Genomic DNA, 142,732 nt, shown 5'->3' with positions numbered 1-142,732 from the left:
TAACAATTGTGTCAGACTCCTGAATGCTTGTCCAGGAGGAAATGAGGGTTGAACCACCTAAATTTTGATTGCACGGTTATAGTTTTCATTTGATGCCTTAACTTTGGTATACATAATTATTTAAGGAGATTATGGTATGGTCTGTATTCCACGGCGACAAAAAAAAAAAAATAGTGCACATTTTAGATTACTGTTAATGTTTTGACATGTCTGATATGATGCACGTTTGAGTGCGTCATTCAGACACTAATGTGTTTCCCTTGTTATTTCTGAGTACTCTCACACTAAAGCTGCATAATACGGCAACACAAAAGCACTTCTCCGTGCGTTTCCTTCTGTAATAGAGCAGCAGAAACATGGCCTGACAGCACCTGAAGTTATGAAGTACACTTAAAACCAAAGACAGAGTGTCATTCACGATTTATGAGGACACGTCGCTGCTCTTCAAGTGTTCCTATCGCATATTCCTCGAGTGTTTTGCTTTCAAGTATGTTTTCCAATCACACAGAGCTGGGTGTGTGTGGTTTTTTGAGTGGTGTCTTTCTCCTGTGAGCAGGCACTCGTCCCATTGTGACTCGCACAGTAAAAGCCCCGACAACCAAACCAGCTCCGCCTACAGGAAACCTGCAGAAACTGCCTGTTTGCGACAAGTGTGGGAACGGGATTGTGTGAGTAAAAATAGATAAAATCATCCGCGACTCACATTAGGACCCTCAATACGGGCAAAAAACAGTCTGCCGTGATTACATACTTCATTTGATTACGATGCACACTTCATCAAGTAGGCTCTCTTGATGAGGTTCCGCATAAAATTTCAGTATAGCTTTTACTTTTCCTAAACAACAGTGTCTCCAAGTGGTTAAGACACGAAAGAAGTCATGCACACAAAATGCTTGGTGTTCAAGAACTGCTAGACAGCCGTTGCTGTCTAGAAGCCGCCAAGGTTTTACTTCAGCAAGCTGATGACCGGGTAACTTGATGTAGGAAATGGCATAATGCAGAGGCAATTCTAGAGTCTAGTGGGGCCCTAGGCAATAATTTCCAGCTAACAGTTAACTAACTTTATAGAAAAAAGTGCTTATGACATATAGTGTCGATTAGATTAAGTGTTATGTTCCTCGTTCACTTAATTCTCTTTGCTCTAGGTTTGAACCCACCGACCAACTGGGGCCCCTCTGTGTGGAGTTTGCATGTTCTCCCTGTGGCCGCCTGGGTTTCTCCTGCTTCCTCCCACAGTCCAAACACATGCTCGCTAGGTTAATCGGTGATTCTAAATTGCCCGCAGGTGTCAGTGTGAGCTTGAATGATCGTTAGTCTGTTTGCGTTGGCCCTGTGGTGACCTGTCCTGCCCGCCTGTCGCCCATTGACAGCTGGGATGGGCTCTCTCACGACCCTTTCGAGAACAAGCGGTTACAAAAAATGATTGACTGAACAATTATTAATGTCTTATCTACTGGTTTATTTGTGTTCTTTCAGCCTCCTGTCTGAGATAACTAGTTGATTGGCAGCAGCGTCTCGGCTCCTGCTGACAGTTCACTCTTTATACTTGGTCACGGGCAATAAAGCTGGACACACCGCTCTGCTAGCTGAGTTAAAAGTCAAAGAAAGAAACGAACCAAATACTGAGATGCTAGTGGAAGTGATTTTATTCAAATGTCTCTCCCGCAAAGCTATGATGAGACTGTCAGACTGGTTATCAGCTTCTGTTAACTTCTTTCTTTTCTCCTCTTCCTTTCTTCATTTTTTACATCTTGAATTGGGTGCCATCAGGTGGCGGCCCCTTGGGGAGGTCTCCTACTTTCTTTGAAAACTTAGCACATTGCCACTACAGGAGTTTGTCAGCCCTCGGAGGCCCCCTGGCCCCCCTGAGCAGTTGCCCACCTTGCTTGACAAGCCTTGACAAGCTGCACCTCTGGCATAATGAGGTCATTTGAGACATCGACATTTTCCTCAGACATATTATGAAATTATGAATTAAATTATGACTTAACATCCAGTTCGACACACTCATGCTACTTTCAGTTTAGGCCGAGTTTACAGATTTTACGAGAAAAGTCCACATGAACCGCTCCCTCTTGGATCTTGGAGATTAGTTTTCAGTTGTGATGTGTATGCTGAACTACATTGTGTTTTCTTCATACATTTCTAATATGTCTGAGGAAAATGCTGATATTCCCAAAAGCCTCTACATTACGACTTTTCATTTCCTCCATTGAGTTACCTAGTCTTTCTTCTAGAGGCAGACACTTGCCTATAGCAGAGGTGTTCTCATGACTAAAAGCTCATTTAGAGTACTGCGGGACAAGATAATCTAGTAATCCGTAATCTACATACGTAGCCTACTTGTGCGCTCGTCAGCCTGGCTCGCTCTGCAAAAACGCCACCCAAACGCTTGCCTTTTTCGCCAGTCGGGTTAATTTTTGTTTCTACTTCCTGCTTCACTTTCAACAATGGCGACTTGGAACTTTCTTGAAAATTTGAAGTGTTTGTATCTCCGAACCTCCTCAGTTAACCTTTCCTTCCAAAAAATGCGGAGATGGAGAAGCAGCCGGAAATACTAAAGCGGAAACACGCCACTACCAAGCGGACTCTTGTGATCTGCGTCGCCGCGGCGCGTAGTTACATTTCTGGGGAGGTTCAGCTATAGCATAAGGGTCTGCGTAGGGTCTGGGCTGTTGCCGTAGCTACGCCGTCACATTTATGCAGAAGCCTAAACTGCCCATTACAGCTGATGTTTACCACTTGAACACCAAGCATTTTTATGCGCTCTTCTGAAGAGCTTGAGAATAATCAACATTACTAAACATCTGAAGGCAGTACATTTTATTCTTTATCTAAATATTGTGAGAAGGGTAGTAAAATTAGAAAAAGTAGCGTTCTTGTGTCTGTCCATCCTGCTCATTTGCACATTTAAGAGCATCTAGAGCACCGCAAACACCAAAGGTTAAGCCTATAAGCAATTTACATAAACAACGTTCTACAATGACTTTGCGTCTCTTTCCATACAAACACTCTCCTTTGCTCTTGACTTGTTTTGTTGCTGCAGTGGGACGGTGGTGAAAGCTCGGGACAAGTATCGTCACCCTGGTTGCTTTGTGTGCTCTGACTGTGACGTCAACCTGAAACAGAAGGGCTACTTCTTTGTGGAGGGTCAGCTGTACTGTGAGATTCACGCTCGTGCCAGAATGAGACCGCCGGAGGGCCACGACCTCATCACAACATTTCCCGCGTAGATTCCCCCCCTCTCGACGAGCACAGGCGCAAACACTTTGGCGAGCCCCTCTTGTGTCCTACATCTGTGTTTTACGTGTCCCTCTGCACTTTGATTCTGTCTGTGTGCAATAGTGTTTCAGTAAGAGTACACCCTGAACTTAGCAGTATGATGTTTCAACCTGTAAATCACATTTGGTATGTGATAATAAAAGAGCTTGGTTTTTAAGGAGCCCAGTGGAGACGACAAAACACCCTGACACTTCTTTAATAAAGGCCTCTGTTCATAACTAAAGATGCACATGTATGTAGGGTCTTAATTATTAACAGACAATACTGAAAAGCCTATATACACTGATCAGCCACAACATTATGACAGGAGAAGTGAATAACATTGACAATACAATGTTCTGCTGGAAATCATTTGGAACTTGCATTCATGTGGATATTACTTAGACATGTACCACCCACCTAGACCAGACCAGGCACCCCCACCCCATAGAAATGACACTCTTTGATGGCAGCAGGATGCAGCCTGAAACAGACACACACACAAAAAGTTCAGGAACAACTAAAAAGAAAAACACCTGAAAACTTCCCTAGATCCCAAACTGATCAAGTATCTGTGGAATGAGCCACAGAGACCCCTCCCCTCAACCCATAGGACCCAAAGGCCCCCAACAACAACAATCTATTGCCAGACACCACAGGACACCCTCAGAAGGCCCATGTCCATTCTCTGATGAGTCACAACTGTTTTGGAGGCAGAAAGGAGACCTACACAATATAAGGACATAATGTTGTGGCTAATCCGTGTATAAAAAGAAGCAGACACATCAGGTACAGCATTAGCATGCTAATAACCAAAAGAAGAAAACACTTAAAAAGAAACAACTGAGTACTGTTTCATTTCTAATCTATCCCAGACAGATTTCACTGGCTGTGGTTGATTTCATCTGATTGTGATTGTGACTGTGATTGTGATTGCGTACAGACTTTGGAAGTGGTTTCCTGAAGCCAGACTCACTAATGCCTTTCCCAGCTTGACTCCACCCATCTTCAAGCTGAACAGAAGTTTAATCAGTGCAGGAACTGAAAGCACCTTGGTGAGTGCGCAAGGCTTTAAACGTTTCACCAGAGACTGAACATGCTTCTAACGACAACAGGATCACTGCAGGTAGTTGAAGCTCGGCTGTCAGGAATTTAACCGAGAAAGAAAAGGCATTGTAGTGTGTTTGGCAGGCTGGTGTTTACAATCTTTACTTTTTAAGGAACTGCTGAATCTGTAGTGACACAAGATAGGGCAAAAAAAAGTCATGATTGACATGGCGTATAAGACGTGGTTTGCCCTGTCAACATTCATTCCCAAGTAAGTCAGATTGAAACTGTAGTAAATTTCCTATTTCTCTATGATGTAGTCATGCCATATAAACATGAAGTTAAACATTATATAAGCGCCAGTAACAGTGATGAAATTAGATAATGTACTCGTATATCTTCAGTAGTAGAATCAGTAACAGGCTGAATGACTGCGCATAGTACTTTGAGCCAATCTCTCCTGTTATGGTATGAGTCTGTTGAGACAGTGGGGGGAGCTGCAGTATCATTCTTTAGTCCTCTGACCATCACAATACGGAGGCTCTGAGTCTGGTCTTATAGTACCTCAAAGCTTGTACCAAGTATACTGCATGAATGCACTCACTTGTCAGTTCATTAGGCACGGTGGCGAGATGCCAAATGGCCATTATATGGAGCAATATCTTTTAATGACACTTTTACAGAAAACTGTTTCAGTCAACATTTCTTGACAGTCTCAAAAAACAGTATTTCTTTTCTAACATCGATTCTTAAAACCTGAGTACTCTTGTGAAATTGAATGCTTTTTAATGTAAAAGTCCTGCATTAAATCTTAGCACAATGGAATCTCAATATCAGTGTGTGATTGACGAAAAACAAGAGACTATTGGTTTTTGTGATTCATGTTGTTGGAGAAATTTATCCCCGTTTCTTTGTTACTGCAAGAACTGAGAACAATCATAGCTGTCAGACCTCTGGGTACTTTATTAGTGTTTATTAGTGTTTAGTTCTCCATACATACAATAAAGCAAGCGTAAATTGGTTACACACACAGAAAAAAAAGGACCTGTTTTATCCTCGTGTAACAAACCCCCAGGGTCAAAGAAGGTGAAACCAACGCTGAAGTCCTGCTAACTGCACTTCCATGAAATGGCCACATGGTCCAAAGGTGAGTAAGTCCCCATAGACCTCCATGTTTACACACAATAACTATGAATGAATGAACCAAAAGAAACGTCCAGATTTTATGAAACTGACTTATGATGTTGATGTACTGCTGTCAATAAATGGAACTCGTGGTTACAACCAGCGAAATTGAGCCCACAACATGCTTGGCGTTCAAACCTGGCCTCCAAATTCACTAGATCCCAAACTGATATGTGGGATGCACTGAAACAAACCTGGGCCCATATTCCTAGGAGTGATTCCAGAATATTCTCAGAGCAAAGAATGGACAGGAACTCTTATCATAGTGAGGAGTTGTGGTTGACCCCGTTGCTAGGTGTGAGTCATCATTTCAAAAGGTGTGATTGGTTGATCCTAAAAGCTAGATAAAAAATACACTTTTGGGCATAATGATAATGGGCATGGAATGGACCGTCAAATCAACAGACTTAATCATATTAATATATATTTTACATGAAATGAAAGTCTCTGTTAAACAAATCCATTAATGAAGGTAAAATGGCTCAGCTTTCATCAATTTCTGTGATTGCTAACCGGCCTATAAGAAGCAGAGTTGGTTGGTGTTCACATCTTCCACAAACCGAACAGCAATGGAGGAGAAAAGAAGTAGGAAAGCCAACTGGACAGAGGAACAGTGTTTGCTTCTGAATAAAAGTGTTTTGAGAGGTAGATTTGGCCCCAATGCCATGCTACAAGCCAAGTAGCAGGCATGGGAAAATATAGCACAAGAGATAAATGCCTCCTTTCCGCCATTTTCTCCTCTGTTTAAGAAACTCCCACGCCTCTTAAAAGTCCTCCTCCCGGCTCTTAACAGATCTTAAGATTTGGCCACTAGGAGCCACTCTTTAAGAATCGCTCTCTAAAAATCTTTAGGAACACGGGCCCTGAGCCACAGAGGCCTGTTAGCTGCTAGGCTAACAGTTAGCAAGCAAACGACTGGGTAACTTGGTAAATATTTAGTAAATATAAAGGAATAATGAATATATTAGGCCTTTGGGAATACCAGTAAGAAAAAAAAACTGTGCACAACTTCCAAAGTCCAATTTGTTGACTTACCACTGACTTCCATAACTCCTGGAAATGTCAGCAAACGTGTCACAACTTGCGGCCTTATCAAAAATTCCCAGTAACAAGGTGATAAATGCCACAAGGGAGGGAAAGGACTCTTCATGTGAACACAACAGACGCAAGCTCAGTTGAAGCCAGCATACGTTTGGCAGGGCTACGTTGCTATGCCAACAGCCAGCTTTTGTGTCGCCGCCGGAATTTCCGTCATAAATGTAAACAAATGAAAAACCTTGAAGGTATACAGAGGTGCTTGGCCAAAAAGTGCCTTTAGTACAATGACAAAATTGAAACTTGGGTACTTTTATGTACTTCTAGTTAAAAAAAATAAAAAATGAAAAAAAAAAGTCATGGTTGTGTGGGCTTGCCATTTTAACAACAATAGTAAGAATATCTGTGTAGACTCTACACAGATATGTTATTTGTATGAGTCCCAAAAATCAGTCCAGTTTCAAAAGGAAATGATCTGTTTGCCCAATTGTCTAAAAATCAAAATGATGAAAATTCAAGGATGTCTTTTTCATTTAAAATGTTTTAATACGTGAGGTACTATACACTTTAGTATTAATATTGTTAATCTTTTCACTTTAGTGCATCCTTATACACCGACCAGGCATAACATTACGACCGCCTGCCTAGTATTGTGCAGGTCTCTGTTAGAATGGCCTGATAGCGTTTGGATCAAAACAGGAAGCTTGAGGCTCAAATGAGGTGCAGACCCACCAAGTGTTTATTTCACCAATATAAATCATGACAACAAAAAAGACTTACAAGACAAAACAAAATCATCCACTTTGGCACTGAGGTCTGGGTCGCAGCCCAGCCAATCAATCACTGTCTGTGTGCACGGCTCCCTTTTATAGGCTGTTACTAATTACATCTTAAACCCTACCACTGAACAGGTGAGCTCCCTCCCCAGATCCACCATACAATATCCTGTTAAATAATATAAATAAACATATTCATATACTCTAAATACCACTACTTTTAGCAACCTCATTTAAAAAAAACTTACATAGCTTACATTCAGTCATAGCAATTATTTACCAACTGCAAACATTTGCTATCCCCCTCTTCTAATGGTCTCTCTCGGGACCTTTAAGAACCTCCAGTGGACTCTTTTAGGCTGAACACCTGAGGAAACAGCAAAGGTAATAAACATTATTCTACATAAGACTTTCAAATATACAGACCGGTTGCACCTCTAAAACACTACACAATCTTTACAACCAATGTGTTTCTCTTCACAGGACAGGGCCTCATCAGTAGCAGCTGAGAGGCCCCACCAAGAGAAACAGACAATAAAATACATTCAATATTTCAGCTTTCTGTGGCTGTGAGTTATTTATTTCATCTTATATTGTTGAATTGTCTGGCAACACAATGTTGTTAGTGGGGGCCTTTGGGTCCTATGGGTTCCAGTGACCAGTTTGGGATCTAGTGAATTTGGAGGTCATTCATGTTTTTTTGAGTCGTTCCTAAACCATTTTTGTGTGTGTGTCACGCTGCATCCTGCTGGGGGTGTCAGTGCTATGGGGTGGGGGATTCTGGTCTGGTCTAGGTGGGTGGTACATGTCTAAGTAACATCCACACGAATGCCAGGTCCAAAAGTTTCCCAAGCAGAACATTGAATTGTCACAAGATGGTCAATGTTGTTGTTCTGTCAGTGGGTTTAATGTTGTGGCTGATTGGTGTAAACATTATATATAATAACAATATCTGGGTTAAACAAAGTGCAAAAGTTAAAGAACCCAGAAAGTCATCATTAGTCCGTAAGTCTGTTCTTTATCCTTGGCTGATGAATACCCTGTCATGCTGGTCCACTACAGGCCCCACTTACTTATTTCACAATAGAAATACAATTACTTGATAGAATCCATACTCCGCAGACAAAATGGATGGAAAACCAACAGATGGACAAGGGGAGAGACTTGAGTGCTTCCTTATAAGAAAGCCAAAAGACAGAACCATCAGCATCAAGAGCAAATGTAATTAGTTTTAAGGCTATTGTTCATTTCACTCGATTAGCAAATGTCCTCATCCCAGCGGGACGCTTAGTGACAGCCGCAGCTGCTCAAAAACGTCAGACAGTTAAAAAAAAAAAAAAAAACACTTATTGATTTAAACCTGGACACTCCTGGAATAGCTCACTGGAAGTGTAAAAGCCCACTGTACCTAATGTCCCGGTCCCTCGACTCCTCACGTACGCATAAAGTAAATCAGTGAGGACATGGTCAACAGGAAGGGCTCTTCGAGACCTGAGCACCGGTGTAATCACTGTAAAAAGCAAATGGTGGTGATCACAATGGTCTCTGCAATGAAAGACGAGCCAAGGAGAGGGGTTAACTCTTTTCCTCTGCCTAATAAGAAAGCCTGTTTTGCTCTCCCGCTGAACACAAAATGCAAACATCCGTATCCCTCTGGAACTACAGACCCCACAACAAAGACCCCAGTAAATGTTTAGGCTAAAACAGGATAGTGGCATTTACTTCACTGTACACATCACAAATTCATTTGTATTTGATATTTACTTCCATTTGTCATGTTAGAGTGCAAAGAAATGGTATTTTTTTCATGTCCGTATAGGAGACATAATTAATGCTCATTGTGTGTCCATTTTGTAAGTTAACACTAAACCAAGTGATTTGCTGCAACGCAGCTCTTCCATATATGTCTCAGTCGTCACAAGAGCTATAGTAAACAAGACGTTTGTGAAGATAATCCAACATACAGCAGAACAGTCCATGCCAAACAGCTCGGGAAATGTTTCTTCAGGGGCCAGCGTTCGTCGGCTGCAAACAAAGATGAACCTAGGAGCTTGTTAAACAAATCTGCAAGTCGTTATGTACAGGGGTGGATTCCAGTCTTTACTCACAAATGTTATCCAGTTGACTCAGTGAAAGAAGTGGACGTAGCCACCATGACGCCACCTGTTCATTTGTGGACTATTGTCTTAAAGCCTTGTGTTCGTCAAGGAGGCAGAAGTTAAAGTATTTGGACGAGAGGGTGGAGCTGACTGAGAACCCAAGGACAAGATATTGCATAGCCATGGGGTGGAGACACTGGCAGTACTAGCTTCTGGGGTGGCCCATGCAAAGACGTACATGTTGCCTGCAACATGACACCTGTGGCGCAATCAGGCTTCCAATTGGTTTTCCAGTCCTATCCAGTGGATACTTCAATAACAGCGTAGCTATGACCGGCTTATTGTCTATTTTGCTATATTTAAAACATTATCGTGCTGTATTGGAGGAGTCTCGACACGAGAGACTGAGACAATAACTAATTCGGAAAATATTTATGGAGTTTTAGGCCACACATCAAGCGAGAAGAGGGATCATTTTCTTAAAGACTTCTATACGCTCAAATTTCTTTGTGTGACCCAGTGGAGTCACCTCCTGCTGGTCATTGATAATGATAATAATGCAGGTTTAACACACTTCTGCTTTGCATTTAACCTTCAGACCCAAACTACAGGCTACATCCACTTCTTTTATACAGTCTATGAAATGCATTTCAGAAGCAGCAAGCAATCATTGCACCTACCTTTCATTCATTTGACATTTTGCTCGGCGTATAATGATTCACGCTTTTGTTAGCCTTAAACACTTAATGCGACATCAATGCACCAAATATCTATTCATGTGACGCACACTAGTCAGAAATCACCTAATGCAGCTGAGTGTGGCTTTATTTTTAAGTCCTTTAAAAGCACCAAGCAATAATCGGACTGTTTGATCACGCTATTAGCATTAGCAACAAGCTAGCAACACCATACAACATCACTAACAAACTGCCCACAAGCCAAAATGTACACGTATTGAAATGAAGGCGTTTGGACACAATGTGATGTTCTCTTTATAAGGTTATACATGATGTGGACCCTGATACACATCTATTTGATTAACTATTACTTAAACTAAGGTCTCTGCAACTTCTAACAAATGCAGTTCATCTGTGTCTCGAGAATACTGCAAAAGAATTAATCTGGAGAAAGCGTTTAAATATAAATATGAGCTGATTATTTGTCTGAAAGAACCATTTGTTCCATCAGTGATCCTCGGCCACTCATGACCCTGTCGCTGGTTTACTGGCTGAACTTTTCAGGACCTCCTCTAGTGGATACTAACCGCTGCATTCTGGGAACAACCCAGAGACTCTGACCCAGTCCAGCCACCACAATTCAGACCTTAAGGAAGTCACTCAGATCTTCATGCTTGCCTATTTGTCAAGCTTCCAATGCATCACCTTCAAGAACTGACTGTTCGCTTATAACCAAATATATCCCACCACTTTGGTGTGGCTCAGGTGGTAGAGTAGGCTTGGCAGTTAGCTCCCGAGCTTTTTCTCATGTCAAAGTGCCCTTGGGCGAGACAGGAAAGTGCCCTGCACCGGAGCTCTACGGCCACTGATGTGAGTATGAAACATTTATAAAGAGGTTTGTGATGCTATGGTTAGAAGAGCGCCATGTAAGTGTAGACTATTCACTATTTGACTTTGTATCACTAGAATTTGTTTTAAAATATTTTACCTGTCAGATGTTTTAATATAATATTGTGGGTGATATGTGGTGTAATTCAAAGCATTTAATTGTTAAGCTACTGGGAAAGCATGTTTCTTTTCCTGCAAAGAAACTCAGAGGGAATCGGAAAATGAGGAATTTTAAATTTCATCTTAAAGGAGAGCGCTCTGTGTTTGTAGTGAGAGCAAACGGGGCTTTTAGCTTTTCCCAAGTATCGTGCTGTTTAATTCAACGTGATGCAAACATTTTCCTATGATTCATTAATTATATCATGTTGACACATTCACATTTCTCCTCGACCCGACTCAGTCCTTAAAATAATCATCACTGTCACGATTAACTTAGCTCCATTGGCTGAGTCACCTGTGCCCCAATTTGTGATTCCTGACAAATTACATCCATGATGAGAGACACTCACGATAGTTTTACGTGTAATTTCATCTAACCCATGACTCATTTATACCACTGCTGACTTTGAAAGGTCAAAAAACACAAAACAAAGAATAAATGCATACACTTATATCATGCACGTTTTATCAGCTGACTATCAGTCAACTGTCTCGTTAGACATGTGTTGATCTGTAATCAGTACAAACCCTGTCTTCCGTGTTTTGTGTCTCTCTGTCTTTGGAGCATCTTGACGTCGAAGTGAAGGGCCGGTAACACTTAAACACAGACAAAAAGGCTGTCCTGTAATTGTTGTTCATCCACCCGTACAGGATGGGATTGACGAATGTCGAGCACATCGCCACAATGTGGAACACCGTGAAGAGCAGCTTGAAGTCCTTCATGGACAGCACGGTGCTGTCGATGTCAGCGGCCAGCTGGAACGCGTGGAAAGGCAACCAGCTGACTGCGAAGACCACCACCATGGTCAGCAGCATCTTGGTGGTCTTCTTCCTGCGCTGCTGGCGGTCGTTTCGACCAAAAGTCGTGTGATTCTTCAGTTTATTCCAGATGCGGATGTAAGCGACAGAGCTGATTGCCAAAGGTAAACCGTATTGAACCAGGAGCATTGATATACTGTAGATGCTTCCGTTCATGCTGCTCTCTGGCCATTTCTCTGTACACACCTGCATAGACTTATTAGGCGAAAGATCGAACGTCCCGTACTCCCTGAAAATGGCGAGCGGACAGGCCAGCAAGGCGCTGACGGCCCACGTGATGATGATGACCACAGCACACATGTCTTTGGACATCCTGGTCTCCATGTGATAGACGATGCTCCTGTGTCGGTCCAGAGCGATGATATTCAAGGTGATGGTGGACACGTGCACGGCCATGCCTTGAGCACAGGGCAGCATGAAGCATAACACCTGACCAAACATCCACTCGTCGTAGAGGGTGTAGACGAGGGTGAAGGGCAAACACAGCGTGTTCACCAGCAAGTCAGCGACAGCTAAGTTTACGATGAAGAAATTAGTCACCGTTCGTAGCGTTTTAAACTTGTAGACAGCGTATATCACCAGGGAGTTTCCAGTGACTCCAAGTAAGATGATAGTGCTGTAAGCCAGGATGAGAATAACCTGAACTCCAACTAGCTTTGTGCTGTCGTTCAGCTTCAGAAAGTTTTCATTGTTTGGTGAGCAACAGTTGTTGGATATAAGTTGGGAATCATCTTGAGTGGCGTTGAAGATCTGATCTGCCATGTCCATGGCTATCCCATAAGTGAATCTGTGGAATAAAATTGGAGGTTAATTTAGGCAGTGGATAAAAATTCAGATTGCAAACTGGCCGCTGCATGTAGAATGGCATCAAGAAAAAGTCTTTTTAAAGTTATTTCTTTATCTCCAGTCCAGAGAAAACTGTCATGAACGCAGGAGCACCTCAACTGAATGTCTTCAGCTTTGGACCCAACCATCAACTGATTCAAGTTAAGAGGTCAAAGGTCAACGACGCTGTCAGGTAACACATACACGTTTTTGATGAGGACTCATACCCATATGAAACAATTCTCATCTTTTTCACTTTCTATCCCTGGATTACAACCACCATAGAAGGCACCTTATCCGTTTTTCTCTGAGTCACTGCATAGAATTATTTCTTGGTCTTCACTACAGATCTTATTTGAGTCTGGGCGGACAGGTCTGTGCTGCAGTTTGACTATAGTTGCAAGAGGCATGAATATCAGTCCAGAGCAAGAACGACTATGATTTATCAGTTAAAATCACACGTGTAAGTTCGGTAATACGTGATGGTTGTATTGAAACATGTTCCAGCCCTTTTAACATCAGAACAATTCACCTCAAATCATGTTCTGAGCCTTGATAGCTCGCATAGTTGAGCGGGCACCCAGTAACCCGAGGCGACAGCCCTGTCTGCAGTGCCACAGTGCGCACCCTTTGCTGCATATCGTCTCCTCTATCTCTCTCTCACCCCTTTACTTTCAGTCTCTGCACCGGCATTTATCCAATAATAAAAAAATATACATGTAGTATTTTTAATGCATACGTTTGTGCTGTCACTTAAACTCCACTGTACATCTAAATAACTTTTAAAAAAAAAAAAATCAATCTTCCATCTCATAGAACAAATGGGCGGATTTCTGTTAAAATCGTGCAAGAAATTCACTCTGAACACGAGAGCCGCCACAAATTGCTGCTTGAATTCTAAAGGCTGCAGTGGTCTGCGATGATTTATGGACATTTGAAAACATTAACATTGCTGATATCTGCTAACAGAGCAAACCAGACTCTCTTTGATTGTCGCGTCAGAGCGACTGGCTCTGTGCTCACCTGCTTGACTTTGAAAATCTTTAATTTCTCGTGAACAAACCGTTGTTGTATGAGCCTGTACGCCAGCTATCAGTCCATACCTGCCTAATTTTCTCCGCATTGAAAGTGTCCACTCTACGGGGAGAGTGTGGCAGTTAAATCGCAGCAGTTACTGACTCTATCTGTGGTAATCAGTACTTGAAAAAACGTCTCATTTATTTAGATGAAAATCAACTCACCTCTAACCGCAGAATTATAGTTTTAGGATCTTCCCAGTAAAGTTTTTGATGTGGTTCTTCCCGTCCTTGTCATATCTAATACACTAAACTAAACAAACAAAAAAAGCCACTTAAAAAGCTTCTTCCATTGATCGGCAAAGTGCGCGCAACAGCAATACGCACAGCATTTGCAGTGCGCACTGCAGCCCGCTTATCACTGGAGCTGAGTAAAGTGCCCCGTGAGACTCTGACAGACCGAAGGATGAGGCGGGCTGAGGCAAACGCTCCTTGCACAGACCCACACCCACTAATTGAAAAACAGTGCCTGTTATCCTTCCAGTGGGTCGCTTTTATACACGCTTCACCCTCAGCAAGTGTGGAGTGGCTAACGTGTGCCAAAACGCTAGTGCAGAGTGATATAGGCTAATGCACGGTTCATACGGAGCATCATTATATAGATCTGAGTAGATGCCATGCAGTGTGAGGATGTGAAAGGTCAATTTAAGGGCAGTTTAAAGAACAAATAGCATTCACATTTCACCCCAATCTGCTTAAATTCATCTGTGGCTCAGGTCTGGGTGTGCCTCTGCAGACCAATCCTCAAGCACACAATGCAGACAATGGCTAAAACACACACAAACACACACACACACATACACACATAAGTGCCTTTAAAGGTCTCTGGTTGTAACTGAAAGAAGACTCCAAGTTTAATTTTTGATTTTTGAAAACACTGTAATCAACTCTGTTTGTATGTTCTTGCAGACACTCCTCAGATAAGGCGACAAAACTGTCTGGCACATGAGCATGCACAAATGTATCTCCGTTTCAGATTTGTGAATCAGAAGTGAAACAATCTTTGCCTAAAAATTAACCTGTATTTTTGTATGCAAGAATCATCCTTGCCCACTTTGGGCGATACAGGGCTGGAGCTTATCGCAGTCTGGTCTGTCAGCCAGGCTCACGTATATGCAAACAGACGACTCTTCCCGTTCCCGTTCACTCCTGTGTGTCCAGTTATTGTTTGTAGCTTTTTGCATTGTTAAATTATCAGGCAACGCTCGATTCAGGTCACGATGCCTGATCAAAATGTCTCCTTTAAAAAGAGACACAGTGTCTCCCGAGAAGAGACGGTTTTAAGACAGGTTACCTGCACGTGTCTCCCATCTTTACAACACTTGTGGAGACAGAAAGCTAAAGTTGGACCATGCAGGTAATATGACAGAGAGGCTTTAGTGATTATACCCCACAGCTCACAAAGTACATCATCACAGCACTTTGTGCAGTAACCATAGTATTTTAAACTGTTGTACAGTGTGGCCTGTGCATCTCAAACCCTAACTGTTATAACACCATGGAGGCACTAGAAATTCAAATATTGTTGAGCAGGCTTCTTGGCAAACGGCCACTTTGCCTATAGTTCAGGGACACAGATGGTGAAGTGAGAATAAACAGGAAATCTTGAATAGCTGGGCACGCTGAGAGTGACTTAAAGAGGTGGGGCGGAGAGTAAATTACGGCCTGATTTTAACAAGATTATTCTGTAGTCATTAAAGAACCAAAAGGCTTCGGCTCTTGACTCGGCGGAAGAATGAGAGTGGAACTAAATTCAATTAATGTGACTTATGCAGGGAAAGACAGAGCTGTATAACGGGACAGAAGCTCTTGTACTTGCTTTAATTGACTTTTTATACACACGTCTAAGCAGTCAAAGCAAACACACTTATAACCTGCGGTGGCGGCACCTTATGAGATGGCGTGGTTTACACACGCCCTAGATACAGAGAAACATTGCATTAATGTGATACTGTACTTCTGGCCAACTGCAGTCTCTTTTTAGCTCTGCTTTGGGCATCCACAGGTGCTGGGGTCATGGGCATTATGATTTCACATTTGTTTAAGCTTTAAAACAGATTAGTTTTATGCAAGTGGTGAAAGTAAAACATAGAAGTTTCAGGCCACAGCAGTGAGCTGAAATTTGTCATGTTTCCGTCTGGGTACAAGAAGATCTTTTATATTAATGCAGTCATTAGGTAGGTTACCACGGTGCTTCATTTTTTTATGATTTAAATCAAAAGGAGACGCTTATTTAGTGTAGACTTGTGTTCCTCCACCCCCTCATGCTGAACTGTTGTTCTAGGGGGAGTTAGTTTATCATTTTTATGGTAAAACTCTAAAAGCCACCAAGGAGAGGAGAATGCATGACACTTGGGACTTTCGTAGGCCTCATGTCACAGTAGCTGTTCCAGTAAAATGCGTCATCGTATGTGAACACAAAATTGTATTAAAGCACATTTGATGTAAAAGGTTGACCTGCAGTCTTAAATCAGAATGATTTCAATGGGAACATGTGTGGGATAACAGCTACAAATTAATTCAACCACAATAATAAAGTGGGTAATATTTCTATCTGCTGTGTGAAAATGAACTAGAATTTTACGCTTTATCGATTCTACTTAGAGTTATGGCGATCGTTGTCTCAACTCACATCCTATAAATCAGAACTAGCCGCTGCACTCCACACGCGGCGAGCTGGTAACTGAACATGACAGCGTGAACATAGACACTACCGGATCTAGACACATCCTAAGTGATTGAGGCGTACCGACTGTAAATACCTGCAGGAGATTTTGTGTCTGTGCGAGGGGAGAGGGGAGAGGGGGGTGGGGGGGGGCAACGGCACATTTGTCATTCTGATCAGCCGAAGCATTAATATGCTGAAATACCCAGGGCCCTCATGTCACGTCAGGAACGATTAATCACAACCTATTTATAATAAAATAATCGACTAAATGTCACTTGTACTATGCTGCAGACGCCAACCCAAGATTAAGACCCCAAAAACCAATTACGTATCAGTTTGTAGGTCAAGTGGTTAAACTTGGGAGGCTTCGGACAGTCTTTAATTTTGAGGTATGATGTAAAACCTGCAGTGTTTCCCCTAGTCATCACTGTAAAAAAAGGTCCATTGTATTTTTGTTGCCTTACATACAGATGGCTAAATTGAAGGTTAATTTAGAGTACTGCAGGACCTAGATGCCGCAACTTACGTACGCAGCCTGCACCGGTATAAGGCGTATATTTGTGTGCTCATCAGTCTGTCTCGCTCTGCAAACGGTTAATTTTGTTTCCACTTCCTGCTTCACTTTCAACAATGGCAACGAAATTTTGCCGAACACGAGTCATACAGCTGCTTGTATCTCCAAACCTCCTCAGTTAACCTTTCCTCGATGTGTTCCATCTGTATTGATCCAAAACAATCAATTCGAAAATTGGGGAGATGGAGAAGGAGCTGGAAATGCCAAAGCGAAATACGCAACAACCAAGCGGATCAATCACAGATCTTGTGCTCTGCGTCTCCGCGGCACGTAGTTGCATTTCTGGGGAGGAGCGTAGGGGCTCTGCTCTGTCGCCGTTGCTTCTGTGTCAACTTAACGCAGAAGTCTAAACCACCCATGACACGTCTTGATTATTTCATGTCATTTTTACAGATTTATCTTCATTTCGTTATAGGTGACAGGAAATGAAGGAAGACGTGTGTCAAAGGTCCAGAGCCATATACATGGCACCCAGTACAATAGAAAGATTCCTCATTCCTCTATTCACACTGCTTCCGTTCTTTTGAATTCCATTTGTATAGCACCACATCATAACAAAAGTTATCACAAGCAATTTACATATTGAAGTCAGGACCTTGAATGTATAGATAATCTGTGTATGCACCTCTGGAGTCACCACAGTCTTTCATGAATCTCAATGAGGTGATCATGATCCAACTTATGCCACGGTTGCACAAATTCACATTTAACTCACAATAAAGCACACACACACACACACACATACACGCACACACACACACACACACACACACACACACACACACACACACACAGAGAGAGCTTTCACTGTGAGCATACAGTCAATTTAGATAAGTGTCACCACACCGTGCTCTCACAGTCAAGGTAACAGTCGGCTGTTTGACTGCTTCTCTGCATCAGCGTTGGTCATAATTACCGCAGTTGCTGCTGGGTCCTATTTACCCATAGTGACTAATGGAAAGAAAATCATTGCACAGTCTTTGTTCTGGACTTTGAAAGTCAAACACCTGTGTCACCTTGTACCTTACTGTAAGCCGACCAGGCTTAACATTAGGGTTACTGACAGGTAAAGTGAATAACACTGTGTCTGTGTCGGTTAAACCCATACAAACATTTTTTTTGGGTTGCTGTGGGTGCCATGTTTAGGCTGTATGCTACTGTTATACTAACTACATATATATACTACTAGAAATATTACAGTTACTTCAACTTTGACAGTCTGGTGGACTGTGTGAATGAAAACTAAATTCAAGATTCAAAGTCATGTAATAATATATATATATATATATATAAAAAAGAGGTGTGAAATGCTGTTTCTCTTTGTCCCACTGTGCTACATTATGCTGCACATGCCGTTTCATATGACGTATGAATATGTGCAAGTGTGACCTGTCACATGAGCTGCTTTCAACATCTGGGACGTTTAAAGTCCAGCCTTCTTCAGTCTTTACTTACTGTAAGTAGTTGTGGGCTTTTATTTTGGAAATACAACGTACACGAAGACCTTTGTAATGACTGTCAGGTAGTTTAACCTCTTTTGAAAGGCTCGTTATTAGGTTCTGGTTGCATTACATGCTTTTATTTTGGAGGATTAGTTTGCTCCTTTTATTCTGAAATTTCAACATATCCACTGAGCCTCCATTTGGTCCCTGATTGTGCTTTTTTTTTTTTTTTTTGGAAGATCCTTGATTCTGTAGAGCCTGTTCATCAGCTAATTTTTGCATCTTGGAAATTGTATGTAGAAAGTTTGTTAAACTCAAACTGAAATATGTGCTGTACGCCTGCATTGTGACTTTAGTTTAGTAGATTGGTACAACTGTTATGTTAGGTTATAAATGAAAATCAAATCAAAACCAAATTGAGAGTTGAAGGACAAAACCGAGATGTCTGCTGTGTAAAAAAAAAAAACTTCTTGCACATCTGTCTTCATCATCTGTCAGATTCTAAAGCTAAAAAACATGTTTTAAATAATTAAGTACACCGATCAGGCATAACATTATGACCACCTTCCTAATATTGTGTAGGTCTCCCTTGTGCCTCCAAAACAGTTGTGACTCGTCAGAGAATGGACATGGGCCTTCTGAAGGTGTCCTGTGGTGTCTGGTGCCAGAATGTTGTTAGTGGAGGCCTTTGGGTCCTATGGGTTGGGGAGAGGGGGCTCTATGGATCATCCCACAGATACTTGATCATTTTAGGATCTAGTGAATCTGGAGGCCAGGTCAACACCTCGTGCTGTTTTTCAGTTTTGTTTGAGTTGTTCCTAAACCGTTTTTGTGTCTGTGTCAGGCTGCATCCTGCTGGGGATGGCTTCTGACATCAAGGAGTGTCATTGCTATGGGGTGGGGGTGCCTGGTCTGGTCTAGGTGGGTGGTACATGTCTAAGTAACATCCACATGAATTCCAGGTCCAAAGGTTTCCCAGCAGAACATTGTATTGTCACAAGATGGTCAATGTTATTCACGTCTTCCGTCAGTGGTTTTAATGTTGTGGCTGATCGGTGCATTCATTCTTACGATGTGGGTTTGTGGTCCTCAGGTGTGCAGATTGGAGGTGCTGCTAACTCACCTGCTTCCCATCATCCGATCAAACCTGAAACACTACTTAAGGACTTTTAACTCCCCCAGTCACCACCAGTTCTTCAGTTCACCTCTGCAGTAGAGACCCACAAACTAGTCATTAACTGTTTGTCTTGCTCAACTCTTTTCCATCCAGCTTCTACAGACTCCTTTGGTCTTTTAGGAACTCTGCTCCTGTTTTGTTAACCTTTGTTTCATTAAAGCTCCTGAATCCTGCGTCTGGTCCTTTCCTAGAGTTTGAGTTGTTTTCAACCTAACATATGAATCATGGAGCTTGTAAGCATGTTTATGTATCTATCTCCTCTTACAAATATAGAAAAAATACAAACACAGAAACTTTGATTTCTAAGTAGCCCCGGGACATATGTTTAATGTGTTTATTGGTGGCTACAAGACACCTGACTCCATGTGTGTATATATAGAAAAAACAATCAGATTTCCCTCAATGAATCCAACCTAAAACTTGAGGGGTGTCAGTTTTAGAGGTGACAAAACCTTGTTACACCTCAATCTCAACGGGACCGTGCACCTGCACTCTGCTTATTAGAACATATGGGGATCAGCCCATTACATCAGCCTCTCTTAAAGCAATAGTGCTTTTCTGCAGGATTCAAGCATAAGTGTAATGACGAGGCAGTTATCCCTCCTGAATACTGCTAACACCAATAGTCCTTAAATGATTTAAGGTTCAAGACCGGCATACACTGCCTGACCAAAAAAAAAGTCGCCACCTGGATTTAACTAAGCAAATAGGTACGAGCCTCCTATTGGATAATTACTGTATAGTTGATTACCTTTCAGCTGGCAACAAGTTATTTAACCCCAACTGATGCAATGAGTAGCTTCTCATTTCTTAAACAACCATTTTTAAGGGCGTGGAAAATCATTGGCATGCATCAAGCGGAGAAAACATCTAAGGAGATTGACAAAACTACTAAAATTGGGTTAAGAACTGTCCAACGCATTATTAAAAACTGGAAGGATAGTGGGGAACCATCGTCTTTGAAGAAGAAATGTGGTCGGAAAAAAAATCCTGATTGATCGTGATCGGCGATCACTTAAAAGTTTGGTGAAATCAAATCGAAGAAAAACAACAGTAGAACTCAGGGCTATGTTTAATAGTTTAAAGTAAGAGGATTTCCACACGTACAATGTGAAGGGAACTCGAGGGATTGGGACTGAACATCTGTGTAGCCTTAAGAAAACCACTAATCAGTGAGGCTAACCAGAAAAAAAGTCTTCAATTTGCTAGGGAACATAAAGATTAGACTCTGGAGCAATAGAAGAAGGTCATGTGGTCTGATGAGTCCAGATTTACCCTGCTCCAGAGTGATGGGGGCATCAGGGTAAGAAGAGAGGCAGATGAACTGATGCACCTATCATGCCTAGTGTCTACTGTACAAGCCTGTGGGGGCAGTGCTATGATCTGGGGTTGCTGCAGTTGCTCAGGTCTAGGTTCAGCAACATTATGTTGCCCAAAGAATGAGGTCAGCTGACTACCTGAATATATTGAATGACCAGGTTATTCCATCAATGGATTTTTTTTCTTCCCTGATGGCACGGGCATATTCCAAGATGACAATGTCAGGATTCGTGGGGCTCAAATTGTGAAAGAGTGGTTCAGGGAGCATGAGACATCATTTTCACACATGGATTGGCCACCAGAGAGTCCAGACCTTAACCCCATAGAGAATCTTTGGGATGTGCTGGAGAAGGCTTTGCGCAGTGGTCAGACTCTCCCATCATCAATACAAGATCTTAGTGGAAAAATGAATGCAACACTGGATGGAAATAAATATTGTGACATGGCAGAAGCTTATCCAAACAATGCCACAGCGAATGCGTGCTGTAATCAAAGCTAAAGGCGGTCCAACAAAACAGTAGAGTGTGTGACTTTTTTTTTTGGCAGCGATTTTTTATTTTTTTTTTGGCCAGGCCGACATCTATGTAGTTTGACCTCTGTGGCTATTTGGTGTGTCCATATTTAACCTGCAAGTGATCGATTAGGCTGGAGCTACGTGCACCCTCATCAGACCCACATGCACTTTTTCTGACCAGATCTAATGTGATTTCTCTGAGGAGCAGTTTTATCAAGCCTTAAAATGTTTCTGAATACTTTGCCAGAGTGATTCTTTAAATAACTGCAAGAACATTAAGGGATCCCGAAGACTCACTTTAGTTCAGTCTGAAGTCCATAACATCCCATTTAAGGATTTACAAAAAAATAAAAATTAATAGCTTTGTTGTCAGAGACACATTAAACCGAACTAATCATAATAAAATTTTATGGATTTGTTGTTAGTAATATTCCTTACTCACACCACCAGACGCCATTAATCCATTCTGAATGTTATTCTGAATAATTTAAAACTCAGATTATTGATCAGCATTAAGTAACTTCCTTGCATTACCACACTGTTTACTTGAATTGCTGAAAGAGAACATTGTACCCTGTATAATGTTATTCTTATTGGATGTCGCAATGACTGAACGTGGACCTCATTCTCGGCAGTGATGAGTAAAACATTTAACAATGTTTGTGGCTATTTATTTTTTTTAATTTTTTTCCCAAGCTTGTAATCAGTATTATGTTCCCATGGAGAGTCCTTTCTGTGTATTTTAAACGGTATTTTTATCCAGGACTGTGGCGGCGATGTGATGATAAAAGCTTTTGAAGTTGCATTTAAGGAAGACAACAGGAAGCAAGTAGAAACACATGTTTAATAGACTGCCAACAACGAACACGACAGCTGTCCTTCATCACAGTTATGTTAAAAAAAGAAGAACCTTATTGCACTTTGTCCAGGACAGAGTTCATGGAATCACACAGATTGTATTTTTGTCTGTTTTTCGAGACTAAATACAATTATCTGCGGCGACGTTAGTCTCTGCTCGGCTTGGTCGCGGTCTGTAAAGTTTTGTCCCGTCCCCAGTGAGAATCCGTTTACAATATATGACCTCCAAATGACACTAGTGTTGAACTTCAAGGTCTGGTGAACATTAATGACATCTAACCTAAAAAACAGTTGGGAATAGCACCACTCTTAGGAGCAGATTGACCATATTGAGGCAAAAAAAAAAAAAAAACACTGACACTTTTATATTTGCTTCCCAAAGACTTTCGTCAGACAGCAAAACCGCAGGACTTCATTTCAGCTACCAGCAGAGTCTTTTCTCACGAGCCAGAGGTCTTTAGGCCGCCATCCAGATGGTGAACGGGATGAGCAAGGTCGGTAAAACTGTCAGCGGCGTCACGCAGCCCAGATACAGCACGGTGCATGCTCCGCACAGCGCAGTCAAATAGGCGCTTATTCTGCTGAACACGATCTTCCGCACGATCGTACAGAACTGAGAAGGGGAAAAAAAAGAATGACAGTGAAGTAAACTCAGTAAAGCAGCAGTGGAGGTCTGCTGTGAAAGGAAAGCAATGTGGGTGGCCGCAATTTGGACATAAATTAACACTAGATGGAGCTGCTTGCCTCATGAACAGGTGGCGTTCATCCAGTGGACTGAAACAAACAGGTCTCTGCTGTGAGATACTGTGTGACCAGACGATGAAGGTACAGGTCTGAATCTGAGCGTTAAATTGAAAATAAGTTTGTTTGCGTTGGTCACAAGATCATTAAGAACATTTAGCAGCTTTTCTCTGCATGTGTAATTATCCTTAAACCTTTGGCTTTTGCATGTGACCTTTCTCATGCTGCAGTCACCTGAATGCAAAGAAGGAAACACTTGTGAAGAATTAAGGATAGAAAGGGAATGTGTTAACCCTAACCCTAACCCTAACCCAACTGATTTACTAATTAATAGCATAAGGAGAGCAGTTTTCAAGGATAAAGTCACATTTTCAAGCTAATATGAGCTTGTCAGTGTCAATTTATGACAAAAAAAAATGTGAAACTATCCTTTAATGCTCCTACCAGAAGGATGCCTGTCACTTACCTGGTATGTCTGGTAGCTAATGGCCATGCCATATCTGCAGTACATGACATAGTGTTCACAGTTGTACCACAGTAAGCTGTAGGTGACCGATCCCAGGAGCTTCTCGGCCCTTCGCGCCACCTCGTCCCCGTCCAAAGGAGGCTGGCTGCACACGCTATCCATGTGGTTGATCAGAATCTCTGAGCCGTAAGCAAAATCCACCACAGAGTCCACTCTCACGCTGGCTACCTTGGCGATGACCCCCATCAGCAGGCGGTTATTTGTCACCATCTTGGCGATGGCGGATTTGTTTTTAGTAATGACGGGCAGGATGTCCGGAATCAGATGGGCCACGCGATTGTCTCCCAGGTAAATGCCAAAATGTGTGAATAACGTCCTGGGCACCTCCAGCAAGTCGCCGCGCTTGTACAGCGACAGGTCATACTTGGATTCCTCCTCCTTTTTGGGAGCCACGAAGAAAAAGTTGAGCAGCTGGTAGAGAAACATGGTAGCGGTGTGCGGCAAACAGCTCGACACCTGAGCGTTTTATTGATGTTGGGAGGGTCTTGCCTGGTCAGGAGGATTAAATATTGGTCAATGTTTCAGAATGATTTTGACAGAAATAAAGGAGCTTTCTCTAATCACTTTGCTGTGTGGCTGGATTTCAACATGCAAGCTTTGTTTTTGGTGTGTATTAAGGTCAGGGGTCCTCAGTAAGAGGGCTGACTTGGCAACGAGCTTAATCCTCGTTTTAAAAGGTCACAGATATTGAGTCATCGTGCACATTTAAACAGCCTTTGTTAGTTGTCGACTAGATTGCTCCCACACGGTTGAAAATCATCTCATCGTTATTCAGCACTTTCTCAGATGTCTGCCATCGGGCGAGAGGCGGGGTACACCCTGGACAGGTCGCCAGCCTTTCACAATCACATGCACGGCCAATTTAGCATCACCAATTAAGTTAGTCTTTTTGCTGTGAGGCATCAGTGCTAATCACCACTCCACTGTTCCACCCCATTATAATGTCATTTTATCTAAATTCATCACAATATAATATGTGATAAGTAATATAATATAGTTAAATGTTTGGATTAATGGCCCAAATGAACCCAGTTTGACATCCCTGTATAGATGTGACTGATGTACTTAAACTATAATATTAATTTAGATGCAGGAACGTGCTTCCACTGGCAACTAAATGTGTGGATGTGCATTCAGAATCAGACACATTCAAGGCAAACAAATACAAATAAACTCTTTATTAAACAATTGTCATATTTACAGCTTTATATTAAGTGGACAACTATAAAATAACTTCTGTATTTAGAATATATGCACATCTGTTGCTGACTCGAACGTTAGCAAAGAGATTTTTATTTATTCCCTCGCTCTTTTACGAGAGGATAATAAACAATTATTACTGCGTGACGCAAAACTTTCAGCAAATTCTGCGCAATAAAATCGCACGCGGTCGTAAAGCACTGAGGCGTTCCAGTCGCTCTTCTTTGCCAAGTAGAAAATAGTTCTGTTCAGTATTTCTTCCGGCTTGGCAAGTTTTTTTTTTTTTAACTTGCCATCCACAGAGTGAAGGGAATGAGAACTGTGGGTAATGTAGTTGAAAGGGCCATTCCGTTGCAGACCATGGAGATGATCCCAAGCAGCCCCGAAGCAATGACGCTGCGCTGGTCTCTGATGACACATTTCAGGAACTCACAGAACTAAGGAGGAAAGAAATGAGAAATAGTGATTAGATCGTGTTGTCAGTTAATTTCAATTTAACTGAACAATCAAAATAACAGTCAGGAATAATCTCAAGACGTTCTACATTTCCAGAGGCTGAAAGATCAGAGCAAGGCACGGCTGCAAGATTTATGGGGCCCCAAAAGCCCAAGTTCACTTCACTGCATGATGTTGTGTCCCTGTCATCTGGTTTTCAGATTTGTTGTTGGAAAAATTCACCTCTTAAAGTACTCTGTGAAATGTTTAATATCATGTATTCAGTTATAAAATGTGAAAATGAAGACTGCCTCCCTGGAAAACTATCACATTTAATTAAAATAATACAAAATCTTTTACACAGCATATGACAAATGGGGTGAGTCTTCTAGTGGAAAGACCCCTGGGTGACCCCAGTTTAAGGAGTCTACTTAAACATGTGCGACTGTCTTCCTGACTGATCCCAAATAGACCTTTAACTGTGTGCACATGATGCATTTTCCCATAAAAAAGGTTAATTTAATTTACTGAAACTACCACATTCATACTGTCAGAAAGAAAAACAACTATCTGGTATTAGACTGTTACTAATACAGGCTAATTGAGTAGCCTGGCTGTTTGCCTGGAAAAGACCCCACCTCCCACCCTCAACACTTTAATCCAGTCACACAAACTTTAAAGGGTGAATGCACTGAATACTAATCTTTTATTGCAGTGGTAAGAGTTTATGTTCATGTGCATGCAGAGTGCAGTACATCTTATATTTAGACACTACAGTGCAGTAGGTTAAGTTTGAAGTTGACCAGATATTGAAGCCATGCCTCATCCAACCATGCCACTAATGAGAGATAGTCTGTAAAGTTTAAAGACATTTAATCCCGCACTAATTCAAAATAACAAAATGTTGGGGACTATACCTTCTCTGTTTGCCAACTTGCTGCACATCCGTATCTGCAGTATGTCACAAAGTGTTCACAGTTACTCCACAGCAGACTGTACGGGAAAGCTCCGATGAGCTGTTCAGCCCTCTTGGCGACAGCGTCGTTGGAGAACGGCTGCGTCTTCGCCATCTTATCCATGCGGTTAACCAGGATGCTGGAGCCGTACGCGAAGTCCTCCAGTGTGTCTACGCGCACCGTGGCGCTCTTGTACATGCAGCCCAGGATGAGCCTCTTGTTTGTGATGACAGTACTGATCAGTTTGTTGTCGTTTGTAAGAACGGGGAGGATGTCGGGGATCAGGTGAGCGACTTTATTGTCACCTAAATAGATGCCGTAGTGGGTGAAGATGGTTCTGGGGACCTCCAGAAGGTCTCCCCTCCGGAGATGAGGCGGTGGATCGCGCTGCGTAGGGCGCCCCCACTCCTCACCGTCCAACCAGCTGGACTCAAAAAGTTTAAACTTGGAGAGAAGGGAGAACTTCTCCACCAGGAATGTCAACAGCTGCAGCATGGTGAGAGTTTTGCAAGGAAATATCGCAAAGTGCTTCAGTGAAAGGAGCTTTTTATCCTGCCCGGCACGAGGAGGAGAAAAGGCTCAGGGGAAATCACAAGGACACGATTGGCCACGAGAGATGTTGTGCACGTGCGCATTCTCCCTCGTCCACCTTCTCAGCATCTCCCACACCCACCCTGCTCCACTTTTCCTGCTGTTTGTTGCTCCCCACTAATCCACTTTAAAGTGGGTCTCACGGAATGCAAAAAGTAAGAGACGCTGCTGAAATCCACATCTGCGTAAAGCAGGTTTAGATTTGCGCACGTTACTTTCCCTGTTAATCACGTATGATATTTATTTAATTTCACATCACAGTGAGGATGAGACAGGGACAGATGCCATTAGGTTAGAGAGGGAGTGAGCAGACTATGAAAGGTTCAATGAAGGAGGCTTTATTAGAAAATGACACCAAGATTTTTATTTTGTTCAAAAAGTACAAAAAAATGAAATATTGAGGGAAATAAAAGAAATGTAAAGACAATCCCAGCTTTAATTTCTTGTAGCTGTGTTAACTTCATATTATTATTATTATATATTCATTTAAATTATCTTTTATTCATGTAGTGTCTGCGGATGCTTTACAGAACTCAGAGACTGAAACTCCCAGAGGAAGCATGAAGCTGCGGTGGCAATGAAAAACTTCCCTTTTATCAGGAAGAAACCTTGAGCAGAACCCAGCTCATGTGGAGGGACCCATCTGATAAGACGGGTAAGTTACAGAGAAGATCTTTAACAACTTATGTCCTCCTCTCATTTGAAACAAACCAGATCCTGTTGTTGATACAAAAAAAAAAAAAAGTGCTACAAACATCTTCAAACTCACTTAAATGGGGACAACTTTTCTCATTTTATGTCTTTTTTTTTTTTTATCCAGTTTGTACTTTGCATTGCCTTCTACCTCTGTAACATGGGATCGATAAAGTCTTATCTACACCGATCAGCCACAACATTAAAACCACTGACAGGAGAAGTAAATAACATTGACCATCTTGTGACAATGTTCTGCTGGAAAACTGCCGAGACCATCAGACCAGGCACCCCCACCCCATAGCAATGACACTCCTTGATGGCAGCAGCAGCCATCCCCAGCAGGATACAGCCTGACACAGGCACACACACAAAAACTGTTTAGGAACAGCTAAAAAAACCATGAAGAACAGCATAAGGTGTTGACCTGGCCTCCAAATTCACTAGATCCCAAACTGATCAAGTATCTGTGGGATGATCCACAGAGGCCCCTCCCCTCAACCCATAGGACCCAAAGGCCCCCGCTAACATTATTCTGTTTCCAGACACCACAGGCCCCCTCAGAAGGCCCATGTCCATTCTCTGATGAGTCACAACTGTTTTGGAGGCACAAGGGAGACCTACACAATATTAGGAAGGTGGTCATAATGTTATGCCTGATCAGTGTACATAAAAACAGTTTATAGGACAGTACGAATGCAAATTCACCTCTGGTCTCAGCCACATTTAGCTCATCTCGTTGTTTCTGCTTTGTGCCGCTGTGCTTGTACTTGCTGCAGTAGCATTTATTCACATATAATATTTATTTAAATGCAGAGTACATTGAGGAAGAGATGAACAGGGATGACGCCATCAGGTTAGAGAGGGAGAGAGCAGACCAGAGAGACAAATGAAAGACAGAGATAGAGCAGGATGCTGATGATTGAGCCTAGACATCAGACTGTAAAGATGTTTTACACTGTGTAAAAACTAAAGTAAGTAATAAAGCTTTACCATTGTTAACATTAATGTGTTAATTGCAAGGCACTATATTTTTAATAAAGTCATAAACGTATAAAGTTACAACTGATAATAAATCGCTTCAGTTAAGGTTATTTGTTTATGTTAGTTTATTCTTACATAACCGCTCTGTAAAACACGTCACGCCATCTGAGGTTTAATGAAGGAGGCTTTGTCAGAGAATGACACCAAGATTTGGTGAAAACAAAAAATTAAATATTGAGGGAAATAAAACTTTTGGACCTGGCATTCGTCTGGATGTTACTTAGACATGTAGCACCCACCTAGACCAGACCAGACGCCCCCACCCCATAGCAATGACACACAAAAAAAAACAGTTTAGGAACAACTCAAAAACATGTAAAACAGGGTAGGGTGTTGACCTGGCCTCCAAATTCACTAGATCCCAAACTGATCCACAGAGAGCCCTCCCCTCAACCCATAGGAACCAAAGGCCCCCACTAACAACATCCTGTTGCCAGATACCACAGGACACCCTCAGAAGGACCATGTCCATTCTCCGATGAGTCACAACTGTTTTGGAAGCACAAGGGAGACCTACACAATATTAGGAAGGTGGTCATAATGTTATGCCTGATCTGTGTTAATCAAATGTAAAACATATACTTGTCTATTCTCTTTGAAATGAAATATGATAAAAGTGTTATGTATTATACAGAGTAATGTAATGTGATTCTTTCACCTGTACAAGGTCAAAATCAAGGGTCCCATAACAAAATGTTATAAAAGGACAATTGACTAAATAACACATAAACAAAATGAAACAAAGACAGAAACAAAAAGTTTCAGTTTGCTGAACTGATGCTTTACGTAGAACCATTTTTAAGTAATTCCTAATTAGCCAGTTAAGCTGATTAGCATCCAGACAACGACATGGACAGGAGTTTCCAGTGTCCTGTCCCGTTATCAATCCTGGATCAGTCTTACAAGAAACAAACTGTGTTTGATGCTCTGCACTTTCCCAGAGGAACCACAAGCCCAGATGAAACATTCCTTTCACCAGATTACCTTAATCCTGTAGGCTTCAGATGCACACTCGTCTTTCAACCTAGAAAATAGGTTGAGAAACGCTGCAGCCTGTTTGATCTTGTGTCTCTGGATCATTTGTTGTAGCACATTTTCTGACCTAGATTCTGTAAAATCCTTGATCCTTGTGGAAGGGACAAATAATTGCTTGTATTTGACATAGCAGCTTTTCCAGTCTGACCCACAGAGCGTACCCCACTTTTGAGGAAGTGTGCGTGTCTGACTGATAAGTATATAGCTCATTACAAGTCTTGAGTTACTCTCATAAATTACAAGCAAACCCAGTGATCATGCTCTCATATCACTGTTTGCGTAGTAGGTGTACCGACGGTGCCAAAACAAACTAAACCCTCCATGAAATCAGTTAATATTAAATGAATAGTTACTCAACTTAAACTGTCACTTTAAATTTTATTATTATTAAGTCATGAATGTTTTTCATGAACAGCAATTTTAAACTACAACAGTGACAATGTGCAAAGTTTTCATTAACAGAGAGAGACCTTAAACGCTCCTTTCTATCATGAAATTCAAATTCAGTTGAATACAAGAATCCCTGATGTATTTAGTTTACCTTTGCCCCCCAAAAGCAGTCACATTAAAATATGCTGAGTCAGTGATTTGCCATAAAGTGCTTCATAAATGCCCTTTAGGTGTAAACTCAGAGCACATGACTTAGTGCTTTCTGTGGTACAGCATTTAGACCTACAATCCATGCATGTAATGGAAATTCTCTGTTCTGAACATAGAAAATCAATATGTTAAAAGATGCTATGACACATCCATGTCTGATACATGCCAAACAACTCCTTTTAAAATGTTACAGTGAATGAAGCAATGCAGATATTGCATAATGTATCTGTCTAAACAACGATAAATTTTAATAATGATATTCTATAATTTTCATATTATCCACTTATTATCCCAAAAAAATAATTAATTTGGCTTCAGTAAAAAGCTTATTTCTCTCTGGCATAGAGATGAATAGTTGTCTAGAAACACATCTGTGAGGTACACTGTCACACAGCTGTAGAAAACAAATGGAAATGTAACACTAATCAGGCATAACATTATGACCACCTTCCTAATATTGTGTAGGTCTCCCTTGTGCCTCCAAAACAGTTGTGTGTCATCGGAGAATGGACACGGCCCGGGCCTTCTGAGGGCGTCCTGTGGTGTCTGGAAACATAATGTTGTTAGTGGGGTCCTTTGGTTCCTATGGGTTGAGGGGAGGGGCCTCTGTGGATCATCCCACAGATACTTGATTAGTTCGGGATCTAGTGAAGTTGGAGGCCAGGTCTTCATTTTTTTTTTTTTGTTGTTCCTAAACTGTTTTTGTGTGTGTGCCTGTGTCAGGCTGCATCCTGCTGGGGATAGCTGCTGCCATCAAGGAGTGTCATTGCTATGGGGTGGGGGTGCCTGGTCTGGTCTAGGTGGTGGTACATGTCTAAGTAACATCCACATGAAAGAATGCCAGGTCCAAAAGTTTCCAGCAGAATATTGTATTGTCACAAGAGTGTCAACGAATGTTATTCACTTCTCCTGTCAGTGGTTTTAATGTTGTGGCTGATCAGTGTATATCTTCAGTTGTTACCACTGGACTTGGGTCTGCATGCCATATTTTAATGTCTCAAGACGATTTACAGAACCTAGAGGGAGAAATCAGGACAAGAACTACACTTCAGGTAGAGATCAGATGAGAATATTCAGAAACTGACTTACAGACTGTTAGTTTGGCTCATTTTCTGGGATTTCTTGACAATAACAAACATGCAGCCACAGCATTTACCTGATAAACTATTCATTGTTCATTATTTATTGAAGATATGACAGCAAATAAAACCTGCACAAATGAATCAAGCTAGAAGATGAGCATAAAGGTGAGTATTGACACTATAAATGATAACAGGGCAGTTCCACCACCAGCAGGTCCACATTAACCTCATCTAAGTTCAGTAGGTTAAACACTGAACCAAACTACTGACAACTCAGCACTGATGGATAGTAATACACTGAAAACCTCAAACATTCATGTACATTTATTCACATTACAGCAAAGTCTTCCATGCTGTGTGGACAAAGTGTCGGTCCGGCTGCACGTTTTGCTGCAGCTCACACCACGTTCAGCTGAGTCGACTTACCGTCTGTGGCCACAGGTTGAACCCTGATGTGGCATTACAACAAACCTTTGCCCTCCGTCCTGGGGAGATTTACACCACTGTCAAATAGCTCCAGACTTATAGTTGTGGCCTATGGAGGACCCCAACAAGACCCTTTAAATTTAATACCAGGTTAAGACCTGCTGTGAACTATGCTGACTTTGTTTTTCAGCCTGGAAACTTAAGTTGATTACTGACGGATGAACGTATTTTTTCAGGACCTAAACGTTTTCAGGAAATACAATGACTTAATCGTCTTATTGCTGGGGGTAGATTTACAGTGGAATATTTGGAAATCTCAGCTGCCACTCTCAGTGAAGAAAACTAATAAGGCCGGCTTCGGTGTCTGACTACGTCAACAACATACCCGCAACACATCTTAACATCCTGGACACAGACTCAGAGTGAGTCTTCATGGCACTTAGAGGAAGAAAGAGACACTTTCCATCTGGTGTTTCTACACAAAGAGGCCAGTTCAGCAAAAGTTCACCACTGTTTAGGTTCATGGGCCTGGCAGTTCATTCTCAGGTCAGAGAGGCTTTATATCCATCCTGGGCCTGTTTTTTTTTTTCTTCCCCATAATAAAATCAGGTCACACAAAGGTAGTTAAGACAAGATTTATCATCTAATGTCAACATGGGGCCTACACATGAACCGTTATTAAGCTTTATTTTGTCATATGTACCTTCACTGTTTGTTTTAAATGTAATAAAAAGAGGCGTGTTTGCCAGAAGCAACTATCAGCAACTACATCCATTTGGAAACCGTACAGGAAGGTACTAGAAGGATGATATCTGTGTTCAGCGCCCGTGAGAGGAAAGAAATTAATACTCGATGATATCGTTAATAGCATATCCACGGTGCGGTGGAAAAGCCTACATATATTATTATACTTATTTTACGTGTCAGAGGTCAATTAATTTCCTGACACACTCGTCAACTAATCTGCCCCAGGAGAAAAGTTTAATTCTACTGCAACAAGTAAACAGGAGCAACGAGATGAACTAAAGATTCTTACTGTTCTACAGACTTCTGTTTTTATATACATTGATCAGGTAAACATTATGAGCACCTTCCTCATATTCTGTAGGTCTCTCTTGTTCCTCCAAAACAGTTGTGAGTCATCAGAGCGTGGACTTCTGAGGGTGTCCTGTGGTGTCTGGAAACAGAGTGTTGTTAGTGGGGGCCTTTGGGTCGTATGGGTTGAGGGGAGGTTCCTCTGTGGATCATCCCACAGATACTTGATCAGTTCGGGATCTAGTGAATTTGGAGGTCAGGTCAACACCTGGTGCTGTTCTTCATGTTTTGTTGATTATTGTTCCTAAACCGTTTTTGTATGTATGTTTCTGTGTCAGGCTGCATCCTGCTGGGGATGGCTGCTGCCATCACGGAGTGTCATTGCTATGGGGTGGGGGTGCCTGGTCTGGTCTAGGTGGGTGCTACATGTCTAAGTAACATACCAGGTCCAAAAGTTTCCCAGCAGACTATTGAATTATCACAGGATGGTCAATGTTATTTACTTCTCGTGTCAGTGGTTTTAATGTTGTGGCTGATCGGTGATACTTTAAGTCTCTGGCTCTCTATTGTGGTCTGGAATCCCTAATGGCTGTACGTTTGATTACGATGTGGTACAATGCAATTATGCATTTAGTATTCAGCTCTTGTCCCGGGCCAGAGTCTCGATATTAGATGTAATGTCTGACTTGTTGCTGGTGGGAGATGCTTTGTCATAGTGCGTCTTTAATAATTAAAAAGACATAAAGTCATTGTCCTAAATAAGGGGAGTGTTTAGTTTTTGATTGTCGAGGCCTCTTAGTAAAACCTAAGAATCTCCAAAAGCTTTCATTTGAGAGCCCTCACTGTGCATTTAGATTAACATTCTCCATGAGATTAGTGCAGATGGACCAAGTGGGACTAAACACAAACACGTAAACCCCTTGAGATATCATTTTTATATGCTTCCTCTCTTCTCGCTTTTTCTGGCCTTCGTGTATCTCTCGGGGGTTTCCTTTCTCTGCTCTCTACGACCAGTCCATATAAAGCTGCACAAATTAATCTTCTAACTTAACTTCTTTGTTTTGCCAGAAAAGCCCCACATTCTCTGCAGACTGGAGGAAGAAAAAAAAAAAATCAGGATTTCCGAAGTGCCCATGGACAACTAATTCATACTGAGTGTATGCAAAGACAGCTCAAACATCTTTAGTACCTTCATGCCGTTACTTTCAGATCTAATAAATCACTTTCATTTCTACAAGTGTCCACAGCTTGTCTGATTTATAGTGGTTCCACTCCCACTAGTGGTTTCACACACCAGTGCAGACAACCTTCAAAATAAGAGGTAAAACTAAAATGTCACAAACTGAGGCAGCATTATGATCCTGAAACCAGTCACCACAAAGAATCAGGGTGTATAATTATTATTTATTTTAAAGCTCACTACAAAACAGTGACGATCATTGTCGTGGTAACCTGGTGTTTAACATCCTTGTCGTGGGATTTAAATTTTTATGTGCATACAGAAGCTGATTACAGCCAGAAAGATTCAAAATGATAATTAGGATTAGCTAGGATTAATAAAAATGAAAATAAAATAAAAAATAATATAATAAAAGTCTGAATCTTGCTAAATTATTTTTGTCTAAATTAGTCAGTCAGTTGTAACTACAAGTTTCAAAGTAAGAGCATTTGCCAAAAGTGTTATGCGTTATGCTTTTCAATGGTAAGAGGACGATTGTATGCATATATAAATTATGATTCACACAGTCAAAGTTAATATAAAGTGTATTATATTGCCGTTTTCATTTACCATGAAGATTTTTTAATTGTAATTTATTATTATTTGTAAAAATGTCTTTCCTTTTTTTCCACTAAGAATAATTTTGCTTATTTGATCTAAGACACCTGTGAGCAAATCTAAGATGAATATTTCCTATTTCCATGTTTAATGTGTTTCTAAAGGGAGGTGCAGTTGTTAGCATTGTCACGTTACACCAAGGACGCTCTTCCTGCTCGAGGCCTTTCTGTGCAGAAATTGCATGTTGCCTCCAGGTGCTTTGATTCCCTCCCTCCTGCATTCCTAACACATGCTTTGTTAGATTAAGTGGATATACCACACCTCTCACCCAATGACAGCTATGATCTTTAAGGATAAGTATGACACTGTCAGTGAAGGCTCTCAGTCGTCCAGGTCATGGAGCAAACTGGACTTGTGGGTTCTTGAAGACGTGTGTCGCCACTCAACCGAGTAGTTTCTTCAGAATGACTCCTACGGGGATTTGATGAATGATGAATAAGAAAGGTAAATAAACTGTGTTACAACATTTCTTCTCAACTGGAACCAGCACAGCTTGACTGCAGTCCAAACCCAATGTAAGAAAAGGCGATCGGGACTTTGACACCAAAGCTGAGTCATCATTCTTTAAAACTTACCTTGTCACATTTACTGGCACACAAATAAATGTGTACACTTTAAGACAAACCCATACAGCGGCTCTAATGTCTGTCAGTGGACACAGACCCCGTCAGATCTGGTAAATGTCCAGAGGGACATTTGAGTCATCCGTTTTTCACAACAAAGTGAGTGGGATGTTTGCATATGAACCCCTTATCAAGAGTTGGACTGAGGACCTTGTTCAGATAAATATCCCACAAAGTCGAGCAGCTCTTCACTCTACGCAGCCCGACACAACACACACACATCTGGTGGCCAGCGCAACATGGCTCCATCACTTCTTGCAGTGGCAGGAGGACTTCTGTTACTTGTCTCCTTCTCATCCGCAGTGAGTGGTTCTGCTTTGATATATCTAACAACACTAAAATGTTTCCTTTATACAAAAAAAATCTAATTGGTTTTCCTATGTGTGTGTTTGTAGCAAACCAGAGGAGACGGCGTTTTAACATGTACCCCTCGGGACGGCTTTGTAAGTTTAAATCCTAAATATTCCTGCAGTGTGGACTGCATCAGTCACAGCTGTTTTCTGTTTTTCTTTTTTTACATGTGCTCTCTTTTCTCTCCTCTTTTAGGGCCCTTACTGTCCTACTACATGCGGGGTGTCTGATTACCTGTTTAAGTACATTCCAGGAGTGGACAGGGATCTGGATGGTTTGCAAGAAGAGCTGGAAACAATTGCCAACCTGACTCAGGGGGCAGAAGCAACTATAGTACACATGAAAGACTCTACCACTTCTGCTCAGAAGAGTTCTCAGCCAGGTAACACGCGCCATTCGGTGTCAGTGAACTACCTCTGTGTTTGAGTTTATCGTGTGTTGTATTTGATCTATTTGAAATTTGTCTGTAAAGCACTTTGGTGTTTATTTATGCATTGAAACGCTGACTGATTGTAATTTCAGATGCGTACTTCAAAAAGTCATCAAGTATGCTGGATGATGTCCTTCGTTTTGAGAAGACTATTATCGTCCAGGAACAGCAAATATTGTAAGTCGCCATTGGCCTACAAATTACCCCCCTAATGACTTGCTTGTGGCGAGACAACACCTTCACATCCAGTCGTGCGCAGTAACTACTTATAATCCCGCCATCAGTTAATTTTGGAGGCGAATGTCCCACATTTATGTGACAGGAGTTTTAATGTAAAGGTAAATTTACTCAAATACTGCTTCTTTCTACGTAACTGTAGTTAATCTGACAGGATATAAAATGAGTGTATCAGTCAGCGGCAACGCTTAAAGGATGCTGCAGTCTTTTTTTGGTGTGTCACGGTTAATGTTTTTATATTTTAATGACATTCTGTTAATAATTCTTACATGCTTTAAGTCGGGTTTGCAATTTGTGCTGATTGTCCTTGAGGATTTTTAAATTGTGGTCTTGCTACTTATATTTTTACTTACCTCCTCCAATATACAATGCAAGGCCGACCTTTTTTTTTTTTTTTTACATAGCAGCATTGGTGCCCTCAAAAGGTCAAAGCACCCCAGCCCACACACACAACTGAACAGAGAACAGCGCGTGATTTTCCGCCCACGCCACCAACTTTCCACTGCAGCCCACGAGGCTTTAGATCTTTAAGTCTGGTTCATTGCCTTTCCTTTGGCTTATTGCGTTTTCTTGTTTTCACTATCCTTACCTATTTCATTAAATATATTTAGTGGATCTTTATTTTGTTCTTTTTTTTTTATCGTCACGCCCCTGTATGTGAAAGTGAGACCCAAATTACTCAGAGAGTCATATATATATGTTTCCCTCTTTCTAGTGAACTCCAATCTTTGCTCGCATCCTATGAGAGGCAAATGGCGGACTTGAAACAACTCTCCGTTCAGCTTCAGCAGAAATGCCTTGAGCCCTGCCAAGATACTGTTGAGATCCAAACCATCACAGGATCAGGTACTTAAAAAAAAAAAGAAAAAAAGAAGAGCCTATGACCCGCTGGTCGTTCACAAGACGTTTCTCAGTATTGCTTCATCTGATCAATATTTGTCCCTGTTCCGTGTTTAAAGACTAAAATCAATGTGCTGTGCCTGTGTGATGTGTTGCAACCTCAGTTTTCAGTGGCCAAACTTATAAACAACCCGTGCTTAAACTTTTATCGACGTTTTCTTTCTCATTAATTCAGACTGCCAGGATATTGCGAACAAAGGTGCCACCACCAGCGGACTTTACTACGTGAAGCCAGCCAAGGCAACGGAGCAGTTCCTGGTCTACTGCGAGATCGACAGCTTTGGACGCGGCTTTACAGTAATACAAAGGGTATGCATCACTTGAACTGTGAGAGAAAATGCGTCTTTACTGTCCTATACTATATTAGTAGACAGATGAATAGTGTGTATTATGTCAGGAGGGAAAGTCGTCAGCTGATAGTGATGGTATGAAGTTTATTAGGGTAAAAAGAAGGCCTCTCATCCCCTTTCATCAGTCCCTTTAAGAACGGCTTCTTTAAGATGGCACTAACTAACTGCAGAGAGAAGCCTGATTCTGAACACTCCCTCATGTCCACAGAGACGCGACGGCAGCGTGGACTTCAAGAAAGACTGGGTCCAGTACAAGGAGGGCTTCGGTTACCTCTCCCCAGATGACACCACAGAGTACTGGCTTGGCAACGAGAAGATCCATCTGCTGACTGCCACCTCCACAATCCCAACTGTGCTGAGGATAGAGCTTGTTGACTGGGATGGAGTCAAAAAGTATGTACACACAAGATAACGGATTATGTAACAGGGGAGCAGAGAAGGCAAACATGACCTCCTCATGAGATTACATTTTGGGGGGGTGAAAAAAACGAAGACTCAGCAGAGGTTAGAGTGCTATCACTAACCCTTCCAACCTTCCCTGTGGCCTCTTTCTTCCAGGTACGCCGACTACAACATGTTCAGAGTCGGGCCAGAGATCGACATGTACCGTATGACCTATGGTTACTACTTTGGTGGCGACGCGGGAGATGCTTTCGACGGCTTTGACTTTGGGGACGACCCCAGCGACAAGTTCTACACGGCACACAACGGCATGCAGTTCAGTACTTATGACAAGGACAACGACAAGTTTGACGGCAGCTGTGCTCAGCAGGATGGCTCTGGTTGGTGGATGAACAGATGTCATGCTGCACATCTGAACGGAAAATACTACCAGGGTGAGACCGCACGGCTGAAACCAGTGCCAAATCTTTTCTTTTGTTTGTTTGTTTTTTTTCTGGTGCACTTTAAGACCAAATCACTTGAGCTCTAAACTGGCTGTGTTGTCTTTGTCCAGGTGGCAGGTACACAGAAAAGGACGCTGGCGAGCACGGCTTCGACAACGGCATTATTTGGGTCACTTGGCATAACCGCTGGTACTCCCTGAAAGAGACCACCATGAAGCTCATTCCTCTCAGCCGCATCACAGCAGGAGGTGGACAGCAGGCTGGCGCGAAACAGTTTGGAGGACTTGGAGATGCTTAAAAAGTAGACGTGCGTTAACAGCCCCTCGATCAAATAAAACATGGAAAATGTATGATGTGTCTTTCTGTGACGTTTGCGTGTTTTGGAAATCGGCTCCAGCAGCATGGTGATGGTCACAGCTCCCCTTTCTTCTTCACTGTAGTTTGACGCACTGAATAAATGTCTTTCTTTACTAAATATGGTCGGTTCATTACTTTGCTGGGCAACACTTGGATTTAGACACCCTGTCTAGAAACACAGCAACAACCTAAACTCCATAAGGCAATCAGCTAAATTATAAAAACATCACGGAGATTAGAGAAAAAGCATCCCGTAAAATGAAATAATAGCTAAAGACGACGAAATGGACTCAAACAAATTGCAAATAAAATGTTTTGGGATAATATGCCCCTGAAAATTTACTTTAATACCACCATAAATGTCAACAAATGTAAACAAATAGTCAGTTTCTTGAAGCTTTGTCCATTCTGTTTAATTCCCAGGTCAACAGGTATATATTACATATTCTTGCAGGTTCTAATGATGCACACATGGGCACACACACACACACACACACACACATGCGTGGCAAAATAACTAAAATAACAGCGCTTCAAACTCACCTTATAAAAGCATGACTGATCGGACTACATCAAGGTCGCCTTAAAGAAGAGAAATGCCGACGGAAAAATGTCAATCTGAGCAAGCACTGCAAAAGAGCACTTGAAAAAATTCCACTGTGAATTGAAGATGTGTTATTGAATTAAATGAAAGATGAATAAAGCACGCTTAAAGCTTCTCACTGCACATTCATAGTTGCAGAGGCTTTGAAAAAGACTCACTAAGCTGTCATCGGTTTCATAGAGTTAATAGCAATAATCGTCTTCACCGAATACCAATAGACTTTACTTACTTTAATGTTATTCAATACATTTGTTTTTACAGGTAACACTCTGTAACTAATACTATGCTGAGCAAAATTAGACTTTTTCAGAAACATTTTTGCAGCAGTGACCAACTAACTAACTGTGTATTCAGTATTGTTCAGGACATGAAGTCCAGCCTTGACTGTTGCACTTTTAACCCAAATGTCAGACTTTATTTTCTTCCACATTTGCACAGTTTATTTACTTTGATCCCGTACCAGTAGTCCTCATGCATCATCACACTTACATTGATTATCTGGTGTGGAGTTCAAATTCCACCTTCCTCGTGGTTGTGCCAATGGGGTTTGGTAGAATGAATAAATGTGCAACAATTGTGCAAGACCAAAAACATAAAGCCACCAACATTCCTCAATAGCAGTGGCTGTTTTGGTCTGTCTATCTATCTATAAACACTGCCTGGCCAAAAATAAGTCACCACCAGAAAAAAAAAAAAAAGGTCACGCACTCTAATATTTTGTTGAACCATCTTTAGCTTTGGTTACAGCACGCATTCGCTGTGGCATTGTTTGGATAAGCTTCTGCAATGTCACAATATTCATTTCCATCCAGTGTTGCATTAATTTCTCACCAAGATCTTGTATTGATGATGGAAGAGTCTGACCACTGCTCAAAGCCTTCTTGAGCACATCCCAAAGATTCTCTATGGGGTTAAGGTCTGGACTCTGTGGTGGCCAATCCATGTGTGAAAATGATGACTCATGCTCCCTGAACCACTCTTTCACAATTTGAGCCCCATGAATCCTGACATTGTCATCTTGGAATATGCCCGTGAACATCAGAGAAGAAAAAATCCATTGATGGAATAACCTGGTCATTCAGTATATTCAGGTAGTCAGCTGACCTCATTCTTTGGGCACATAGTGTTGCTGAACCTAGACCTGACCAACTACAGCAACCCCAGATCATAGCACTGCCCCCACAGGCTTGTACAGTAGACACTAGGCATGATGGGTGCATCACTTTATCTGCCTCTCTTCTTACCCTGATGCCCCCATCGCTATGGAACAGGGTAAATCTGGACTCATGACCACATGACCTTCTTCTATTGCTCCAGAGTCCAGTCTTTATGCTCCCTAGCAAATTGAAGACTTTTTTCCCCGTTAGTCTCACTGATTAGTGGTTTTCTTAATGCTACAAAGCTGTTCACTCCCAATCCCTTGAGTTCCCTTTACATTTTTAAACTTTTAAACATAGTCCTGAGTTCTGCTGTCGTTTCTCTGCGATTTGATTTCACCAAACTTTTAAGTGATTGCCGATCGCGATCAATCAGGATTTTTTCCCAACCACATTTCTTCCTTGAAGACGATGGTTCCCCACTATCCTTCCAGTTTTTAATAATGTGTTGGACAGTTCTTAACCCAATTCTAGTAGTGTCTACAATCTTAGATGTCTTCTCTTCTTGATGCATGCCAATGATTTGACCCTTCTCAAACAGACTAACATATTTTCCACGACCACGGGATGTGTCTTTAGACATGGCTGTTCGAGAAATTAGAAGCTACTCATTGCATCATTCATTCAGTTGGCAGTGTATCCATCTATATGATGCATCGCTTTCACCTCCTCCCCGGCAGGTGGCGCTAACGCGTTACCAGCAGCTTCTGTTGGCGTTGTTTACTTCCGGGTCGTCTGGTCGCTGCATTGTAGCGTCCGTCATGTTTTCGCGTTTGTGATAATTTTCCGAGTGCGACCAAGTTAGTTTCACTGAAAACATATATTTATTTTCAGCTACGACACAGCAGCAGCACATTCTCCACCAAAATGACCGAGGTAAGATGGATATTTGAATTATATTGTGGCTTTTTTTCGTCTCTCCCGCCCTGGAGCGACCCGGCGCACACACTCACACACTATCGGGCCTGGCTAATTGCTGGAACGACTTAGGTTTACAGTTGTGTTATCGCTAATGCTAATGTTTTTGTTTATAGTAGAGTCACTTACGATTGGTTTCGTCAATGTGCAACTTTAAATTTGAACTTCTATCTCCCACAGGATGTTCAGAAGCACTCGGTCCACACTCTGGTCTTCAGGTCTCTTAAAAGGACTCATGATATGTTCGTGTCCGACCATGCGAAGTCAGTCGCGCTGGATGAAGAAAGGTAAACTCACCTGAGTGCAGATTACAGGTTTAAACTTCATCTGTAATGTGTTCACACTACATTAAATGAGAAACAGAGCTTGATCTGAAGGGCCTGTTATCAGGGTTTGCTGTGGATTAGACTGTGTGGTCAGTACAGAGAAGAAGAGCAGTCTTTATGTGTGTTGTCATAATTATAATAAATAAATAAATAAGAATATGTAGGCCAAAACAAATGATGAGGGTTTTCTTGCAAGTTAACTAGTTGTTTATTAAGATGCACTGGAGCTGAGTGTAACAGGTACACTAAACTAATGCAGTCCTACACTTTGGTGGTGGTAAATCACATTGTTGAAGCTGTTCGTTGAGACATTTTCTCATTTTACCATCTTCTTGTTTCGTTGGGTGTTTGTGGTGCTGTGGAGTTGTTTTGCAGTCCTCAAGCTACAACAACTTAAAGCTTATAGTCAAATTCGCTTGTCTTTAAAACTAAACAAACACTGATTTCTTATGACCTTAGTGAATCTTTGTGTTTGAGTCCATTCATTTAAGCAAGGTGTGCCTAATAAACTGGCAACTGATCTGGCGTACGGTGACAGATATATTCAGATTCATGCGTAAAATGTCACTTAAAGCACTTTTTTTTTTCATACGCTTAACATTTTCTTGCTCTATCCATTATTGATTTGGTAGAAAATTGTTGATAAATGTCTTTTATTAGATGTTTTCATCTTCGTTTTACTTTGGCGAATATAGGGTTATGTTTCTCTGACCACGACAGTCCTAAACTAAAAATATTCAGTTTGCTGATATGCAGAGACAATTATCAGATACTCACCCTTGAGCAGTTCTGACCAGAAAATGTTTGTTTTTTTGTTTCTAAAAATTACAATAAATTAATTGTAATTGATAAATCTGATTATTGTTGCAGTCACTTGTCAGGTATAAGCTATAAAATTCACTACAAGTTTATTCTAGCATTATAATAAGATATTTATTCCATAAGATAAGTGTTTATCCATTTTGCAAACCAATCAGCTGTGTAATAAATCACCATGTCATACATTTGCATGCATGTGTTTAATTCTCGTCTATTTGCAGCCACAAGTTGAAGATGGGTGTGAAACTGAAAGCAGATTACAATGCAGTTCTACACATGCCCGTCCTGAAGGAAGGCAAAGACCGAGTGTCACTGCTTCCAGTCGGCATGCACGGACACCAGAGCTACACACAGCCAGGTGAGGAGAACAATAACATCTCCCTCAGTATGAGAACAGCTGGTCATGACTTCATTTCTGTTCCCTTACAAAAGCTCAGTATTAAGATCGTCTTGTAGTTCATTTAAGGCAATTTTAAGATTTCTTTGTTGTCCCTAATACCTGCGTATTATTTATTTTTTTTATTTTTTTTATCCCTATTAGGTGATGACCCAGAATACTTGATCACCGGGACACATGCGTATCCCTCTGGACCTGGTAAATACTGTTTATTCAGCCAAGTTTAAATGAGTTTTTAGCTGTTCCTGCTTCATTCCTTTGTTCACACCTGTACCTTTCAATCAACAGGAGTGGCACTGACTGCTGACACAAAGATGCACAGAAATCCCAGCGAGGGAGGAGTACATTCCATGACGTTGGCGTTACCACCCTCACAAGCCAGGTAATCATTGCCCCTACATGTTATAACGGTTGAGAGAGTTATTGCTAGCAATTTAGAATAAACACTTTACATTAATTGAACGATATTCTGATCTAAATCATGCTTGCTGTGTTGGGTAACTTCAGGCAGGACGCCAGCCGCACTGCAGCTAGCGTTGGAGACATCCATCGACACGCTGGATTACCAGAGAGATCTCACCCTCATTCGACTGCAGTGGTGGGTTGCATTGGATTTCCACTAACTAGACACATGCACCTTTTTTATTAACATGCTCTGGTGAGGCGATCAAAGTTGACCATTGCTGCGCTTGTTTTAGTCGATCTTGGAAGGAGGTGGCACCAGAAACTCTGCGCTCATGAGGAGAGCACCAACGATGCCTAAACCTCAGTGGCATCCACCGTGGAAACTGTTTCGGGTAACTATAGATAATTTTAACTTTCCCAATTTTAAATGTTATCTGTTTATTTCTTAAATAAAATAAATGTATTTTGTTATTAACGGTGATATGATTTATCTGACAGGTCATCAGTGGTCACCTGGGCTGGGTGAGGTCCATCGCTGTGGAGCCTGGAAATCAGTGGTTTGTCACAGGGTCCGCTGATAGAACGATTAAGGTAAATGATGCTTTGATTGTTATTCTGGGTACAACATGTCTGAAGGATTCAGTGTCCTGAGGAGCATGATCCCTTTCCCTGATGTTTGATAATTGCATTGCTATATTTTTTTAAATTAAAGATTCTGTATTAAATCATGTTCTTCTTTAGTAAGCGCACTTCCCCCGCACCTACCTGTATTATTTCTATTGTGAATAATTCACTTCTTTAGTTCATCTTGTCCTGCTTTTATTTAACTATTCCCATTTACAAAGTTCTTTGTGGGAGATAGGAACTCTGTTTTTGTGCAGACCTTAGGCTATAAAACTTTGCACTACCTGCATAAAAAAAATGTATATTACTTATATTATCATTCACATAAAGGTGGGACTGTGTAGAGACTATTTCTAGAAATGTTCAGTGATGTTCCTGATACGACTTAAAGTCTGTTTGTCCTGACAGATCTGGGACCTGGCCAGCGGAAAACTGAAACTGTCTCTGACCGGACACATCAGTACAGTGCGTGGTGTGGCAGTGAGTAACCGCAGCCCTTATCTGTTCTCCTGTGGAGAAGACAAGCAGGTCAAATGCTGGGATCTGGAGTACAACAAGGTTAGTCATTAAAATAAGTTGTTTATAAAGGCCAATAAATTGGATATTTTAGTTTTTTGTTTTGGAGTTTTCTTAGTCTATTGGTCTGTGTTTCAGGTAATCAGGCACTACCACGGACATCTCAGTGCTGTGTATGATTTGGATCTACATCCCACCATCGACGTACTTGTGACGTGCAGCAGAGACGCCACAGCAAGGGTAATCCTGCATATCTTTTGTCAGATTTAGAGATGACAAACAGTCCTCTAAATGAGTTAGCTGGTCAGGTTTTCATTGTTTATATTGTCAAGAAGGAAAGAAACGAAAACATTTAAACAAATCCGATTATAGTTACAGGCTGTAGAAATCAAGAAATGTGATTTTGGGCTAATCATGACGTTTGTGTACATTTTCAAACATATCAAGCAATAGGTTATGGTGTCTTGTGTAGAGACTGTAGTTGAATATGTGTACTTGAGCGTCTGCCGGGTTAAACAACTGGACTAACTGGACTTCACTGTCCATACAGGTGTGGGACATCAGGACAAAAGCTAACGTGCACACGCTAACCGGTCACACCAACACTGTGGCTACAGTGAGATGTCAAGCAGCAGAACCACAAATCATCACTGGTAAATATATATATTTAAATCTAAAAGCATCAATCTAAATATTGGGTTTAATCCCTCAAAACAACTGTGTTTGCTTTAAAGTAGTAGCCTTGAAGTAGTTGTGTTCCTGCTGTTAATCTCTGACTGACATATATGATTGATTTTCTGCAGGCAGCCACGATTCAACCATCAGGCTGTGGGATCTGATCGCTGGGAAAACCAGAGCCACTCTGACGAACCACAAGAAGTCTGTCCGAACTCTGGTGCTGCACCCCAGACAGTGAGTAGACAACATCGATGTGTAGAAAGATGGAGGAACCGTCCATGATGTCGCCTATGAGAGCTGGTTTGATGAATAGATGAATGTAGTGCCTTATTCAAAACTGTGTAAAGAGGACTGTATCTGAATCGGGCAGGTGGCGACAAGGCAAACGGTTAGCAACCTATGAGGGCAGGCACAGGCAGACAGTAGTTATATACACCGATCAGCCACAACATTAAAACCACTGATGGGAGAAGTGAATAACATTGACCATCTTGTGACAGTACAATGTTCTGCTGGGAAACTTTTGGACCTGGTATTTATGTTGATGTTACTTAGACATGTAGCACCCACCTAGACCAGACCAGACACCCCCACCCCATAGCAATGACACTCCTTGATGGCAGGAGTCATCCCCAGCAGGATGCAGCCTGACACAGACACACACACACAAAAACAGTTTAGGAACAACTTAAAAAAAACATGAAGAACAGCACAAGGTGTTGACCTGGCCTCCAAATTCACTAGATCCCAAACTGACCTGAAGTATCTGTGGGATGATCCACTGAGGCCATTCGAGACACATTGTTTAATAAGATTTTCAATGTGGTGCATAACAATGCACTATTGCAGATTATTATTGTGTAGACAAGCAATGTGAAGACTTTATTTTGATCTCTGGAAACCTACAATAGACATGAGAGTCATATTTAGGATTATAAAATTACCTCTGAACTTACAGCTAATAATGTTGCTATTACTATTATTGCATAACAGTTAAAGACTCTGTTTTAAGTGACTCATTGTTCTCTTATTTCTCAGATACACATTTGCCTCTGGATCCGCCGATAACATCAAGCAGTGGATGTTCCCAGATGGCAACTTCATCCAGAACCTGTCGGGCCACAACGCCATCATCAACACTCTGGCTGTTAACTCCGATGGCGTGTTGGTGTCTGGAGGTAAAACTACACGGCTGCATTTGTGTATTATCTTAACTGAGGTTAATGTTCCCTCGGCATACAAGTGACTACACCGTTGGAGTACAAGCATCTCAAGTTAAGGATCGGGATTCGTCATACATTTTAATTTTTTCTCCCCCACTCTGCAGCGGACAACGGCACCATCCACATGTGGGACTGGAGGACGGGCTACAACTTCCAGCGGATTCACGCGGCCGTGCAGCCCGGATCTCTGGACAGTGAGTCGGGAATCTTTGCCTGCATGTTCGACAACTCGGAGAGCCGACTGATCACCGCCGAGGCCGACAAGACCATTAAAGTTTACAAAGAGGACGACACCGCTGTAAGTTATACGATCGTATTTAAAGTTGGGTTCTGTTTCTCTGCTAAATCTCAGGAAGCAGAAGATAATTTGACAACTGTGTTTTATTTCTTGCAGACCGAAGAAAGCCACCCGATCAACTGGAAACCAGAAATCCTCAAGAGAAAAAGATTCTAACTATTGTTTCTTTTTGTTTTTTCCTCTTGTCACATCTCACATTTTATTTTTACTGACTCTTGTAGTAGATATGCCCAGCAATTCTCATTTGCTACTTCTTTTTTTTTTCATAAAGCAAACATCCCCTGCAAATAAAGCAACAACAGGATGATTGTGTGCTTATTCTAAAAACCATTTGCAGTCCTCACTGTATGACGTTAGTCCAGTAAAGCTGCCATGTTGAACAGCCAGGAACAGCCCCGAGTGTTTGTTCTTGATGACGACGGCTCTCTGATGGCTCTGGTCCGTCTGGTCCACCAACAGAAGCCACTCCTCATACTCAGAAGGACAGGCTTCAGAGTGGACCTGGTTCATATTAGAATCAAATCCTGCAGCAAAGAAGACGGTGTGTTTGAAAACATTATTATTATTTTTTTTTGTATTGACTCAACAGATTTGCCAGTTGTACAGACATGGAAACAAAGTGTTCCCCCTTTTTCTCTGGCTTGGAATGTGATGTTCACTTTGCATTTGAATAAAGACACACATTTTTTTCGACATACTTTCTTTTGTCTCTGAGTGTCTGTGCTCACCGAGGTAACCGTTGGTGACGGCGTTCCTGTAGTGCTTGCAGCCGTCGCCCTTCATCTCCTCCCAGTAACAATGAGCTCCAGGTGTCTCGCTGAGCTCCACGGGGTTTCTGCTGTCACCAGTTGGCTGGATTACCTGCTCACCTGTGAGGTTGGCATGAGAGAATGGGGTTGACCACAGGATGGTTATGACATTTAAGTGTTGCAGAAACAAAAAAAGATAAATTAACCGGATTCTAATCTGATTTAATCTAAAGTTTTTGCATCTGTTGCTGATTTATAAAAACATAATTTTACATTTAGATAGATTTCGGTGTCCATTAGCTTCATCACAGCAATGACCACAGTCCAAAACTAATGCCACTTCAGTATCCGGCTGAAAATACAAGTTTCATCCATGTCTTGCCCTTGAACATTTATTTTCTTTACAGCTTGGGTTAACATTTCAGATTGGTAGGAATTTTTGTGACATGAATAAATACTGGATTTGGTACCAGATCTCTATTCCTGGCATTATGGAGACGGCTCTCAGACGTCTCCATCTTTTTGACTTTTATACCAGGAAATAAAATGGTAACACTTTCTTTGCAGTGCCGTAAGTTTTACCTAACTGCCCCAGTGAAAGTTTCCATCCGTAATGTCCAAAGGTCACTCTTCGTTATCTTTACAGCTGCCATTATTTCTTCCATAGATACGGCAAGACTTGAGTTTTCTGTAATTTACTTGAACTGATTCTTTAAGCCACAAAGGTCAAAGTGTTTTGTTAAAGTGTCAATCTGGAAGACCTCCACCTATAGCGGTATCCGGTAGTTCTCATAGATCCAAACAGTGGGTCGACCTGCTGTCTCTTGCAGAAAGATAACCCTGTTACTAACTGTGCACGGTTTGTGATCTTGCATGGGGATGTCACCACAGAAATTCAGTTCATGACACTCAATTACTTTTTATTCACTGCCTCAAAGGCTCAGTCACCTTTTTAACCTTATTCAGCAACAGATAGCAGCAGATGCGTTTATGGAAAACAGATCTTCTTCCTGTTTGTTCTCCATATCTACCTGAGTCCTGGATGTAGAGCTTCGAGAGCGCGTGGCGAAAAGCTCGGCCGGGTTTCTTCTTCAGACGGGGTTTAGCTGCTTCTGGCTGATCCACCTCATCTCCAGGGGACTCTTCGACTGTCAGCAGGTGACCGGCATTAAACATAATCTCCTCCTCCAGAGACCTGACGCACTTGTCAAAGTTCTCTTCATCCTCGTCTGCATTTCTAGGAGAAAGCAGCATTGACAGTGTCCAGATGACTGTTCCAATGCAGTATAATCCCTTAATTTGAGAGGAGAAGGTGTCGCCTATTCTCTCTATTCTCACCTGAAGTCCACCCACAGCAGGCCTGCAGTGATCAGCCCCAGCCACTCACTGGCCTCCCAGTCTTTGGTCAGCATGACCGGCACAATGATGACCTCCCTCGTGTCTGCATAGTTGAGCTCTTTCTTACAGCTGCGGGAGGCCTGGTAAGCCGGAGTCATGACCGGACAGATCACCACAGCCTCCTCCACGCCTGCAGCCATCCTAAAAACACACACAGCTTCAATAAAGTAACGCTATCCATGATCAGAACGGATGACAGGTAGTTAACCGCATCCTTTAGTACTCACGCGTCGTTGATGTTCCCTGTCACCCCTCCTTCAATATCCATCCACACTGGCAGGCCGTCATCTTTCAGACGGTTGTATATCTTCTTCACAAGAGCCTGGTCGTCCCACTGGTAGGAGAGCATAACATGAGATGGCATTTCTTTTTAGAGTCCCTCAAAAAATGTATGAGATTATGATCTTGTGAAACTAAAAAAGTCAGAGGTGCTCAAGAAACTAAACCAGACCAAGAGAGACTGCGTAGCTACACTGATTGTTTACTCAGGTATACAGCTCAGGTTACACCGGTTGCTTGGTTACGGTGCCTGCTTGCACCAGAGGGAGGATGCATGATGGCCACCGTGTCCCAAAGGACCAACAACAACAATCAAGGCCTCTTAAGATTAAAGTATTATTTACGCGCCAAGAAAGAAATCTCCATAACGTCCTTTATGGCAACATTTATTAAACTTTTCTGACTAAGTAGTACAATTATACACTTGAAGTTTTTCAAAAATTACTAATTATTTTATTTTGAAAATATATTTGACTGTTTGTCATATATATTGTCAAAGAAATATATAAATACGATCTGATCTGTGTTTGCTCTGAGATTATGAGTTATTATGAGTACAAGTGAGCAAAAGCAGATAAAAACAATATCTTTGCTAGTTCCCTGCATATCTTTTGTAATAACCAACAAAATGTTGTTTGTGGGGACTTGCAATCCATGCAGCTAACAAAAAGTAAAATACTTCCAGTTTTAAAATGTATTACTGTGCCCACAGAAGAATCTGTACCACTGAATTAAACTTAAAAAGTTTGAGACAAAAGTGCCTGTTTGACTGGATCTGGACTATGTCCTTATGGAAGATATACTTCATCTTCCGTTGATGTATTTTGGTTCACTTTCTGCTTCGTCTTTTATAGATTTTATTTTTAGTTTGATGATGTGTGAGGGATCATTTTACCATTAAGAAATAATCGTATTTATCGAAGAAATTATCTTGATAGGAGAGGTGCAGGATGCCATTATGGAGGATGAATAAATGACATATGTATAAATAAATAATTTAGCATGGAAAATGGCATGGACAAATCAGTTGGAAAATTTGGTTATATAAACTGACTTAAGTACCAAAAGTTGTCTGTGAACCTCTCCAGTGTCACCAAACAGATACATTCACACTTGGTTTAAATTGAATTTGTACTTCTTTTTTTTTTCTTCTTTTTTTTTTGTCCAAAGACTACAAATGTTTTTTTTTCTTTCTCTCAAGTTTACAAGGAGTGACAGGCAACTTCAGGATTTTCTAGCCCATCAGGTTCAGATCAACTTTCATCTGCTGCTGAGAGTTACATGACTTATTTTTACCAGTAGATGGAGCCACAACAACACTATATCATCTTTTTTCCCCCTTAAACTTAAGAACCTCATTTTAATATTTGATTTATTCCCACACTCCACCACAGGTAAAAAAGGTAATAAGCCCAAGATTGCATTAACTCAAGTCTTACGCAGAGTCATATTTTTTAGCTCTTCCTACTTCTAGCTCACTTTATGATCTTCAACAGGTCGGACATAGTCTACTATGCCACCTGTCAGCGTGGTGCACTGAAAGTAATCTCTGGGCCTAATTAAATCTTAAGCAATCAGGGCCACAGATGGAGCCGATCAGCGTGGGACGTGCCGCCTGCCAGGAGGTGTGTTCAGCGCGCACGCTCCGTGCTCTGCGGCCGCTCAGTAGTGCCGCGTTGCGTGAAGCAGCCCAGGAGATTTGCTCTACAAGATGTTTGGGTTTTTAGTCTCCAGAATCACGCGATTCATGCTGGAATACTGTGATGGAGAAAAGCGAGACAACTGCTTTCTTGTGCGCAAAAATGCCCCACGCGTTTACCTGTTTTTATCAGGAAAATTGTGCTAAAGGGTGATTGAGGAGTTGGAGCTCGACATAGGAATATGTAGCCTATAGTTTCTGCTAAACCAAAAGCTCAAAGCCATGTGCAAGGGAGGAATGGGTCGCAACAATGCCTCAACTTCGCTCCTCCAGACGCTCGTCCTGTCGCTGCTTTGCGCGCACTCGCTCGGACAGGTCTTCAACATGACGCTGTCCGTTAAAGAGGGCCTGCCAGCCAAAACCATCGTCGGAGATCTGGGAGCGGGGTTAAGCAGGCCGAGCACCGGGTTCTTCATCTCTGAGAGCAGGGACTCCTACGTGTTCCGAGACCTGGAAATAGACGCAGACACCGGGATCATCTCCACGGCTGTGATTCTGGACAGAGAGAGCAGAGATAAGTATGAATTCGTGGCAGCCACTCTCACGGGAGAGATGATCAAAGTGAAAATAGAGGTGGAGGATGTGAACGACCATTCACCTGAGTTTCCCTCAGTGGTGGCTGAGGTGGAAGTGTCAGAATTAAGCCCACCAGGGAGTCGCTTTCAACTTGAAGGTGCTAAAGACAAGGATGAGGGGGAGTTTGGCACCCAGGGGTACAGGATCACAGAGAAGGAGATGAGCGAGTTGTTCCATCTAGAGTCTCGCAGTGGATCTGAGAACCACCCCAGCCTGGATCTCATCCTTAATAACAAACTAGACAGAGAAACACTGGACTTCTACTCCCTGACGATCGAAGCCTTCGATGGCGGAATCCCAGCCAGGACAGGGACTCTTCGTGTGAACGTCCACGTCCTGGATGAGAACGACAACCCTCCCGTCTTCAACCAGACTGAATATCACGCCTATGTCCGTGAGGATGCTCCCATAACGTCTGCTGTGTGTCAGGTGCACGCCATTGACCTTGACCTGGGCGACAACGGCAGGATCACTTATGAGATCAACAGGCGGCAAAGTGACCCCAATGAAGTTTTCTCCATCAATGAAACCACAGGTGTGGTTTATCTCAACAAGCCGCTCGACTTCGAGACTCAGGCTTTTCACGAGTTGATCGTCAGCGCAAGAGACAACGGGGCACAGCCCGAGTACAGCAGCACTTTCGTGGGTGTCAAGGTGCTTAATATCAATGATAACAGTCCGTCCATCAGCGTGCTGTTTCTCAGTGAGACAGGAGATGCGGTGGTATCAGAAGCAGCAGCCGTTGGCGACTACGTTGCCCGGATATCAGTGTCAGATCCTGACTTTGAGGAGGAGAGGGTCAATGTCGAGCTTGAGGGAGGGGATGGGAAGTTTATCCTGAAGCAGACTGATGATTTCCTGTATGCTTTGTGTGTCCACTCTGAGCTAGACAGAGAAGAGAAGGATCTGTATGAGCTGAAGGTGAAAGCATCAGACTTTGGGAGCCCTCCTCTGAGCAGTGAGATGATCTTCCTCCTGAAGGTGTCAGACACAAACGACTGCCACCCTGTGTTTGAGAAGGATGTGTACATTATAAGCATTGCCGAGGACGCTCCACAGGGGAGCTCCCTTGTCCAGTTTCAGGCCCGAGACGCGGATGAAGGCGTCAACTCGGACGTCACTTACTCCATCCTGAGGTCAAACCAGGACAGCCTGATCAGCATCGACCCAGAGTCGGGCCTGGTCACCACAGCTGCGTCCCTCGACAGAGAGACACAGATGGAGGTGTGGTTCCTGGTGGTGGCAGCGGATGGAGGAGAACCAGCTCTGTCATCCACGGCCACGGTCACAGTGCTGGTCGAGGACGTCAATGACAACGAGCCAGTGTTCCTGCACCAGCTGTACAATGTGTCCATACCAGAGCACAGTGACGCTGGAAGCTGCTTTCTACAAGTACGTAGGAGAATATTTTTAACATCAAGCATCGAAATATAGAAATATTTATTTATTAGTGAACTTTCAAACAACACAGGACGTCAATCACATGTGTATCTGCTGCAGTTTTTCACTCAGATCATCCCAACACGCCGTGCTCTCTCTCCCTCTCTTGCCGTGTCTGCCTTACGTCACAAGAGACACAAGTAGCCTTCAGATTGTTTGCACAAAGGCATCAGTGTTCCTCCTGAACACACGCAACATGCAGCCTTTCCACTCCAGTGCAGCGTAGCCTTGACATGACAGATGTGATGCCTGGTACCACAGTAGTGCAGCCTGGCACAAACTGAAGCCCCGTTACAAAAGGAGCCTTATTTTTTTGTAAACATAGACAACATCTGAACTAGAAGTGAATTATAGTCATTGTTTTTTTTTGCTGAACTCCAAGTTTGTTTTGTATTGCGCAAGAGACTTGTTCCTTTGGTTTCAAGTCAACTCTACATCGATACAACGTGCATTGGAAAAAAGCTAATATGTGAGAATCAGAAGTAGTAACTGGATTAACTGGGAAAGCAACTAAGTGAAGTATAATAAAACGGATGCAGTCCTGTTACTTTAACCAATATCTTAAAATAAATGAGACATATACTGTATTTCCAGTAGTGAATCTCGTTAAAGGCGTGCTTCGTGTCCATTCAGACCTTGACCCACGTCTCTAACTTCCTGTGATCAGAGTTCATAAACTGTGAGGTGATATTATCTTTATGATGGGAAGCCCAACGCTCTCTCTGTAAAATGTCTCTGCTGTCACGGGTGCAGTCAGACATGAAAGGAGCTCGGGTCGGATATAAGGCGTGTTTTTTACTGTAACGCCGGTCGCCTTTTCTTTTCCACCGCCCTTTGATTGTGGGGGATTTTTTTTTATGCTTTTATTGTGTTGACCCTCTCTGAGAGAACAAGGCTACTATTATGCTTCAGAGTTGATGCAAAGGTTGAAAACCTAAAGGTCGGTTAGTAGAACACGGTATGCCTTTTAATAACAGATAGACGGGAAAGCTGTATTATTTTATGAGTCCTGCAAAATAAAACAAACAAAAAATTTTATATGAGCAACAAGTGTGAAAATACTTATATTTCAGTTAGTATGTAAGACATTTAAACTAAAACATTTAAAAATCTAATATTTATTTGTTAAAAATGTTAACAAGGTTAACTTTGTCATCTAAACGTAGAAGTACCAGGACCCGTCTATTATTTCTACACTGTAAAACATTCCAGCCCCATTAAAGGGGAACTACCGTTTTTCACAGCCTGGACCTTATTTCTGGCATAAACTACGATCGTTCACTCAACCATATAACTTTGGTGTCATTTGGAGTCATTCGGACGATATTTCGTTCCGCGTATATCCATATAGTGGGAGTGAATGGGGCACCGAAATGCAGCCTCTAAATAACGCATTATCTGCCGTGAAACTCGTTCATTTCACCAATATTTTGATATGATACGAGATAATTACAAGAGTCCCGACAATCACTGAAGGCTAACACGAGAGCTGACTAATCCAAAAAGTGATTGGCACTCGAATCAAAAATGAAAGCAGCATTGATCATGATGATGTCAGTAGGAAATCAGGTGGAAATGAAAATGAAAGTAAATATGTTATTGCTCATGTAAAAAGTACACCTTTAATTAAAGTGTTAAGTAATTTGATGATCACCTGTATTGTGTGAAGATGACGCTCTGTATTAACTGCTGTTTATGTTGAATGCGTGAGAAACACAGATTTTGCTTTTTTCACATAACTTCTTTTTGTTATTTTGTCAACTAGTCGACTAGATGCCTTTTAAACAACTAGCGCTCCTTCCACTGAGACACACGGCAAAATACCAAACATGTAGGATATTCTCAGTTTGACCTCGTCCTCATAGATGTGTGTGGAAAAGACCTCTTAACGAATGCCCAGCCAATAACAAAGACGGGACACTATCTACAAGTTGTTACTACATCGTTGCCCTTAAAATCTTCATACTCTTGTTTTTAGGTTGTCGCCACAGATGCAGATGGCCCTGAGTTCGGCACGCTGCTCTACTCGCTCTCTGATGGCTTTGACAGACAAGACCAACACCCCCTCTTCCAGATCCACTCACGCACCGGAGAGCTGTGTGTCTCGCAGGACATTGATCGAGATTTGGGACACACAGTCCACGACATTCTGATCAAAGCTGAAGATCCAGTGAGTTTTTTTTTTCTGTCTTTTTTCATGAGTAACTAACTCTGACATACAGATAATAATTGACTCCCTTCACAATGATCAGATGGAGATTAGGTTAGATTTGACTCGGCTCCAAAATCTAGCATTATTCTATTCTTTTCTTCCTTTCAGGGAGGCCTGAGCGCTCAAACCTACGTGCACATTGAAATAGAAGACTTGAATGATAACGCTCCAGTGTTCAACCCTGAGGAGTACACTGTGAGCATCAGCAGCCACGCACAGCCTGGCACAGAAATCGTCAGCGTTATAGCCACCGACCGAGACTCTGGCAGGTTTGGACAGGTCACCTACGATATCCTTCCTGGCGACATGTCCAGTTTATTTGCACTGGATAAGCAAACAGGTGAGAAATTAAGGTACAGTTTGTTTAATAGACATGAACACAGCACAACAGGGCGGGATTTGGGAGTTTTCAAACTCTATTTGTACGACTTCTCAAGCTTGATTTGTCACACAGATCCGCTCTCTAGTCTTTAATTAACTTGTGTGACTTGTCAGTTCCAGTGTGCAGGGATAAACAACTACTTAGTTTGTGTAAGTCCCCATGATATGATTGCCAGTGTCACCGCTCAGCAGGGGTGATGCAGAAAGCCCAAAAGCTTTAGATCCCCATGTGGCTGAGGGTAAGATCAGATGTAGGCTCAGCCACAAAAAAATATAAGCAAATTTATGAAAAACCTTTTAAGCCGTTTGTGTGTTTCCAAAAATCCTACCAGCACATGAATCAGTTTTCAAACTAAACACACCATCAGTAGTAGTTTTGACTCTCTGACCTCCCACTGAGGGCTACCATAATACAATTTGCCACTATGGGGATGCAAGATAAACTACATGCTTAAGCCATCTGTCATCACAAACAACTAAACAGACTTTAAGTCAGGTCAAATTAGAAAATAAAGCCGTAAAGAGCCAAAAAACAGTACAGGTGTTCATTTAAAATACCTGTATTCGGCAGCTTAAACAGATATCGTTTGTCTTTGTGCTGCATGGAATAACATTTTTTAGAGCCTTCCCCACCATGCTTCTTTTTGAAAGAATATTTAATTGTTACAGCTGCAACTGATGATATTTTCATTACAAATTATCCTTGTGATATTTTATTTTTCCAAAATACATCATATTTTAGTTAAATAGTTCAAAGCTCAAATCCGACGGTGATATTAAACAATAGAAATACGTAAATTCCCACATCTGAAGTGTTGATGAAAACACGACCGTGTGCCTCGCCTACTGAAGTCCGAACCTCACCTACACTCACTCCTGCCCTTGCAGGGATGCTCCTCCTGACCTCAACTCTGACCCACCTGGGCGCGGCCAGCGTGAAGCTTTCTATAACGGCGCGCGATGGGGAGGGCTTGACCTCTGCCAGGCCCGCAGAAGTCACCATCAATGTTCTGCGTAGTGCTCAGGCTCCAGCCGTGTTCCAGAGGTCACGCTACACTTTCGCGGTGCCTGAGGACGCATCACTGGGGACATCTGTGGGGATAGTGGAGGCCATCGATCCCACCGGTTAGTGTGCATCTGCTCAAACTGCATGATCATCCACTTTGATCAGTGTCTTCATTTACACAGTTGTAGAATAGAATTATTTTTAGATGGATCTCATGTTCATTCTCTCTGTATGTATGAGTCAGGGGTCAAAACCCTTGTTGATTCAGGAAGTGATTTAAATGTGTCCTGTTTGTCACACTTAGTGAAGATCCCTTTTATTCTTAAATTAGTGCTTTAGAGCTTCTTACAGTATGTTTGGCTCTCAGGAGTTCAATTATAGGCCCCAATTTCCGCCAACGGATTCACAGAAATGCAGGTCAGGGAATTTGGAAACTTTGCTGAAGGGGATTAACTCCAGCTAAACTTCAATGAACTCTTAATCTTAACATTTGTGAACAAAAAAGGTCATTAGATTAATAAGATGTGTTTAAATACTGTATAAATAATGTATGTTAACAGAACAAATACTGCGACCAGGTGGTAAATAAAGGCATTATCTTAAAGGATTATCTTAATCAGAACTGTCACAATAAAGTAAGTCCTTGATTTAAATGTCAAATTCTGATTGGTTGTTGCAGAAACCCTGATAAAAACAATAGAGCGGCCACCGTCATTACTCAAATCTCCCTCCAGACATGAAGAAGCGAGTGGCAAAGGAGAGCAGTTAATCTTTAATCTTCTTTAGCCACATGAAGACATGACAGATGATAAAGGGCCAAAGACAGTTGTACAATATATTCTATCTGTCGCAGTCACAGCGTACTCCCGTCATAGATATACCAATAGACCAGTGGTTTTTGTTATTATTAAAAATATTGGTTTCTTTTTTTTTATTTAAACATGTGTGAAATTCATTCATTTCTTGTGAAAGTCATTTTAAATACCAGAAGTAGAGACATTATAATTTATGATTTGTGTCCTAGGGTGATTTAACACTACATCTCCTCTCTGTGGAGAGTTTCCCTTCCTCGTCATCTTGTTACGTACTCCACTGACTGTTTTCAACCCCTCCACTACTCCAGACAGTCATTTAAGGCTGTCTAATCAGTGAACAGATTAACGCTTCAGTTTAAAGCTGAGACAATAGAACTGAGCCGGGGTTTGACAGAGGTCGGTCACCCCTAATCTCCCTGCTTGTTTCAGTGGTTTTTAGTTACTGTTGAAGCACTGCAAACACTTGGAGGGGATTAAGTGGATCTTCTGACCCGGACTGTAATTAACTTAAAGTTGCTTACAGTGTGTGTGTGTAGGAGAAAGAGAGATTTGTGTATTCATGTTTTTGTTATCATGCAGGTAAAATAGTTTGCAGTGTGATTCTCTGCCTCGTTTATAGCCTAAAACATTAACACCATTACCTGTGGGACCGGCTACTGTTTAAAGCTACAGTGCAGAGGTTTTTACTGCCCCCTTCTGGCAGAGAGGGGAATTTCTCAAATACTGTGCAGTAGCCGAGGTATGCCAACTGTCTACGTGCCGTCAGTCTCTTCTCTTATTTTGCCTCCGTGACTTGACAACCTGATACCTTGATGATTTGTTCATTTTATTTTATAGACCATAAAGAGTTTTTTTTACCCCCTGGCATTTCCTACCCTGATAGCCAGACCAACTGCCCCATACTGCTAGTTTTAAACAGATATTAACATCTTTTATAAATGTATTTATATTTCCATTAACCAAAACTGTTTGCATGTCTAAATACAACAACTAAATGTTAGTGAGAAACTGCACATTTACTATATGTGTGATTTCTCTTTCATGCTTCAATAAATTATCGTTTCTTCACAGCCTCCGTGGAATCTGTATCTTACCGCATCTCTTCCGGAGACCCTCAGGGTTTATTCTCCGTTCATCCCAAGTCCGGTCTCATCAGCAACATCAAACCTCTGGACCACGAGTCCCAGCCGTACGCCTTGCTGGTCCTCCAGTCCTACACCGACTCGTCTCCTGTCTACAGCACCACCCAGGTCAACATCACTATAGCTGATGTCAATGACAACGCCCCTGTTTTCCCGAAACGTAGCGACACCATCACGGTGTCACAGAACACTGCACCGGGAACGGTGCTGTTCATCGCTCATGCTCACGACTATGACAGCGGTGCCAATGGGAGGGTGCAGTATTACCTGAGAAGCAGCAGTAATGGTACGTTTGTTGTTGACCTCAACCTTGGGACAGTTACATTAAATCAGAGTTTACAGACAGATCACCAGCACAGGTACAGCCTGGAAATCGTGGCTAAAGATGAAGGAGAGCCTTCCATGAGCTCCACCCTGACCCTCACAGTTAACGTAGACCGAACCGCTGCAGAGGACGGCCTGGCCTTCGAGACGCTGGTCTACCAGGTGGAGATAGGTGAGGGCTATCGAAAAGACTCTCGGGTCATCCAGGTAAGGGCGCACCGGACGCGGAGCGCTCACATGTCAAACTCGGGCCTCACTTACTCTTTAGAGGCGGAAGCTGGGTTTTCTCCTGCTCCGTTTCGAGTTCATCCAAAGACCGGGTGGTTGTATCTCTCCCACAACCTCGACTACGAGGCAGAGTCCAATTATCGCTTTCGAGTCTTGGCCACTGCCGGCGAGGCCTCACTGGCGAACACCACGGCCACAGCCACAGTGATAGTTCTGGTGCTGGACATTAATGACAATGCCCCAGTGTTCAGCAGCGAGGTGTACTACTTCAGCGTGTCTGAGGGGTCGTCGCCACAAGGCCTAGTGGGAACAGTCAAGGGCCTCGATAAGGATAGTGGGAAAAACGGCCAGCTGTCCTACATCCTGCTCTCAGATGGCAAATTCTTTCGCATCAATTCTAAAACTGGTAAAAAAAAAACCATTCATAATAACAACAACATCCTTAGTTGATACAGGATTTGTACTGTGCAGCTGTGCTTCTTCATCTTTTCTCTGCACTTTTAGGTGAAATCATCAACTGGGTGGCATTAGACCGGGAGCAGCACAGCCAGCACAGTCTGAAGGTGATGGTGACGGATCAGGGTCACCCTCGGCTCAATGCCACCGCCACCGTTCACATCCTGATCACTGACATCAATGACAACGCTCCGCAGTTTACACACCTGCCTGCCACCAAAGAGCTGAATGTGTGGGTAAGAATGACTTCCCTCTCCTTCCCATACTTCCTTCACGCCACCACATCTACTGTTTGGGTCTGAAGCTGCTACCATTATGAAGTTACCAACCCAGGTATCATAACTTTAAATGGCTTCACACATCAGTGATCTTTTATAAAGGCTGGAGAGAGAACAGATTCAGATTTATATCTTTTTCTTTGTGTTTTTCCTATGAAGTTGAACATATTCTTCTCTTCATTGCAGATATGGGCTGATCTACCAGCAGGATCCCTGGTGACAAACGTGTTTGCCAAAGATTTGGATGCAGGGGAGAATGGAACAGTTACCCATTCACTGGTCACAGGTGAGGTGTAAATAAAGAACATATACTGTCATGCACCGATTACTGTTAAGTTCCTGAGCGTCACCACCTTGTACTTTTGTTTTCGGCTGATTTAGAAGATGACGATCTCGGACACTTTGAGATTGACAGTGAAAGCGGAGACATCAGAACAACGCAGCTTTTTACCCAAAACGCTGAACGGTACTACACTCTGAAAATAACTGCCAAGGACAATGGGGCCGTACCACTGGAGGATACTGCGGTCATTCATATACAGGTACGGGTCCTCCACAAGGACGGGTGTATTTGACTGAGTTTCAAATACAAGGCTTGACTTGAAATTTAGTTCAGTTTAGGAGACATTGAGCACAGAGATTGTCTTCCCGAATCGACAATCAGTGAATTCAGACGACAAAGTGAATGAAAGTGGAGTCAGTTAACAGATCCTGGCAGTGTATCTAAGATCTGAGGCTGCATTAATAGATTATCGCCAAAAGTCACATTAAAGAAAGAATGGAACAAACCGCAAGATGGACAAACAGAGAAAGTTAAACTGATAAAATTCTTGATTGACTAAACAACCAGGATATAATTACTGAGGTCACAGATCTGGAGTTCAGCTTTCACAGTTTTCCAAATTTCACTCTTTGTCTGCTTGTTTCTTTTTATTCTAACTTTACTTTGAAGACAAACTACTTCCGTCAGACTATCATAATCTAATGCATTCATTTTCACTGTTGTACCTAATGAATTGGCAAGTAAGTGTATATACCTGCTCCCTTTCCAGAGAGAAAAAAAGTAAAGTCATTGGTGTTGATTTAAATAAGTGGAGGAATATAAAAAAAAAGAGTCTAATTAACCAAAACTTTCGCGACCCCTCTGCAGTACCTCCACTGACCCCCTAGGGGTCGTGGACCCCCTGTTGAAGACCTCTGAGTTAGACCACACTGTGTTCAGTGTTTGAGTCCCAAAATGATGAATGTTTTTTTTCTTTTAACTCATAATTACGTTTTCTTTTTTCAAGCTTAAGGCTGATGTGATTCTGATTGTGACAGTGTTTGTCTCTCTTTAGTTCTTCCTTGTCTTTTTACCTTTTTTCTTTATTTAGCAGTGACTTTCAAGCTGTGTTGCACCATTTTGATGTTGAGCTAAAAAAACAAAACCAACAATATTCATGCTATTTCCCTGCAGATTCATGGACTAGACGATCCGTATAGCCAACAAATTCTACGTCATTTCTCAGTGAGGGAGGACACGGAGCCTGCAACTGTCATCGGCTCTGCCAGCGTTTCAGATAAAGGCAGGTTTCACTATTCCATCACTGAGGGTGATGGGAGTGTTCACTTCGGCATCGACGGCTCCTCTGGGGATATATATATCAACCAGCCGCTGGACTACGAGGCGGCCATGCAGTACTTCCTCATGGTTCGCGCTGAGGAGGTCGGCCCCTCCTCTGGTGTGAACGTGTCCGTGCTGGTCAGCGTGATAGTGCAGGATGTAAACGACCACACGCCCTGGTTCCCGGATAAACTGGTGATGTTTGGTCTGAGAGAGGACGCTGCCGTCGGATCACAGGCGTTTGCTTTTCACGCCAGAGACGCCGATGGGACCTTTCCAAACAGTGCCCTCCGCTACACTCTGACCTTTGACCCTGAAGTCAGCGGGTCACTGTCGCGCTTCCCCTTTCAGATCAACCCTTACACAGGGAGCCTGACCGTGACGGCACCTTTAGACCGCGAGAGCACCCCCAGCTTTGCCTTTACTGTGACTGCCACGGACCAGGCAAAGAGGAAGGATGAGCGCAAACAGACGTCAGTGACGGCTCAGCTCTTCCTGCTGGATGTGAACGACAACCGGCCGGTGTTTGTATCGGCGGACTCGGCTCAGGTGATGGAGGATGCAGAGGTGGGGAGTCTGCTGCACCATTTTGTGGCAATAGATGGAGATCAAGGTGAAAATGGGGTCGTCTCCTTCTCCATTATGGCCGGAAACAAAAAAGGATTCTTCACACTGGAGGAGAAAACAGGTATTGTGTGTTTTCTGGGTGGCAAAAAAATCCACAGACCACAATTTGCCTCTACAAGGAGATTTAGATTTGTCTTTCCTAAAAATGACATGAGTCAGAAGTCAAGCCCTTTAGGCCTATTTTTAATCTTAAACTCTTCCATATCCCGTAGGTCTCTTGTTCCTCTCAGCCCCTTTGGACTACGAGACACAGCGCCTCCACCGTCTGACCGTCCGAGCGGTGGATAAAGGTCTCCCCCCGCTCTCCTCCACCCAGACTCTGACGGTGGAGGTTGGGGATGTGAACGACCAGGCACCGATCTTCAGCCAGACCGCCTACAATGCCAGCGTGGCGGAGAATAGAGACCCCGGAGAACCCGTGGTCAGGGTCTCTGCCACCGATCAGGATTCAGGTAATTGTATTGATATTTAAATCCTATTTTTTTTGGTTGGTGATCACGGGAAAGGTAAAGTGGGGAAGAGGCACTTTGTCAATTGTTTAGAAAGGTATTATTTCAGGAGGACAAAGATCATGGTCCATATGTGTTTAGTCCAACCAACTCCTGACAAATAATAGTAAATCATGAAAGGTTATCCATGACCATCTGAACAGCAGTCTAACCAAATAAATGAAGTCACAGTTGTCTTTATAGCTCTCAGCAGATCTTTCAAATTCAGCTCATGAGGTCATAAAGAGGGCTTGATCTCAAGAGGTTGGTTCAGTTATTAGCTCTCAACCATACCAACAATTGTCCAAAAACAATTCACCAGTGAAGACCTTCTGAGATTACAAGCTACACGAAATAAAACTAGTGAAAGACTTTAAGATAAACTAATTTCCCATAGATTTATCTCTTTCTTTAATGGTTTGTCTAAATATACACAGTACATTTGGACGCTGACACATTTTTTAGTGAATAAAAATGTCTGTTTCTAAACCATTTCCCCTGTTTGGGTGTAAACGGCCTCAAATTAAGGAACCATATTTGGTAACTCTCATCCACACGTGCCTCTGAGCATGTGTGGTTGAGCAGCATGTGGTTTACATCCAGCCAATCAGCATAGATCAAGGAAACATTCTCAGGTTAAATCAGGGTCAAATGTGGTCTGCAAGGCCCAGCTCTGCATGAACACTTTATTAGGTACCACAAAGACGTGCCCTAATGTGATAATATGTATGATGACAAGTGCCTGATTAAGCACTTATGTTCTAATGGTCTAAATACATGTTTGCATTCATTTACCACTTAAGGACAAGGAACCACATGTTAATTCCATTGACCTTGATTTTCTTCATGAAAATTCAAAAATTTTTACACCCTACAATAACGTCTGTGAAGGTTCTCAGTCATCCAGGTCTTGGTGTATCCAAAAAAGGTTCAAAAAAGGCAACTGGACTTGTAGTGTTTTTTGAGAAGACGTTTCACTACTCATCCGAGTAGCTTCTTCAGTTCTAGGGGACTGGTGGGAAGTTCCTATTTAAACCTCAGACTTCCCACCAGTCCCCTAGAACTGAAGAAGCTACTCGGATGAGTGGTGAAACGCCTTCTCAAAAAACTCTACAAGTCCAGTTGCCTTTTTTTGAACCTTTTTTGAATAGGGTTGAAATTTAGAATTTCCAAGTATTTCAATGAGTGCCATATAAAGGGTTAAAGCAGAGACTATATGCACTTTAAGCCTTTATTCCCAATATAACATGACTATGTTTTGGTAAACGGTAAAAAAACAGCTTGAAAATATCAGTGTCCAAACACACGTGGGCCTAACTGTACATCCTGTACATGTTTTCCAGAACATCTGTGACTGTGCTTGTTTTCCATTGATGAAAAAAAAATGACAAATGAAGTAGAAGCCAGTATGATGGAGGCTCTTATTGAGAGCAGCTGAAGCAGATGTGACCAGAAGTCTGAATTTTAAATTGAAGTTGTAATCCAGAGACTGGAGTATCTGGCTGTATCAACTATTATGGATTTGTAAATCAGTCTATACTAGAAGCCAAATCTCTCTCCTGTTAATTTTGCATTGTTTTTTTCTCTTTAGTCCTTATTTTTGAGGAGAGCAGGTGTTCTTTGTTGTAAAGTCATCAGTTTTGAGCTGTTGGTCTGAGATGAGGCAGTAAGCCTCCAAGGTGCCTAGATGGCAGCACTAGCATGTGTCTTTGAAGCCCAACGGCCTCAAACCATAGATCCAGTAGGTATAAATCCACACTGAGACACGTCTAAATAAAATAAAAACACCAAAATCCAAGCTAAGACCTTTGCTGTTTAAGCAGTAGTATGACAGTCTGTGTTTATTATGTTTAATGTGTAGTACCACATGACTAAATACAGCTGAGCAGCGGCTCACCCTGCCGTGTTTTGGTTGAACTTCAGGTCTGCTTACAGTCAAGGTTATCATGAAGTTTTCTTTACTCCATTAGCAGTTTAACTGAAACCTTATCCCCGCACGCTGTTGTGTCTTTTCCGCGGGCTCTGTCCATTGTGCATCCCACCAAATCACATCCATCTGACCCCGAATCACGTCCACAAATCTGCACATCAGCCCTGTTTATTTTAACACACCGTGCACGGGGGGCCTCCTAAGTCCCATTTCGTCTGGTCATGTTGACAGTAGGAGTCTTTTTAAATACTGGAGGTGGAGGGAATGTGACAGGAGGATCTGTACAGGAGGGGTGTTAATGTGAACTTACATTTTTGGTGGGTGAGAATTGTCCAAGAACAGCAAGCACACGCCTCCTCTGGGAGATTTGAAAGGTCCTCTCTCAGGATGATTTCCATAATTCGAGCCACCTGTGCCAATAGGCGCCGACGTGTTTTCATCAGTCTCTTCAAATCTGCTCGTCTGGCTCTCCCACCGGTCCTGTTTGATTATCATTTGTGCTGCTTTTTTATACAAACTCTCACCAAAGATGACCATTGTTTCTGGGCCTGTGATGGGACCTGTGTGCAGCCTCCGTGTGCCGGAGTCAGTCAGAGGAGACGTTCAAAATCAACGAGGGCACATCCTCAATTTCGCTTTGTTGAACCAGTGATGATGTGTTAGTTGTGCTGAGATGCAGTTTCATTATTTAGGGTAAAGCTCAGACCTCAGAACTCAGTTTATTGGGACAGAAAATTTGATGAACATACAGCTTGATCTTACGTTTCACACACTCAACTTAAACTAAAGATGGGGAACCACCGGTGCACAAACACAGATACATCGGACACACCGCACAGTTTGGTTGCAACTAAATGAAGTCAGTCAATTGTTATTCATGAATGGTCACTCAGCTTGCTTGTTAGACTTTTAAAAACACCTTTTCTAGTGAGCCTGGATTCAGTTTCATTGCATCATACATCAGCCAAGTTGTTTTACTTGGACTTGACTCTAAAAACAAATTGATACACAATTTCTCACAAGTCCAGAAATAAAGTGAAACACTCCAGAGAAGCATCTGTTAAAAGTTTTCATAGTGGCTGTTTCTTCAGTAGAAAACAGTGATGACAGTGAAGTCAAGTCAGCTTTAATGGCTCTATGATCAACGACACACCAGACAAGGACTGTTCTTGTAACACTGCATGCCTTTATCATCCAGTGCCGCCATACCCACGCTTCACCCAGCGTCTACAGAGATATTCTGATCCCGAGATAATGCAATATTACGCATAATTGTACTGCAGCTGCTGGGAGACAACAAGAGACTCCACCACAGTCTGTTTATAGCGTCATAGTGAACCTGTTGTGTGGTTAGCAGCAGAAGAACCATGTAAGCCAGAGACAGACGAGACCCAGAGTAAAGTTTCTCCTCTGCTGTTTTGCATTTTAATGATGACACGTTCAGTCTTGCATTTTTTCCCCGGTGGTTCTGTTTTGAACAAGACATTAGAATGAGGACTGTCTGAACCAGAAGCAGCCATAAGACCTGAACTCACTCGAATAGGCGAGTGTTGTTTCTCTTCTAAATGCATGTATTGCAATGTACAACTTTGTATATACAGTACGCACCAATCAGGCATAACATTATGACCACCTTCCTAATATTGTGTAGGTCCTCCTTGTGCCTCCAAAACAGTTGTGACTCATCAGAGAATGGACATGGGCCATCTGAGGGTGTCCTGTGGTGTCTGGCAACATAATGTTGTTAGTGGGGGCCTTTGGGCCCTATGGGTTGAGGGGAGGGGGCCTCTGTAGACCAGGATTGTTCCGGTGCATCCCACAGATACTTGATCAGTTTGGGATCTAGTGAATTTAGAGGCCAGATCAACACCTTGTACTGTTCTTCATGTTTTCTGAGTTGTTCCTAAAGCGTTTTTGTGTGTGTGTCTATCAGGCTGCATCCTGCTGGGGATGGATGCTGCCATTAAGGAGTGTCATTGGGTGGGGGTGTCTGGTCTGGTCTAGGCGGGTGGTACATGTCTAAGTAACATTCACATGAATGCTGTTTTACCAGCAGAACATTGTATTGTCACAAATGGTCAATGTTATTTACTTCTCCTGTCAGCGGTCATAATGTTATGCCCGATCGGTGTATATACATATATACTGTAGGTACAGATACTGTATAATTACATTACATTATTGCTTTTATTACCCTGTGTTCACCCCCAGAGGAGAATGCTGTGGTGTGGTACAGCTTGCTGCCAGGCCCCGGCTACGAGCTCTTCAGCATCAACCCGTACACCGGTCTGATCACCACCACCTCCTACCTGGACAGAGAACAGCAGCAGCACTTTACTCTCAGAGGTAAGACACGTGAGCAAAATATAATCAACTCACGGTTAAAACCAGTTCAAAGCTTAAGTTCAAGTGTTTTTTTTTATTATTGTTATTTCTAATTTAAGATAGGAGATCAAGTCAAACATACGGGGAGTGTTTATAGAGGAGGCTCTCCTCCTTGGCAAAAAGAAAAAAATGCTCTAAACTATTCAGGCCAATTAAGCTCCAGGGAAAATGAGCAGTTGTGCAACATCACGCAGTGAAAGTCATGGATTTAATAATATGAAAATTAAACCATAATCTCGTAATTACAAGATTCGGTGTGCCAGGATTTGTGTTATTCAGCTTGGCAGGTGAGCAATTGATTGATCACAAACTTATTTATTTGATTTAATTATAGCTGCATATTGCAACATCAGTGGGGAAAAAAATAGTTGGGAATGTTGGGATAAATACCTAAATTATTCAGAAACTTGTTCTGATTTGTCTGATTGTTGCACTGCAGCTCAACAGGAAGGATTTACAGCTGAACATATTTAAAGTCAGGTATATGTAAGTGTATTTGGTCTGCTGTTTATCTTCAGTGACTGTTATCGGGGTGTCCCGGGGAATCATTGTTAAAATAAAATCCCCTTTTGATGTGACATTTATAATAAAACCAGCTATTTGACTCTTTCCGCCTCACAGCTACACATTTCAGTCAATAACCGTCTCAGATCCACCTACTAAAGGCGCATATAGATATCAAAGCGTATCTTAAAGAGATCCAAACCAGATGAAACGAAACATATTAAGTGGTTTTGTACAGTTTCGATCAAACGCGGACATTTCATTTATTCCCTGCCCCTTTCTGTTTCTCATTCCGTCTCCATCTCTCGCGTGTCACGCTTCACCGCTCAAGTCATAAAGAATTCAAGGTCCGCCTTCTGTATAAAAGCAACATTATTCGGCAGATTGATTTATGTTAAGGAAACAGAGGACTTTTAAAGGGCCGAGCTGCAATATATATCTAACCTCCGCCGACTGTGCTGCCTCCAGCCTCCATCATCTGAAGTGTTTGCTTTCGCTCTCACATGGGTACACACAGGAATTACGTTCAACCTATTCAGCAGCGTTTAGTGATAAAACTGCTTTCAGATGTTTTGTCATAATATTTGTGCAGTTGCCAGTATGATGAACAATTAAGTTCAACAATAAAATATAATAACAGGAAAGGGTAAACGTCTTGATGTCGAGCCAAACTCACACAGGGCTTGTTTGGAAATACCGAAATATGTGGAGACAATTTTCTCTGGCTGCAGATGAATTTGGAAAGAAATAAAATACCACATTCTTTTCAGCACGTATTAAAGGCTGTCTGTGTATACTTCACGTTGACAGGGTTATTTTTTTCGCTTTCATTCTGTGGAGTTTGCGCTGCCGTTAAAAAATCGAATCTGGCCTCGTTCTATGGTGAGCAGATGGCGAACGGAGCCAATAATTGCTTCATTGCTGTGTTTTGAGTGGCTGTCAGTCAAATCAGTCCACCATTTTGGCCCAGTTTAAAATATAATAACTCTTAAATTGACTGACACTAAAGCTTTTACAGGCATTCAAGTCTACAGAGGCCGGTGGTGAAAGTCTAGTGACATTTGCATCAGATCTACGGCTGCGTTTCTTGTTTTGCTGATGTTAGCATGGTGACATTGTGGTAAAGACGAATATGAATATAATAGATGAATATAATAGATGTTCTATCTGCATTTTGCTATCTGATAAGCTGAATCTGCACTGTATCCCACTGAATGAAGCAGGGGTGATCCTAGGCTCTGGAATCCCCAGACAAAGACGTGTACGTTTTCTTTCAGCCCTGTCCAAACTAGCATAATCTGTTTTAGGGTAGATGTAAGAGGAACCCTAGAGTTGTGGCGCATTGTCGATGCACTGTAGGGGCCTTCATAGATCTAAGGGGGTTTATGGTTGTCATTGCAAAATACGCCAAATGTTAGCCATCTGGGGGGCCCCTCAAATTTTTTATAGGGTTTGCCTGTAGTGAAAACCCTAGTAATCTTAGGAAAGAATCATATATCAATAGAAACTGCAGCAAAACATTTGCAGATTTAAAGAAATATCTAAATGCCGTGAATGTCCGCAGAAAAAAGAAAGCGAGCGCTGACCAAGTGTGAACACCTTCTGATCTCTGTTTGCAGTCCAGGCCCGTGACAGCGGCGCTCGGCCTCTTTCGAGCACAGCAACAGTGCTGTGCTCGGTGCTGGATGACAACGACAACCCTCCCGAGTTCATGCAGTCGTCCTTCCGAATCAGCCTGCCAGAAAACCTCGCTCCTGGGGTCGTCCACACCGCTCAGGCCTCCGACCCAGACCACGGAAAAAATGGCACCATACGCTACTCTATACTAGGTAAGGAAATCTCGGATGGTTCTGCGTATCAAGCAATGACTTTTCTTTGAAACACAGCAGTTTGAAAATGATCTGTTATATGATCTGTTATAGGTCACAGTTTACGACTGACTTCCTCAATGCTGATCTACCATACGTACCACAGTTGTGCATATACATAAGGTTCTTCTGTAACCCTAACCCTAACCCACTTATTGATGAAGCTATAAAAACCTCCTTCAGTTTGTTTCTGACTTCCTTTAAATCCTGTCCACTGTTGACATACCTCTGATTGTCTCTAGGTGAGGACTACCAAGGTCGGTTCACCATCAACAGTCACACAGGTGTTATCAGCACCACGCAAGTTCTTGACCGGGAGGAAACTCAGAATTACACCCTCACCATACAGGCCAGGGACAATGGTTCGACTCCCCTCAGCTCGTTGACACAGCTCCAGCTGGTGTTGCTGGATCAGAACGATAACATCCCCTCCTTCAACCGTAAGAGCTATCAGGTCTCCATCAGCGAAGGTCTACCTGCAGGAGCTGAGGTCCTTCAGGTTACTGCCTTTGATCCTGACGAAGGGTTCAATGGGGATGTGACGTATTCACTGACGGAGGACAGCAGCCAGGGTGCCTTTTCAATGGACCCCTTCACAGGAGTGATCCGTACCACCAGGACTCTGGACAGAGAGAGCAGGGCTCAGTACACCCTCAGAGCTGTGGCTACTGACGGCTGCACTCAGGGACCACTGAGCTCTGTGGCATCAGTGACCATACAGGTAGAGGATGTGAACGACAACATGCCAGTCTGTGACCAGAATCCCTTAAACGCATGGGTTTCCGTGAGGACTCCGCCGAACCAGATCGTTACCACGGTCATGGCAACAGATGCCGACCAGGGTGAGAACGGGACGGTACAATTCATGTTATATGATGAGGAAAATCTGTTTGACATCAACACCGAGTCCGGAGACATCGCACTGAGAAGACGAGTGAGAGCGGGTTTCTCTGGGAAGAAGTTGCAGGTTGTGGTTTCAGACCGTGGACAACCCGTTCTGACCTCCACCTGCCTCGTTTTCATCCATCTGAAGGGAGAACATGAAGGTCTTCAGTTCACAAATAAAGTCTACAACGCTACCATCAAGGAGGACAGCAGAGCTGGTAAATTATACCACCTGAATTCCTATTTTTCTCTCTGATAACAAATAATAACCTCATCAGTCTTTTCACATTCTTTTTTTCAAGGTACTTGGATTGCGAAGGTGGAGGCCAGCGACCAAACCAACAGCAGACACAGAATAACATACACCATATTTAGTGGTGATGAAAACCACATTTTCTCCATTAACCGTCACACAGGTAATCAAATTTTGCGTAATGTTGCTTTTGTTCTCTTCACTTCCATTCAAAGCTGTTTAGCAGATGGCAGTCATGTCATGCAGGAACAGGAACGTCATACATCCTTTCATTACTTAAATTATGCTAATTTCCCAAATTCTCCTGCACTCATCCATTTTATTTTCCTGAGAAATATCCAGAAAATCACTGCCTAACAAATTAGAGCTTCTAAGCCAACCATGTGGAGCTATTTTTTTTATTATTTGCATCCCTCCAGCGTATCTGCTTCATCTGTTTATTTATATTCAAGTATTGCCTGCTTGATTTTATCGTATTTGACCCCCAAATCCTTCTTCCTGGATTCATGTCTACATATAGCTGAGTCAAAGACAAAGTTTTATTCTGACGTTAGACAAAATACCACAAGAACCATAACATGTTTCTGTGTTTCGGCAATTGGCCTTTCCTATGACTCGGCATGGCATGAGGCTTTGGTTACGTCTCTGCGAAGTGTGCAACCTGTAGCCTGCAGCTCTTCATCTAACAGCTCACTGTGGCTGCTGCTTCTTGTCCCATTACTCCCTCCATTATGTCAAACTGAACAGACATCGGTGTGCCAAAAATGGCACATTTTTTGATAAATAACAGCGGGTTAGGGTTAGGGTTAGCTACAGGCATTTTTTCTCTAAACCATTCTGTGACACCATAATGGCAATATGCAATATAGTGACATAACAATGCATTTATTTTTAATAAATGCCTTTGGGGCTGGTGCTTCAATATTACAATCTGTAAAATATTCTTCAATTTTACTTGACTTAAACTGACTCTTCCCTCTTACGTAGGCGAGATCCGAGTCCAGAAGGATAACTCTCTGGACTTTGAAGTGAGCCCTGAGATCCAGCTGGTGGTGCTGGCTGACAACGAGCTTCAGACTGCTCACTGCAGGGTCTCCATCACCCTGCAGGACATCAATGACAACCCACCGTTGTTTGAACACAGCAGCTACAGAACAGCTGTCTGGGAGGGGCAGGTACACAACACCTACATTATGCAGGTAAGCATAATAACTTATTTCCTCTATGGCATTGGATCGCCAAGCAAGCATATCGTTTGATGTATTTTGAAGGGATCCTGATACTGACCACCTCACACATTCTGAACAGGTGTTTGCATCAGATGCCGACAGCGGTATGAACGGGCAGATTGAATACTCCATCCTGTCTGGTAACCATAATGAAGCGTTCATTTTGGACTCTGTGAGAGGAATCCTTGCTACGAATGTCTTACTGGACCGTGAGATCACTCCCTCATACAAGTATGCTAAACTTGCACATTCAATAATATGAAGTCGGCTTTTATTGTCTGCGAGACGTTTAAAGAATGGCTAATTAAATTGTTAAAAAAAAAAAATAGAATCAGAACAGCTGAGTTTGTGTTATGTTTTTGAATAGTAAAGGGTAACAACTGCTGTTTTGTCTTTGTTAGGAGGATGTTTCAAGACTTATGTATTAGTTTGAATTAATTTAAAATGGAAGTCAATTATTACTGTGTGTGACTGTGTGTGTGTGATAATGTGGTGTTGTGGGGCCACTGCTTAGATGCATTTTAAATGGTAGCAGTATTAGGTTTGCAGATGCATGTGTGATTTCTACGTGACTCGTGTTAATTTATGCAATACATGAATTTCTCATTAGTAAAATTAGTAAAAGAACATACGTAAATGCTTCCAGTAATTCCATTATGACTGTGCACTACCTCTACTTTCTATATCTAAACATGACATTTGCACATTCGGATGTGTTGAAGACATTATTTTTTATTTCCTTAATATTGCAGGCTGGTTCTGCAGGTGGTAGACAAAGGAAAACCTCCTCTCAGCAGCACCGCCACCGTTAGAGTCCAGGTGGTGGATGTCAATGACAACAGCCCTGCTATCCCGCCCATGGAGCCAGTGGTTATAGCTGAGAGTAAGCCTCCGACATAGTCTTTGATTTCTTTGACAGTCTCATTTGGTGATCAGTTACTCATTGTACAGCATCATTTAAATGTGACTTCGGCACTGAAGCTGAAATTACAATCCACATTTCTCCTCTTCCCAGATCTGCCAGCAGGTTACATTGTCACACAGGTGACCGCTAACGACGTTGACCTGAGCTCAACTATCACCTACAGCTTTTCAGACAACAGTAGCACCAGCGTTCCTTTTACAATCGACCGATACACCGGTGTCATCACTCTGACTCGAGCCCTGGACTACGAGGAACAGACGGAGTACGCTCTTACAGTCTGGGCGTCTGACTCCCTCCACCAGACATCTGGAGAGGTTAAAGTTCAAGTGCTTGATGTCAATGACAACGCTCCGGCCTTCACTCAGGTCTCCTACCAGGTACACAGGATTTATTTATCAGTAAATGGGCAGAGAGGATTTGTAAGTGAATTATTATTGTTCTGTTTAAGACACAGATAATCATTCTGGGTTTTTAGCTACAGACATTCTTGAGTCAAGTATCTTCCTAATGACTTCCTAACAATAACAGATCATTTGATTGCTTATCGTTATTTGAGCATGACCTTAGAAATTCTCTAGTAATTCGATCTGTCACTACCAAAAGGAAGGAGAACTCACAAGAGATCTATTTAAAGTAGAATTAGTCAAGTAGCTGCTCAGATCCATAACTGTCCAGACTGATATGTGAAGCGAAGACATGGAGGTCATTTAATAAATGTGTCTTTGCAGAACATTATTACGGTATGCCTCAATTAATTTGACCTTAAATATCATCACTTCATCATTTTATCCTGTTTTGTCATTTTGTCATGACTTCCTTTGGTCAAAAGTTTGTTTTATTAAGTTCCAGTGACTTTGACCTCTGACCCACTGACCACCAAATTCATATTAGTTCATCCCTGAGTCCAAGTGGACGACTGTGCCAAATCTGAAGTGTGCCTGAGATTCATGAGATATTGAAAGAATGGACAATCCCCCAATCATTAAGCCTCTGGCTACAGCTGTTCCAGTCATGGAGGCATAAAAATGAATCATCGCGATTACAGCTGCAGTTGAGATATACTTTTAATCCCAACTGTAGTATTACACATTCTTCAAAAACACTGGGTGCATACGCATGCCCCATAAACGTTAATACCATTACCCGACTCTCTTAAATTTCATGTGATTTATTATTTGTTTTCTCTTTCAGGTTGAGTTGTCAGAGCTGGCCTCAGCAGACACCTTCGTTCTGTCGGTGTTTGCTACCGACAGAGATTCTGGACTCAATGGAAAGATCAGCTACAGGCTGCTTTCATCTCCTCTGCAGGGCTTCTACATACAGCCAGACAATGGTAAGGACAGTTTAAATGCCAATAAAACTAACATCACACTGCACAGCAAAATCTACTGCATACCATGATGTAGTGTGATTCTGTAAAAGCCATTACTTCATGCTTTATAGCTTCATGAATTATGTCTGATTTTCATATGCATCAGTCTCATTCTGTCCATTAAAATCAAGTTGTCTGGCACCGTTAAGAGGGCACATGCCAAAGTAAAGGGCACAGAGAAAGTCTTGGCTTGGTCGTGAGCAGCTAAGCATACAGCACCAAAGGTTACTGAGGGTGTTCCTTCTGCCAGTAGCAGTATATTCACCACTGTTGGTATTCTTGACGTCTTGTGAGCGTGAGCTCCATGGACATGCTGCTATGTCCATTTTAAAAATCACCAAATCCTTAAAAATAAGGTAAATCCCACAGAGCAGGAATCAAGCCAGCTCTCCTCCGCTCCGGCCACTAATTTTCTCTCAAGAGTGGTTCATGGGCTTCTATCATGTTTGAACCCCAGAATTAATATCCGAGAAGCACATTCGTCCCATTATGTGGTGAGGAGTACAAATGGAAATTTGCATCGATGTTGACTGAAACTCTCTAACTAAAATCCAACAATGTGATGTGGGTCTTTCTGTGGTTGGGTACCCCTCTGTTTTTCCATGCTAATATGTTTCACAAACAGTGAATTGTGCCGCCATAGAGTGAAGCCTCAGAATGAGAAAAGTCATCCTTTAGAGAAGTAGCAGTGAAGTGGAATAATAAAGCGGACGGACAAACTCTTTGTTGCCATCCAACAAGAAAATTGCTCTTATAGTCCGCACATGGGTTTCATTTAAGAATTGTTACTCAGGAAATGATGTTTCATTGCGGTGTCTAATGACCAGGGCAATTTTGATTTAACTCTCTCAAATATTGTCACACAGTCAGACGTAATTTATAGTCCTTCTTCCTAGGAGAAACACATCCAGGAACATTGTGTGTATCTTTGAACCATATGTTAAAGCAACTGAAATGCATTACAATTTTGCACTGGTGAGAGGTGGTTGCTTTTACTGAATGTTTAATTGCAATTCATTATATCATCTTAACAAACTGAGTGTAATGTACTGTTTTGTATTTGTTTGTACCTCTGGTTAGGATTAGGGTTAGCACCTTAGATCCTTGCATCTACAAGTTACCATGTTATCTCAGCAATGATCTGACAATTTTCAAAAGAGTTTTTTTGTGAAATGTTTAGTGGAATTGAGTTCAGGTGAATGTGGAAAGTTCATGATTGTCAGGAGTGTTTATTGGTCTTCAAGTAGTTCTTCAAAGCTTTGAACTCCGGCCCGTAGTCCGTCTGTGGGTCCATTATTATGAGCAGCTCCCATCATATTATAGTTATAGATCCATTGGTAATTGGGTGGCATTTTTTTGTCTTGCAGGGTCTATTTTCACCAACAAGCCCTTAAAGGCCATCACAAACAGTAACCTGGTTCATCTTCTGGTTGAGGCGAGAGATGGAGGCGATCCCGTGCGCTCTGCTGTCACATCTGTTGACGTGCTGATTCTGGACACCAACGACCACGAGCCTTTGTTTCACCAGGATGTCTACACACTGTCCATCCCAGAGGACACGCCCACAGACACTACCCTGCTGACGCTCTCTGCAGAGGACAAAGACTGGAGCCCCGAAAATACCCATTTGGACTACACCATCATCAGAGGAAATGAGGAGAAGAGATTCTGTCTGGAAGTTAAAATGGTACAAGCTGAGAGTCAGATGAAAAATGTTGGAAGACTTGTTCTGTGTAACCCTTTAGACCGTGAGACCACTGATAGCTATGTGTTAACAGTGAGTGTGTCTGATCGAGGAACGCCTCCACTGAACAGCTCTGCTGATATCATGGTGACTGTGATGGACTGCAATGATAATGTCCCTGTGTTTACCAACACGGAGTACCACGCACAGGTTAGCGAAAGCGGCCAGATAGGAACTAGTCTGGTCCAGGTCAGGGCTCGGGATCCTGACCTGGGAACCAATGGCTTGCTCCGGTATCACATTGTATCTGGGAACAACAAAGGTCATCTCAAGCTAGACGATCAGTCTGGTCTTCTGGTGGTCAACCACTCACTTGACTATGAGGAAGACTCAAAATACACTCTCACCATCAGAGCTTCAGACGGGGGAGGATCTTCTGAAAACCACAATGTGGCTTTCACAGTTGTGTTCATCACAGTGTTGGATGAGAATGACAACACTCCATACTTCATGTTCCCTACAGTAAACTGTTCTGTGCTGGAAAACCTTCCAGCATTTACCCATGTGTGCTCTGTCCATGCTGTTGACAACGACTTAGGTCCCTATGGCCAGCTCACTTACTCCATTCTGTCCTCTTGCTTCATGGACTATGGCAGCGGCAGCCCGGAAAGGAAGGAGGCTTTCGCAATTGACCCCCTTACGGGCGACATTCACACCAGACAAACCTTTGATTACGAACGAGAGAGTGAGTATTGTTTTGTAGTGGAGGCCAGGGACAAAGGCGACAAAGCAGCTATAGTGAGAGTGCAGGTGACCATCAAGGGAGTGGATGAGTTCAGTCCCGTCTTCACCCAAAAGCAGTACCACTTCCTCCTGCCAGAAAACGTCAAGCCTGGAGAGACGTTTGGTTACGTGATGGCGATGGACCATGATGGGGGTATGGATGGGCTGGTGGAGTACTCGCTTGTGAGTTCACCCCCTTTTTTCTCAATTAACAAAACAATTGGTGCTATCTTCGTGTCAGGACCTGTATATCACAGAAGAGGCAGCTACACCAGTGAGGATATGGTGGAGCTGGTTGTGTCTGCAGGTAGCCCCAGACTGGGCTCCAAGACTACAACCTGCCGGGTTTTTGTCAACATCTCAAGCTCAGCAGAAGCACTAACCGGGGCACCTCTTGATGCACACATGCTTAGTCTGAGTGTCTCGTTAATCATGTTCCTCTTTGTCCTCGTCATTTTTGTGGGTTTAGTTCTCAAGTACAAGATCAAAGAAGCTGCCGTCGGAAAGGCCGCTACCATCGCAGCACACTTGAACCATGGTAGTGGCTCGTTCAGTAGATCCAATAGTCAAACGCAAAGTGTTTTATCTCTACATGAGATAACACGGCCAAGCATTCAGTTGACCAAAAACGACATCTCAATCCCATACAATCAGTCAGACTCAAGTGGTCGTGGATCAGCAGAAGGTGAGACAGCTGAGGACCAGGAGATCAAGTGGATAAATGAGTTCCCCTGTCGTAAAAGAGATGCATCCAGCAAACAAACAACAGAGATCCCGGAGTCTACCTTACCTGGAGATAATATCTCTTGTCACTCTATTGATGTAGGGCCAGAGCACATTTTATCAATCAATAAATGTTTAGCATCAGCGATGGCCAGCACAGAAAGTATTCACCACTTCAGAGAGGAGGGAGGAGGTGAGGGGCTGCTTTCTGCAATACTTAAGGCGAGGGATTTGGAGGAGAGCATGGGAACAAAAGGCTATACCCCCCTCTCTGAAGCCCAAGCCTCTGCAGATTCTCTCTCTTCACTGCTGTGTCTCGAGGAGCAGCTGCAGGGCAGCTACTGCTGGGACCACCTTTTGGATTGGGAGCCACGCTTTCAGACTCTGGCCTCCGTATTCACAGATATCGGGATGCTCCCTGATGAAGAACTTCAAGGCGGCTGTGAGGACTTAGCAGTAGAGTCAAACTGTCTCATGTACCCACCGCCTCTTTTAACAGGAGTAGCCCAGTCTGGCATTAGGACTGTTCCTCCACGAAAACCCGGACGTGTGCCAAGCCTGAGCAGGAAGACCTCTTACCGTAAATATGTGTATTCCCCCTTAGTCAGGAACACAGGACTGACCCCTTCAGCCATGACACCCACCTTCTCCCCTTCACTGTCTTCCCTCACCATTAGGACACCCAGTGCCTCACCAGTTGTCTCAGAGACTGGGGTGGGGGGCATCAGGCTTGACTCTGGGCCCCTCACTGCAAGCCTTTTGGAAGCAGAAATACAGGTGTAGACATGAACTTTGTCCATGTTTATTGGCATTATCCAAAAACACACTGAAGAAAGCCAACTGGATTTGTGGAGCTGCATTTGCAGTGATGGATATACCATGACCTGGAAGACTGACGTGATTAACCATCTGATGTAATTAAAGGGACACAGAAGAGTTTGGTTTTGATTTTGGTCTGTTTTATATTGTACTAAATTCCCGGACTTATTTCCATTATTGTTCCACTGTTCATTTATTTGTCTTTAGACTCATGGGTTTCATGAGTCTGGACTCAATGGGGTGTTACCAAACAGATCGCTCCAATGACAGTAATATAGTAATTTAATTGCACAGATTAAAGTTGATTTCATAACTTGCTTCTGTAATAAAACTAATATCTGGAAAAGTCTTCCTAGCTTTATATTCTTATAATACAACAGTTTGAACAAGAGCAGATGTTCTGGTTTATTGTAAACATTACAAGAGGGGCAGAAAATTAAACACTTTGTTATTGGAGTTGGCCGCGGCATCCAAATGGGGAAACCTTTTCACGGTTGGTTTAACTTTAATAACCAAAAAAGGGCAACATTTTTCTGTGGTTATGTCTCCTATCTTCCTGGAATCATGAAGAAAAAAGTATTTATTGAATAAAGGCCCTTTCTCCCTCCCTCCCCTTTTGTTAATATATTTCGCCAGTTAAATCACAAACAGAATGTATTTTATTCCTTTGATCGAGTGTTTAATTTAATATTATATTTATCCTGCAGTGTAGACATCACCCAAAACCAACAAGCTATGAAGGATTATACACAATGACAACAACAATGACACTAATCCTGTGCAGATTTAAGAAATGTGAATTATATTGTGCTTGCTCTCATTGTTCATAAAACAGTTTTCAGATTTTGGCTGTTGTACATTTTCTCATTAATAGAAACGGTCTGTTCCCTTCATGATTGTTTCCCTGTGCTCACTGTGGACACCTTGGTAATAAAAACCACTTCATATACAGGATGTTAGCGTTTAGCATTTAAAAGTGTCATGTTGCGATAGTGTGATCACTTGATTATTTGATGCAGTGTTTCCAGTTGGATACTGGAAGGGAAGTGCCTCACTTTAGGATGTATGAAAGTACCTGATTTTGGTTTCAGTCAGTCTGAACGTCTTAACGTAATTTCTGCGAATTTGGCTCAATCTTTCACTTGGACTAAAGGAGCAACTTTAATTAAGACGGGGTTTTTTTTCCAAAAAATGTCTAAGATAAAATGACGAAGTCAACATTTTATATCCAAAAGAACAATAGTTAATTTCACTGTGACTCCACGATGCTCTGCAAAAACATTTTTATTAAATCACTTCACAGGTTTCACTGTATAATTGTAGATGTAAACTGCAGTTTGATTGGATGGCAGATTCTAATTCTAGTTTCTTGAATCCATTTTTTCACAAGGCCATTTTAAATATTTTCCTCCGACAGTATCCAAATACAAATAATGGTTTTAAAATCCTTTTTTAAAAAAAAATAGATTGTTTCCAGTATTTCCAACTGTCATCACATCTTGCCAGCCAAACTTCTTGGTTTGGCTTTAGAACAGTATAATCCTGGTGAGCTGTCACGTTATATTTGTTACTGTAATTCAATCATTTGTTCGGTGTTGCCACAAAGAGTTGCAACATCCAAAGATTTGTGTCAGGCTTAAAGCCGACTCGTGATTCCAAATCCTGAGTGTTTTCTTTTTCCAAACCTTTAAATCTGCAAATCAGTGTGTCTATTAATTCATATATGAAAAATTTAACATATAAAGTCAAATAATTCCTATTATTGCATTTTTCCTCTCTAGACTTCTCATTTTACTTCCCTATAGTTTGCTCAAACAGTCATCTGAATATATAAGAATTTCGCTTCTCCTGGAAAAGTAATGACCAGAAAGCGATTCAACGTGGCTCCACTTGGTCTGCTATTAATCCAAATGTCCTGCCTTCGGGCAACACATGAGCTAAGGAGCCACTAAAGTCTTTATCAGGGAGAATCATGAAAGATAATAAACAGTCGGGCCTTGGACTTGTGCCCTGCATGTGATCACTGATTGCTGAATAATTATTTATTGACTCAGTTCAGTTCTCTCTTCGGCACCTGGTGGGTTTTGACAAAGCTCCACACTCTTCTGTATTTGTGGTTGCAGTGGGTCCTTGGCGATCGAAAAGATCCCTCGTCATGTCGGGTGATCTGGCCAAACAAGCTTCTATGTCTCGGCGTGCAGCAAAGTTGTCTCCAAAATCTTTACGCTCAGGAAGAGTTAATTTGTTAAGAAAGGTCAGGAAGTCTCAAGATTCTTTGGCATTTCGAATCCAGGTCGACTGGGGCCTTTCTGTGTGGAGTTTGCATGTTTTCTCTGTGTCTGTGTGGGTTCCCTCTGGGTGCTCCAGCTTCTTCCCATGCTTCCTAACATGCTCGTTAGGTTAATTGGTGATTCTAAATTGGCCGTAGGTGAGAGTGTGAGTGTGAATGGTTGTCTGTCTCTCTGTGTTAGCCCTGCGATAGACTGGCGACCTGTCCAGGATGTACCCCGCCTCTCACCCGATGACGAGGGAAACCAGATGAGCTAGGACTGCACAAATTCTCGTCATAAGCACTAGTTATCTTTACACCTTAGAGTGTGTCCAAGAAGAGCTACAAACTGTTTTGTCTTGAAGCATGCTGGGATGGCATTCGGTACAAACAAGCATACTGCAGCCCCAACGCGGTGAGCCTCGTCAAGACGGACTGGCCATAAGATTTGGCAATAAAGCAGGCCTCATCACGAGGCCCTCATCTAGTCAGCTGAACTACGCTGCAGATGAGCATATTTGTCTGAGGAATAGTTCATTTAATCAAGCAACTGCAAACCAGTTGACGTCCCGTGAGCTCGGGGTTCTTAGAACACCTGGGAGGTCTTTGAATCTGACAAACACAGTCAAATTAACAACTGACTCATTTTATACTTTCCAAAAAAAAAAAAAAAAACATGATTGTAGTGCAGTGCTGATGATATTGCACTGATATTGTGCAAGCTGTTCCTGATGCACAAAGACGTGGTCTGTAAATGTTTGGAACCTAAATTAAGAGCATATTGTCTGATGAAAAACAACTGCAGTGTGAAGCCTTGCGTGAATCGTAATTGACGATTTAAGGAATACGTTACTTCATAAAAAGTCTTTACTTCTGATGCATTCAACTGGATCGATGGCTGTTGAGAAATCTCTTGTTTGTGTCTAACAAATGCAGGCACTTGTACGAATAGGTAGCTTATTAATAAATTAACTTGAGGAAAATAATTACATTTTACCTCAACCATAATGCACAGCCATCTGTATTAGATCCCCAGCTGTCAGGTTCATGGCGTTCCCTCTGAATCAGGTTTTCCTGTAGAACAAGAAGAAAAGATCAACATCTGATACTCATGTCTGATAGCCAATTGGAAGAAGCGGCATTGCGACAAATAAAGCACAGCTGTGTTCTCTTGCTGGCTTGAATTTCATATTTATCTCTATTTGCATTCTGAGATATGTACGGGCCTCTAAACAAGTTCTGCATTGCGGTTTCTGGCTTGTATCAGAGTGGGACCTGAGGCTGTATGATGCACTGGAGGAATGTAGGTTACATTCAGCTGTGGAGCGGGGAAGGTGCAGTCGGGGTGACAGCTGATGCTATAATAAATTGCTTTAAAACGTATCCTGTGTAACAGGTTTTGATGTGCTGCTAATTCATCCTCTGGAAAAAATAAAAATAAATATATAATTTGATGGACTACACAACAACACACAGAAGTCTGGTACACATATTTCTTTTGTGTTTATACGTGTACCTCATGTAAACATTTGTGTTTAGTTAAACTGGAAGTTTTAACATAGACAATTGTAAAATCTAATTGAATGTAATTATAACAGTCTGATCTGGGTCTTTTATGTTTTCGTGCCAGAAACACATTGGACTGTGCTGTTGGATTGGGAAAGAAGCTGTGTGTCCGTGATAACGATTTGTAGCACGAGATATTCATTACGTATTCCACCTGTCGCATTTAAGGCTAGCATTCAAGAGCACTGAGAAAGTTGTTTTTTTAATATTTGTTTTTTTTGCTTGAAAGATGGAATACATTATAGACTGAACTCAGACTGGAAAATTGAAACAACACTCTGTTTTCTGGAAGGAAAATAATCGGCTGTGTCTTTGAAAAGGCTTTGCATTCTTTCCATATATCAGTTTAAAGAAAAAAAAAGACGTATATGTTCCGTTTAACTGCAGGTCATAGAAAGGTTGCGGTAAACCAACATGGGATGCAATTTTGGAAAACTGTTTGTACGGTATCAAGTGGCGAGGAAGATTATCTTCTATATCTCTTGTCACTAAAGCTAATTATTAATTATGCATAACTTTAAGCATTAATATAATGTAAGAAATTGTGATGATTTATATAATTTATCTGTATTGTTAACATGAATGTCCCTGGAGACCAAAACAATTTTTTGTTCCGGGCTGCAAACATGTTTATTGCTGCTGTTAATTTGAGCATTTTAAGCATAGACTTTATAAAAAAAAAGGTATCTATATACACTCTATGATTTTAAGATGGGGTTATACGGGGATGGACTCGCTTTCGGAGCCAAACTCAAGGAGCAGCTTGAGGAAACAAAGTTTTTGTTTCTTCATCTTTGTCTACTTTTTTCAGTCCTTGTGGTCTTGCGTCTCATCTTTCCTGCCCATAACTTTGTGTCAGTCGGTAAATTGGAGAAATTATGAAATGCTCATCAGACGGACCAAGCATCATTGTGTACAGCTGGGTATCAGTACTTTTGTTTTTGTATAAAAAGCTGTCTCTTTCTTGGCGTTTCAGTTGCCACATCTCTCTCTGAATGCGTAGGTCAGCCACACCTGAACTTCATTTGATCGTCAGTGGAGCTGGAGTATATAAACCTCTGAAGGCAGCGCCTCTGGTTTTTTGCACATGGAGCTGTTTGGTACTGTGCACTGAAAGAGACTAAATCAACAGACTCATTTTTATATATCTAAACCCAAAATCACCAGGGTCACCAGGATCTGTCTGGTCTTTCAATGGAGAATTTGTGCAAGTGATTTATGAAAGATAATAGCCAGGAAGATGCCGTTATGTATAAATAGACACATAACAGAAGACACAGATCCCAAACTGCGTTAAACTGATTCAAACTCTTATATGTGTCTTAATTGTAAAACAGTCAGTAGTTAAAGCTTCTTATCAGCGCAGTGTTATGTTTAGTTTTTCTAGAGAAGCTGACCTCAGACATTGTTTAGCTCTATCAGGTGGATTGTGGCCAACACAGAAATCACCATCCTCACTATCATAAATCACCACGAGGCCCTTTGACTTCATGCAATCAAACACATGTGCAGCGTCTTGATGTGTTTCCATAAATCCGTACGTTCGTCTGAGCTGTGTTGCCGAAAGATTACATAAACATTGTCACACTGAGAGCATGCTTTATGCTTCATTTGCAAGCTGGAAGCAATCCAAAAATCTTTTTTTTTTTTTTTCCCCCCCAACACCAAAAAAAGGGGGCACATTTTGACAGCAGAAGAAAGAAGAGTTAACCATCATGATTCATTAACAACGAGGACCCCTTTTAGAATGTATTTATAATAGAGCCGTTTCCCACAGACATTCATAATGTTAACAAAAAGATAGCGACTCAATTTACATAAAGAATTCATCACAGAACAAGTAAACTGCACTCTGTGACCAAGGCTTACCTCTGTTTTGATCAGAAACATGTGGAACATCCTTTCTATGCTTTTCAGATGTTTGACAAGTGTGTGGGGCGACGTATGCCAGAGTGCCTCGCTGCGCCTGCTCCTGATGGAAATTAACGCAGACATGATGTGGGATAGCTCAGCGGAGAACAAGAGTTTGAGGAGGGGAAGTGTGCAGCATGTAGAGGCTGGATTGTTTCTTGCTGTGTTGTGTCTTATCAAGGCTTTTTTTTATGTCTTTAGGCAAGTACAGGCTTTTCAATCCAAAACCACTTGTTTTACATTCATTTTATGAACCAACATAACTTTTACTTTATACTTTTCCTCTGCTTTATTTTGAAGAAAAATATACTTTCCACTCCACTGCATTTATCTGAAAACTACTTAAACTGGTTTTAAACAGCAACATGTAGTGTTTATAGGAAACTGAATCATCTTTTCTGTAGATTAAAACCAAAGAGTATTTTATAAAGCTTTAGTTTATCCATGATCTTCTGCAAGATTCTTGTATACTAATGATGTACTCTGAAGTCATATTTCAGAAAACTTTATTTGTCCCCGGGAGGGACACTTTAAAGCACATGTGGGCAGCGTGATGTGCAGACACTTTTAAAGAAACAAAAAATAAATGGAACAATACACCATATGTACAAAAATGATGACAGCTGTTTAAAAAAAAAAAAAAAGCATGTGAAAGGTGCTTACAAATTATGTCATGCTGTGAAATCTGGTGTAGACATCTATTTTCTTTGGAGGATGAATCCTCTAAAATCAATCCTACCCTCATTAGTTTCACCTGTCCCTTGTTACCCTATGAGCCTGTGCGTGTATTTAAAGACCTGTCTATTCACTCACCCTTGTGTTTCTTGGTGTTTCTGCTCGGCTACCCTGAATTTCCTCCATGTAGTTTTTGGTTCTTGAATAATCCTACCTCTTTCTGCCTTGTCTTTTCTTACCTTCCTGCCATGGCTTCCTTTAACTGAACTTGCTTCCTGGTGTGTGTCTGACTTTCGGTCCTACTTCCCTCTAACGCAATCTGCGACCGAAACTTTGAACTGATTATTTTAAACTTTGAGTATTTTGTTTTATGACCAAAATACCTTAACAACTGAGGTATTATCCTCAGCTGTTGTGAGTGTAAAGTTTGGTTTATGCCTCTGCGAGACTAGACGCCGTAACCTACGTATGTATTCATGGGTTTCATCAGGTCCCTTTCCACAGGTGTTTTAATCAAGCACCATGCAGTCTACATTCATAATCTAGGTGCTTGATTTTAAACACCTGTGGAAAGGGACCTGGTGAAACCCATGAATAGCCTACGCCTGTGCGGGCCAATTAAACTTGTGCGCTTGTCAGTCCGGCTCAGTCTGTAAAAACAACACACAAATGCTAGTCAGCACTTTGTCTTTCTTGTCAGTTGGGTTAAGTTTAGTTTTTACTTCCTGCTTCATATTCAACACTGGTGACTGAAAGTTTCCCTGAAATTCTTCCCGAAGACGTGCCTTACAAATGTTTCTTGTCAGTTAACCTTGTGTTAATGTCAATGTGTTCTGCCTTTATTGATCCAAAACAATCAATCCGAAAATTACGGAGATAGAGAAGCAACTGGAAATACTAAAGCGGAAATATGCTACTACCAAAAGGACCAATCGCAGCTCTTGCGGTCTGCGTAATTACATTTCTGGGGAGGTGCACGTCAGGCTACGCCATTAGGGTCTGGGTAGCGTCTGGGCTGTCGCTGTTGCTACGGCGTCAAATTGACACATAAACCACACATTAGTCAACACTACACCAGCATGTTTAGCATTGTCATTATGCAGATGTCGGCATGTTGGTGTCGGCATTAGGCTAACAACGCCATTGTGCCTCAGCGCAGCTTCACAGAGGTGCTAGCATGTCTGAAAACTCTAGGGCTGGTTTCACACTTGCAGGGAAGAAAATGTACATTTTAACATGGATGACAATCTAAGATCAACACTCCAGCTGTGCCTCGGCGTCACCGTGGGTGTTCACGCTTGGCTGTTTTGTCTCTCACATCATTACACAGTGCATTTAAGTGTGAAGAAAAACCCCGCATTCACCTGTTGTGTTTCAGAAATGTAAATAAAATGTACTAGAAGATAAAGCTGGTGTTCACAATGTAGATTTATTCAACAAACTTTATGTGTTGCGCAAATTATGAACCTATTCATCACTCAGTGTTCAGTTTTCATTGTTCAAACTATGTAAACTACTTAAACTAAGTTTTTTAAATTAAACTTTGGTGTGTGGTGCAGTGAAGGCATCACAGCTGAAATGGGAATTGGCGTGAGATGTCACACTTTTGCAAAACTAAACAAGAGAGTCACGCAATGCCAGCGTGACCACAAAGAGCTGAGCTGAGCATAGTGCACCCCATGGGTGAACAGCACTCCAGGCACGATGGGAAAAGTCCCAGTACCCCAGAGGATGAAATTTAGAAGTTGCAGTATTGTGTACTAGAACGTACCAGCCTACTTAAAGTGCTGGCATTAGTCTTGTTGGATAAGAGACTATTTTAAAATATGAAAAGAGATTCATCTGACTGTTGTAACTGACATAAATCTACAAAATCGTCAGACACCTTTTAAGTCTACAGATATGTGTATGGAAATCATGAGTATTCAAGCCCAAAAAGCAGGGATAAGTCTCCCCCGTTCCCACACACATATAGATATATATACACTCACACACAGAGTCAGGCCTGGAGCCCCTTGAATGAGACCAGTGGGGAGAGGGAAAGGGGCTCTGCTGGTGGAGGGCAGGACAAGGAGGGTCAAACAGGCTTTCGATGTATGTGGGAGCCTCGAGCGCCACATTTGGGTCCAATCAAATCAGCGATGTTTTTTGGCTGCAATATATAAAACAGATGGACCAAAAATGGGACAAGTTCCGAGTCTTTTGTACGAAAGCTGTTTGAAGTAAAGAAGTAGCGCTCTTTTTTTCTTTCTCTTGACCCAAGCTTTGCAGCTTTCCTTGTTTTATTTTATAAAATACCGTCTTCTCTTGTTGTTTCACACTGTAGCATTTATTTGAACTTTCATTGTCTTATTTTTTTTTATGTGCAATTAGTTCGACTGTCATTACTGATTACTTTCATATTTCTGTTTCTTTTGTAGCCGATGTGGCCTTCTGTTAACATTAATAATGTCTCAACCTCTGACCTGCCTGTAATATGAGCCCTAATAGATTTAACCACAGTCCCTAGTGTGAATGTCACATTTAAAGAGTGTCTCTGGACATGCAAAGTTGTCTCACACCCTAAAATGACCTCTAACCCCTCAGGAAAGCAGCGCTTCATGGAGGGGAGGAGGCTGTGGTTGTTTTAGCCACAAGGTGAAAACATGAGGGCAGGTGCGCCCTACGGGGGCCTCTGCTCCCTGAATGAGGGGGGCCTGGTTCTCCTGTGATGGATGGGTCGTTCTGAAATGCCAGGCCCCTTTGGGACAGGCTCCACAGCAGGGGAGGCACCATCTGGGAAAAGAATGTCAAGGCTGGCCCGAGGGTGGAGATTTATGCCCCAACCTCAGGTTCAAATGGCCGCGTCAGACACTGCCTAGACGAGGTGGCAATGACGGCTTTCCTCCCCTCTTTGTCCAAAAAGAGTCCATCCATTTTTGTCTTTGAGGGCATGAAGAGGATGAAAGGGATCAAATAATGTTGGAGTCAAGTTTCCCCAATCTAGCAGTCTTCCTTTTCTTTCGACTGGTTGTCCTTCAGTGCCACGAAAATGAACTTTGAACACATCAGTCTTCTGGGTGACACTAGCTTTGCATTCTTGCGTTTGTCCTCAACAAAGGAGACAAAAAGTTATATTGCAAAATAAAAATGAGGTTTTTGTTTTTATTTTTATGTCCAACCTACAAGGCATGCAAGAAATGAAGCAAAAACAGATGAAACAAGCAACACATGTCCAAGATATATTTTTGTTTTTTAGCCCCTTGAGATGGGTCAGAGTTGTCGTCTGAATCAATTTACACGTTCACACGCAAAATCCAGCCGCAACAACCCTGTGGAATTGACAAAGATGGTAAGTGTCATGAGTTCATCCACTGACCGGAGAAATCTCCGCCGGTTTGCTCAGGACAACACGAATCAGAGGCCCCAGAAGTCGTCTGATTGGCCTATTAGTGCCTCGACTGCACAGGGAGCTCAGAAGCGGAGCGGCATTAGAGCCGTAGACACAGATGTCGGAGACGGAGGGAAAATCTCAGTGTTTGTGTGTGTGTGTAGCTGCGCAGGAGAAAGCAGGGTGTCCCATGTGGAGCTCATTTTATCCCTTCACTTTGTGGATAATCTGGAGAGTGTAGAAGCATAATGCATCTGTCCATTTGTTTAGTTTACTGCCATATATACAAAGAATGCGACTCCGTCTGTCTCTTGATGCACAGAAACAAAGACAAATACTGGCGCTCTTATAATCAGGGAATATATATATATTAGATACAGAAAGAGGTTGTGTCAGTAAACATATCTATACACTCCATGTGTGCGTGCGTCAGCAGAGTAATGCACTGAATGGAGCACGAACTTCGGCACGACAAGGAGAATGAATTCCATGAAAAATGCATTTCCTACAAAAGTATGAACCTTGCCTTCCATACAGTCGTGTGCATGCATAAAAGTGATAATTATTCAAGATGTTATTTAATGTAGCCAGCAGTTACCTTCAAAGCGGCACCAGTTTTCCACGGTCATCTGTCAGTTTCTTAGATACATGACAGGTACATCTTGGTAGCCTGGAGAAGCTTCTCAGAATAGGAGTCTGGTAACACACCATTTAGATTTTCAACCAATACAGAGAAAAAAAAATACCTCTGCGAACAATTGGATAGTCCTACAACCAATCGGAGTCTTTTTATTGTAAACAAATTCAACTCCACTGCGCTCAGATGATGTTGTTGTGACTCCTCTGTCCGTAACTATGTAAAGCCTCCCCTAACAATTTTGATTGGCCGGCTAGATCACTGCTGGGGCTTGATTAGTTGCCAACTCCAGATCATTTTATGACATTTAAACATCAAACATTTAATTATCCATTGAATAGGAAAATGCACCAATCAGCCACAACATTATGACCGGAGGAGAAATGAGTAACGTTGAACATCTTGTGACAGTACAATGTTCTGCTGGGAAACCTCTGGATCTGTCATTCGTGTGGATGTTACTTAGACATGTACCACCCACCTAGACCAGACCAGACCAGACCGGACACCCCCACCCCATAGCAATGACACTCCTTGATGGTAGGGATTCAGCCTGACGCAGGCACACACACAAAAACAGTTTAGGAACAACTCAAACAAAAATGAAAAACAGCATTAGTACATCTTGAAGAAAGTAAAATCCAAGAATTGTCTTTTTAATATGTCTTATAGACAAATTAAATTTTCTGTTCCGTCGGCAGAATTTCTCTCTGTCCCAACTTCTTGATGCTGAGGACGTTTGTCATTTCTTTCTTGCCATTTCAGTTGTAATAGCAGCCCCAACACGCAGACATCACGCATGGAATGAATTAGAATAAATGTTATATTCAATCTTGCATGCACTGGTTGTGTCATCTGATCGGGGATACGTAACCTCTGGCAGTCTGAGGTACAGAGCCAGTGCAGTGTTTTGGTTGGAACGTTAAAACCCGACATCGTGCCATCGCCGCAATTTAACCAGCACTCTTGGAGGGGGGGAAAAATTGCAGAATATGTAATTAAGCAGCACAGTGAGAGATAAGCATGGCTACGTCTACTTTCCGGTCATGTGCTAAACTGTAGGACATGAGCAGAATGTCATACTTTAGATTAGAGCAGAAGCACTTAGAGGAGGTTGTTTTGCTGGATATTTGAGGTTGGAAAAGCCCTCGGCATTAAAGGAGAGCCATCATTTAGTTAACGTGAGGCCAGATTTTTAAGTGTGTGTGCACGGTGATGTGTCTCCCCAAAGAGTTTAGGATAACGCTGGGTCTTTTCCTCCTCTTCCCAGCAGGACTCTGGAGGTTTAATGTGCTCTGCCTCGGGCTTGTTCCATCTGTCTGTGCACACCATAAGACTGAAACACACACGCACAAGGTGGTGATGCTACTCCAAACCACTGCTAACGCACTCACTTCTGGAGTGTGCTGAGGAATAATTAAGGGCTTGGTGATTCTGCCTTAATGCATTGAGGTTTCTTTTCCTCCATCACCTCAGAGGTAGGATTTATGTGGAGTTTTAATGTTGCCTTCTTTGTATGAAAACCGGAAAGTAGTGAAGACTTGTTGGTGGGTCCGTTAGACTACTTAATGTTCGCACCAGCACCTTCACAATTTACTTTTATGGAGGAGAAAATTTTCCACTTTTGGAAATTATCTTTAAAACAAATTGGCAGCAAAAGAATGCCTCACTTTATGTGATTAATTTGTGAAAGCGTGCAAGAAATGCAGCTTGTTGGAGGCAGAACACCAACCTTTCTGTGGCTGTGGCTCTAATTCTACAATAATTGGCCGTTAATCACGGGGTCGGTTAAAATCTCGCACAGCAAGGTATCATCTAACGGCGATGCCATGTTGCGTGTTACCGCTATGCATGTTGCGGGTTTTGTTGTCTCGTTTCACCTTGTGTAGTCTGGATGAGGGGCTGTCTACCTCTGTCTTCTTAAACCCAAACTCAAACCATCCCATAAAATGAGCTTGGAAGTCCCATGGTGTTTATATGCAATTCCATGACATCACATAGACCTTGCATGATAACTATGCAGCGTGTGTGTGTTTGTGCGTAAATGAGAAGCAAACTGCAGTGTAATTCAACGTGCTGAATTGTTTGAAAAGCTGCCAACTGGGATGTGACAAGTGGGCAACGATCACAGCCAGCAGCCAGTTTGGTGTGGCAACTATCCTTTGGCAAATTCAACGATATTCTCCTTGGGCACTTGACTTAAAGGGGAACTACTGTTTTTTACAACCAATACGGATAATTTGCTACTGCTAGTTTTTTTGCAACATGGCTGAATATTTTTCTGATTCTGAGATTGTGGACGAACCATAGCAGTAGTAAATTACAGGTAAACAAGCTGACCGGCACTCAGAGACGACATCATCCAGGTCAGAAGATATCATCCAGGGTCTGTAAGTCAATCTACAGACCCCAGATGATGATAACAGCTAACTCCACTAGCGTACGATAACAACATATTGGTGAAATGAACGAGTTTCGCGGCAGATAATACGTTATTTAGAGGCTGCGTTTCGGTGCCCCAGTCACTCCCACTACATGGATCTATGCAGATCTAATTATCTCCCGAAGGAATACGAATTACACACAAGTTATATGGGCGAGTAAACAACCGTATTTTATACCAGAAATAAAGTCCAGGTTGTAAAAAACAGTAGTTCCCCTTTAACATCTGTGTCTGATTCTAATCTTGGTGATCTTGTACCTATCCTTTGTTACCTGACTTGTTGTTGAGTCAATTTTGCTCTGTGAACTATGAACAGTTACTGAGAAAATAAAACATTTATTAAAGGGCCACAAAATTAAGACTTTTTATTAGTGGACACTTGTCCAACCTCATAGTACGCTGGACTCTTTGTATTCTGTAAATGTGGATTGGATTCTTTTTTTTTTTTTTTTGCACTGCACATCGAGTGTGTTGATGTGTTAAAGGCTTTTCTTCCAAATTCTGATCACTGTGCAGTACTGACACTGTGTCGTGTATTTCAGCATCCTCTTTTTTAATGTTTCATATTTTGCACTGATGAGTTTATGCTTTTCTCAATAAATGTGAGTGATAACAACTATAAATGTCTCGTGCAGCCGTTCCCATCAGTAGCATATTCATGCAATAAAATGTGTGATACCCCTTTTGTCAACTATTTGACCTGAATATGAGTGTGCAGAGCTGCCTCCGCTTCATGTTTACTCTCCCGGATTAACCAGTAAAATCAAACATTACGCTAGGATCATAAAGAAACAAGCCTTGTCGCTGTTTTCTTTTTGCTCTCGCCCAAATGACGTCCATTCCTCAGCATGTTCAAATTTCCAATACAGTGTAAACTCTGTATATTGTTTAAGCGTGCATGTAGTTTTTGGCAGGTTGGGGGCATCTGTTTAAAATTATCCTAAATTACGTACTAATGGAGTTATCAACCTTACTTGTGGAACAAAAACTGCATTTCACAGTGTTTGCACAAGAAGAAAAAATGGATCTAAATAGATTTAGGTGTTGAGCTGTTCTATTTTCTATCTCTAATTCTATTTTGATCGCTTGATTCTTGAAAATGTAGAAAGCGACTACGAGTCAAATCCTGTTTCCCAGTCGTGAGCAACCGTTTTGAAGTGTAGAGGTTGAATCTGTCAGCGGAGTTTGGGTCGAACTCGGTGTAAAGTCTGTTTCTGTTCAAGGCACACTGAGCTACACCTCCGAACAAAATGTGTCCTTGTTGTGGTGTCACAACTGTGAATAAATACCAGACCTTTATTTACACTTGAGTCTGTGTCTGGTATTCAGTGGGTCGCCGTGGGTCATTCGCTAACCTACTGCCGCCATCACTAAAATACAGAGGGCTGTTTTTTTTTTTTTTTTTTCCCCAACACTCAAATTCCTGTGATGAAGGAGTGAGAGATTATATTTCACAACACAAACTGTCACAAGGCAGTGATCTATGATTTATGCCAGAGATGGAATGGCTCATGTAATGGAGAACATAAGTTAATATGAAGTTAATTAGACTCTAATATTGCCAAAACGTGGTTTTAGTCTGAATTTACATTATGTCTGTTACTTTATAATCAGTGGCAGCTTTCTTCCTGCTGGTTGCAGCTATGATGGATCCAGGAAAGAAAAAGTGGTGGCGTTACATCCTATCAAATGTTCAAATCAGCTGAATTATACACTTTACTTCAGCTGATGTATAATTACTCAAATTTGATTCAAAATACATTTGATGCACTGGTTTTATTTTCAAGCGAAGAGAGTTTTTCGTGTTTTTTATGTGCGTGGAGGTGGCGAAGGGCAAGACTGTGTGATGACCTTTTACATACGGGGCGAACATCAGGCACTTGTGTGACTGCAGAGCTGCTTGTACTTTGGTCCGAGTTGTAAAATATCCCCCGAGAGCCCTTCACAGTGTGAGTCTTCCAGCTTCAGTGTCGGTCAGGGTTCAAAGAGCAAGACCCTGCAGAAGGATCTGCCCTTCACACTTTGCCATGGACATCCTGGAGTTTTAAGTACCCAGAACTGTTCGATTTTGTTTGATTTTTGTGTAAGATATACAACCTCCTAGCCTGGGAGAAAGATCAATGCCTGCACACAATTTTCTTGTGGCAGAAAGTTGGTCTGGAACCTCTCTGTCGGGAACCGATTATGCTCCGGCCAGCTTCATACGGTGATGGACAGAGTAACAGAAACATCATCTGAACGCTGTTGAGTTGAATCTGTTGATGAAGAAATGGCTTTGATTGATTGAAGGACTATCCGGTTGTGTTTTCTGCTGAAACCCGTCTCTAAAGTTGTGTTACCAGACTCGTATTCTGATAAGAACTGAATTTGGCTACGCCAGGCTAACAGCAACCTGCTCCGCTCCAGTCCAGTAGGCGGCGATAATGCAGAAGACTCGGCAACAACGACAGATAGAAACAATTAAAATCTGTTCAGCAAGTTAATTTTACAATGCATTGTGGAGATTCAGTGGGATGGAGTCGCACCACTGAGCACAATATGCTTCAAGTATTCGACCAATCAGCTAGCTTGGGGCTACCTCCAAAGGAAACAGTCATTTCTTCCATTCTATTCATTTCAGTCATTTCTCGGTCGAACCTCCTCCTACTCGTCCATCCCCAGCCCCAGCTCCCCAGGCTCATTCACACTGGTTGTTGTATTCTTGTGCGTTCAGAGGTCATTGTAAACCTGCATTTTTGCGAATGCTCAGGCAGTGAATTGCTGAAGTGCATCACAAACGGGTAAAAATGAACTGGATGATATTAACACAAGTCGAATGAATGACGTCGTTTTATTTTCACTGCACATTAATGACTCTTCTCTAGAGCATCCATGCACCGCACTGATTCTGTGGTTGTCATCGCAAACTGTTCTAGCTCAATAGTTTAACATCCTGGGAAATATATTCATGCTATTTCTTGACAAGAGACAGATGAGAAGGTCAACATTAATATGTCCTTAACGCAAGACAATGAATCTACAACCTGCACTTGGTTCATTCGTCTTAGCAGATGGGAAAACAGCCTTGAATAACAGTAAAAGGAATACATATTTGTCTAATTTGTTTTTCAAATTTAACATTTCAATAACATAAATACAGAACCCCCACCCACGTATTTGCACATGTCTCTAATGTGGATCTGGTTTATACCAGAGTCTGGCCCAGTCATCTGTGTGTCCCACGGCCGCTCTGAAACCCCATACCGAGCCAATTAGTCCTGTACAATAGGTACATCAATTACGCCAAGCAGGCACAATCTATATGACTCTGGAGCTCTAATGAGATTAATTCCTCTTGGATGGGACGAATTCCTTCACAAATGTCAGCGCAGAAATGGAGTTATTGAAGTTAACAAGCTCATTAGTAGAAGCTCGGGACAATGTTCAGAGCGGTACGGTGGATTCTCAGTTGGCAGTCTAGTGGAAGATAAGTAAAAGCCAGTGGTCCTAACAGTGAAGTCTTGTGGACTAGATGAATAGTTCTTATTCTGTCATATAACTTGACACCAAACAGCATCATCTCTGCAAAGTCAAGTTCTTTTAAAATTCAGTTACACAGTCAAATCAAAGGATGAACATTATTCTACATTTTACACACCTTATAAAGCTGTCTATAAAGTTATAGAAGGTCCGTGGCTCTCAGTCCTCGGCTAATTTGCTCATTTTTAGAGAAGAAAATCTTTAAATCAGAGTTATCTTATCAAAAGAGACAGCTGGGAAGTGTAGTTTTTAGCAAAGTTTCCTCAGACGGGAGTTAATTGAGCATTCGTCGACTGCTTTGTTTCTACTGGTTAGTGCGCATTTCGTGTCTTCGCGCATTTACTTCAAGATGCAGTGTATGCGGGGTTGACTCCAAACAAAACTACTGTGACTCTGTTCGTCATAATGAAAACCATGTCATAGTAGCGCAACACTGTGGCTTCTCCATGTGTTTTAAATTGAAAGTCGTGCACATCAGTAAGCTTTGTCTGTCCTCGGCTACAAAAATAAAAAAACAAATCTTGGATCGATTCATTCTTTCGCCTTTTTCTGGGATTGCTTGACAATAAGGAAAAATACAAATGACCACCAGACCTATCCTTTTGTTCAATCTGATCTAATATTTGTGTGGAACTGGTCGATATTTTCTGTACGCTCCTCACACTGAGGAGGTATCTTGTGAAGCCTCAATAAATCCACCCCTCAAAGCATTTCTTTACTCTTTTTCTTTTTCTTTTACAACAAGCTCCTTATTCTCTGATCGCATTTGACAGATGTCTGGACCTCGGTTCTTCATGAAACAGAGGAAGGAAAAAGGTGGAGCATTATTGAGTAAGAGCAAAGGGGTTACTGGGCTTCAGATGAACCGGTAGGTTCGACAAGCTGTGTTTGATTTTCACACAAGACTTGTAACAAGAACCTGCTGGGGTGACGTTGAGCCCAGGCCTGGGATCAGCTTACCTCTATCCTGAGCCTCTGACCTTACATGTGTGTGTCTTGTAATGGAGAGTGTATGGCATTGGCGTTTGGAGACATAAAGCCTTGATCATAGTAAGTCTTGATCCATTTACCCCTTTGGATCCAGTTCATCATTTTTAAGCTTCGTTTTGTGTAATTTAAGGTGAGAGGATTTCTTCAAGATCCATCCCTCTGACTACCAGACTTTAAAAATGTAATAATTTGCAGCAACAGGCCTAAATTGTTTCATGGGCCTGTTTGAATCTGATCACACCCCTGTACGGTTTAACCAGTTGACTTGCTGCTCAGCTAAAAGGAGTCCAGGTGCAGGTTAAATGTTTGTTTAGGAAAGCGGGTGTCTCGTTTGACACTGACCAAAAAACGATTTTCTGCTCCCTGTGCTATTCATTCTGAGATCTGGAAGATGTTAAGGCTCTTTAAAGGGTCAGCTCATCCAAATTACAAACCTTGCTGTGGGCAGTTTTCATTGGACTTCTCTGTCCAGAGCAAGACATGTTACTGTTGGATGTATACAAGTAATAATTTGTGCTCCAAAACTGAATTACATTCACCTCCAGGTAGAATGAAAGGACTAATCTTCTGAAGTTTGTTCTCAACTGATCCTGTCAAAGCACTAAATGTTTCAGTCATAAAAAAAGAAATGCAGTTTTCTTAAAACAGTTGAACGCTGTAGTTTAAATTAAAAGGTTAATCAAATATGAGTCGATTAACATGCTTTTGGTGCTAGTAAGGAGAACTTAGTTTGAAATTAGATACAGTTCCATTCCCGTTCCGAGTGTTTTCATGATCTTCAACAACAGAGATCTATAGAGCAGTGAAAAGTATTTGGATGGAGGCAAAATGTCATGCCTCTGGATCACATACAGTAAATGACAATTAAGAAAATCTGTTTTCATTTGTCTTGGGGTCTTTTCTATATATATATATATATATAATTTGGTTGGACCAATGAATATAGGGCAGGAAGTACAACATTGTGGCACTACACACTACTGCACAGGCATGTAGTGTAATTAAGATTTCTTTTTAAAACTTGCTGCGTCTTCAGTAGCGGAATCCATAAAGCACATAATTGTCTTGTTTTCTAATCGAAAGCAAGTGAAAATGGGACCATTACCAAAATATCCTCTTTGTTCAGTTCTGCAAAACACACATACAGACCTTAATGACATGTTTAATTCTAAGCAAATAAACTACAAATGTGTTCTCAGTTCAAATACTTTTCCTCTGCTCCTTTAAAACAAGTAACCTTATTGAATTTTGGAGGGAATGTGGGATTACAACACACGAATCAACATGTGGCATTTCGCACGCTACCCACAAATGTAATTCAATTCAACTCCCGAGTCTGTTTATTGGGGTGGCAGCAGGAGCCTCAACAACAGATAGCCTATCTAAATCTGGCTGAAGTAAAACCAAAAACATCTGCATTGCTACAATCCGCAAGAGCTAAAGTGGGCAAAATGTGTCTCTGTAATTTGGTTGAACGGATCCTGTTAGGAGTGATTCCACAAGTCTTGCATTAAAGACTGGTGTGCTCGCTCATTTACGCTTCTTTCACGGTGGAAAGAGGAAGCCGAAAGCCTGAGAAGAACCATGCTGCTGTCTGCAGGCCGGACTGTTGCTCACGGGGGTCTGAGAGCGGATAGGAGCCAGAGCTGCAGAGCCGGAGGAGGCAGATTTGGTTTCCCCCCAGGGTGTGCTGAGTGGAGGTCTGCTTCTCAGGGCAAACAATATTTCACCATGTGGAATGAACCTACAGACCTGGCCACAGGGTTTCACCACTCTTAATGATGGAAAATTAACGCTTCACTGAACTGAGCTAAATGCCTCTTACTGACATTTCCAAACTATTAACAGCAGCAGTCTAAAAACAGCAAGTTAAGGGATCACTCAGGATATATTTCTGTTGATTTGGGCGTAATGAGGAAAACCTGTCAGGACCCATTTTTATTATGATTTCCATGGAGAGCATGAGATGAAATAGGGAGGGAAACTGTGCAGAAAACGACCAGTGATAAAGTGCTGTAAGCCATAATTAGAAATAAAAAATGTCCCTCAGTTGGAATTTTGTGTTTTCTTTGAATGAGAAAGTAAATTTGTCCATAAGGTTCACCTGATATGTGGAAACAAAGTGTGCACAATGAAGAAGAGGTCTTTACGCGCAATACACAGACTCCTCCCAGACGTGCCTGCAAGAAAACCTCTTGTTACAGTAGGAGCTGGCCACTGACAGACGCAGCATCCTCACTGACTGATGCTCTGCGAAGCTTGAATCAGCGTCGTTGTTCATAATAAGTAACTTTTACGCACGATGAAAATGAGAGCCTTTATTTCCACAGTGACGGTGCTGTGGGTGATAACGATTCCCTGCCTGGAAGCCATCCACGGACCGTACAACTTCGGCCAGCACGATTTATTCCACAAAAAGAGCAACTGCAAGCCCATTCCTGCAAACCTCCAACTGTGCCACGATATAGAGTACACGGACATGCGCCTCCCGAACCTGCTCGGGCACGAAACCATGAGTGAAGTTCTGCAGCAAGCTTCGTCTTGGATCCCACTGGTCCAGAAGCAGTGTCACCCGGACACGAGGAAGTTCCTCTGCTCTCTTTTCGCCCCGGTCTGTCTGGACGATTTGGACGAGCCCATTCAGCCGTGCAGGTCCCTGTGTGAAAGCGTCAAGCGCGGCTGCGCGCCCGTGATGTCCGCGTTTGGCTTCCCCTGGCCGAAGATGTTGGACTGCGACCGCTTCCCACTCGACAATGACCTGTGCATACCTCCAGCAGTCACAGAAAACTCGGTTCCAGTCACCAGAGAGGGTACGGTTCAATTCAGCTCTGTTTAAGAAGCAAAATCCACAGGTAGCACAGTGGCAGAAGAATTATACATTTTCCACTTCATACAACTTATGTGTGAGCAGGATAATTATAAATCTAGTGTAGTAGCTTGTGTGTCCTTTTAATTACTGTGGTCATATCAAATGAATAAGTCCATTCCTCCACACAGTAAATATTATTTTGTGTCTAATTATGACAGATATTGTAACATTTACCATGTCTAATTTCTGTTTTAGTGCCCAGGGTGTGTGATGCTTGCAAAGAAACGGATGAAAATGACAATGAAATTGTTGACAACCTGTGCAAAAATGACTTTGGTAAGTCCACAAACACAGTTCATCAGAGCAGTGTAGTTCCCAAGGTGAGGATCATAGAGGTCATCAAATGAGGTCCCACTTTTACCTTCACAATTTGTTCATTCTATCACCAAGACTTGTGAAAGTGTTCAGGCATTCATTGTGTCCATTAGCTTTCTTAAGGACAAAGGTGATGTGCATGCATTGTTTGTAGAAACTGAGCTATTCACAGTTCACTATTCTCCCTGTGTCTCCTGTAATCAATAAGCTCTGAAAATCAAAGTCAAGGAGATCTCTTACGTCAACGGTGACACCAAAATAGTGCCGGAGCACAAGAGCAAGACCATCTACACGATGAACGGCGTCACCGAGCGTGACCTGAGGAAGACGGTGCTGTGGCTGAAGGACGGGCTGCAGTGCATCTGCGAGGAGATGAACGACATCAACGCCGCCTACCTGGTCATGGGCCAGAAGATGGACGACCACCTGGTCATCACCTCGGTGAAGCGCTGGCAGAAGGGACAGCGCGAGTTTAAGAGGATTTCACGCAGCATCCGCAAGATGCAGTGTTAGGAAGGGGGCACGAAATAAAAAAGAAAAACTGCATGTCAAGGTTAAAGGTCAAAGTTTAGTTGGGCCTGTTCTCATTGTTTCTTTCCAGCTGACACACAACTTGCAGTTATGGTTTATACTGTATATTCTGCTCTAAAGTGCAACGAAGATGTTTCCCCTAGCCTCAGAAGACACACAGCTTCCATTATCTTCCATTGTTTTATTATTAAATGCCCAGAATCTTTAAAAAGTCATATGGAGATTAGGCAACGTGACTTAAAACAAATTACATAAACAAAACTAGGGGAAAACACTATTTTAAAATCTCTGTTTTAGTGTAATTCGCCCGTTGACTTGCATTCATTTTGCACGAACTTGTGCCCCTTAGTGGTCAATTTGGAAATGGCGTGTCTTCCTCTGGGGAACAGGCTTTGCTGTTGTCTCATTGGTTGCAGGTAATTGCACTCAGCTGGTGTCCAGAGTGCAGAGGAATAACAAATGTCATGGTTAGAGTGAAAACTAGCAGAGCTTTGAAAGCAGGATTAAAAATGAATGACTCCAATAACCTTTTACAGATGTGACCTGCTCTTAGTCCACGCAGAAAGGGTGAGCTTATCAGAATTTAAGACATTTTTTTTCTTTTCTCTTCTGGGGGTTAAATCAGGGTAAAAACCAGTATTTGTAACTTGTTTAGGACGCAGCTCTATTAAAAACCACTTACATTGTGAGAGTTGAAGTCTCTGACAACTTGTCGATTCAGCTCCAAAAACTCAAAAACTGACTCATTTTGCATGGTGCATGTATGGCTAAAGCTGTGATACCCCTGTGTGTGTGTGTGTGTGTGTGTGTGTGTGTGTGTGTGTGTGTGTGGTGTGATGTTCAAATAACATTTGTATTTCCACCATTTCCTCAAGAAAAAAAAAAAAAGAGAGATAGCTGGCTATATTCTCTAATATCCTTAGTTAACTTTTTGTACGAGAGTCGCGGCATAATTTTCTACCAACGTATGAGAAAAAAAATAATATTTTTCTACTCCACACTTTCATATTTCATTTAAACTTTTATTTTGCGTCTTCAGTCTGTCTTGAGTAACACGGATTGGTTTTGAGGTATGGGGGCGAATATCTGACTTTTGGTTTGTAGCCTTTTCGATGAGCAGTAACTCGGTAAATAATCATGTGGTTGTGTGTATGTTCACAATGTAAAGTTTTGTTTTGTGTTTTTTGAAATATTACAGTGTAAATATCAAATACTGTCATTTATTCTTGTATAAAGTTTCCAGTGATTAAAAGCTGCCAACTACAAGTTTGAAATGAGTGTGTGTGTGGCAGGAAAAAACATAAATGAGTCATTTTTAGGATTATCCTGATGTCAAAACTGTAAAACGTAAAATAAGCCACTCTGTGTTACCAGTTGAACACCGCCATCTAGTGGAATTAACTGGTAAGATCACAAAGATACATAAATTCACATGCCCATAAACGTTTCCTCTTCTTTTTTAATCAACCAATTTAATCTACCTAAAACATCTCAGGGTTCAAATTATGTTGACAATAGTCCACCCAAATTCCAGAAAAGTTGGGACGTTCTTTAAATTTGAACAAAATGAAAACTGAAAGACTTTCAAATCACATGAGCCAATATTTTATTCACAACAGAACATAGATAACGTAACAAGTGTTCAAACTGGGAAATTCATCCACAAAATGAGCTCATTTCAAATTTGATGCCTGCTACAGGTCCCAAAAAAAGTTGGCACAGGGTAGCAAACAACTGAAAAAGCAAGAAAGTTGAAAAAGATTCAGCTGGGAGACCATCTAGCAAGTGATTAAGTTAACCGATATCAGGTCTGTAACATGATTAGCTATAAAAGGGATGTCTTAGAGAGGCAGAGGCTCTCCAATCTGTGAAAGAGTGCGTAAAAAGATTGTGGAATACTTCAAAAACAATGTTCCTCAACCTCAAATAGCAAAGGCTTTGCGACTCTCACCATCTACAGTGCATAACATCATCAAAAGATTCAGAGAAACTGGAGATGTTTCTGTGTGTAAGGGACAAGGAAGACCTCTACTGGATGCTGTGGTCTTCGGGCCCTCAGACGACACGGCATCACTCATCGGCATGATTGTGTCACTGACATTACTAAATGGGCCCAAGAATACTTCCAGAAACCGCTGCCTGTTAACACAATCCACCGTGCCACCTGCAGATGCCAACTAAAGCTCTATCATGCAAAAAAGAAGCCATATTTGAACATGGTCCAGAAGCGATGCCGTGTTCTGTGGGCCAAGACTCATTTGAAATGGACTGTTTCAAAGTGAGAAAGTGTTCTGTGGTCAGACGAGTCCAAACAGACCTTCCAGCGTGTTATCAGCGTTCAGTACAAAAGCCAGCATCTCTGATGGTATGGGGGTGCATAAGTGCATACGGTATGGACAGCGTGCATGTTTTGGATGGAACTATGAATGCTAAAAGGTATATGAAGGTTTTAGAGCAATGTATGCTCCCCTCCAGATGACGTCTATTTCAGGGAAGGCCTTGTATATTTCAGCAGGACAATGCAAAACCACATACTGCAGCTATTACAACAGCATGGCTTTGTCAGAGAAGAGTCCGGGTGCTGAATTGGCATGCCTGCAGTCCAGATCTTTCGCCAATAGAGAACATTTGGCGCTTCATTAAATGAAAAATACGAACTCAGACGAACTCTTAAGCAGCTGGAAACCTATATCAGGCAAAAATGGGACTGAATTCCAACATCAGAACTCCAGAAACTCACAAATTCGATGCCTATAGACGTCTTCAAACTGTTTTGAAAAGAAGAGGAGATGCTACACTGTGTTAAACACGCCCCTGTCCCAACTATTTTTGAGACCTGTAGCAAGCATCAGATTTGAAATGAGCTCATTTTGTGCATAAAATTGTAATATTTCTAAGTTCAAACATTTGTTATTTATGTTCTGTTGTGAATAAAATATTGGCTCATGTGATCTGAAAGTCTTTTAGTTTTCATTTTGTTCATATTTAAAGAACGTCCCAACCTTTCTGGAATTTGGGTTGTACAATGGCACATATAAAACTACGAACTTAGACTGAAACTAGTACTACTTTATATTTAAACACTCAGTGTGATGCTTTATTTTCTTCGTTTTGTTTTATGAGCATTAAAAAACACTGATAAATTAAGATATTTAAATGATTATCAGCAGACGTTCTGACATTTGCTTATGAGGCTCCCTCCCTCTTGCTGATTTTCAGGAAGTCCCAGACATTTCGACTGTCACATGAGCCTCTGAAGGAGTCAGTCACATGAATTAAGGTGTGAAATCATGTGAAACCAAACCAGAAGAGGTGTTAGGAGGGAGTTGTAAAAGGGATTTTGCCTGAAATGTTGTTTACCTATTCAGAATGTCCATAAGGGAAGCGACATCGTTCAGACATTAGTGCATTTTAAATGGTGTCCGGAAAATATTTGGACCCAAGCGGGTTTCTTCAAAGTCCACACCTTGAGTTGTGCTCTCCTGCTAGCTGTCACCTGACTCCCATCTGATCTTCATGACTCACCTCCACAGCCCTCATGTGTCACTGCTTTGATTGACCCAGAAATACCTGGGACTCCCCACCGGCCAGAAGACCTGATGTAGCCTCTTGAATGAGTGCCAGAGACTCTTCTCCTCGACTCCTACAGTCTAGACACCAGTTTCATTCTGACCCGATAGAATTTACAAGTCGTAGTCCGGCATCAACAAAGGAGGGCAGCAGGAGTTTTGCCATTACACTTTAAGTGGCAACAGCGCCCTGCATGTGTGAATTCCTACGTGCGTAGGAAACTCATGTACATACGTAAATATGTAAGGGCCTGAAAGGTTGCACGTTGAATCAAATACTAGGTATTGTCTTGAGCTACTTTCTTCTAAGCACCTGAATGCCTCTTCCGCTACTGTACTTCTGTATAATAAAGAGCAGAATCGGAAGTTTGTATCTTTGGAACAAGTGACCCACTTATGGTCCACTGTGAAATTATCATAGTAATCAATATTTGAATTAGTTAATTAATTAACCAGTGACTTTAACGTGATCCCCACTGAATGATGCTTAGATTATTGCCCCAATATTGTAAATGGTATCACAGGTATCTAGAGTGACACACGGTGCAAGCGCACCTTGGTGGGGTCACAGTTAATGAAGCTGTGCTGCAGGAGCCTATGTCCTAACACAGCATAATGCAGTCAAGCATTAGTATAGCCCCCACTGGTCACTGGTGTCGCCATAACTGCGCAATTCGGGCCGTTTAACAGAAAAATTAAATTACATCACGTCGAAAAGAGGAGACCTGCATTTGCGATGCATTTAAAACTGTCGGAAAAAAATTAAAAGCGAACAGAGGGAATGGAGTGTATGGGGAATTTGCTATGACACCCTCTATGTGACGTTTAAGGTGGGGGGGAAGATGGCATGTGTAGAAACCTTGAAAACTACCGCTGGGAAAATTGGTGTTTTTGAATTATTGTGTGTCATCCCTTGCATTATACTAGTTAGTCCATTTTTTTTGTTGCTGTAGAATAATCATAATAATAATAATAATAATAAGTTTTGTTTGCTTTGTAAAAACCGCACCTCTTGCTCGGGGTGCTCGAGTTTCCGACGGCATTGAACGCAGCAATCGTCTGTCGCTTTCAGCCGTCGCAGCGACTTATCTTAAAACTTTTTTTTTTTTTTAAAGTGTGCACTTGAGATTTGTGTTTCACCAATTTAGTGCCAACATACTATAAGCACGACCCTTTCCTCCCCAATGGCTGCTTAGCAGTGAACCTTTGAAAGCAGGCAGGGCTCCGTTTTGACGAAGCTCGAAAAACTCCGCGGGGAAGTTCCCTAGGAAATCCCCCAAGACTGTTCGGGGATATTATTCTGTTGCGCCAAATCTCCGACACAATTGACCTCCGCTGTGTGTTTGTGAAGACGCAGGGTTGGAGGCAGAGGCGTCAAATCTTGGATTATTAAAAACAGAGACGATCCGTCTTTCAAACCAACTAGAAGATGGACAGCGTCAGTATAAACTCGGAAGGCGACGCGCTGAAGGACAAAATGCGGAGCTACAGCGTCCTGAATACTCTGTACCATGAGACGCAACAGGAAATCGACCTCCTGAACAAACAAATCTGCCTAAAGGACAACATCATTGCCGATTTAAAGACCAGGCTGGGCAGATACGAGAGGGTCTACATGACGGTGGGCGACGGCGAGTCTGTGGTCGTCGGCCCGTCCACCTCTTTAGTGGAGAACTTGCTCAAGGAGATATGCAAACTAAAACAGAAGAGGAGCGATATGGAGTTCAAGGCAACCCGACAAGCAGAGGTAAAAATCTGCTGCAGATGTGCACCACATCTGTCACACTACAGGGGGAAAGTTAGTCTGTCCTGTCTGGGTATCACAAGTCTTTTTTTTAAAACAAGGAACAACAAGATTTAAATAAAGCAATATGTCTGTGAAGGTTCTTCTCAGTCATCCAGGTTATGGTTTATAAAATATTTAAATAAAGCAGTTTAATAATTAAAAGTTTTGTTGTCAGTGTTTGTTGTGTTAATTTGATTAATCTGTTTTGTACATATGTTCAGGGGCACATTCAGAGACTCAAATGATCACAAAAGATAATTCATTGTATTTGTTATGCACACCTCACATATAAAATCCACGATGTGGCTGCACTTTACAAACTGTCGTGACCACGCTATATATATATATATTTACCCCCCACCTCGTCTTGCTCCCAGGAGATCCAGAGGCTGAATCTGCAGCTCAGAGAGAAGGAGCTGGAGCTGGAGAGCGTCAGGTGTCAGCCTGAGCACGAGAAGGACCAGGAGATCCACAGGCTGCGGGCGTACCTGGAGGAGAAGGAGCGGACTGAGGCCACCAAGTCTGTCCTCTGCACGTCTCTGGCCGAGGAGGCCGAGCAGCTGCGCAGTCAGCTCGGCATGACGGTGAAGGTGTGCCAGGAGCTGCTGGCCAGGCTGGAGAGAGGGAAGAAGGGGGGAGAAGACGTGGAGGAAGTGGCCCACCAGCAAGCGGCTAAGGAGGTGTGTGTGACGCCTTTGGTGTGATTGCACAACTTGTGTTGGACATTTCTCTTTAAATGCTAGTTAGTGCAACCTTTTCTATTCTGACACCTCTTACACAATTTTCTACAGACGTCAGAGTCCAGTGACAACAGCGCTGTTAATGCCCAAATCCGCCAGCTTCAGGAGGAGAATCAGCAGCTGAAGCAGCGTGTGGCATATGTGAGTATTCACTGACAATACTTTTAAGCACAGTTCAGTATGAATGTGCTTAGACTGGGCATGATCTGAACAGTGTGATGAAAAGGTCTAACTGTTTGTTTTAATTGCTCCTTTTAGGTACAAGGTCTGAACACTCAGTGGCAGAAGTATGACTCAAGCAGGGAGGACTACATTAGAGGTTTATATCAGAGGCTCAAGGAGACCACTGGGCAGGGCTTGATGCCAGCGATGGGCTCTATCAGCACTGGGTTGCTTCATCAGGAAATTTCCAGGCTCAATATCCTACTTAAAGAGAAAATAAATGATTGCTCAAGGCTTGAGAGAAAACTGGAAGATACAAGGAGACTAAACCAGGAGCGAATCCAGACACTGGAGCAGCAGGTTGGTGCTGCATCATTATCCTGGTGGCTCTCTCTGAATTCTGCTGTGAGCATGTATAAGCTCTGTCAGTGTTCCGCTTCTGTGAACAGAAAAAGAATAAGGGTTCTTTCTTTTTCTTCCCAAGGTTCTCATCTACACAGACGACTTTAAGTCAGAGCGAGCCGACAGAGAGCGAGCACAGGGCCAGATTGATGATCTGAATCAGCAGCTCTCTCAGTTAAAGCAGCAGCTACGCAAACAGGTGAGACGTCAGCCCTTCAATTGTGTGCATGAGTGTCACTTCCTGTTATCATCAGCACCTTCCTGGTTGAGCAGTCTTGACGGTGTATGCATCTCGCTCTTTTCAGCAGGGAGCGAGCAGAGAGAGCAGAGACGTGGTTCCACTGTGTCGCGTGCACATAGGACACAGGATCTCCTCAAGGCGAAATAAGGACTCCCCAGAGCCTCTGTTGAGGGCCACGGCTGAGAGGCAGCAGCAGCCTGCAGCAGCAGCATCAGCAGCAGTAGCAGCAGCGGCAGCAGCAGCACCCAACTCTGCCTGGAACGAAGACCCAGGCCGGTCAGAGTTACAGTGCCCACGGTGCTACGCTAGGTTCAACGATGCAGAAGCTGCAGAATACCTGAATCATTGTGAAGAGTGTGCCCGACTGTAAACGGAAATACACTCATTTGGAAATAACAGTTATCTCTTACTGACAGTAACTGAACACTGAAGACCAGCACTACACTGCAGAAAATAACCTGGGCGGAGATTCCAGTTCGGAGACTCTTGACTACAAATGAAACAACTGACTTACACAGTGAAGCAAAAGTGTACAACCCAAAGTTCCCGTGCCCCAAGAGAAATTAGCTCATCGAGCCTTTTTCTAAGTCTGCGTAGTTTCGCTGTCAACTTCTGAGAGTTCCCGCACTGGCGGGAGATTATCGAAGTGGAGAGGAGGATGCTAATGCGATGTATCAAATATACCTCAGTGTGTCAAATTACAAACTTGTTGCACTTTCTTGACGTTTAGACAAAAACTAATCCTAGGATCGTACGTTTGAGAGATTCATGATGCATAAGCTTCTTGTTTTGGATCTAGTACATAATGTGGTGCTATTGTTCGTTTATTTTTTTTTTGATTGAACGTTTATTCTGTAAAAAAATATATATATATATTCCTATTGACAGATTTAAAAATATTACTATATTGATATTTATTCTCTTTGTATGTATAACTGGAAAAGACAAAGAATTTTCGTGCAATGTTTTGTTGCCTTTTTTCCACCAAAGCCATACATATATATATATATATATATATATATATATATATATTTTTGTAAACCTGTGGGATCAACAATGTTGAATACATTACAACAATCGAAATACGTTTGTGATCCCATGAACAGTGTATGTATGTAAGGACTGTATCCCTACTGACGATATGCTTATTTTTGGAGATGTGCCACATTTCTGGAGGTGGCGCATTTATTTTTGTAATAAAAAAAACTGTTTACCCACACTTTATCTTTGGCTGATTTATACAACTTGAAACACAGCTCATTATTGCGCGGTGTATTTTAATTCTTGAGACAGTCTGCAGCCTCGAGCTGGAGCCGCACATCACAGCCTAACCACGAAAATGTTGGCGCTGCTTAATCTGTGTGCATGTCTCTTTAGCGTGTCACGTGTGTGTGTATGTGTGTGTGTGTTTGCGCATGGTGGAAAACCCCTTCCCAGTGTTGCCTGAATGGGCACGCTGTACTTGTGACAGCCAGATTCCCAGCTGTTGTGTAGCCGAAGCAAACACTGCAGGGATACTGAGGGGACCGGTGGAGACCGTGGCTCAAGTTACACCCAAACCCCAAACAACTGCCTGCGGATCAGTTAATGACTAAAACAACATGCAGGCAGACGCTGTGAAGTATCACTTTGACACAAACAGTGGTATTCGGTGAATCAGTTGTCATGGGTTTGGTGCAGTAAGCGCAGGAAGCTGGACATCCCCTGTTCAAAAAGGAAGTAGGCAGTTGCAAAGCATAAAAAAGATAACTGTGGTATTTTTGTGCAAGTGAAAACATACCTACTCTGGCTGCATTGTTCTGTGATCAGATAAAAGCACATTTAAAGACACACAAGAACCTTTGATCAAACATACATTCTTCTTACAACTTTAAAGATGAATATATAGATAAAAACAACTCTTGTTCTGTTCAGTGATTTCTTTCTCTTTCTCTTTCTTTTTTTAATGCAAATGCTAAACCTTCAGCAGCTCACTTTGGCACATGTCTACCAAACTGGCTGCTATACGCCAGGAGTTAATTTTGCCTTGGATAGCCTACGACGAAAAATGATAAATTCAATAACACAAAAACATTTTATTACTTAAACGTTAAATTAAAATTTAGTAATAGGTTTACAGTTAGTTGTCCAGCATGTTTGTAGACTGGGAGCTGCTGCCAACAAAATCGTTAGCTTAGCGTAGCACAAAGAGTGGCATCCTGGTTTTATCAAGTCGCAAAGATATAGTCTGTATAACAGTTTTTCCACACAGGTTTGCGTATAGATCAACCACACAACATATAACTTCCTTTAAATATGGCGTTTTTTTGTAAAAACAGCACAGCTAGTGGTTTAGCTAGCATACCAGCTACTAGCACCTACATGAGTAGCATTAACGTTCCCATCTAGAAATTTAATAAATGTATTTCTAATCACTGTTTTTTTGTTTTGTTTTGTTTTGTTTTTTGTTTTGTTTTTTTTACCACCAAGGACTTATTTAAGAAAAAGAAGATGAAAAGAACAACGTCAGGTTTTAGAGTTGGTACATCCCCTGAGGGTTCAAATGACACCAGGCAGCATCACATGCTAACTTACTCATCGGCTAACTGGGGAAGATGAATCCGTTTCCAATACATTTATTTCATTTACATAACACAGCCTGGCTGCAGTTCAGGTGCCTACAGAATGAGTGGTTCCAAATTTGGCTTTAAAGGGCAACTTCAGCAGCTCGCTGTAAGCCAGCCACATGCAGACTAGCAGAAATACACACAGACCCTAAAAAGGCCACGAGCTGAGCGCTGGGGATTCTCCCCCACCGCCAGCACACACCTACGCATTTACAACAGGGTCTATAAGTGACTGAACTTCCACACACACACACACAAATGCTCCACCCACCAATCTGAGAGTGGAAAAAAATAGGTCACAAGTCCCCACCTGAGTCTCTGGGAACTTTTCTAAGAAACGAAGAATTAATAAGAAAGGCTACACGGAGGTAGATCAGTTCCTGTTGGAGACAGGTTTCAAAGCACCAGGATGTGCTGATGTAGCCGTCATATACTTTAACAGATAGGGAAAACTTCAGCCTGACACTTATCCAGGAAATACGGAATGGATAGATACGACCTTTAATCTTCTGTGTATCCTAAAAGAATGGGACTTTCCCGCCATTGCGTGGGAATTCCCAAAAAAGCAGACACGTTTATTTGAAATTGAGCGCTGTATATTTGCCTAGATCGTTTTAATGTTATGTTTATTGGTTGAGGCAATTGTACTAAAGCTGACTCCTTTTTTTTTTTCTTTCCCCCAAGTCTTCTTGGTAAGTCCATAGTTTCGTCCATCAAAAAACAGCATTGTGGCAGCCTGAACCAATAAGGATGGGGAGATTCCCTCCTTAGAAGTGTATGCAATCCTTAAGCGCCCGAGGCAGTTAACAATGAAAAGAACAGCGTTCTGATTACAAGCTACAGCACAAGGCGACTCAGATCCCTTTTAATAAACCCACTGACGCTCTCCCTTGTCATTGTCTGACTGCTCTGAGTGCATCGGTTTGTTTTCCCTCATCCACCGAGTCAGTTTTTACAAGCTCAATTAATGAAACATTTGAAAGAAAACAAAAAACACGTTGGAAATTTATTTTAATTGACTTTAATAGACCACAAAAATCTATTATTAACCTGCTGGGAATGCTATGACTTTGTCTGCTCTTTATCTCAGTTTTTATCAAACAGACACAAATCTGCACCATTTTCAAGTTTTATTTAGATCACGGCCTACGTCTGGGTCTCTCATTTTTCTGGGTGTTTTTGGCTCGTCGACATTTGCGTACTTTTGTGGGGCATTTGCCTAAATGTGGTAGATCCGATCTTACATCACCGGTGACTGAGAGCTTAGCAAGCGAGCACTACAAACAGCCAGACACTCATTCATACCTGAAATAATTTATGAGTCACATCTGGTGGCTCCCACAAAACAAAACCTTTTGTCTTTTCTAGCATGAAGCGCACGTACCGCAGTGCTCTCATTCATCGCGGGTTCGTAGTAAAAAATCTCTCAGTTTTAAGACGCCTCTGGAAAAACGTAAAGAGGAAGCAGACGCGGTGAACATAGCTGTAGCTCCCTTCCTCTTCCACATTATCCATTTGCCTCTAAATATAAACTATGAGCTTACTGTGCTTTGACTGTACAAAATTTCACCATTGTTATAAGTCAGAAGCTGTTTTAATTCTAGTTCTCTAGTAAGCTATGTAGTACTTCTCCTTAACCCTTTGTCAATGTGCAAGTAGATGTGAAATCAGGTTTTTTTTTTTTTTTTTTTTTTTTTTTTTTAAAGAACCGCAAAATGAAACTTGACATCAGTTCCTTTGTCTTCTCTAACCCGCCAGAGATACACACAAAGGTGAGCTAATTTTAGATGTATCTGTCAGAAATGGAACTTTAGTGGTCATTAAAATGGCTAACAAAAAGTTTACAAAATGTCAGTGTTCCTCTTTGGCTCAAGACAAACTGGTGGAAAAAAATACCACACACAATAAAAAAGAAATACCCCAAAAGGAGGCTTTTACTTATGCTGAATGGCACTGTGTCCTGTGAGTGGTGCTCACTGAAAGATGTGTGTTAATTCATCTACATCTAGATAGCCAGAGCATGACCTCATTTCAAGCTCGCTTTAACCTGAGGGAATGTACTTGATTTCATAACAGCCTCGAATCAATTCCATGATGAGCATATGTGTAACAGCGCTGTAAGGAAATGCTTCGAGCAGCCTAGCGGCAGGCGGCTGTCTTTTCTTTAACATGCTTCACAACTGAAACTGAACCTGGGATCTTCTTGACTCGCCTACAAAGCATCTCTAGATCGATTATGACTGTTGATTTGTGGATTTCCCAAAAGGAACTCGTATATGGGGGTGTGACTCACCCCGCAACCATGCAAGTAGGTGCGTTCAAGCAGAGGAGCAACAACTGGTAAAATTCCTGCCACGATACAAGAAGCACATACGATTTACCAGTCCCATAAATGGAGATGGTCAATGAGTTGGTTGAACATTGGGAGAAATGTGCGTGTTTGCATGATTGCAAGCAGGATGATACACCTCCCACCGATCAGGCATAACATTATGACCACCTTCCTAACATTGTGTAGGTCTCCCTTGTGCCTCCAAAACAGTCGTGAATCATCAGAGAATGGACATGGGCCTTCTGAGGGTGTCCTGTGGTGTCTGGCAACAGAATGTTGTTAGTGGGGGGCCTTCGGGTCCTATGGGTTGAGGGGAGGGGCCTCTGTGGATCATCCCACAGATACTTGATCAGTTTGAGATCTTGTGAATTTGGAGGCCAGGTCAACACCTTGTGCTGCTTTCATGTTCTTTGAGTTGTTCCTAAACCATTTGTGTCAGGCTGCTGCCATTAAGGAGTGTCATTGCTATAGGGTGGGGGTGCCTGGTCTGGTCTAGGTGGGTAGTACATGTCTAAGTAACATCCACATGAATGCCAGGGCTAAAAGTTTCCCAGAAGAACATTGTGTTGTCACAAGTTGGTCAGTGTCATTTACTTCTCTTTTCAGTGGTTATAATGTTGTGGCTGATGGGTGTATATAAAGCTGTAATTAGCAGTCGGTAAGCTACCTGTGTGGCTCTGACTAACTGTTAGAAAATCATCCTATTAACACATTTCCTGTGTTTAATCCACGCAAAACAAAAAAAGCAGGTCAAAACAATTCATGAGAAGAAATGCCGGTTTGGTTTGTTAGACAGAGCCGGGCTGGTCTGTTTACCGTTGCCTTAAATTCCATTGTAAAATCTGATAGAGGTGCTGAACTGCCTGTGAGAGAGTGGGTAAGAGCACTTCACAGAAATGCTGAGTCTCTTTTTAAATGTGAAGTGTTAAGAGTGCATGCCCTTTGACATTTGTTTCTGCGTGTATGGAATAAGATTTGACACAAGACACATAATCCTGCCATACTACTGTATTCCATCTTTCAAAAAAGAAAGACAAGATTTAATATTACTTAACAATATGTTAAAAGTAGCCAGTTTGGCTTCAGTGTTAATACAATATACACTCTATAACAGATTGATAGTGTGAGTATTGTTCTTTTTCAATTTCATTCTGAAAGTATCCTGATACAAGCTGGCTACAGGTCAAAAATAAAGAAAACAAAACTGTAACTGGTACACTTTTACTCAACAGTTTGTTAAACAGAACTTAAAAACCAAAAAAAGAACATTGTCAAGTATTAACGCCTTCCTCCTTTCTGTGAACTAGGGTGGAGTTGGGAGCAGGGGGGGGTGCGGAGAGGTGGAGGGGGAGTGGAGACCAGCTAACCAAGCCCATTCCCTTGTCAATCATGTGGATGAGATGCCGTGCTAGGAACGGGAAACAATGGGATAAGTAAGCCACAATATCTCAAATACAGCTTTTAATTCATAACATTTCTCTCTTTTTTTTTTTTTTTTTTATAATATAAGTTTCCATTGTGTATTTTTTTCTCATTTTTTTGGAAGGAAACCATCCAAACATAGTAAGCATCTTTTTTTACTACAGGTAAGCCAATATAAGAAAATAATTTAATTATTTCAGACCATGGCTTTTTCAGTCAAGAGATATGTCCAACTCAGACTAAAAGCACACAAGCACGCGAGGAAAATTAACCAGATGTAGCAATTCACGATTCTTCTTGTGTCATTTAATTTCACTTTTGTTTTAGTTCTGCAGGTGGGACAGTCCAGATGGATCTTAATGTAGGTACCACACAGTGACGAGAACAAAGCAAGGCAGCGTGGGTGTGATTTGGGCACAGCAGGAGGACAAGAGTTGGGTTGGCGGTGAAGGGATAGGGGTGGTGGGTTTGTATAGCTGTTAAGGTACTGATTGTGTCCTGACAGTCACTCACTAATACCCTCAGTGTGCAGCAAACGTGGCTTTCTTCAAACTAAAGTTTGACCAGTTGATGGAAAGCCGTTGGCGGGTCTGTCGGGCAGAGTCCAAGCAAAACCTGAAAAAGAGAAAACGCAGAAATGAACCCCCCAGGAAGTTTGAGATACTCAGTGGCCGACTGTTTTTTTTTTTTTTTTCTCTTAACCTATTGTGTTTCACAAATTTTCTGACAGTATCTGGCAAAGTTAAGTTGACACGCGTACCTTTTGAAATATTCAACCTCCCGCTCCGTCTCATCCATTTCCGTGCTATCCAGGTCGATGTCTTTGGGCAAGAATACGTCATCTAAGAAAAAAATAAATAAATGAAATGCACTGACTTACAACTTACACTGTTGTAATTCACAGAATTACAAACGTTCATCATTGATAGGAACCTTTTTTATGCAATCACTGCTGTGGACACAATTTCCTAAATCTGTTCCTGTAGAATTAAGTTAATTCAGAGTAATTCTAAGATTTAGTTTGGACCAAAAAAAACCTCATGTGCCAGTATTTGTGACCAAGTAAAGCTGCTTTGCAAAACTCCCCTTATAGCTTGTCTGAGGCAGTTCATATGAATGATGATGTGTGTTGAGGTTATACCACAAAATACCCAGGAGACGATGAGGAAGTAGATGTAATGTTGGTCAGTTTAGCCCCCCCCCACCCCCCCCCAAGGTTATTCTGTTTAGGAAGCAGTTATTATTTCCTTCACATAGCATCATGCATGATGCCCAGTATGGCGCCTCCTTGGGGGTGTAACACGTCAGCCAGATTAAGATATGACACCAACCTATTAAGCTGTTCATCTTGTCCCCCTTCTTCTTCTTGCTCTTCTTGGTCTTGCCTTTGGGCTGTGGGGACTCTGCACTGGGAGCTTTGCCATTCTGCTGGGTCTGCTCACACTGGAAAGCTGGAGGGGGAGACGGGGATGGGTTTGACACAGGGGGACTTCTCCTGCCTTCCTTTATTTGGGTAATGGGCTGTTGTTGCTGCTGCTGCTGCTGCTGCTGCCTTTTGCCGCTGGCACTTCTGTTATTACACCTTTCCTCCCTCTGTGGTTCAGTGGTTGGTAGAGAAGCGAGTGCCTCCGTGGGCCTGACTCGCATTGCTTTGGTGTCTGTTGTAGTGATGGGTGAAGTGCCATTGGCGAGCTTTGCAGTCACATCAGAGCTCTTGGGTAACTCTGGGCCTCTCTTTACAATGGCCTCACAAGTGGCCACCTTGGCAGACTGCTTGGTCTTAACTTTACTGCTGACCTCAAGTGGAGATGTCGAGGTGCCATTGTGGAGGTTGGCCGGAGAGTTGGGGATGTTGGTCTCAGTAGAAAACCCCTTATCAGTGGTGCGTTTAGGGCTGTGCTGTAAATTGGGCCGGGGTACTGGGGCAAACCTGGGTTCCTTCTGGTCAGGGAGGCGGATGAGTGTTTGAAGCAGCTGCGACTTTCCGTTCTGAAGGTTATCTAGGACGTTCTGAGCTGTCTGTTTGAGGGGCTGTGGGTTGTTTTGAGGGGGGGCTGTATTTTCCTTTGCTTTCTCTTTCTTTTTCTTTTTGGCAGCGCGGTGTTGCTGCAGCTCCTGCAGCCGAAGCAGCTCTTTTTTAAGTGCCGCCTCTTCCTCTTCCTGCCGCTGTCGCCGCTGCTGCTCCTCCAGCACCTGTTGCTCCTCCCTTTCACGGGCCTCTGCCTCCAGACGGGCCTTTTCCTCCATCTGAAACACAGGCATGACATACATTTTAGTTACACTTTAGTCTGGATGGAAATATACAAATTGAAAAAAGGCATCTGAATGCAGGGAGGAAACGTTTACCTTCTTTTGTTTGTGCCTGGCTCGCTTGGCTGCCTTAGAACTGGAAGCAGGTTTACTGTCCACACTGTTGATGAACTGCAACAGGTCCTCCACCCGCCTGTGGTCCTCCACCCCTGCATCTCTTTCTATCACTGGCTGCTGCTCCTCACGCTTCGGCTGTTCCTCTTTGCGCTTTGTAAGACGCAAGCGAAGCTTCTCTCGCATTTCTGCATAGTTTCGACTGGTTGGGGCAGCTGGGGGCTGTGAATAAAACAGATGATGATGTTTTTTTATCATATGCACAGACAAATCAACACCAAAAGGGACGCTTTTGTCCTTAGGCAATGTGTTAATTTGGGGGAAAAAGGGGAAAAAGGTGAATAAACGTGTGAGTACTAAAGGTATGTGTCTCACCCCGCCATGCCCAAAGAATTCGCAGTAGCAGCAGTCACAGTACTTTCCTTCTTTCTGGTTGGTGGAAGTGGAGGTGGAGGAGCTATGCTCAGAGCAGCTGTCCTCGTCCTGGCTCTCCTCTCCATCATACGGTGGCTCGTATGCCCCGTTCCCCTCGCAGCGGTGGCCTTCACAGTCAGGATCACTGAAAAGGACAACGTGTAAAACCAGTCCCTATGAATTCATGTCTTAAATTTAGAACTCTCCTATTATAATAGTCTGTGTTAGTCGACTTACCTGCAGACGCTGGGTGGGGCACTGATGGGGCCATCCAATGAGGAGGCGGGAGGCTCCGCAGGTGGTAGGCACAGAGCCTGGTGGGACTCCACAAACTCTGGGGCTGGTGTGGCCATCTTTGGAAAGGTCTGTGATCCCATTATGGGGAGGTGCGCGTTGGGGGCTGGGGGCAGGGCAGGGCCCGAAAGCGGAGGGAGTGAGGTCAGTCCCGTGGAGCCATTTCTAGTCGTAACTGGAGTGGGTTGCCTGTGGTCCTCTTTGCCTAGATTGTGAAATACATCATCTAGAGGAGACAAAGACACACACAGTTCAGACTATTTACGTCGTCTTAGGTAAAAAAAAAACAACAACAAGTGTGTTAAGACACATAGTAACGTACAGTGCCTCATGAGAATTAAACATGCAGCGAGTAAGCCTTGTTGTTGAAAAGAAACACTTGTTGTTCTATCGGCTTGTGGAAAAAGGGGAACTAGTTCTTTTTATCAACGTTCGTAGCTGCGTAACGATTTACAGTTGCCACGTACAACAAGCTGTTTCAGTACTTCTGGTACTGGAAGTAGAAGTTTCACTAATTCTTTCTTATTTTTCTGTATCTTCCAACACTACATGACTCTCAGTCTGAGCATTTCTAAAGCCTGGACCAGCATGAATTAGACTTTTTATAATGTTGAAAACTGGACTTTAGATCAAGAACTGGAGTAAAACTATTATTTTTTTGTCTTTTAACGCAAAGCATTGACTTTGAATAAACTTGCTGGTGATCTACAATAAAACAGAGCTATACAGTGCAGGAAAGTGCTAAATGTGAAGGGTAACAGTGGCTAACTGTCTTTACCAGCCTGACCGCATAAGGATTATAAATAACAAATAAGTATTTTTGTTATTTCTCATCTTTTTAAAAAAAACAAAAACACATATATGGGAGTTAATCACTGACTGTGTTTTGGAATCTAACATTTCACGTTGCATTCAAGCCTACACCCATTAACAACAACCACTTTGTCAATGTGGCAAGTGGCTTTAGAAATGACACATTTTCAAAGCCACCTAAGCACGGCTGCTAAACTTGACCTGCATCACTCCCACATCCTTTTCATACCGAAAGGTCCAGGAGGTAACAATTACCTAAAAAGTATTATCATAGAAAGGGGGTTATTAATAGGTGATCATAAGTATTAATAAGTAGGAAGTTTAGTCATGTCCTTCTCCTAAATAGATTGTGAATTCAGTTGTACAAGTCATCTTAAAAAGCAAACCATTTTTCATGATGGACGTCAACCACAAACACAAAAACTGAAGGTGTCCCATACTTTAACCATAGTCAGTACAAACCTAACCACTACTCCTACTTCCTATATTACCTAAAGAGTTGGGTCTTTTAGATGCTAGATGGATGGGTGGGTTATTACTTGACTGGACAGTGGTGGCAGTGCAGGACACAGAGGACGTGGAGGCAGAGGTGGCCATCACCACTCTGTTGGACTCCATGAAGGCATCCTGGAAATTGTAGAGACACTTCTTCTTGGCGCCGTTCTTCTTCTGCTCTTTGGCTTCTGAAGAGGAGCACGATGAGGACGATGACGAGGACAACGAAGATGACAATGATGAGGACGACGGGGGCAGGGGCGTGGGCAGTGAGAGATGTTCCCCTTGGGGGCCAATAGATGACGTCGGAGGCAGGGGCACATCGGCGAGGGGCGGTCCAAGCATGTCACCTATTGATTAACACAAACATGTGAGGGAAGCCACATCACTGTAACGCGTTTTTATTTTATTTTTTTTTTTATTTTTAGATTAGTGGTGACTTCTGCTGCGCCTGAGCTGCTCACCTGGTAGAGATTCAGGCAACAGCATGGATGAATTCCAGCTCTTCATCACAGTAGCATCCCACAGATTCTCAAACTTAAGCGAGAGGCACTGCAGTGAGCTATTCCAGTCACCTGCCCCACCTGCACCACCAAAGCAGTTCTGGTATACATGTTCTGGTAACGATGTGCTGAAGGCTGGCTGCTTGGCCGCTGAGTGGTTTGATGTAGGGTTCGGGGGCAGAGGCTTAAGGAAAAAATATATAGTCATTAGTTGAGGATTGATGAGACACACAAGAGGTTTGAGCTGGAGCACAGTTCAGGTTTGAATCGCTTTCTGGGTTTTCCTATATAGCTTGGATTCAGCCTGTCACCTTGTGGCAGGCGAAAAAATTACAGTGACACTAAGTGAAACTAGAATACAACTAAGCTTAGCATTGTTCCTGGAACCTTAAAAAATCCCCAGTGATAAGGAAATGAATCAATTTTCCCTTCGAGACTTGACATACTCATCTGCAATCAGGAAGAAAACTAATTTACCCTAACTTGCCAGTTCATTAGGCACACTAGTGAAAATGAATGCAATCTAATGTAACAGCTCAGCACCCGAGAGAGCTGTTGATCCAACTTTATTTTCATGTTGGAGGCTGTGCATTGCAGTAGTATTGAACTGTATTGTGTTGTACTGATACATAATTCTTATTTATTATTTTAAGAACTTTACTCGGTGGGCTTGACTAAGTAACAGAAACTCTTCAGTGTTTAATTCAATCCAGTTTAACAGCACCACAAACTACGTTATCCAAAATGATTATACAGCTGAATTACACATATTCGTAATACAAACTGTATGGTATAACAGTCATGAACGGAGATTTAGTGCAGGACTGTACTAGAATGTATTAGTTTTCACGAGTGTCCTCGATGAACTGGAAAGCGAGCGTACATCTAGCTTTACAGACGCACACAATCTAAAGAATAATCCTCACCTTGTTGTGTGAGAGAGGAGGGCTGGGTGGGTAGAGTGTGGGATGCAGCAGGGGCCGGGAGAAGTTGTGTAAGGGCAGGTGGCCGTGGATGTGTGGGTACAAGTGGAGGGCGGGGTGTGCGGGGGGATTCTTGCCGTCTGTGAAGAACTGGTGCCCGACATTGGGGGGAGGTGCCGCGTGGAGCCGGCTCGGGGGCAGGCACGTGGCGGGGCCCAGGGTGGAGGAGCTGGGGTCCTGGTTGCACACGTGGCACTCGCAGGCATGCTGGACTTGCTCTACCTGAGGGTGGGAATTTATATCCGTTGATTTTGAAAGTTGCGTTTTCAACGTAAATGGAGAGGAATGCATTTCTATGTTGTGTCTCACAATGTTCCCCACTGTGGGACAATTAAAGGTTTTCTTATTCTTGTTATTCTTATTCATAAATATTTAATTCAGTTGTGCTTTGAAACCTTTGTCAAACTTTATTTCAAATACAAAATTAGAACTAGTCTTCTGTTACACTAAGAACAATACTCACATACAGATCTGGTAAGCAAGGGGCAGTGATGCATTTTCAGTACCACTGTCTGGGTGTATCCCTCTGCTCATGGCTCTAGTATCAGTTCTGCCGTCAACTGAGTTTGCTTCTTCGTACGTGTCTACTACTATGACGTCATAGCCAGTAACATACTGTGATCGTGTCACTTCTTGTTACGGGTCTCAATTCTCTTAAAATGAATGCGTATGTGCGATAGGCCTATTTCCTGGACTTACAAATTAATGACAAAAACAGCTACATGAACCGTAGCAGTACCTGTTGATGGTTATAGGAGGGTGGAGGACTATTTGTCTTTCCTGGGGAAAGCTCCTCCTGCTGCCCCGGGGGCTCCCCACCAACCTCGCCGTTCGCTTCCTCCTCGTCACCCTCGGATGAACTACTGCTGCTGGTAATGTGAGGAGACTGAAATGTGTGGAACAAAGAAGACAAAGAAGAGAATTAGGAAATAGCTGAGGAGAAGTACACAAAGCGTTTCCCAAACTACCCACTCATAGCGAATGTCAGTTTCATCATCCAGAAACTTGACAGGGAAATTCACAAATACTCTTGGCCTTTTTTTTTTTTTTTTTTTATTTAATTTTAAGTCGAGAACTCACCCCTGTCTTCAGTGCCACGTTATCACCTTCCCCATTGATGTCATTATGGAGGCCGTTCACAGCTGTGGTCACAGCACTGTTGTCTTCATAACCACTAATAGGGTAGATGTCCCCAAACTTACTGGACAACGGAGGCACTTCATCATCATCGCTAATACTGTAACGTCAGAAATGAGTAGTTAGCGGAAAGTGAGAGACGGGGAAATTAGTGCTGATCAGAAAATAATACAAATTATGCAGCGTAGCAATTCAAATGTCTTGCGTACTCATTGTGTTTTAGGAAGTGCAAACCACGTAAGAACTGTTTGATCGGCCCGCCGACTTACAAAGTGTTGCCGTCCCCATCAGGGAGAATGAGCCTCGGATGTTGCTGGATGGTGATGGGAGAGCTGGAGTTGGAGCCGGATGCTGAACTGCCAGACGAGAGGCTGGGAGGGTGCACCTCTGCAAGGTAGTCCCGGGGAGGTTCCCCTTGCAAGGGCAGCTTGATGTGGAGGTCCTCGGCGATGGGAGAGTCCATGATGCCGCACGTCAGTATGTGGGAGAGGCTACAGTCGTCACACGTGCACCTGATGGAAGAAGTCGTCGAAAATTAATACCGTGAAAGTTTTCAGAGTGAGGAGGTTAAAAGGAAACTCATACAGACTTTAAGATTGATCATTTGGGGGGAATAAAATTGCGTATTGAAGATTTTTTTGTAAACATTGTAATAATAATCCATCTCCACCAATGATTCAAAATGTTCACAGGTACCAACCTGTTAAGAAAATAATAATAAAATGCTAAAATTAAGGCATGTATTTCCTACACTACAAGTGACAACGACACAGCACTGCATCCCACAAACTCACCTTCTTCTATAATTGCAGTTTGGACAGTCGGGAATACTCAGACGAGATGAGAGCATTCTCATAGTGTCTGTGAAGTTGTTATCAGCTGTGGATGACTTCTTACTGTTGGGCAACTACAGAGAGAATAAAATATTAAAATACGATGAAGACTCATAAATTTAAATTCACAAAGACAACATTAGACAGCTGGGATAGGCTCCAGCAGACCCCCGCGACCCTTAACAGGAATAAGCAGGTTCAGAAGCTGAATGAATGAATGAATGAATGAATGAAAAAGACAACATCACGTTCTAGTGGCATACCTGTTCTTCTATAAATCTCCTCTGCTTAAAGAACTCCCAGTCCTCCTTCAGCATCCGCTGCTTTGTCTTTAAAGTCTGGAACGGCATAACAAGGTTTGGTTAAATCAACAACAGAAAGAAAGGTGTAAGCCTTATGAGAGAATTTTTAACTCTCTTACGTTTTTGCTAATCAAGGACTTGTGCGGCTCTGTTCTTTGGTTGGTGACACCCTGACCCTCCACCTTAAAAAGCAGCTGAAAAAGAAACACAAAAAGTACGGCCACCCTTAATCAATGTCTTTCACAGGCACCACCTTTATAAAATGTGCTTCTACTTCTCGTTTATTTTATCCTGGACGTGTGTACCTGTTCATCGACGTAGTCGTCGATCCTCTTCTCACATTCCTGCCATTCAGCAGCCACTGAAGCCATCTCCTGCTGCAACTGGTGGTAGCTCTCCAACAAGGTCCTGTACATATCTTCATTGTATGAATCATGGGAGGCTGTGCCATGTCTGAAAAGAACAAGAGGATTAGGTATAAGCCTGCTGGCCCAGTACTTGTTGAACGACACAAGAAGAAAAGCAGATACCCGTATGTGTTAACTAAGAGCAGCAGAACATTTAAATGGGCGCAGTTAAAATATATTTTTTGCATTTATTAGGAAACACCGAGCTAGGAAGCGTAAGATCGTGGTCTTTTAAAAATAAGGAAGTCTTACTTCAGCTGTGCAATGAGTGCCGGTAAACTGGTGTGTAAGATCGGTTCAGAGAAAACCAGATTCTCAAAAAGGTGCTTGTTGTGCAGCTCCCATGTCACCTGGAATTTCTGGAGGTGCTCATTCTCCTGCGGGGAGGTGAAACAGCAGAGGAAGGGGAAATTTGAAATGTTTAAATTTGATTACAACTGAGAGACAATAGCTCAGAGCTGAGAGGCGGTACACAACACGCAGATAAGCTAACCAGGGTGAGCAGGAAGCTGCTGATGGTGCGTGCAGCTTGACAGAGGGCGTTGTACTCCTCGAGCAGCAGGGAAATGAACTGGTGGGCCTGGGGAGGACACTGGGCTGCAGCCACCGTCCCCAGTGGCCCCGGAGTTTTGGAGCCTGCGGACAGATGCTTGAGTAGCCGCACCTTCATTTCCAACACGTATTCTCGAGCCTGCTGCTCCAGGCGTTGATAGAGCTGATAGGGATCCTTCTCGCAGAGTCTACGGGATGAGAACAAAGCAGTTGATTAAAAAAGGAACTATAAAATTCCCCATGATTTATAGTTTGAAAATTTCCCTCCCGAGTCACGGCATGGCCCGACATATTGTTTCACTTTGGGATAAAAATTTTTTATTGGTTTTTAATCCACTAAATACACTAGTAAAAACAGGTTTCAGTGGGTTGACGTCACTGCTTTCAGAAGCCTCTCATTGTTTTTGGTGAAGCTTGTTTCCTGCATTGACAGAGTATTAACAACTCAACAGAGACCTCTAGTGGACACAGACCCACCCTAGACAGCAGAAGACAAAAAAAAAAAACAGGAGATGCAGCAGTTTGTGGTCATACCTGTCCACCAGCTCCTTCATGCCTTCCTTGTCTCTCTCCAGAGGCTGGTCGTGGTCATCTGCAAGAGGAGTCCCTGTCTGACGGTAGATGCAGCGCACCAGATAGCGCACCTCCGACCAGTGGTTCTGCAGCTGCTGAGACTCCCTCTCCGTCTCGGCCGTGATCTCTCTGTTATACGCACAGAACAACGAGGATTCCATTGAAACCCAACGAAACAAACGTGCGACACTTGTAAATGTATTTCTGGTTGGATAAATCTGAACTCACCGCCTCTCATTGCAGGCTTCGCAGCTGCACACAGAATCAGCAGGCATTGGTGCGGTAAGGTCTGGAGCGGGGAGCACGGGTAATGTAGGCGCAGCAGTGGTCAGTCTGTCCCCTGTGGCTGCCTCCTGGCCAAGGTTTCCATTACCCACAGGCATGTGCAAAAGAAAGTCCTGACTCTGTGTGCAATAAGTAAAACAGCAGATTAAGACACAGAACAATCTATCTTCAAGCTGTCTTCTGGATAAAAAGAAGCAGTTTTGTTTTTATAGAGATGCACAAATTTTGACGTTGAATCATAAATATGTATTCGGTACAGGACATCATACGACTAGCAAACGTTTAAAATAAAGTATATTTTTGTATTTACATAATTGTTTTGTGTTGTTTAATCCGACTCCTTGTCCACCAATTAATCTTTTCAGCTCAACACAATAACAATCTACTACTCGACTGCGACAGCTACGAAGCCAAGGAAGTAGACACACTATGAGCTCCTGACAGAGGACTGGCTGATTTGTTTATGCAAGTGTCCAGCAGCATGTAGGCTTTGATGACACTAGACGGCAACATCAACCAGGATGGTCACAGATTGTTTTAAACTGCTCAACTGTCAAGACAAAATCTAATTTATTTTCGATTATTAGGATAGGATAAGTAAAGCACGTGGGATCAGCCGATACAAGGCCCAAGACATCTGCCTGTGTTGGAACTACGTTACAACGAAGCAAAGTCTCACCACTTTCTGGTGGACAACCATGGGACTTTATTTCAGAAAACATATCTATAGTAGTCAATGGCGAGACATCATTTGAATTACGCCATGAATTGCAAGTCGAGAGACTTACAGTCTGTTAAAAGACTAAATAATAATAATAAGAAGAAAGACTTCACACCAAAACATCTCTCCACAGTTGAGAATGAAAGATTTACATAGACAGTAGTGACCGTCGTGTCTTTTAAAATAAAATGTGCCAAGGACACGTGATGTTGGTGACGTATATGTATTGTGTGAGACAAAACTTCATGACATCTCTTCAGTTTTCCTGTGGCCTTATTTACTGTGACTGGATCGTAACTGTGCGAGTGACTGCAGTGAGGACACAACGGACCAATGCACTGATGAAGACACCTAACTCGAGCCCAATAGCCAAGGCACCAACACTTAGAACTACAAAAGCGTAAGAAACAGCTACAAACAGTTAAAACACCTAAAAGGCCATTTTCAGTTATAATCGTTTACAACAATAACTTATCATATTGGGCAGTTTAAGTCTTCTAGAGCAAATTCAAAGAGTATGCATAGATGTTTGGATAGCTATGTATCAAAACAACCTGTTAAAGGAAAACTGGGATTAGCGCTGAATAGAATGGTACGTTTTTGTTATAATTCATGGTCAGCAATATTAGATGAGACAAACTATTTGCAAACTAAATAAAGGTGAGTCACTGTCTATTTAACAGTCTGCGGTGAAGGGTTGGTAATAGTGAACAGCTTCAATAATTATGGCCAATAATCACACCCTTATAAACACAACCCAGAGACAACAAAGACACCCTGTGTTCCACTGGAAAAACGGCCGTGTTGAATCACAAGATTTTTCCACAGCTAAATTAATGCTGTCTTTACAAAGGCATGAGCTGAGCACATATCATGGAGCGACCAACGTAAGGAAACTCTTTAAATCAGCGTTGATATATTTCTGCAGTTCAATTAATCTTTGCGCTTGAAACAAACAAAAATGTTTATTGTCACGTCTGGTTGAAAAGATGCACGACAGAAGAGGCACATTTGAGCTAGGAACCATTATACGGTGGGCAAAATCAAAGCAAAGACATAATAGTACATTATTTTCATTACAGCAACAGCTGTTGCTCACGATGACCGCATCTGTTTTGAGCTGCTCCGGTGCCAAGTGAATACAAGAGCTGCATCATCCACTGAACGATTAACGACAGCTGAGGAAGTTAAAACTGCGGATATGAGGCATCCGTGCCGAGGTTTCACACAGTTCGAACAGCGCAATTACGCAGTGAACCGAAGGGCTTCTGATAGAGCACTTTCACTACAGCCACAAACATTTGGTTGCCAGACCTCGTCAGTCTTCACAACTAAATCTCTTTATACCCAGGTGACTTACCCCCAACGACTGCTCCAGATTAGTATGTCGGTCCTCCTTCTCCACCGTGCGCCTGCAGTCAGAGCACACCCACAGAGGCAGCTGAAGGGCACTGGTTGTCTTGGCGGGCTGTGCTGTACCATTCTGGCCTGAGATGCCTGCCTCCGAAGGCACGACACTGTCTTTACGCTCGCATCGGCATAAGAGGCACCGTTCACCAGCCGTGTAGGGCGCCCGCTGGTTCAGGCCGAACGTGAATGGGGTCTGCGGTGGACGCGTTAACAGGAGGGAGACAGAGAAAAATATACAGTGAGGTACACGGTGGCTTTAGCATTGGGTTAGTGTGAATTTACACTTGAAAAAAAGGACAAAGGAGGAGCTATTTTGTTTTTTTTTTGTACGCATGTTTAAGGAAAATTTATCTTTGCCAACACTGGTTTCTAGATTGGACAGGCTCTGCTATACATTAACCCAGGAAACACTCTAATCCTTAGTGACCCACTGAACAGCAGGTACACCTGCTGTGTAAACAGGGCCACTGCTCTCCATTAAAACGCTGGAACCTTGTAATTAATACACAGCCTTGACAGTAAGTAAATCACGGAGGGGTGTCAACAAAAAGCAGACATAATTTGCAATTAATGATATCCACATTAATGGTCCGCACGAGCAAGTAAGGTGGCTTCTTTTTGATAAAAGTTTGCTTTGCATCGGTTTCAGTTGCACTGTATAGGTACTGATAACTTCATGTATATTCAGAATCTGTGGGTGCTGTGGGTTACTCAACCGCTCCCACTCCTGCAGAAGTGGTATATTCTGACTGAATCACTGCTGCACCAAAAAGCAGACCTGAAAACCAAAATGCTGTTTAGACCCCAGTTATTTTATGTAAATGTCCTAATAAAAGTCGCAACCATACTGAAAATAGCGGCAAAAATCTGCTTCTGAGTTGTCAGCACTAAAACGCTACTGTGAAAAAATAAATAAATGGCTGCCGTGATGTTCCAGATGTGTATATGAAATGCAAATAATGCCGAAAGCACTAATGTGTCTGGAGCGAGTCCTATCAGAACTGAATATGAAGGATGCACTGATTCACTGGTCATACATCGGCGGTGACCAATATCCACCACGTCCAAGCATCATCCTACCGTTTAGTAAATATGATGGCATTCACCGATGGAAGTGACCAAAAACAGAACAGTGTTTTTCACCCTCGTTGTGTGAGGAGTGACGTGCAGCACTTGACCCAAATTTCACACTACTTAGCAACCTTAGCTATCTAGTCAAACAGTCAATAACATAAAAGAGACTGCTAACATTCGTTGCTCCACGGAGTCAATGTTAATGCACGTTCAGGTCGATTAAGTGCATTGGAAAACAAGGTGTCCGTGGTAAGTTATTAAAGAAACTATACAATTAAACATTATTGGCTGTTAACCTGTTTAAAAAAAAAAAAAAAAAAAAAAAAACTCTTGTAAACAGTGGTGTTCTGGCTGTCAGGCATAGCGGGACAAATAATCGTTGGCTGCCTCATCAGTGGGATGGTGCACCATCAAAAAACGTCCAAAAAGTCTGTGAATTCATCAGTCAAGGTGGACATGGACGCATGGTGTAAGACACAGCCACCCTGCAATCCCAAGCACCCTTTGTAACTGTGGTGGTTAGTTGCAGTACAACAGTGACAACCATATTTATGTTGCAAGAGTTTTGAAAAGTTTTTTTTTTTTGTTTGTTTTAGAAAAAGAATCTTTGTCATTCAGATGAAGTTGCTGTTAAAGGTAGGTCATACAGGTGAATTTGTGCTAATTCAACAGTAGTGTCACAAAGGGCCAAAAGTCCCAGAAACAGCTCGGTTACTTTTTATCTCTAAAATTGTCGCCCTGGCACAAAAGTAGGGGCAAAAACAAAAACACCGTTATCTACCATCAGCCAAAATTGTTATTATAAACATTGGTACGGTACAGGCCCAGGATCTGGTGTATCCCCTCCTCAGTATGCTCAATATTAATGATAACTGTGTCACCCCATACTCTCTCAAATATATCAAAAATGTGAGACAATAACAGATCAACTCATCAGTTATACTTCTCAGATTATGTACCTACATCATTGGCATCAAGGCAATAAATTGAGTTGGCAAATAGGACACGACTTCAGGAAAGAAAAGGGTGTGTATTTTAACTTCTGGATGCAAGTATACCTGAAGGACTCCGGAGAAGTCAGCATTCACTGGTCCTTCCGTAAACTGCGGTGCAACGCTGTTGTTCACTTTGACCTGAGGGGCACAAGCAAGTCCATGTTTGCAAAGAATTAACTTGGGAAGCTGATTAATGACAGCATGTCAAACTTGTACTGAGACGGTAAAATCTCCTGTTGATGTTGCTGTGTGGGTGTGTGCGCGTGTGTGTGTGTATAATACAGTGAGGTCTGCCCAGGCTGGGCTGACTACAATACAAATGTCTGGAAATGTAAGAGTCGGCCCCAACTGCTTCTTAGTTGAGTGAAAGCAGTGATTCATAACTAATCATTTTAACTCAAGAGTTACATTAATAGAAAATGGATTACTTTGACAATACTTCAGCCATAATACATGTGTGAACTTATTAGGCATTCTAGTTTATACAATAGTATGTAGTTTGATTACATCAATATTTACAATACCCTATGCATAGAAACACATAAAAGGCTTAGATCACTTCCTTGACAAAAATATAGACAACAATAATGATGTTTAGGACACCAAATATCTAAACATTAATGTAAACAAACTAGCTAGCATCTTATGATAGAGCAAGTTGTGGTTTAAGCCATAATTGAGGTGTAACAGTTAAGCTAACATGGATAAGTGAGGTTAGTCGTGGCGGTTTAGCTATTTTTTTTGGACAAATGTATGCATAAATACATATATAAAAAGTTAAACTTAAATGTTTATGAATCGATCAAATGAGTGGAAGGTCAGCTTGTAAATACACACCATGACCCGACGGGGGTTAAGTTGTTAGTACTCTTAACTGTTAGCATTAGCTAGCATTAATGTTTATCTGTGCAATAGCAGCCTGCGAGTCAGCTGTGTTGAACCTAAACGTTCCCCAGAATAATCTTGGCTTGGCCAACGTAATCTCCACCTACATGCACTGAATTAGCTCAAAATAAAGCTTTGGGGCAGTTGTTGTATTTACTGCCGCGATCTCTTAACTTAAGCTAACGTCGATAGTCAGTGGTCATAGCATTCAGCCAAGACTGAGGCAAGTTAGCCGACTGTTTATGACAGTTTGTTACAGCACAATAAGGCCATCTCAAATCCCCAGCTTCACCTCTTGCTAGGCGACACGGTTTTCTACGAAGCACACTACTAAACATTAGACGTAATTAAGCTCGACGATAGTTAGTTACGTTGTATTTGTTGGGTAGCTAGCTCCCTTCCTCGCATCAGTCTCGGGCCCAAATCTGATGTGTCGTTGATAACGCTGCTAGCTAGTCTCCGTCGTCTTGACATCCACCGGTTAACATTGTGTGACACTCTTACCTCTCCGTTTAAGCCGGCGATGGACCCCATATTCCCGCTGCCCGTATTCCCAGGTGTTAAAAAGCTGACGACAGAGGCAGGTGTTGCAGTTCCCGCACAGCCAAGGGCCGAAGCAACCCCGGCCTTGCCACCGCTGGTATTGCAGACAGCACTGCAGCTACTGCCACCGCCCCGCTTGTTCTTCCTGCGTTTAGCCCCCCGTTTAGCATCGGTTGGACTCATTTTTTCCACAACAAAGCGAGACAACTTGCCGTCCAGACTTGGCAGAGTCTCGAGCGGAATGCCTGCTGCAATCACTCTGATATAAATCCGGGAAAGCGATTTATAGACTCCCAAAACGACGGACACTCAATCCCATCAAAGTGCAAGCCGACTTCATAGAATCCAATATGGCCTCTGGCTGGACTGCCTCAACCAGGCTTCAGCTTGCGTTGCAACGCAAGTGTACGTGCCCCACCCAGGCGCTCATGGGAAATTGAGTTTGTGATGTCAACTCACGTCAACTCAAAATACAGGTAGAAAGCTGTATTTAGCGGAAACAAACATTACCACCAAAGGCTTAATCGGCACATTAGCCTATATATAATATATTTATTCGGTTTTGATATAGTTAAATTATTTTATTTTAGACTGAACACAAACTGCATACACCACACTTTAACAGCAGGGGGAGAGCGTATGCAGCAAATGATGTGGCTCGCTTCAAATGACAGCAGCGGCCCCGCACAGTCCGTCAGTCTTTCCGGGGTTCACATAGAGAGGCTCCTGTGCCTGTGGAGAGCCGAGGACTACCGATGATTAATTGGTAGTATACGTATGCAACATCTGCATTAAAAGCAGGCACAAAGCCTTTACAGAAATCGCCCTGTGAGGCACGGCGCTAAGGATTTTTAGTGAACTACTGCAACAACGGCTAACAGTTCCCAGCTAAATAGTTAGCCGGAGCCGCAGACAGGTAATGTTAACTAAAGTTTTGGTCGTCGCCACTCCTCCGTGGCTTTTAAATGCATATCTGTCGTAATATTAAGACGGGTTTAACATTTCAGAATGCGTTCATTTTAAGTTTTTTATGTTTGTAAGTCGTCGGTGTGATGTGCTATTTAGCTACGTTAGCTAACTACACGTCAACGGCTCTGATGCGTTCACGTTCACTCAACTTAGTGAGCAGCTTTATGCTAACTGACCTGGAGGGCAGTTAGGTTTGCCCCCCCTGCTAGGTATCCAAACATGTGAGATTATTATTAATCGTGCTATAAAAACAACTGCGTTATTGTGTCAAGTATAAAAAGTAGGTTTTTTTTTTTGGACGCAGGTCACGTGACCACCACACTGCAACAGGTAATTTACCTAGCCTTGCTAAATGTTGAGAGCCTGTTCCGGTGTTGCAGGTAAAAAAAAAAAAAGACGAGCTTTTGCTACAGCAGCTGTAATGTTTGACTTTTACATTTATTAGCATCCACATTTTCATCCATGTCCTGTCACAGAAGAAACAAATTTAACACTGCCACCACGGGATTGTCTCGTTTTTCCGTGGAGAGCTTTTAAACTGAAAATGCAACTTGCTTTTCCTGCAGTTAGCTGACTGACACCTTTACATCCGTATTCGAGAGGCCATTGCTCCAGCATTATAAGTGACTACTGCTGTTATTTGCATGTCTTCTTTATTTCCTATAGATACACGCTGGAGGTCTAATTAATAGAAAGTTTGTTTTTATGCTCCAAAAGCAATTCAGAGTGAGTTGCACATTGATAAAACTTCCGTGTAGACTCAGTAGGCTCAGCCTTAAACATATCTGTGAAACAGATTTGTGATTTCTTGTTTGGCAGAAGCACACCATGAAGGTTATCAGTATTTTTTATTTCTTTGAGCCTCTCAGTCACTTCACTTTACCTGTTTTCCGAGTGTATTGGTCAATAGAGCGTCTCAAGCCAAGTGTGTTTGTGGCCTAATCGTAACAGAGTTAGTAACTTTGCTGAACTATTTATTTATTTATGCGTTTGTTATTATTATTTATTCGTGGCACTTAGATATTTTACGCAGCTGTGTATGGGTGTTTGTGTTGTGCAGCTGTGTATATGAGATAATCCAAACCCTTCAGTAAAATGTGTCAACGTCCATTAAGTTAACGATACTTTTAGACATGGTAACTTATATTCACTTTAGTTTTTTTTGTCCAAAATGAGTAAAGAGGTGTCACAACTTGCAGAATTGGGTCAATTTATTTTTCAGAAGTTTATATAATGGAAAAAATAGCAGTAAAAAAAAAAAAAAAAAAAAGCTGTCCGCTAGCTTTGTGGGACTTTTTCATACTCTACTATCTGTCTGTTTTCAGGTATGTCTGAACTTAGTCTTGAGGCCGAGTCGGGGAAGACCTCAGCCGAGACCCCTCAGATGGATTGTGAGAAGGCTGACAAAGCAGAGGAGAGTTTGAGCGAGGACTTAGAGCAGGACAGTGTAGACAACGGTGGGGGGAGAGGTGACGGAGCTGATGTGCTGTACGAGATTGATATTGATGGTAACGACGAAAAGGCAGAAACCGGCGGCAAGCATGAGGGCGTTAAGAGTGAGAATGTGGTGGCTGGCAGTGTAGACAGTGGGAAGCACGGGACGACGCACCACGTTGAAACGCCAGAGGAAAGCGGAGATAATCGCGTTGAAACAAAGGTGATGTTTACCTTCATTTTGAACAATCAGCCTGCTCTGGCACTTCCTCGCTGTGCTCTCTTGCTCATGTCACTGTTCTGAACTTGATTTGCTGTGGTTGTGGTGGTGGTGGACTCTTTCCTAATTATTCAGTTAGCTGGTTAAATTTAGTCGTGGGTCTATATCTGAAATAATCAACAACTTGAGCTGGAGTTAGAGCGTCATGTGATTGTCTTTCTTTCCCTCTTTACTGTTTTTAACAGTTGGTAGTTGTGGTTTAAATTCATTGTGCTTTGCTGGAGCTTTCTAGAAAAGCTGTTGATGGCGCATTTGGTGGCTTGCTCTGTTATGTGTTTAGGGTGTATCAAGGCTTCATCCTTTTTTTTTTCCTCTTCTGCCTCATCTCAAAGTGATTGCTGAATCATCTGCTCTTATTTGTTACTGTATAAAATACATGTATTTTGTTGTAATGCAAGGATATTCTGACAGTAAGTACACACGTCTCTGTATTTTCGCCTTCTTTGGCTCAACACTGTCTCTGTAAGTTGGGTGTACATACAGCTCTTGAATGCTCTAGTCACATGGGTGGCTAAGTGAACCAGATCTGGACTCCTGACTGCACATTCTCAGGCGGTCCGACGTTTCTTTTGCTGGAGGAATGTGACTCCTCGGGCTGTAGATTCATGTTCTGTGTCGCCAGGATCAGTGCCAGCATAGCATGTCACATCCCAAGAATTTCACAGAATAATTCATCATTTCATGACTTGATATTCATTCAGTGATCCTAACTGTAGCACGTTTGCTATGGACAGTTATCAGGTAAGCCAGATTTTCCTGCCTTTTTGCATTCTGAGCTGGTTGTGTCACGTTCTTCCATAGTTTGAGAGGCAAGACTCTTTCCTCTAAGGCTGACGCAGCTAATTGTGACAGTGAGCTTATTGTTGTTCTCCATCCCTCCCACGTCCTGCCAGCTTGTATCCAAGATACTGAACCGCAGGGAATGGCAAACTATGACATGACTTACCTTGTCTGTTCATATGCCTGATTAATCCAAACCCACTTCACTACTCTGTGTGCTCCACGCAGATCTACACTATTGACAAGCGTTTGCTGCAGAATGTTTGCAAATGCTGGGTGTGATCACTTTGGTTCAAAGGCGCCCGAACATCTGAGAACTCGAGTAGTCACGGTACAACTGCAGATGAAAGGATAAAGGCACAACGACGGTGTTGGTCAGGAAAGTTTGCAACAATCAGTATTCATTTACCACATTTATGCTTGTTATCAGAGATATGTGTTTTCCAGACAACCAGTTTATACCTGATGTCAGACGACAGCAGCCTTTCTTATCTGCAGTAGATGGTTAGACAAGCAGAACAGTACATGTCTGTGCTTCATGTGGGTGTCCTGTGGCCCTTAAGTATTTATGCCTCTGTCACATGATGCAGCCGATAAAGTAAAGTCTCACACATGGCAACATGAAGTCGTTAAAAGGGCTCATTTGGAGTTTTTAACATGCTGTGTTCTGGTTGAGTGCTTCAGATCAGGTGACAAAATACTGCGTTTACAATGTATTAGAGAATGTTAATAGTTCTCCCACCCATATTAGCTTTTTAAGTATAACTTCCGTCAGGTGAACCACACTGTTATACACTTCTCCTTTTCTATCTCTGGGATCGTCTACATTTTCAATTGAAACGAATTCTGCTTACCAAACTACTTTTAAAATAAGTTTGCGTAAATTACAAAATTTTTTTATTCATTCACATAATTTCTACATAAAATTGTGCCCGTTGTTGTAGTGTATTCACAATTTATTTAATGAAGTGGCACACGTGTATGTATGTACGTACGAATGTTTTGCTCTTAGAGTGAAACAACTCGCACAGTTTAGAACAGACCCAGCTCTTGTTACTCGGTGATCTGTTAGCTATTTGCATTATTTAGACAGTTGTCAAGGTCCTTTAGTGAAGGATCTTATCCAAGTATACACATTCAGATTTATTTATCGTGAAAACAATTCATTTGCCCCCCAAAGCTCACATGTGCAATCATTCAGTGATTAGGTCGGTGTCCCAGTTATCAAGTCCACAGTGATTAGGCCATAAAGTACTAAAACTAGCGCAGCTGTTGCCATCCAGTTTACCAAACAAAACTCATGTGGCCTCAAAACTTCTGTCCCCGCCCTGTGGCCTGGTGTGTGAGCCAGTACTTGCGGCAAAAGCCCGGCTCAGCAAGCCAATATGTCACTTCATCATGATGTATGTTTTCATAAAGATTGTATTGGGACTTTCTAGATGATAGTTAATTATATGTGGGGAGGATTTTGTGACACTTGTGTTCCTAGAGCATAAGACTTTCTGAGTTTAACCACAAAATGAGAAGTGACAAACCCTGACACAATGTGGTCTCAGACAACCAAAGCATCACTGTAAAGCATTAAGCTGGATATTTGGATAGATGTTTTTATGACATGGTCATAAAATACTGGATACTATCTGTTTAAAACATCCCTGTGAAGATCAGCAACTTGCGCGTCGAGCACTCGCTTGCCTTCATTTGGTACGCTATACGAGTCCTGCTCTAAATCCTACTTTGTGACTTTTATAATGTTAAGTTTACGTTGAAGCAATGTTAGGAAGGTGGTTATTCAACTGTATGATCATTTTGGAGGGTGTAGTTAGTCCTGATTGAATTAAACAAAAAAGTGTTTCTGTTATTAAGTGTAGCCCACTGACTTGTCGAAATAATAGAAACGTGTCGGTTCAACACAATAGAATTGGACAGTACTACAAACCACAGCCTCCATAATAAAAACACAGTTTAATCAACATCCCTCAGGTACTTTGAATGAGTCTTAAATACCACAACCTTCATGAAGCTCATATTTAGTGCAGGACTTTTATATAAGAATGCATTTGTTTTCCCTAGTGTACCTAATGAACTGGCTAGTGAGTATAAGACGCCATTTGTCGAATACTTGCTAAACCAGTGTTAGTAAAGGGTCACTGGTGTCATTTCCTTAATATCATGTGCCATTCAGCTGTCTTTGGTAATTGAATAGAAACAATGTTGTAAAATGGGTGAGTTTTGAAAAGTGCGTCAGTTGTTGTTGCACAAGAACTTCACATCCTGGTTGATGCTGAAACTGTCCAAAGTGACTGTCTCGCTAAGCTTCTCCACCCTGTCGAGGAACATCGAGGAAAGAAATTACAACGAGAGGACGGATTGACTAATTTGCAGAAATCTACCGGGGTCGGACTGTTTGGATTAAACTAGTGTCATGATGCTTATTTCTTATCCTGTGATATTGAAATATTGTCAGGTTAAATAGGCCATTCGATTGTTGGTTTATTGCATTAAATTGCGCTGGTATGTTAGATATGAAGTAAAACAAGGTATGTCCTCTTGCTTTGAATATTTGGGACATTAAACGTTATCATCAAGTTGGACTCTGAGCGGTCCGTGTTGAGTCCTGACCCTCGGCTGCAGTTTTCACCATTGCAGCGTCCACAAGATGGCAGTGCACAACTGTTGCGTCCCAACAGTTGCGCACTGAGTCCTGTTTTCTTACATCATAACTTGTTTGATTTCACCCTCCTCCTCCGCAGGAGAGCACGATGGCTGAGGAGTCCCATAGAAGCTCAGCTGCTGAGATCCCAGTCACCAGCAATGGAGAGCTGGATCAGAGCCCTGATACAGTATTCAAGAGGGTAAGGCTTTGTTGAGAGGGTTTGGAGAACAACTCCTTAATTGTCTTAAAATTTTCCAAAAGTTACATTTTCTAGCTTCCTGAAATTGGTGTACTTACCAACATAGACCTTAAAAATCTTCTGAAGGAGCATTTAAGAGTGCAAACAAGTATGCGCAGTTGGCACTTTATGCTAATTAATCGAGCCGGAACAATGCATACCTTTTATATTTTGCCATTTTTACTTTATTGATCCAATATTTTCACTTTTCTCTCACATCCGATTTAAGAAAAGCATCAAACCTGCACATTTTAAAAAAACGTGGAACCAGCGATTATTTTGCACGTTTGCTTATAAAGCCTTTAATCAACTAAATTGACTAATTGAGGCTCTGCAACACGTTTCATTATTGAAAGCGGTGACGTCATCCGTCAGGAATAGCCTTCTGCTGTGAAGTCGTTTATGTGGAGACCTCGGGGTGCCCTCTGTCTCCCTCTCTCATCAGTCTGACTGTGAGCTGGCAGTGCTTCCAGATGGCTCGGTCTTTGCTCCTAATAGCTCACAGTCACACTGTCTGTCTGTGGCGATAAAGAAGCTGCAACCACGAGAGTGTATGGCACTTTAAAAGGTTTAATCTCATTAAAAATATATATATTTCAGGCAGTAACCGATTCATTTCCCATGGGACTACTAGTATAATTTGTGTTAGACATTTGTTTATCTATGTGCCCATGTGTTTTCATAGGACTCTTACCCCGGCGGCCCTGGGGCCCTACACCTCTCAGAGTCTCATGTCACCTCCGTCAACTATGCTTCAACAACAGAGGGCATTATTGAATCGGGACCGTACAAAGGTGAGCACTCTCCCCACCTCTTAACGTTTTTGTACTATTCCCTTGCTCTTCTGAGTATTGTGAAGCATCTCATCAGACTCCTTCAGCCTTCTTCAGCTTGTTAGATTATCTGATTTCTTTCCAGCATTGACTGTTTACAAAGCAGCGCTTCTCTCTGCCCATGTGATCCCAGTGCTCCACGTTTGTTTTTTAATCTCTGTTAAGTTTGAAAGGTAGACATTTGAATTTGTAAAGGGTGACATCCAATTGAATTTAATGAGTTCGCTCTGATCTGTGGGGTTGTATCCCTCCTTTCCTTTTCATCATCACGTGCTTGTTATACATGCAAATAAAAAATCTCCCCATACTAGCTGTTGCAGCCCATTCACCACAATGTTGCCATGGCTATTTTCCATGTAATTTACACGGTTTGAGGTAGGCTTTTGTTCCGAGGCACATTCATCCTACAACATGGGAAGAGCCACCGTAATGGGGGAAACCAAAAAAACAGGAAATGAACATCAGTGAGAATTTCCCCTCTTGCACGTGTGTGTGTCAGGAGGGTGGCATATTAATGAATCATAACTCTGAATATCTCCCAGGGTCGGCAAGCCTGCCCACGTCTCCCGTGGCACCTGTAGCTCCCAGCTCGGCTGTTGCTAGCCGCCTGGCACGCTCTTTCAGCGATAGTCAGGCTGAGAAAGGTACCCCAAAGCGACGGAATATGGATCGGATGACACTGAATCGTCACTATTTGTGCACACAATTAACCACCGTCTACTGTACCGTGCTTGGTTTTCATCAGTTTCTTACCTGCTCCTTGTTCCTACAGGCTGCGCTTCTTGTCAGACTCAAACCTTTGTTCTCACTTCTTCTTCTTCTTGTTTGTCGGCTCTCTGAACTTTGCCTTCACCTCAGTCCGGGCTAACTGAAATAGGTTTCTGCTTTGCAGCGGCTACTGATGGGCATTTACAGCACCTTTCCTGAGATGTAGATTTTAAGATTTCTTGATCTGATGGCACTTCTTGACACCTAATGATATGCTTGGCTTGGAATAAAAAGCTGCTTATACATTAGATCTCAACGGGCTTTCCTGCTTGCAACCCTTGTCCTCAATATGGAGCCCCAAAACTGTCCTATCCTAATGTGGCACAAGATGTTCACATAATATTTTTTCATTAAATAACTAGCATCAGATAAAGTCAGAAGCAACCTTTTTAAATAAAGTCTCACTGATGCTGTCTACGTAAAACTAAAGTGCATGTTACATGTATCATTCAGTGCTGCAGCTTCACTGCATTAGCTTGAAATGGCTAAAACCACACTACTTAGCTTTTTACTTCAGCTTAGCAATGATGATAGATGAAGGTAATGTTGGAAAGGTGGAAACTTAATCGGTTTACCTTCTTACTGTGTCAGTTAGCTATGTTTTTGTTTGTTAAAAGTATAAAGCTCTCCTTATATGCTCTCTTTTAGGGTTGGAGGGATGCAAGGTTGAATTCTACACATTATCAATCATTCCTGACAGTGTTTTTAGTTACCTAATAAATGCAAGTTCAGTACTTTCTCTGTCCTGGCTTCTGCTAAATGCTCAACAGCAGGTAGTCTCTTAACTGTGACTGTCTGCTGTTCGATTTTTTTAAAGCTTTTATGTCTGGCGCTGTCAGCTGCAACCCAAAAACAAGCTCATGAGAGAGAACCAATACAGTAAAGTTTATGAGCTGTGTAACTAAACAATGAACTCAGTCTCCTTATACAGCTCCAGTAAAGCCACGGTTGGCTTCAGACGCAGGTGAAATCTCTTAACCTTTGTCGTTTTCCTAATATTCATAGGTATATTGTTAAATATTTACATGGTTATGAAAATGTCAGTTGTAGATTTCTTTTACTAACAGTATTTTTTATCGATGTGTCCAGCAGTCAGTTTTGGAGCTCCACATCTTTCAGCCTTTTTCCCTCTATATCCAAAACACAATGAAGCACCTTTTGTCACCTCTCACTGTTACTGTCAGCATTTTAAAGGTTTATTGAGTATTTATGCATTACATTTAACCTCAGGTCTGTATTGTAGCTTTAATGATGACATGACAGTGTTATTATTCAGTTTTATCATTATATAGTTTGATTTACACTTCGTTAATTTGTCACCACAGCCTCCTGTCGTGTAAACCCAATAACTTAATCACTAAGTGAATGACTTTCAATCATCCAGATACGATGAAACCACAGCCACAGAGTGGAGCGGTGGTCCTTTCTGATGACCTAAAGAACCCAGCCATGGAGAAACTGGACCTCGTGAGAAAATGGAGCATCAACACATATAAAGTAAAAACCTCTCTGTCCTTGATGTATTTTTATCTATCCTCTACCTTTCTCTCGGCTTTAGTCTCATTATTTATCACCTCCCAGTTAATTATTATGTTGGCAGAAAACTGAACTTTCTCTCAAACAGACGACTGGAAATCATGTATTGCTTTAAACATTTAATTTCTGCTCTTCACTGTCCCTCAGATTGTCTCTGTCACAATCTCGCTGCTCTTTTTCTGTTAACTTGTTAACCGGGCGACATTGTTTTGTATTTTTAAAATGGACTTGAGCTTGTGAAATGTGTGTCAATAAGCCTGCTGTCCTCTGCCCCAGTGTACCAGACAGATCCTGTCGGAGAAGCTGGGTCGGGGCTCGAGGACTGTAGACCTGGAGCTGGAGGCCCAAATCGAAGTGCTCCGCGACAACAAAAGAAAGTACCAGAATGTGATCAAGCTGGCTCAGACACTGGCTAATCAGCTGTCCCAGATTATGCAGACGCAAAGGCAGCTGGGCGACGCCTTCGCCGACCTCAGCCTCAAGTCGCCAGAACTCCATGTGAGTGCATGAATAATCTAAAATCAGTCAAGTCGGATTTGATACGCTCCAAAGGTTTGTCTAAATGTAATGCAGAATGTATTGACTTGAGAGCCGTGAGCTAATAATAGTCATAGTTAAAGTTTAAGTCCTCTTTCACTTCTTCTAAGTCCAGTTAAGAGTTAAAAGATTTGTATTTATTTTATTACTCCATGTTGAAGAGTTAGGAGGAAAGCAAACCCTAATACACCTCTACATGTGATCAATCGTATTCTTCAGGAGGAGTTCAGCTTCAACGCTGAGACCCAAAAGCTCCTGTCCAAAAACGGAGAGACCCTGCTGGGGGCCATCAACTTCTTCATCGCTAGTGTGAACACGCTTGTGGACAAAACAATCGAAGACACCATGATCAATATCAAACAGTATGAAATAGCCAGGTAATGTGTGCACATGTCTGACATTGTCAAAATATGACAGCAACATTTTTTTATTTTTTGGGTGCTTTCTACCAAACAGCTCTTCTCTGTGTCTGTTACTGGATGCTCTAACATACACACACACACATTTAGCCTGTTTCTAATGAGGCTGATGTCTTTAAACGTCTCTAGGGTTGAGTATGATGCGTACCGTACGGACTTGGAGGAGCTGAATCTGGGGCCACGTGACGCCACCACCATGCCGAAGATTGAGGTGTCCCAGCAGCAGTTCCAGGTCCACCGCGAGAAGTACGAGAGGATGCGAAACGACGTCTCAGTCAAGCTGAAGTTCCTGGAAGAGAACAAGGTAGGCTGTACGCTGGTTCTGGATTGTAATTACACTTCTGCTTATGCCCTGGAAGTATTTGTACAGTTGCTCTTCACACAAACATAACTGGGGATCATGGTCTGATAAAGCCATTTATTATCACATTGTTGTGGGTAGAATCTTCAAATCAATGATACATTTTCACAGTTGTGAAAGAAGTCAAAAGACCTGTAAGAAAATATACAGTAGTGGCATTTCAGAAATAAAACAGAGGCTCTTTTGATACTGAGACACATTTCGGGCCACAAATGCCAGGAAAAGTGTCTTGGGAAGCAAAGAAAAACCCAGAAGCAAAAATATAACTTTCTCTGCAAGTGGTAGGGTCTCAAGGTGCACAATATGAAGGAACCTGAGGAAAAATGAGCTGCACAGTCAAGATGCCATTAAGCCATGACAACAAGTGCCCAATTTCAATTAATCAGCCTCCATCAGGATGCAGTTGGACTTTCCCACTTTACAATGTCCCAAAATGCAAAACCAAGTCCAGCGATCAGAGGTTTTAAGGACTTCTAACGTCAAATTCATTGAGCCACCTTGAGGCAACATGACCCAAGAGCTTAAGGGAGCAGGAGCCTTTTTGCCAAGAAGAATGGGCTCTGTTTACCAGTTGAGAAACTAAAGGCCCATACATGACGATCACAAAAGACTTAAAGCTGTCATTTATGCTAAAGCTCCAGAGTCAATAAATAAGGGTATGCAAAGGGTATTTTTTCATTGCTAGGTTTTGTTTAATGATTGTGGTATTCTGTGATGCCTTTTACTTAATTTTAGGTCACACTAAAATAAAAGAAGTTTGGCACAGATGTTATAAATACATAGTATATCCATAGTATTTACACTAATGAGGAGAATAGCATCACTGCCAACATATCTGCTTTCAGTACAGTGTGGTCATCTCCCTCTTTTTCACATTTCCTGCTCCCACAGGTGAAGGTATTGCACAACCAGCTCATCCTGTTCCACAATGCCATAGCTGCGTACTACGCTGGAAACCAACAGCAGCTGGAACAGACACTCAAGCAGTTCCACATCAAGTTGAAAATGCCAGGTGGGGACAATCCATCTTGGCTGGAAGAGCACTAAACACTCCGTCTGAAATCCTCTTGTCTTAGTTTGACATGAAATGTCAAATTCTACAGAAACTACAGGAACCTCTTTTCCCCTTTAACTCTACTGTCACTGCTTGTCAAACTTTCCGAACTGTATATCTTTTAACAAAAGGGTTTAAAAAAAAAAAAAGAAAAAGAAAAAGAAAACCTCCCACATTCCTTTTTACTCTTGATGTTAAATCATTTTTCAACTCTGAAGTTATTTGAAATCATTAGAAACGCACTTTTATACTGTTTGACGGACCTGTTGAACAGAAGTTGCTGCAGTGAACATGTGTGGAAACTCTAAATGGCCTTTTGTACTCCAGCGCATGAATGTCGTGTCCCGACGCAGCGGACGTGTCGTAAGGGCAGCTATGGAACAAGAGCGACTGCCACTTTCCTTTACGTTCGGTCTTATCAGCCGACCGAGTCTGGGATGAATGCTTTATGAAAGTCTAATCAGGAAGTTTATTTTCTAACATAAATTTCTTTCATGATTTCACGTGATAGCTGTTGTGATAAAAGGGGGCGTGGGTGCGTTCAGATTTCTGGGTCATTATCATGGTAAATAAACTTTCTTATTGTGATTTAAGTAAGATTATCCATACTACTCCATCTGTCCTCTCAGTGTAAGGCTTACAAGCAGCAGCCAGTCAGCCTAAAGACTGAAAATGTGGAAACAAGTGGCCTGACTCTGTCTAGAGTTTAAAGAAATCTGACTTTAAAAATAAAAAAAAAGCCAAAGTTTACAAAAATCATCGTTGTGGTTTTACGGCGGATCAGCGTACCTTTGGGCAGAGCCGGGGCTACCTTCTTCCTCTTGATTCCTGACTTCACGCCACACTGCCTCTAACTTCATGTTGAGCAGACACGTATGGGAGGGGTGTCCATCTTTTCTTCTGATGCTTCGAAACCAAAGTATGTAGCTAAACTCTGAAACACTCCCGTTTTTAAAAGCGATCTCTTACCGTTGGCCGCTCACAACGAATCCTCCGCGTTGTGATGCGTTTTTGTCGACACATTGTTACTTTTATTTAACATTACCCACTTTTTTTTTTTTATTTTAAGCCTTTCTCTACATTCAGGGCATGTGACTGAGTGGGTCGAAGTGTTGATTCTCTTAAATTCCAGAGAAAATGAAGGACCAGCCTTATGTGACTAAATGTGCCTTGATTTCTTGAAATTGTCCGATCCGATCTTCTTATTGAATTTGAAAACAGGCACTCTGTCAGTTACTACCAGTTTTCAGTTTCCGACTCTTAACGGAAAATAATGGACCAAACAAAAACAAACGCACATCCAGTACACGCACCATTGGAGGAAGTACAGAAGGAAGCCTGTACCACTGCACATGTTAGAGCACGCCACAAACAAATGAACCCGACTCCAGTAACTCCAGAAGAAGAAAAGCCGTTCTCAAAGATATTTATCCACATTGCGCACGTGCACACTTATGCATTTGTATCGAATTACAAAAGCCTTGTGAGAACCATATGATGACGTGAGGTGTAAACCAAAACGCGGTTAACTTGAGGAATTCTGTCTTTTGTAAATTTGTGCATCCTTCGGCCAGGCTGCTAACGGTTGAATCGATTGGGTTATATAAAAGTATATTTTTCAATGGGGACTTCTGAATGCGGGTATGGATGACCAGCTGTCACGTCCTCACTTTGTGGATTTGTACTTTTCTTATGGCTCATTATATTAGTTTGAGAGTGTGAATCTTGTACAACAATCTATTGTTTCCTTGAAAAATAGATGGATATATATTTGTAATCTCTATATTTTACCGTTAGTATGACCAATGCTGCCATTTGGCTTTTTTTTTTTTTTCCTCCTGAAGACCTTCAGCTGGTACTGCTACAGTATGTACTAGTGGATATCTACCTTATTAATGAAACATTAACAAATGTTGAGCGGAGAGGATTCTGAATGTTGTGTGACTTCTTTGGGAAAATAAAACTTCCTTTTTCTCTAACTGTGTCCGGACATTTCTTTTTTTAGATCAGGGTTTATGACATCAGCTTGTGGGAAACATAAGATTAAATGAATAGCTACAAGGGGAGAGGGGAAAAAAAAAAAAGATTCAGACAATATCCATGACATGCCCTGTGAAGAGCCACAATCATATGGAGAATGTGTTTCAGTAACCGTCTCTGCCCCATCCTGTGTTTTGTAGACGTTAGTGGTTTATTGCTCATCAGTTCTGTTTACATGTGGATTCAGATCGCTGTAGCTGACCCGAGGACTTGATTTGTTATTGACTCTTTTCTCTCGCCTTGAGTTTGCTTAACTCCAGGTGCTTTCAGGTTCCTCTTTAGGTTTCCACAACCGCGAGCCCACACCACACCCACAGGTATACATTTTGACAGGATCTAGTTAATCCTCGGGAAAAGCTTGGAAGATGGACAGAGAATCACTGACATGTTTTTTTTTTTTGTCTATAGGTAGGTACATAGTAAAATGCGGCCTTTCAGAGCGCCACACAAAGTCTCATCTTTCTTTTTATTGAAGAATAAAAAGATGAATCAACTGCAACAATTCAGAAGAGTTGAGAATTAATTATGTGTAAAAATACTGAATTATGACCACGTTAATACCACTGTGGCTCAAGTTATTCATGGGTTAGGGTTAGGGTGGATAATATCCCATGAATTTTTCATTTATCAAACACTGCAGGCTGAGGATGAGGATAAAATGCGACCAATGCGTGACAATTTTTAATATTCTGTATCGTGTGTAAATAGTTTCCTAATTGTGTGTTGTCCCACTAGAATGACAGTGTATTGAAATCTTTAGACGGCTGAACTGTGCCCCCTCCAATAAATAAAGCTGATGAGCCCACTTTATTTTGTAAAGTTACGCCTTTGCTCACTGCTTGATGTGAAGGGACAAATGTTGGAACCACGAAGTAGCAGCGGAGTAAAAAACAAACTGCATCAAACCATCAAAAGTATGATCAGGTTCTGGTCTAACAGATTTTTAGTTTTGGGACATTTCTGAATAGTGAAGGATGATAAACAAAATGAATAAAAGATGAAATCAAGAAAAAGGGAGTGTCAGCGAGGTCAGGTAAAAAGATAATAAATAATAAATAAATCCACTTTATTTGCCATGCACTGTGTATGATTTCTGTGCACACTAAGAACAACTTGATCTCTGCGTTGAAGCACAATTGAGGCAGAGAAATCTGTGACCTCATGGTCCC

General features: G+C 42.2%; 11 protein-coding genes and 1 long non-coding RNA gene across 16 annotated transcripts in view; 8 read left to right on the top strand and 4 right to left on the bottom strand.

Moving 5' to 3' along the window:
- Window positions 1-3,459, top strand: part of LOC311505526 (PDZ and LIM domain protein 3-like) — a 14,394-nt gene extending 10,935 nt beyond the window's left edge. The window contains exons 7-8 of the mRNA XM_084569140.1: window positions 557-668; window positions 3,047-3,459. Coding sequence (XP_084425266.1) covers window positions 557-668; window positions 3,047-3,233 — 299 coding nt within the window. The 3' untranslated portion in view covers window positions 3,234-3,459. The remainder of the gene's footprint in view (window positions 1-556; window positions 669-3,046) is intronic.
- Window positions 3,460-4,007: 548 nt separating this feature from the next.
- Window positions 4,008-7,878, top strand: LOC311505575. Its single transcript, XR_014699660.1, has 4 exons — window positions 4,008-4,579; window positions 5,384-5,455; window positions 7,641-7,688; window positions 7,788-7,878. It is a non-coding gene; the product is annotated as an uncharacterized lncRNA (long non-coding RNA).
- Window positions 7,879-11,622: 3,744 nt separating this feature from the next.
- Window positions 11,623-13,641, bottom strand: npy2r (neuropeptide Y receptor Y2; the record flags this gene model as incomplete). Its single annotated transcript, XM_084569129.1, has 1 exon — window positions 11,623-13,641. Exon 1 carries the CDS (start codon window positions 12,712-12,714, stop codon window positions 11,623-11,625), a length of 1,092 nt encoding a protein of 363 aa, XP_084425255.1. The 5' UTR covers window positions 12,715-13,641.
- An 8,370-nt stretch (window positions 13,642-22,011) lies between these two features.
- On the bottom strand, window positions 22,012-24,093 carry LOC311505548 (lecithin retinol acyltransferase; the record flags this gene model as incomplete). Its single annotated transcript, XM_084569180.1, has 2 exons — window positions 22,012-23,013; window positions 23,608-24,093. 2 exons carry the CDS (start codon window positions 24,091-24,093, stop codon window positions 22,858-22,860), a joined length of 642 nt encoding a protein of 213 aa, XP_084425306.1. The 3' UTR covers window positions 22,012-22,857.
- A 1,058-nt stretch (window positions 24,094-25,151) lies between these two features.
- lrata (lecithin retinol acyltransferase a) lies at window positions 25,152-26,753 on the bottom strand (the record flags this gene model as incomplete). The annotated part of the gene is made up of 2 exons (XM_084569168.1): window positions 25,152-25,304; window positions 26,220-26,753. 2 exons carry the CDS (start codon window positions 26,751-26,753, stop codon window positions 25,152-25,154), a joined length of 687 nt encoding a protein of 228 aa, XP_084425294.1.
- An 8,600-nt stretch (window positions 26,754-35,353) lies between these two features.
- Window positions 35,354-38,967, top strand: fgg (fibrinogen gamma chain). Its single transcript, XM_084569115.1, has 9 exons — window positions 35,354-35,526; window positions 35,620-35,667; window positions 35,771-35,957; window positions 36,098-36,182; window positions 36,958-37,088; window positions 37,318-37,451; window positions 37,701-37,885; window positions 38,051-38,328; window positions 38,448-38,967. The coding sequence occupies exons 1-9, from the start codon at window positions 35,464-35,466 to the stop codon at window positions 38,633-38,635; spliced, it is 1,299 nt and encodes a 432-aa protein (XP_084425241.1). The 5' UTR covers window positions 35,354-35,463; the 3' UTR covers window positions 38,636-38,967.
- Window positions 38,968-41,047: 2,080 nt separating this feature from the next.
- On the top strand, window positions 41,048-47,356 carry plrg1 (pleiotropic regulator 1). The gene is made up of 15 exons (XM_084569054.1): window positions 41,048-41,331; window positions 41,554-41,660; window positions 42,740-42,876; window positions 43,060-43,113; window positions 43,204-43,297; window positions 43,423-43,513; window positions 43,614-43,712; window positions 43,819-43,911; window positions 44,353-44,502; window positions 44,599-44,700; window positions 45,011-45,113; window positions 45,264-45,372; window positions 46,177-46,316; window positions 46,466-46,659; window positions 46,756-47,356. The coding sequence occupies exons 1-15, from the start codon at window positions 41,323-41,325 to the stop codon at window positions 46,813-46,815; spliced, it is 1,542 nt and encodes a 513-aa protein (XP_084425180.1). The 5' UTR covers window positions 41,048-41,322; the 3' UTR covers window positions 46,816-47,356.
- Window positions 47,357-50,506: 3,150 nt separating this feature from the next.
- On the top strand, window positions 50,507-77,684 carry dchs2 (dachsous cadherin-related 2; the record flags this gene model as incomplete). The annotated part of the gene is made up of 20 exons (XM_084568938.1): window positions 50,507-52,752; window positions 54,779-54,970; window positions 55,121-55,352; window positions 56,282-56,518; window positions 58,286-59,314; window positions 59,413-59,600; window positions 59,829-59,928; window positions 60,024-60,184; window positions 61,099-61,933; window positions 62,085-62,324; window positions 66,502-66,636; window positions 68,799-69,008; window positions 69,290-70,150; window positions 70,235-70,348; window positions 71,173-71,384; window positions 71,494-71,645; window positions 72,167-72,297; window positions 72,430-72,716; window positions 73,531-73,672; window positions 75,079-77,684. Exons 1-20 carry the CDS (start codon window positions 51,007-51,009, stop codon window positions 77,682-77,684), a joined length of 9,810 nt encoding a protein of 3,269 aa, XP_084425064.1. The 5' UTR covers window positions 50,507-51,006.
- A 19,724-nt stretch (window positions 77,685-97,408) lies between these two features.
- sfrp2 (secreted frizzled-related protein 2) lies at window positions 97,409-100,079 on the top strand (the record flags this gene model as incomplete). The annotated part of the gene is made up of 3 exons (XM_084569154.1): window positions 97,409-97,910; window positions 98,165-98,245; window positions 98,493-100,079. The coding sequence occupies 3 exons, from the start codon at window positions 97,409-97,411 to the stop codon at window positions 98,795-98,797; spliced, it is 888 nt and encodes a 295-aa protein (XP_084425280.1). The 3' UTR covers window positions 98,798-100,079.
- A 3,360-nt stretch (window positions 100,080-103,439) lies between these two features.
- On the top strand, window positions 103,440-106,990 carry tnip2 (TNFAIP3 interacting protein 2). Of its 2 annotated transcripts, none has more exons than XM_084569096.1 (6): window positions 103,440-104,131; window positions 104,548-104,850; window positions 104,962-105,051; window positions 105,169-105,432; window positions 105,557-105,673; window positions 105,783-106,990. In XM_084569096.1, exons 1-6 carry the CDS (start codon window positions 103,814-103,816, stop codon window positions 106,083-106,085), a joined length of 1,395 nt encoding a protein of 464 aa, XP_084425222.1. In that variant the 5' UTR covers window positions 103,440-103,813; the 3' UTR covers window positions 106,086-106,990. The 2 variants fall into 2 exon arrangements, with proteins under 2 accessions (XP_084425222.1, XP_084425221.1); XM_084569095.1 differs by having other exon boundaries at window positions 105,780-106,990.
- A 2,645-nt stretch (window positions 106,991-109,635) lies between these two features.
- Window positions 109,636-128,063, bottom strand: fam193a (family with sequence similarity 193 member A). 2 transcript variants are annotated; one of them, XM_084568980.1, is made up of 23 exons: window positions 127,620-128,063; window positions 126,294-126,368; window positions 124,112-124,354; window positions 121,974-122,149; window positions 121,707-121,874; window positions 121,114-121,360; window positions 120,873-120,997; window positions 120,519-120,666; window positions 120,333-120,407; window positions 120,175-120,249; window positions 119,873-119,985; window positions 119,348-119,590; window positions 119,022-119,178; window positions 118,681-118,827; window positions 117,885-118,163; window positions 116,920-117,142; window positions 116,452-116,805; window positions 115,091-115,373; window positions 114,815-114,998; window positions 114,422-114,661; window positions 113,407-114,322; window positions 112,836-112,917; window positions 109,636-112,690 (listed from the first exon to the last, which is right to left on the bottom strand). In XM_084568980.1, exons 1-23 carry the CDS (start codon window positions 127,839-127,841, stop codon window positions 112,597-112,599), a joined length of 4,869 nt encoding a protein of 1,622 aa, XP_084425106.1. In that variant the 5' UTR covers window positions 127,842-128,063; the 3' UTR covers window positions 109,636-112,596. The 2 variants fall into 2 exon arrangements, with proteins under 2 accessions (XP_084425106.1, XP_084425107.1); XM_084568981.1 differs by having other exon boundaries at window positions 116,500-116,805.
- A 258-nt stretch (window positions 128,064-128,321) lies between these two features.
- arfip1 (ADP-ribosylation factor interacting protein 1 (arfaptin 1)) lies at window positions 128,322-141,853 on the top strand. 3 transcript variants are annotated; one of them, XM_084569066.1, is made up of 10 exons: window positions 128,322-128,574; window positions 129,953-130,284; window positions 133,875-133,976; window positions 134,701-134,809; window positions 135,391-135,492; window positions 137,001-137,113; window positions 137,429-137,650; window positions 137,909-138,066; window positions 138,238-138,412; window positions 139,361-141,853. In XM_084569066.1, the coding sequence occupies exons 2-10, from the start codon at window positions 129,955-129,957 to the stop codon at window positions 139,514-139,516; spliced, it is 1,467 nt and encodes a 488-aa protein (XP_084425192.1). In that variant the 5' UTR covers window positions 128,322-128,574; window positions 129,953-129,954; the 3' UTR covers window positions 139,517-141,853. The 3 variants fall into 3 exon arrangements, with proteins under 3 accessions (XP_084425192.1, XP_084425193.1, XP_084425194.1); XM_084569067.1 differs by lacking the exon at window positions 135,391-135,492 and having other exon boundaries at window positions 128,323-128,574; XM_084569068.1 differs by lacking the exon at window positions 129,953-130,284 and having other exon boundaries at window positions 128,324-128,574; window positions 139,361-141,852.
- Window positions 141,854-142,732: the final 879 nt, after the last annotated feature.

This window comes from Chelon labrosus (genome assembly GCF_963514085.1).
Source record: "Chelon labrosus genome assembly, chromosome: 2".
NCBI classification, from domain to species: domain Eukaryota; kingdom Metazoa; phylum Chordata; class Actinopteri; order Mugiliformes; family Mugilidae; genus Chelon; species Chelon labrosus.
This window is presented reverse-complemented; position numbering and strand designations above follow the sequence as displayed.

Coding starts and splice junctions, on each gene's coding strand:
- fgg (XM_084569115.1), top strand. CDS start 35,464: ATGGCTCCATCACTTCTTGCAGTGGCAGGAGGACTTCTGTTACTTGTC. Junction 35,958..36,097: donor TCAGAAGAGTTCTCAGCCAG/GTAACACGCGCC, acceptor TTGTAATTTCAG/ATGCGTACTTCAAAAAGTCA. Junction 36,183..36,957: donor GTCCAGGAACAGCAAATATT/GTAAGTCGCCAT, acceptor CCCTCTTTCTAG/TGAACTCCAATCTTTGCTCG.
- plrg1 (XM_084569054.1), top strand. Junction 44,701..45,010: donor GCAGAGACGCCACAGCAAGG/GTAATCCTGCAT, acceptor CTGTCCATACAG/GTGTGGGACATCAGGACAAA. Junction 45,114..45,263: donor AGAACCACAAATCATCACTG/GTAAATATATAT, acceptor GATTTTCTGCAG/GCAGCCACGATTCAACCATC.
- tnip2 (XM_084569095.1), top strand. CDS start 103,814: ATGGACAGCGTCAGTATAAACTCGGAAGGCGACGCGCTGAAGGACAAA. Junction 105,052..105,168: donor TGAAGCAGCGTGTGGCATAT/GTGAGTATTCAC, acceptor TGCTCCTTTTAG/GTACAAGGTCTGAACACTCA. Junction 105,433..105,556: donor TCCAGACACTGGAGCAGCAG/GTTGGTGCTGCA, acceptor TTTCTTCCCAAG/GTTCTCATCTACACAGACGA.
- fam193a (XM_084568980.1), bottom strand. CDS start 127,841: ATGAGTCCAACCGATGCTAAACGGGGGGCTAAACGCAGGAAGAACAAG. Junction 118,828..119,021: donor ACGTGGCACTGAAGACAGGG/GTGAGTTCTCGA, acceptor CACACATTTCAG/TCTCCTCACATTACCAGCAG. Junction 115,374..116,451: donor TAAAAGACCCAACTCTTTAG/GTAATATAGGAA, acceptor TGTCTCCTCTAG/ATGATGTATTTCACAATCTA.
- arfip1 (XM_084569066.1), top strand. CDS start 129,955: ATGTCTGAACTTAGTCTTGAGGCCGAGTCGGGGAAGACCTCAGCCGAG. Junction 133,977..134,700: donor CTGATACAGTATTCAAGAGG/GTAAGGCTTTGT, acceptor GTGTTTTCATAG/GACTCTTACCCCGGCGGCCC. Junction 138,413..139,360: donor AGTTCCTGGAAGAGAACAAG/GTAGGCTGTACG, acceptor CTGCTCCCACAG/GTGAAGGTATTGCACAACCA.